Consider the following 131,418-nt stretch of genomic DNA (forward strand, 5'->3'; position numbering starts at 1 on the left):
TGTGGGTATTTTATTTTACAGGTTTTGAAACACAGTATGAGACTTTTTGATTGTTGTTGCATCTTCTGGATTTTTCTGCTTCACAGGTTTTTCTTAATCTTTACCGAGCACTGATGGCAGTCGTCTCTAGGAGCTAACACAGCACACGGACAGCAGCTTCAATAATATAATATAACAGGTTGCACAAATCAAACATGTTGCACAGAGTTTAATTTATTTATTTGTTTTCTTTCAACTTTTGACTCACGACACATTTTACAAACTTTCAGCTTTCATCTACTCCCATCTGGATAAATAGTAATAATTAGGGATAAAAAGCTGAGGGGGAAAGAAAAAGAAAGAGATAAAACATCGGCCCCATTCTTACTGAACAGGATCTTTGTTTAATTTCATATTGATTATAAAATCTTTCTGCTCCTCTTCAAAGTTTTGAACTGACATTTCCCCTGAATTCCTGTCAGACGTATTGACCTGCTGTAAGCCGTCCTGAGCACTGAGATTATTCCCCGTTTATTCAAGTCTCCCCACTGAACTCACTGCACAAACAGTCTCTAACTAACTTTAAATCCGTCTTTAAAACATTTCTCCGTGTGAAAACCTTTGGCAATGTCATATATATTTCCTTTTATTGCCGTCCTATGGACATCCACCTGATACAACTTCATCCTTTTTTCAAAAGCACCAAGTACAGGAGTAGGAAATACTGTGTGAGCAAATGCTAAAGAAGCCACGGCCTCTAATTAAAAACTAGTCATTATTATTAACTCTTAAAATGGAAACGCTAACACAGATTCAAACGTAATGCAATGCCTAATTGATATTATTACAAATTATAATATTATTACAAATGATATTACCAGGCGAAGTAAAAGTATCAGATAAAAACAACACTCTAGACGCTGCAGTAATAAAAAGCACCACTAGAGGTCAGTACATGCCTGTTTGTACATAATTTTGCATATAGTTGTATGTAGGAATTATATATACAGTAGCTTTTGTATATAATTATTTTATTTCGTTTTTGTTTATAATTATTGCAAAGTAAATGTAACTTTTGTATAGAGTTATTGTGTGCAAACTGTGTGGTTATTTAAAAGTTATTATTATTATCATCATCATTTACTGTACAAGATTTTTATTTTGTGATGAGGGTATTTATATTGTATTTCAGATTTTTCTAAATATTCATTTGTCATCTGTTTAGTCTGGGGGTGACATGTCATCTCATAGATTAAAGACAACGTAAAAACAATGCTATTCATTTTTCTTTTTTGGCAAGTCTATGTAAATCGCTGATGGAGGGGGCACCATATCAAAATACGTTTACATGCAGTCAAAATTTGGGTTATTGCTAAAATTCCGGTTACTGAAACATTGGGAATATTCCGTTTACATGGTGATTAATCATTCAGGATATCTGGATCAAACCAGCGACGCACGGAGAACGTGATGACGCAATTCCCGTAATTTCCGCTTCTTCTTCCTGTATCCAAATTCAAAACAAATGCTGCTTCGTGCAACTTTACCTTCACCTTCTTGTAAATCTTCTATCCCGGTACTTTCTACCGTCTACAAATGCAGAAATGTTCATATCCTTCATTCCATTTATGAAGTGATTAGTCTCCTCCTGGTCTTGGTTTCTCCGTGTTTATAAGAACTTCCTGGACTCAAAAGACCAGGATTCCTTGTGAACAGAGCTTGCGCAGAAAACAAATTCATGTTCCGTTTGATGGGGATATTCCGTTTGGCGTTTACATGACCCAATATTCAGGTTTTAAAAGGAGTAACCCAGGGGTCATATTAGGGTTTTTAAAAACCAGAATATGAGCAAATTCGGTTTATTCAAAGGGGTTATTGGTGTTTACATGGCCGTGCAAATTCGGGTTATTGCCAATATTCGGGTTTTAAAAGGGTTATTGATGCATGGAAACGCAGTGAATGTAAGTTCATATCAAATGGTAAAAAACAAACTACAAGATGATGCCAAAGGAAAACCCATTTCATCCAAAGGGAGGGTCTGTCTGCAAAGAGAGAAACGTCACTGTAAGCTGGATGAACATGAACTTTTCCACATGAACAACATGTTAAGTAGCAGGTTAGTAGAAACAAGCGTTGTTTCTTGTTTCTAACTTCAGTTCTTCAGTGGAAAATATCCCTCTTTTAAACCAGCTAGCACCAGCTCAGTTAATATCTGGGCAACACTGACATAGTTACTGACGTTGTCAGCATCTTACTCTCTCGGAGGCTCTGCAGCGGATAGTTGTCTATTATAAAGTCTGCAGAGAGGATCACTGGCAGCTTCCAAGTATTGAAAACATTAACATCAGCAAACGCAGGAAAAGAGCTGCCAGCAGTATGAAGGACTCATCCTACCCTGACCATGGACTGCTTCCCTCTTCACCTCAGGGGGAAAGATATGTGGCCCAGAATGACTGGACATAATACAGCTTTTCCCCTGAAGCCGCCAGACTGAAGACTTCTGCTGCACGCTGAAGACTCATCTGGTTTAACTATGCAACAACACACACCAGAAAGACTATCTTAACGTACAATATCAATCATGATAAAACCATACACAGTATAGGACAATAAACAATACTTAATACAAAGGTAACCTGTATATAAAACTATAAAAAACGTAAAAAAAAAAATGCACAGAAAAAGACATCACACTGGCAAACACTTGGAAAAGATCTCAAACATTTTGCTGCACGCATTGAAGCATCTCAATTGTCTGCTCATGCCCTTCTCGGGCGCAGCATCCTTGCTGGATTTCCAGTCCAGTCTGCTGTTGGTGGTAACACCCATAGACAAAATGTAGACGCCCCGTCGAGCGCTGAGCCGTACGTCAACGTCGCCGCCATATTGGATGTTCAAGACTGCGCTGGAACTAATACAAGTAAATGGACTTATTTTCATAAAGCATCTTTCTACAAAGAAATGTACGTTTTACGTCTCATTTATTCATTCACACACGCACTAATATACTTGGGAAACAGTTAGACACCAAATATAATATATTTAATTTTCTCAGATGGCAAAAATAAGAACTTTATTGATCCCACATTAGGAGTAATTCATGTTATATCAGCTATAGAGAACAAGGTAGTGCCGAAAAACAATATATATCCCCCCTCACAAAAATAAGAAAAATGGAGAAACATATTTTCTCATCAACAAAACATATTTTACATGAACATATTTAAAATTTTTCAAGTAACAAGATAACATATTTGAACCATTTTTCAGATTTTTTCAGTTCTTATATTGTCTGAAAAATGGTTCAAATGTTATTTTATTGTCTGAAAAATGGTTCAAATATGTTATTTTGTTCTTTGAAAAATTTTAAATTTGTTTAGTTGATGAGAAAATTTGTTTCTCTATTTTTCTTATTTTTGTGAGGGGGGATAAATATTGTTTTTCGGCACTACCTTGTTCTCTATAGCTGATATAACATGAATTACTCCTATGTGGGATCAATAAAGTTCTTATTTTTGCCATCTGAGAAAATTAAATATATTATATTTAGTGCCTAACTGTTTTCCAAGTATATTAGTGCGTGTGTGAATGAATAAATGAGACGTAAAACGTACATTTCTTTGTAGAAAGGCGCTTTATGAAAATAAGTCCATTTACTTGTATTAGTTACAGCGCAGTCTTGAACATCCAATATGGCGGCGTCGTATTGCAGCAGCTCCGTGGGGCGTCTACGTATATATGTCTATGGTAACACCCAGGTACGTATAGTTCTCCCCCACCTCTTCTTCCTGAAGTTGATCACCTTCTCTTTGGTCTTGTGGAAACTCCCGCCTCTCTCCTCAATTTTCTACAATCCAACAACAGCCAAGTCATCCGAGAGTTTCTGTAAATGCTGTGACTCTGAGTCCAGGTCATCAATGGTGTGTGGGGTGAACAGGACAGGATTTTATTTATGTATTAAGGATCCCCATTAGCCGGTGCCATAGCAGCCAGCTAGTCTTCCTGGGGTCACATACAGTACAATCACAAATAAAAAGCGCAAAAATACAAAAATCAAAGAAAATCAAAGCCAAAACAATACATACAATAGATAATAGACAAACCCGTCATCCATATATTTATGTTAATGTACAGCTCGAAGGGCATTATCCCACTTATACCACGGTCACTTACCAAAAAACATAAATATTAAATCAGTTATTCATGCTTTAATGTGTTTTCAGTGTAAATCATTAGTTTTATAACAAGCCACAGCTGAGCGACTATTTAATCTCTCATCTGCAGACGTTGGAACCTGGTAAGTTACAAAGTTTTTTAACAAGCCATAACTCAGTTTCCTTGGTAACACCTGAGGGTCTGACTAATACCTGGAACAATCACTACCGTCCCATAAGGTCCTTAATAGACACAGTGTTGATTCTCCAGTAACTAGGACGGACCTGAGATACGACTCAGCAACGGGAGATATTCTAGTCCGCTCGGCTCCGCTCGGCTATGCTACAGTAACAAACAGGAAATATATTTGTTTCAAAGAATAAAGTCCACAGATAATTTCCTAAATCGTTTTATTGAGCTTCATATATGATCAACCATTCAAAAAAAAGAAATGTTTCATTAAGCTACAAATATTAGGCTATCAATCATTCAAATAAACAAACGTTTAATTAAGCTACATATATTATCAATCATTCAGTTGATCCAGCGCAATGATATTAAAGATATCAGGCAATTTGACCAAACTTGTTTTCTAGGTGTCCATTAACACTTTTAATGGTCACCTGCCAGCCAATCAGAATCGAGTATTCACACAGACCTTGGTATAAAACAAATCATATCCGCAACACACCAAACAGATGAAATTACTTCTTAAATAGAATTTAAGTTCCCTTTTAAAAATGGATTTACTGTAAATACAGCGGAGATAGTGAGGTAGATAATTGCAGAGAGACAGGAAAGGAGACAACGCAGTCCCATGTGGAGCTCCGCTATGACCGACCACCGCGCCGGACAGAACCCTGGCCAGAACCCTGGCCAGACGGGCAAACTGTGGCCCAAAAAGAGCCATGGACCGTCACCCCCGTCACCTGCAGATTCCCCCTCCTCAGCACTCAAGAGCATCAAACACACTGTTGTGAACTCTTCACGGACAGAGACGATCAGTTTAAGACGCTCTTATGTTGTTTAAGACGCTCTTATTTTGAAATGTAATCTAACGGCGCGAACCACTTCCGCAATTTAGCCGTTACGTAGCGCCGACAGGACAGTTTGAGTCATTGACGATGTAAGTAGGGTTGCCACCCGTCCCGTAAAATACGGAATTGTCCTTTATTTGAGAAAAAAATGTTGTGTACCTTGAACTAATACGGGACTTGATTTGTACCGTATTTTCATTAACTTTTACACCATATTCTAGTTGAATTATTGAAATTAATGAACCTTTACACCATATTCTAGTTGAATTATTGAAACAAATGAACTTTTACACCATATTCTAGTTGAATTATTGAAACAAATGAACTTTTACACCATATTCTAGTTGAATTATTGAAATAAATTAACTTTTACACCATATTCTAGTTGAATTATTGAAATAAATGAACCTTTACACCATATTCTAGTTGAATTATTGAAATAAATTAACTTTTACACCATATTCTAGTTGAATTATTGAAATAAATTAACTTTTACACCATATTCTAGTTGAATTATTGAAATAAGTTAACTTTTACACCATATTCTAGTTGAATTATTGAAATAAATTAACTTTTACACCATATTCTTCCCCTGTAGGCTATATTACATCTGGGCTGATGTGGACATACAGAGCATAGGAGGCTATCTCAGTTGCTAGTATGGTTGGCTGTCTGTACAGTCATGAAAATTCAATGCTATTAAAGCACTTTAAACTTTAAATCAAAGCATTTTGTTTTTTCATATAAAATAAACACATTTTTATTCAGTTTAGAAGTTTTGGGGCTTTTTTTTTGGCTCCTGCGCTGCTGAAATCAGGGCGTCCTTTATTTCTATTTCTGAAAGGTGGTAACCCTAGATGTAAGTCATGTAATGTGGATTTATTGGTAAAACTGTTCCGTTTCTAATTGTTCTTATGCTCTTTGTGTATTTAATATTAATAAGTGTTTGTTTTGTAATTAGCCATTCAAATAATAGCCTAACGTTGAGCTAAGTGGCTAATTTAGCTAGCGAGCTGCATCCCTGAGAATGTGTGTGAATTGCTGCATTAGTTAATGCTTATTAATGCTAATACTTCGTGTTTGTAATTTATTTCCTTTGTTTATTACAGAAACTCCTTCATCTGTTCATCATTTCAATCATTCAATCAGTAATGGACGCTGTAGGAGAGAGGAATAACGTTGTGGGAGAGACAAAAGTGAGTAAAAAACACCCTAAATATGTTTAGAACTACAAATGTACAAAAATAATTTCAACATTAACAACATTTAATGATTTTAATGCTTTGTCTAGATCCACATTACACACATCAGTTTTGTCCTGTATTGTTAAATGTTATAACAGCTAATTTAATCAAAAGATTGTTATGTAGGGTGAAATTGCTAGCTCTACAACCAACCCTCCTCCTTTATCCGGGCTTCGGACCGGCAAAGTGACCTAAAAGAAAAAAGAAACGTTTACATTTACATCCCGCTCTGCAAGCCAGCGGCGGCTTTACGCAAGCGCATTTCATTTGCAGTCTGGACGCGGAGTGGTGAGGGTCTCCTCTCTGCTCTGCTCTGCTCACCAGATAAGTCTCCAATAACACCAGGAAAAGTCGCTAGATTTGTCGCTAGTCGCTTTTTTGAAAAAAAGTCGCTATAGGGGTCTGAAAAGTCGCTAAATCTAGCGCCAAAGTTGCTAAGTTGGCAACACTGATCTCCGATACAGTAACGTGTGGAACAATCAGATGTCTGCGTGTTCTCTGACCGGAACCCTGTAGTGGTCAATGTTCACATTACACCAGTTTCTCAGGGGTCGAATCCCCAACACACACCGAAATGTGACAATTAATTAATGACTGCTTTGAACATTTAAGCTGCACTGCGGTTTAGTGGATTGTCATTCGTAACATTGTCAGCAACCAGTTCTATTCATTCAGCCTCTTAGCTTCTTCCTTTGTCTTGTTTCTGTGTGGGTGTTATTCATTATTTCATTGGTGTCGTGACCGAGTTCATACTCACTTTCGTTTCCTTTCATGTGAGCCATATTTTGGGTTGTCATTGAATTTCACTTTAGGTGTAAACTTATTAGTCTCCTCCTGGGGCCTGTACTACGAAGCGGGATTTGGGGTTAGCGAGGTAACTTCAGGTTTAACCCTGGGTTTTCAGGACTACGACGGTGGTTCACTTCTTACCGGGGTACATCGCCATGGTAACTTATGCTGAACCGCTAACCTGCTCCGGAGCAGGTTATGTTCGAGATACAGATCGCCGGGTAAAAGCACCGCCCACTGACCAATCAGCTCTCTTGGAAAATGGCATGCCCTTTCGAAGAGAATCCAGTGGAGCTTGGTGCGCGGATCGTGAGAGGATCCCTCCGAAGAGAACGCGTATTCAGGGACCACCAAAATCCCTTTGCTTTCCCTGATGAGTACCTGTATGAACGATCCAGAAAAAAAGAAAAAAGAGGTGGAGGAGAAAATAAAAAATAAATCAATCAATGAATAAATAAAACAAATCATCACCCAAAATCCGATGTACAGTCAATCCAAAACTAATACCAATTAAATAAATAAATCAAGAAGAAATGAAAAAGAAGATGCATTTGTAAGGGGATAGCAAAAAAGGGATTTTCAATTTCGTCCCTCGAACATTCTGAGAAGTCACTTTAAAATACTAAATACCCCCCTCCTGAAAAAATAAAAAATTAAATAAAATAAATAAAAAAACCCAATTCTTTGGTACAGCATCAGCACAAGTTATCGGTCAACAACAATAGTTATAGAACCAATATATACAGGACTGTCTCAGAAAATTAGAATATTGTGATTTTCTGTAATGCAAACACAAAAACAAAAAAAATGTCATACATTCTGGATTCATTACAAATCAACTGAAATACTGCAAGCCGGGCGGCAGTAGCTCAGGTGGTAGAGCGGGTCGTCCAATGATCCGAAGGTCGGCGGTTCGAATCCCGCTCTGTCCCAGTTTGCTGTCGTAGTGTCCTTGGGCAAGACACCTTACCCACCTTGCCCCGTGTGAATGTGTATGAATGTGTGTGAATGTTGGTGGTGGTCGGAGGGGCCGTTAGGCGCGATATGGCAGCCATGCTTCCGTCAGTCTGCCCCAGGGCAGCTGTGGCTACAAACGTAGCTACCACCACCAGTGAGGATGTGTATGAATGAATAATGATCTCTGTAAAGCGCTCTGGGTGCCTTGAAGGGTGCTATATAAATCCAAGTCATTATTATTATAAGCCTTTTATTATTTTAATATTGCTGATCATGGTTTACAGTTTAAGATTAAGATTCCCAGAATATTCAAATATATGTTTATATCCCTATGAATTTACACATTTATACAGTCAGCGATCTTTTGCCAGCTGTCTTTCCTGCATTTTGCAGCTGCAACTGTGTTGCTTTTTGCCTGTATTATATGGCTATACTCATCATATTTCCGTAAAATTATTGTTTGCTCTTCGCTACTGAAATAAGCGGCTCTGACAGCGGACTTCTCCATGCTTGCGATTGGTCATGCGCTGAAAACACCGCCCCTTTTATGTGCACGCGCTCATATCCAGATTGGAGAAACCTGGGTTGATATACCGAGTTGATAACCACCGTCGTGTGACCGCTTAGCGTGATTGCAATTGTCCGGGTTAGTGAATCTGGATAAGGAAAAGATATCCTGGGTATGTTGAACTTGCTTCGTAGTACAGGCCCCAGGTCTGGCGTTCGTACAAATGCTGCTTCGCGCAACTTTTCTCTCACCTTCTTGTAAATCTTGCTATCCCGGTACTTTCTACCGTCTACAAATGCCAACATGTTCATATCTTTCATTACATTTAAAGTTGTAGTCTGTAATCGTATTCAAAAACATTTATTATTATACTGGGTGAAATGGTCTTTCCATCCTGAGAGTAGCCAGTAAATAATGTGTTCAGAAAAAGGAAAGAAAAACATCTCTGACAGCTTTAATCCTGTAAAAACTCTGACCAATCTGTTTTTTGCGGTCCGAATGGCACAGATTGGTCAGAGGACCAGAGGATTGGCAGGGGGGGAAGAACCAATCAGATGCCTTCATTTTAAGTGAAGTGAAGTGACTCAAAGTGTTTGGGGGCGTGGCTTTGGACGGAGCGCTGACGGGAGGGGGAGGAGGGGGTGGGGCTTAGAGGAGGTGCCACTTTCAAATCTTGCTAGCTCTCCAAAATCAGGGATGATACCTTTAAGTGATTAGTCTCCTCCTGGTCTTGTGTTTCTCCGTGTCTATAAGAACTTCCTGGACTCAACAGACCAAGATTCCTTTTGAAAAGAGCATGTGCAGAAAACAACTTCCTGTTCCTTTTGATGGGGATATCCCGTTAGACGATACATGACCGAATATTCTGGTTTTAAAAGGAGTAACCCAGGGGTCATATTCGGGTTTTTAAAAGCCGGAATATGGTATTATTCAAAGGGGTTATTGGTGTTTACATGGCCGTGCGCAACCGGGTTATTGCTAATATTCCGGTTAGAAAAGGGTTATTGATGCATGTAAACGTAGTCAGTGTCAATCAATCCTGGAATTTAAAAAAATTAACAAACTACCGGTAAGACCATTTCTGGAACAATGACATCTTTTATTTATTAATTTATATATTTTTTTATTCCAAATGTTTATCTATATATTGAACATCAGAGGGAGGCATCCCCTCCTACAGTCACCCACACGTCAATATTTCAATAATAATAATAACAATAGAATCATCAGAATTCTTCTGTCATCTCTGTCCTGCTGAACAGCTGAGCACTGCTGGTACAAATCTGACGGAGGAGCAGGAAAACGCAGATAAAAAGGCAATTGTGATGAAATGCACATTAAAACACACACACTTAAATGTTCTATGGCTATTTTTGTGAGGATGTTTATGCATAATGCATTCCCACGCCCCCAACATTAGAAGTAGGGTTAGTCAATCTACCTGAACTCTAACTCAGAATACTTTTTTGTCACATTCAGTGGATACGGTATCTCCTGAACATCTGCTAGATACTAATCTGATGAATGCACTGGAAAACAAAACAAATCAAAAGATGACAGCAGGTTAATTAATGCTCGTACTTGTGCACAAGAAGTAGATGAGTGTAGCACCCTATAATGTAATAATTTCATGAAAATGTAATAAAATTTGCACTTAACTCAATTGAAAATGTAATAAAACACAATAATGTAATAACTTACCCAATAATGTAATAAAATATCCTGACTGATATTGTAATAACATTTTTACCAATAATGTAATACCTTATTACATTATTGGGAATTTATTACATGGTACTCAAAGTCTGCAATTTAACCCAATAGTCATTAAGTTGTTTCAAATCCAGCGTATATAACATTCTTAGATTCTTAAAACACAAAATGTAGAACTCTGGACTGAAAATGAACATATTTAATACATTATTTGTCAAGTATTACATAATCAATTAAAAAAAAAAAAAAAAGACCCACCTGAAAATGTAATAAATTCCCAATAATGTAATAAGGTATTACATTATCGGTAAAAATGTTATTAGTACAATATCAGTCAGGATATTGTACTACATTATTGGTGAAGTTATTACATTATTGGATTTTATTACATTATAGGCTGCTACAAAGAGCCTGGAAGAGTTGGGCTTCGTCTACCCGGGAAGATCTCCAGGGAGGGACGAGGTAGAGCTTAGGGATGGGCATGATTAATCCACGATCAATTACTGGTCGTTAAGAATTTTGTTGATTACGTGAATTTCTTATCGATCAAAGTCTGGCATCAAAAGAGGTTTATATTCCACTGATTCTTCAAGCAAAGCAGTGAATTTCACCGTGTGCCAGCAGTGACAGATCTTACCCAACTGAGAAAGCTGAGAATCTTGAAGAGGGCACGGCCAAGTTTAGCGTGGGGGCATTTTGAATTGAAAAATGACGATGTAACGTAAGTAAATAACGAACACGTCCACAACTCAAATTATGTACCATTTGAACAACGTACACGACTCTGCTTAACGTCACCGCAATCTATCGCAATCATATCTTTATCAACAAAAATCAGCAGGCTGCTGTTGGATTTATTTTATTTACTGTTAGAAGTGGACAGTCATCACAACTGTGAGTAAGTTACATTTGTTAAGTATTTTCCCTCACTCTCACCGTCTTTCTCGGCTGCGTTCCTTTAGGAATAGTTTTAAGTTATATTTTGGCAAAACCTGTCAATCCTAAGTATTACCGTATTGGCCTGAATATAAGAAGGTGTTTTTTGCATTGAAATAAGACTGAAAAAGTGGGGGTCGTCTTACATTCGGGGTCTAGACGTTATACCCATTTCCACCGCTAGATGGCGCCAGATATCTTTAAAGCGAATGCTGGATTTAACTCCCCAGGCCAAAGCCAACCCCTGTCACGAAGAAGAAAAATAAAAAATAGTATAAGAAAGAAAAGAGAAGAAAATAAGAGAAGAGATAACAGAAAGTGGAGAAACGTAGCGACAATCTGGAGAAAAGTGGGTGGAAGTTGGGCAGGTAAACCGGCAGCTGAGGAGACGTTATGATGCAAACTTCAAGATGATGATTTCAAATAGTCAAAATAACATGCTTTTTCTCTCGAATATATTGTTATAATCATTTGTTTCAGATGTACTGTAATTTTTTTCTGTATAAAAATTTAATTTGGTGTTCAAAAAGTCTTTCTTCAAACTTGAGTCTTGAAAAAGAGGGTCGTCTTATAATCGGGGTCGTCTTATATTCGGGACAATAGGGTATTATATTTTTGATTTGAGTGTTTAATGTGATTGTGTTTTTGTATTTTAGCCATTTTATCTTCTCAAAGAGTTGGAGTGTTCTTAAAATATATATTTTATGGAGGAACAACATGCTGTATTTTGTATTTTCGTTGTATTTTGTAATATGAAAAACATAATGATTAATCGATAATTGATCGTTAATTTCCCTGATCATCGATGAAGGAAATTTAATCGAATGCCCATCCCTAGTAGAGCTAGACCTGCATTTTGCTGATTTGTTTTGTTTGAAATATCGACAAATTTGTCGACGTTCAGAAATGACTTACCCTACCTTTAATCTTTCCCATGACAGATTATATGCAATGTTAACCTTAAACACTGAATCTGAACCGGGTTGGGGCAGAAAAAAATCATACTGGTTCTCACAAAGATAGGCATAGGCACACACACACACACGCACGCACGCACGCACGCACGCACGCACGCACGCACGCACGCACGCACGCACGCACGCACGCACGCACGCACGCACGCACGCACGCACGCACGCACGCACGCACGCACACACACATTAACACACTTTAATTACAACTCAAAATTACCATCAACATACCTCTAGGCTGCTGCTGTGTCATTTTTTTTATTTTTTAAATCACATCAACAATGATGAGGCGAACATAAGTAGAATAAACAAAAAAATGTTAGGAAAAAAAAAGGAGAAAACAGGCACTGCTCTTCAAAACAATATTCTGTTAACCCCATCACAGCCTGGGAACGATAAAGCATTTACATGTGGAACTGACATTCATCATCAGCACTTTTCTGTTGAGTTGTTGGTGGATGTGATTCGTCCGTATGGATGGATCTCGGGGAGCAGCGGCGGTCGACAGGTGACCGTTGGACGGCATGAACCAGCCGCGATGATCAATCATGACATCATCTTAAAAAGACTCGAGCTTACCATGAAAGCGCGGGAACAAAAAGAACACAAGCAATACTCAGACTGGACCTGCGGACAGGAAGGAAATTACAATCACATATGTATTTATTTATACTTTAGTTTGCCCCCAACGTTTACAGGAAAATGTGTGTGTGTGTGTGTGTGTGTGCATGTGCACCTAAGTGTGTGTACAGTGCAATGTGTTAGACCTCCAATGACCTACAAAAACAGGCCGAAAACAGCGGGAATACTGACCTAAGATGGACGCAACTGCACTGAGGTAGTTCTCTGACAAAAGCACATGGAGATCAGTGGGGCAGTAAGGAAAGTGGATCTTTTTTGAATAAACACAAGTTCTTGCGTGACACTTTTATCCCAGTAAACCTCTGATTACAGATAGAAAAATATCTGGTAGGATTTTCTACAGCGCTTTTTAGACATCCGACGCTCTTGATAACCTGTAACTGCAAACGTATCTACGTCATGTTTTTGGACACTGTTTTTGTTTTGTTTTTAGCCTCAGCATAGCAAAGTAAAATGCATATAATGCAACATGGGTACAATTCTTCATCTGGTTTGTTGGACATTGATAAAAGAATACATTGTCCAGACTATAGGAAAATGCTTAAAGAAAAATCGTCAATATCTAATATTTAACAGTAAACTGCTGAATTGTCAAATATTATGTCAGTGGCCAAATTCTTCCAAACTCAGTCGCCGGTGGACTCATTTCCATTTCTGCAACATAAGCAAAGCCAAGGAAAACAGTGTTTTTTTTGTTTCTGTTGTTCTTTTCCCCAGAATGAACAGCATACCCCACAAATTTGTGCGGCCATTTTTCATATTTTTTTTAATTTATTGTCATGGACTGCAGGCACCCAGAATGTGACCAGTAATGTATCAAATTTGGCTGTAGCAAATTATACCAATCTGTTAAAAGAAATGGTTTCACATTTATTTATTTTCTTCTTTCTTTTTTGGCAAATGTTGCCACATTGTTTGGTAGTTTGTAGGACTTCATCCATCCATCCATCTACCCATTCATCCATCCATCCATCCATCCATCCATCCGTCCATGCGTCCATGCGTCCGTCCGTCCGTCCGTCCGTCCGTCCGTCCGTCCATCCATCCATCCATCCATCCATCCATCCATCCATCCATCCATCCATCCATCCATCCATCCATCCATCCATCCATCCATCCATCCATCCATCCATCCATCCATCCATCCATCCTAGGGTTGTTTCCACCTTTCAGAAATAGAAATAAGGGACGCCCTGATTTCAGCAGCGCAGGAGCAAAAAAAAAAGCCCCAAAACTTCTAAACTGAATAAAAATGTGTTTATTTTATATGAAAAAACTAAATGTTTTGATTTAAAGTTTAAAGTGCTTTAATAGCATTGAACTTGCATGACTTTAGAGACAGCCAACCATACTAGCAACTGAAATATCCTCCTATGCTACGTATGTCCACATCAGCCCAGATGTATAATATAGCTACAGGTGAAGAATATGGTGTAAAAGTTAATTTATTTCAATAATTCTACTAGAATATGGTGTAAAAGTTAATTTATTTCAATAATTCAACTACAATATGGTGTAAAAGTTAATTTATTTCAATAGTTCAACTAGAATATGGTGTAAAAGTTAATTTATTTCAATAATTCAACTAGAATATGGTGTAAAAGTTAATTTATTTCAATAATTCAACTAGAATATGGTGTAAAAGTTAACTTATTTCAATAATTCAACTAGAATATGGTGTAAAAGTTAATTTATTTCAATAATTCAACTAGAATATGATGTAAAAGTTAATTTATTTCAATAATTCAACTAGAATATGGTGTAAAAGTTAATTTATTTCAATAATTCAACTAGAATATGATGTAAAAGTTAATTTATTTCAATAATTCAACTAGAATATGATGTAAAAGTTAATTTATTTCAATAATTCAACTAGAATATGATGTAAAAGTTAATTTATTTCAATAATTCAACTAGAATATGGTGTAAAAGTTAATGAAAATACGGTACAAATCGTGTCCCGTATTAGTTCAATACGGGACGCAACATTTTTTTCTCAAATAAAGGACAATTCCGTATTTTACGGGACGGGTGGCGACCCTAATCCATCCATCCATCCATCCATCCATCCATCCATCCATCCATCCATCCATCCATCCATCCATCCATCCATCCATCCATCCATCCATCCATCCATCCATCCATCCATCCATCCATCCATCCATCCATCCATCCATCCATCCATCCATCCATCCATCCATCCATCCATCCATCCATCCATCCATCCATCCATCCATCCATCCATCCATCCATCCATCCATCCATCCATCCATCCATCCATCCATCCATCCATCCATCCATTCATTAACCTACATGCTCATACTCATTGTCCTACAGGCATTTTAGAATCACCAATAAGCCGAAAGTGCATATTTTTGGACTGACGGAGGAAAACCCACATAGGCACAGAGAGAACAAGCTATTTCTACACAGGAACACGCCAATAAAGAGGCAATAATGGAAAAAAAAACCCTTTAAAAGAACAGCCAAAAGTTTTGGAACAGATTCCTATCTCGTAATCTTAGCATGAGCGGGAGTAGGGAGGAGCGGTATGCGCCTCTAAATGTTACATATGATCTAATCCGTACCAAAAGAGTTGCTAAAATGACATCTTTGGATTTAATGTGTATTAATGGTAATGTCTTTTTTTCTTGACGACATCAAAACCTTTTAGATGACAGGAAAAAAAGTAGCTTGTATGCTAAGATGAGAACCACACACAAGTTGTTGTTTTCCACAAAAAAGTGACTTAAAGAATTAGAGCTGTATTTAAGAAGACACGGTTTTGATGGGTTAAGTCAGGGGTCGGCAACCCAAAACGTTGAAAGAGCCGTATTGGACCAAAAACACAAAGAAACAAATGTGTCTGGAGCCGCAAAAAATGAAAAGTCTTGTATCAGCCTTAGAATGAAGGCAACACATGCTGCATGTAGCTGTATTAGTTATAACTTTTTTTCATTATGCACTCCGAGAAAAAAGTCAAAATGTCGAGAAAAAAGTCGAAATGTTGAGAAAAATGTAAAAATTTTGAGAAAAAAGTCTAAAAGTCAAGATGAATGTTGAAGTACAATCTTGAGAAAAAAGTTGAAATGTCGAGAAAAAAGTTGAAATGTCGAGAAAAAAAACGAAATGTCAAGATTAATGTTGAAGTACAATCTTGAGAAAAAAGTTGAAATGTCGAGAAAAAAGTCAAAATGTTGAGAAAAATGTCGAAATTCTCGAGAAAAAAGTCGAAATGTCGAGAAAAATCTAAAAATTTTGAGAAAAAAGTCTAAAAGTCAAGATGAATGTTGAAGTACAATCTTGAGAAAAAAGTCGGAATGTCGAGAAAAAAGTCGAAATATCGAGAAAAAAGTAAAGATTTTGTGAAAAAAGTCGAAATGTTGAGAAAAAAGTCGAAATGTCAAGATTAATGTTGAAGTACAATCTTGAGAAAAAAGTTGAAATGTCGAGAAAAAAGTCAAAATGTTGAGAAAAATGTAAAAATTTTGAGAAAAAAGTCTAAAAGTCAAGATGAATGTTGAAGTACAATCTTGAGAAAAAAGTTGAAATGTCGAGAAAAAAGTCGAAATGTCGAGAAAAAAAACGAAATGTCAAGATTAATGTTGAAGTACAATCTTGAGAAAAAAGTCGGAATGTCCAGAAAAAAGTCGAAATATCGAGAAAAAAGTAAAGATTTTGTGAAAAAAGTCGAAATGTTGAGAAAAAAGTCGAAATGTCAAGATTAATGTTGAAGTACAATCTTGAGAAAAAAGTCAAAATTTCGAGAAAAAAGTCGAAATGTCGAGATTAAAAAGGAAAGGAAAAAGAGAAAAAAGAAAAAAAGGAAAAATAACAAAAAAAAGGAAAAAAAAGTTCTAACACTTTTGAAAAAGCTCCAGGAGCCACTAGGGCGGCGCTAAAGAGCCGCATGCGGCTCTAGAGCCGCGGGTTGCCGACCCCTGGGTTAAGTGTTCTTAGATTTGTATAACAAGTCACCCTCAAAGATCTTTATCAGTTTATTTCTTTATTTTACAAAAATAATGACTGCTCTTCAGTTTCATATTTAGACACCTTACTGTTTCAGTATTTTTTTGTCTGGATAAACTGTAAAACAAGAACTACCCCAGCACAGTGTTGTACACTTGAGGTGAGTAAGAGTGTGTTTCTCTGCTTTTGTGGATCACAGCACCGGTCAACAGGAGTCTGTACAAACAGCGAGTGTCAGAAAGAGCTACGTCCTCCACGGATGTCCAAAAAGGGTGACAGAAGAACCACAGTTAACTGTACAGCTGCTCTGCTACCGCTTGTCTGAGTGAGGCCGTGTGCCGGTCTCCTCACAAGCAAACATCTTGCTCAGTATTCAAACGGCCAACCCTCGTGACAGCCGATCAACTGTTTGTGTTTTTGAGGGACGTCTGCTTCGAATGTTACGACTAGCCGAGGTAAGAGGTGGAGGACCGACTCCCAATCTGCCGGCCGCGTCCCGTCGTCCATCGTCCGCAACATCACCAACCTCTTCAGCTAATTTCATTCAAAATATTGAGTTTGTTTAGTCCTCTCTGCTACCAGTGTTGAGCGTTATAATCCACTCACCCTCGTGTAACGTTTACAAGTCTGGTTTCAGTGAAAGACCCTGCAAGCAGGCCAAAAGTATTTCCTTTCCTCCCCACCCCAATGCTGAAAAGCCAGCTGTTCTGACTGTTTCGATTCCTTTATCAGTGTCTTTAAACTTCAATCGTGCCCCCCAAGTAAGTCACTTAGTGGGTGTGTTGACGTTTTGGCGGGGGGACAAGGCCTGGGCGGAGGTGCCGGTTTGTTTTTACCCTGCAGCGGGCTGGCCGGCCCCCCGTCGCTGTCGGCTCTGTCCGTGGGGATGGGCGGGGGCGGCGGCGGGAGGCGAGGCAGCGACATGGAGCCGTGGTGGTAGTGGTGGTGATGGTGCGGGTTGTGGCGGTGGTGGTGGTGACCCGGCGTCACCGCCGACGGCGGGATGCGGGAGCAGGAGGACGCCGGAGGGGAGGAGGACGGCGGGGGAGGCGGCGGAGGGGTGAGCGTGGCGGGCCGCAGGCTCTGGATCCGCCGGCACTCCTGGCAGATGCGGACGTGGCTGCAGCTCTGCAGGAAGCTGCGCGGCAGGGCGGGCGGGGCCACCAGGGCCGCGGCCGGAGGGGGAGGAAGGGGGAGGGTGCTGGTGGTGGCGTTGGCCCCTAAAGGGTCCGCCAGGAGCCTCTGCGGGCCCGGGCCTAAGTCAGGTACTCCCTCCATGCCTCCGCCCAGCCCCGCCGGGCCTCCCGTCAACGGCCCCGCGCCGCTGTACAGTTTCCCGTTGCTGAGACGCATCTCACGCACCAGGCGGATGGGCCGGGGGCCGGCCAGGGCCAGGCGGGACGGGTGTCGCAGGACTCCGGTCCCGGTGCTGCTCAGGGGCCGACGCCGGCGCGAACGAGAATTCTTCTTACAAGAGACGGCGTTTCGAAACTCTGTCAACATCTCCTGACAGACAGAGACCTGCGAGACAGAGAGACACATCATCGTACGTACTAGCACCAAAACAGGAAAGTTATTTGTTACAAACCTTTAATTTAAAAAATGTTATTTTTCATTAATTATGTTTCTTTGTTACATTTCTCTTTGGTTTACCCTGTAATTTGTTTTTCTCACCTTCCTTTTGTGTCACCAATGTATAAAATACACACAAAAAATAATTGCAAGGACATACAAATATTTCTGAAAAATGTCTCTCTTAATATGAGAGCAACATTTTTTAACATTTTTCCTTTAACAACCTGTCGGAGTAGATTAAATGTTGAATAATGATATAATAATACATTTTTAAGTTTTTATCCATTTTAAAATTACCAAAATATATTTCTAAGTGAATTAATACAGACTTGGATTACATATTCCATTAGGTGTGTTATTATGATTTTTTATTTATTTAACATGTGCAAATATAATTTTTACAACTCTATATCCTCAAAGCAGACAATGTTTCGCGCCCCCCCAGAGATCTCTGGCGCCCCCAGTGCAATAATAATAATAACAGTAATTATAATAACACAATCATATGCTGTAACAATGCACCTTCCAATAATCATATCTGTCATATCTACCTCATTCTGCTGCACCTTTCACTTATTAAAAGTTGTATATATGTTAATGAGAGCTGTCATTTGTCTATTACCTATTTACAGTACTCGAGTTGTAAAAAACAATCAGGGGGGATGGTGGATTTTATCATATGGGGACAGATAATTTGTGCTGATTACAAATAATATAATATATTACAAATAATAGCACCTGCAGAAATACTGCAGGAATGACATAGCAGCAGTTAAATGCAGCCTTCTGTAAGCTTTAAATATCCACTGGGCTTACATCAAATACATCAAAACACAACAATAAAAAACACTTTTCTGAACTTATCAATATGACTCTGTCCTTCACAGGATAAGTAACATGGATCACTGCAAAAACTCACAATCTTAACAAGAATATTTGTCTTATTTATAGTTAAAATGTTTCATTTTAGTAAAAAAATGTAATTACACTTAAAACAAGAGTCATCACTGGAAAAAACAACAATTTTCAGCTGTTTCAAGTAGATTTTCACTTAAAATAAGTAGAAAAATCTGCCAGTGGGACAAGATTTTTTTTACTTGTAATGAGAAAATTTTTCTGGTGATGACTCTAAATGTTGAAATAGCAGTAAAACCACATTCATTGATGAAATGACATAAGGGATAGAAAGGGGGGATGATTTTGACCGTTTTTATTTCAGGGGGGGATGCCAAAAAAATGAAAACATTTCATATTAAAACGAAATATATTTGATTAATGTTTGTTGTATCTATGTGGGTATATGTATCTATGTCTGTTTAACTGGTCAATAATACACATTCGGAAAGTAATTATTCTAATTCTATTCTAGTAATTTTCTTTTCTAGTCTCATAGGAAGCGTAAACAGGATTCTGAATATGTACGCAAACAAATGTCATGAGAACTTTTCTGTTTCAGAGAGGAAATGAATGCCTGTATAATTTGAAGGGGAGAGAAAGTGAAGTCATGTGAACATGTTATGTTTTCATCAGTATTTGTGTTAATGCTCCGCAGCTTTCCACTCCCAACCAGCGTTATCTATAAATGCATTTGCATTCGTGTGTCTCACAATCAGCCCAGGAAAAACAGCCTGAGCAGAAAGTCAAATAAATGAGAGTGAATGGAAGTGAAAACACCAAACTGTATCTGCAAAGGACAGACGGATGGAATATAAATGTGCAAAAGGGGAGTGGACTGCTTCGTTTCTTAGCTGAAATGAAAATTATTTTCCTGCCGTGAAATTTCTTTTAAGTTCAAATCCAGTTTGGATTTAAAGCCACTCTAAACCACGATTATACTTTAAGCTACACACTGTATTTAACTACTGAGTAACTACTGATAAATTATAGTACTTTGTCTGTCATGTGCAAGACGTGCATTAACTTATAGGAGGTTTTAACCCTTGTGCCAAACTGTGTTTGGGTCAAAATGACCCAATTCTTCTATCCTTCTTTCCTCCTGCTCTCTCCTTCCTTCTTCCTTTCCTCTTTTCCTCCTTTTTTACCCTCCTTTACTCCTTTTTCTTCCTACCTCCCTTTCGTCATTCGTTCCTTTATTACCTTATTTGCTTTTCCTTCCTTCTTCCCTCCCTTCTTTCTTTACTTTTCTCCATTCCTTCCTCCCTCACTTCTTTCCTTTTCTCCCTTCTTTCCTTCCTTTCTCCCTTCCTTCCATTCCTCCCTTCTTTCCTCCCTTTCCTACTTCCTTCCTTCTTTCCTCCTTTCTTCCTTACTTCCTTCTTTCCTTCCTTCCATCTTTTCTCCCTTCCTTACTCCCTTTCCTACTTCCTTCCCTCTTTCCTCCTTTCTTCCTTAATTCCTACTTCCTTCCGTCCATCTTTTCTCCCTTCCTTACTCCCTTTCCTACTTCCTTCCTTCTTTCCTCCTTTCTTTCTTACTTCCTCCCTTCCATCTTTTCTCCCTTCCTTACTCCCTTTCCTACTTCCTTCCTTCTTTCCTCCTTTCTTCCTTACTTCCTTCTTTCCTTCCTTCCATCTTTTCTCCCTTCCTTATTCCCTTTCCTACTTCCTTCCTTCTTTCCTCCTTCCTTCCTTCCTTCCATCTTTTCTCCCTCCACCCTCCCTTGACCCAAAGACAGCACAAGGGTTAACATTGCAATCTTATGTCAAACATAAATAAGAGTTTTTGGACGACTCGTGCTGACCAAAGTCAAACTATATGCAGAAGCAGGATTTTAAGAAAACGTACAAATCTGGATGATCATGCAGATTTATGAACATGTGAGCAAATGCAATGTTTAGATGTGGATGTCAGTCCATCATCATGTAAAAAAGGTTTGGATGAAGGTTTACCTCGTCCGTCTCAGCGCTGCGGCGCGTTGACCAGACAAACTCCATGATGGCCACAAACACAGCGATGATGAGGCCGCAAATCAGGACCACGAAGATCCCACCAATGTTCTCCATGCCGAGGCCTGAGAAACCAAACAATGACGACCAAAGAGTTACTCTCATCTACTTCAACACAATCTGATCTTTAATCCTTCTTTCAGATCATTTCCTCAGAATTTCTTTAAGAAATGTCGGTCAAAACTTTAAACAATGACAGGTTGTATATCACTGACATTGCACACACATCCACGTTTGTACATATACTCATTTTAGACACGAAAACCAATATTTGAATGAATTAAAATTAGCATACAGTTGAAACCAGAAGTTTACAGACACTGTGCATTTTTTGTCTCACTGTCTGAAGTTAAGTCAGACTAAACCTCTCCTGTTTCAGGTCAGTCAGATTTACCAAAATTATTTCATTTAGCTAAATACCATAATAATGAGGGGGAATTTTATATTTACTTTATATTTACTGACAAGGGCCGACAGGCCACTCTGTGAGAGAAGCCATTATTCCTAAAGAAACAGACGGATTACAGTTTGTAAAAAGACACCAAAACAAAGACCTTCACTTCTGTAGACGTGTCCTGTGGTCGGATAAAAACTAAACTATGGAGCCGTTTGGCCATAATGACCAACGTTACATTAGGAGGAAAAGGGGGAAGTCTGTAGACCTGAGAACACCAGACCAACTGTGAAGCACGGAGGTGGCAGCATCATGTTATGGGGCTGTTTTACTCCAGCAGGAACTGGAACTCTTCATCCAATAGACGGCATCATGAAGAAAGAACATTGCCTGGAAATATTAAGGCAACATCTCAAGACGTCACCCAGGAAGCTAAAACTTGGGCGCAAATGGGTTTTCCAAATGGACAATGACCCTAATCATACTGCCAACATATTTAAAAAGTGGGTTGAGGACAACAGTGACTGCGTTTACATGCATCAATAACCCTTTTAAAACCCGAATATTGGCAAAAACCTGAATTTGCACGGCCATGTAAACACCAATAACCCCTTTGAATAACCAGAATTTGCTCATATTCGGGTTTTTAAAAACCCGAATATGAGCCCTGGGTTACTCCTTTTAAATCCTGAATATTGGGTCATGTAAACACCAAACTGAATATCCCCATCAAACGGAACATGAATTTGTTTTCTGCTCATGCTCTGTTCACAAGGAATCCTGGTCTTTTGAGTCCAGGAAGTTCTTATAAACACGGAGAAACACAAGACCAGGAGGAGACTAATCACTTCATAAATGTAATGAAGGATATGAACATTTCTGCATTTGTAGACGGTAGAAAGTACCGGGATAGAAGATTTACAAGAAGGTGAGAGAAAAGTTGCGCAAAGCAGCATTTGTTTTGAATTTGGATACAGGAAGAAGAAGCAGAAATGACGGGAATTGTGTCATGATGTTCTCCGTGCGTCGCTGGTTTGATCCAGATATCCTGAATGATTAATTACCATGTAAACGGAATATTCCCAATGTTTCAGTAACCGGAATATTAGCAATAACCCGAATTTTGACTGCACGTAAACGTAGTCAATGTCTTGGAGTGGCCATCAAAAAGCTCTGATCTGAATCCTTTCGAATATGAGTGGGCAGATCTGAAAAGGCGTGCGAGCGAGGCGACCAACAAACCTGACTCGGTTCCACCAGTTCTGTCCGGAGGAAACGGCCAGAACTCCAGCAGAGAACCGTCAGAAGCTTGTGGAAGGTTGATCAAAACATTAGACCCAAGTCATGCAGTCCAAAGGCAATGCGACTAAATACCAAGGAAACGTGTGTAAACTTTTGACCTCGAAAAAGGAAAATAAAATTATCCAAAAAATTCTCTCTTGGATTATTATGGCATTTCGGAAAATGAAATAATTTTGATAATCCTGAATGACCTGAAACAGAGGAGGTTTAGTCTGACTTAACTTCAGACAGTGAGACCAAAAATATTGTGTATTTTTGCACAGTGTATTTAAACTGGTTTTAAACGTATATCTTTCTCCAGGTGTCTCCTAGGTATGTGCAGTAGATGATGGTACAGTATCTGCAGTTTTATGCATCATATAGAGCTCCTTTATCTTCATTAAGATGTGTGAAAGTCCCTCGTAGATACATCGGTTTTTGTAGCAAAGTGTATTTTAATGCTCCTGGCATTTGGTTATTCTGTTCAATACTTCCCTGGAGATTACGAAAATAAATAAATAAGTAACAATTCCCCATCATTCTGTGGTGCTTTTATCTGAAATGACAAAGCAATAAAAAGAAGAATGTGAAGTCAGGAGAATACGGGCCCAACAATGGCTGCAGGAAAGTCTGTTCATTTCAAGAAAATGTGAGTGGATCAAGGACTTGCCCTCCAAAGGACATTTCAACAACTTTAATGATTTATTCTTCAGTTACCGAGTCTCGGATCATCACCTCTCAACTGCTGACTGAGCGCTGAGTTAACCCCTCCACCAGGCCGCCTGCTTTAAATACTGAGAGTTTCTCTCTGATAATCCCCCCAAAAAATCACACAGAATTCTCTTTGTAACAAATTTATCAACACATTTGCATCATTAAAATTTTCTAAAAACATGATTAATTTTAAGATCATGTGTTAACAGAATAAAGGAAGCAAACCCGTGAAAATAACTCAACCCTCAAACCTCAAACCCAACTAATACTGTAAATACTGATAGGATAACACATGTGTTGCCCAAGTACAACTGTCCAGTGGCATTGAAGCAACCTTTTTTTTCCAAATACTTGCAAATATTTATGTAAAAACCCCAAATGGATGCAACAAATTGCCTTGAACCGAATCCCAAAGCCAGTAACTATTTCTTAGGAGGACTGAGATTTTTATTTTGTTATCTCAATTCAAACAATAAGGAGTGAATGGAACAGGGAGTTATTTCTTCATACTTGGCATCAGCTGGCTATATAGGTATGGAGCCAAATCAAGGCCAAAAGTTTTGCTAATTTGAAAATAAAATTTGAACCTGAAAATTCTTTTTTACAGTTTCAATTTTATTTTTTTCAGTATCAGATCTTTTTTTCAGTTTCAAATCTTTTTATTTCAGTTTCAAATCTTTTTTTCAGTTTCAAATCTTTTTTTTCAGTTTCACATCTTTTTTTTTCAGTTTCACATCTTTTTTTTCAGTTTCACGTCTTTTTTTTCAGTTTCAAATCTTTTTTTTTTCAGTTTCAATTTTTTTTTCAGTTTCAGACTTTTGGCCCTGATCTGGCGTGGGGGGCGTGGCATCAACTGAGAGGGGCGTGGCATCATGAGTGACAGCAGAACAGAGAAGGCAGGGGACGTTCCTCAGTCATGTTGCCTTCAGGAAACGTAGGTTGCAGAAGTTATCAGTAGAAGTATGACTCAACACTGTATATACATCATATTCACGTGATTGGCAGTGGAAAAAACTGATATTAGTGACACATTTCTGTTTAAAAAGCTGTTTTAGACCGTACTTGGTAGTATGTGGAAGTGGGAAATGTCAAACTTTAATGTGTGGCTGTTGAACTGTACAGTCTGGCATAGTTTATTGCTTTTATACTGCGATTGGTGCCAAATACGGTCTAAAACAGCTTTTTAAACAGAAATGTGTCACTAGTATCAGTTTTTTCCACTGCCAATCACGTGAATATGGTGTATATACAGTGTTGAATCATACTTCTACTGATAACTTCTGCAACCTACGATTCCTGAAGGCAACATGACTGAGTAACGTCACCCGCCTTCTCTGTTCTGCTGTCACTCATGATGCCACGCCCCTCTCAGTTGATGCCACGCCCCCCACGCCAGATTAGGGCCAAAAGTCTGAACCTGAAAAAAAAAATTGAAACTGAAAAAAAAGAAGTGAAACTGAAAAAAAAAGACGTGAAACTGAAAAAAAAGGATTTGAAACTGAAAAAAAGAAGTGAAACTGAAAAAAAAAGATTTGAAACTGAAAAAAAAGATTTGAAACTGAAAAAAAGATCTGATACTGAAAAAAATAAAATTGAAACTGTAAAAAAGAATTTTCAGGTTCAAATTTTATTTTCAAATTAGCAAAACTTTTGGCCTTGATTTGGCTCCATATATAGGAGGCCCAGAAAAAAATGTATCCATTTCTCCAGAGGCAAATTCAATAAGAATACAGCCAAAGGAGCACCGACTCTCAAACAGCAGGGATTCTTGTAAAGACGACTAAAAGTCATCATCAGAGGATGCACATGAGGCTTTCTTGGATAACTGTGTGCTCAGTGATTTGTCCTTTCTCTCGAGAAGCTCATCAACTGGTCACTAACACTTCCCGTCCGGCAATCACTGTAACAACATATGTATCCGTGGTGCCTGCAGCTGTCAGCTGCAGATATGCAAGTATCAAAGGGTCATAGAGGGAAAAAGGTGGAAAATGTTCCACCAAAGACCACTTTTTAGTTGGTTGTTTGCATTTTTAATGACATTTTAAACCACATAAAAGAATGCAACAATCATATGCACACCATCATGAAATCAGCCCACTCCCTTGGCTGTGCTAAGGGACTGAAATGATTATTTGCAGGATTTCCATAACTGCTGATTTTTGTCTTTGTGAAGCACAGATAAACAGAAACAGATCAACAAATATTCTGTTTACGGCGTAATCAGCAACAAAGGGACTTGATTAGTCTTAATGGAATCCTAATGGCTGGTTTTTATCAGGTTTCGCACACATTCATGTATTTATCACATCAGGGGGCATCGCATTGATGCAAAATGATTCTCTGAAGTCCTAACTGAAAATTACAATAATCCAATGTTTCTCTAAGCTTGAATTCTTACAGATGAAATGTATTGTTTTTTTTCACAAAAGCAGGGCTTTTATCCACAAAAGAGCATTGCATGTAGTCATAAGTCTGCAAAACACAAGTAATACAAATCCCACACAGAGATTCAGATAATTATCTGGCTGATGTTGTTTTTCCTGCTGTGGGAATGAAGAAAACCCCACAAACAGATGACAGACATCGGCTGATCAATACATAGTTCATATTTCCATTTTTGTTGGCTGCTAAAAATCTAATCAGACTGAAACAGTCAATGAAGATAAACCTTGTCATGTTGTTGCAGTGAGATGCACCAGACGTAAAAAAACTAAACAAAACCCAAACCCTTATCTGTCAGTACGTACACATGCAGCGATTCAAGCTGGTTGCAGATCTGATCAGATAATGACATGCAGAAGATTGGATCAACTTGTCTGAGTACACATGCTGTTCTGAGATCAGACTGAATCAGATTGAATAAACCACTGTAACCAGAGCATGACTGACTCCGTGACGCTAGGTGGCGCTGTACCCGAGGTAACCATGGTAACCATTTCAACAAAGAGCCACTTCCGGTTGACCTCTGCTTAACAACAACAAGGAATGGAAAAAGTGCATTCTCACTGCTTTCCTATTAATAATCTGTCTAAAACAGCCTTTCTCAACCTTTTTTCAGTCATGACACCTTTCAAAGGTGAATAAAATCTCACGACACCCCAGAGTAAAATATAATTAAAAACCGCGCTGCATCTCTCTGACTGTAAATGCGAATCTTACACCGTGTCCACACTGCATGCGACGCGAGCGAGCGTCAGCGTCAAAAACAGTTCCATTGCTTTATGTTTTATTTGCACTGTCTATACTGGTTGCGAGCGACGCGGCGCGCCGTTTTGAGCTGGACTTTTGTCGCACGCCCTGCTTCTATTTTCTTCCTGTCGGTCGCGTTGAAAGCCGGTTGAAAGTTGGAAAAAAAAGGTGAAAGCGCTGTAGGAAACAGTCATTTCAATACAAGAACCTCAATAAAGTGGCAGCTGCTGGAGGGAGATCGCCAGGCTGGAAGGTTCTGATAAAATAATAAGATATAGCCTAACAAGAATCTTATCTTAATCTTATTTGGGCTTAATTTGTGCCGGATCCAACAAGATCTGGTACCTATTTGATCATTTCTCGTGTCCTCTGCTTTTCCCCACATCCCAGTAATGATGTGACATGTTTGCTGCATTTAACACCACGAACACGCCGCTCACTCCAGCTGTTCGCTGTTTCATTGCGTCGCCTCACGCCGTTATTTTGTTGTTTTTTTCCCCACTTTGGTCGGACGGTAGACCTGCTTATATTTTCTTCCTGCCGCCTGCGTTGAAAGTGCTGTAGGAAACAGTCATGGATGAGGAACGGCTGATCCAGTTAGTTGAAATGAGAAGTTATCTCTATGATTCCTCCTCATTTCACTACAAAAACCTCAATAAAGTGGCAGCTGCTGGAGGGAGATCACCAGAGAGCTGGCAAAGGGAGCGCACGGGCGGTTGGTGGGGAGAATAAAAGGAGAGTCTCGGGCGGGTGAATAAAGGCAGATTTATGGTTCCGCGTAAAATCGACGGCGTAGGGTACGCGGCGACGCGCACCGTTCGGTGAGTGCGCCGCGTACCCTACGCCATAAGGTCTGCGTTGGATAACGCAGAACCATAAATCAGCCTTAAGGCTGCAGGCGGCGTGTGAGCAACGGATGACTAAGAGGGAGAATAGTTTCTCCAGGAGTGGAAGCAACGCCGGGCCAGTTATGCCACAGTTTGCAGATGGATTGTTGATCCGTGGGCTAACGTGTTTGCTGGGACTATTTTGCGAGCTTTTGCAAAAGCGTGCATTTCCGAGGCGCCGCACGGCACGGAACGAGACTCTGACAGCGAGGAGTTCGGACTGGCACAGCTGATTTAGCGGAGCTCTTTAATGCAGAAACAGAGGATGAGACTTAATGGGTTTGATTAATGTAAAAACTGAAATAAAGTAGCCTACAATCAAACAAAGTTTTGCTCCCGCTGTATTTTTAAATGGCACGCTTGTGTGCGTTTGTGTGTGTGTTCTTGTGTGTGTGCCTTTTCGGTCGGTGCGCCGTGTGTGTTTCAAATACAGAAATGACACAAGACTGAGGCCTTTCCACACGGCGCCCGTATGGTCGCGAAAATACAGTATTTATATATGAAATGTCAGAATAGGAAATATTTTGACGACACCCCTGAAGCAGTCACACGACACCCCAGGGAGCTACTACTGAGCAGCGTCGCGTCTTTCACTTCCAGGTGAATCCCCTCCCCCGGGGGAAAACCCCACCCGGGGGAAAATCTCGAGCATGCGCAGACTGTAATATCTATGTCCCCGTTCACATGGCATTAACAAGGCGGTTGCGACTGGCTTATCTAGGTGCTGCAAGCGGGTTGATGAATCCAGTCTGATCAGATTACTTGACTGACTTAAGGTGTTCACATGCAGTTTAAAAGTCAGTACGATGTGTGCAAATGATCTCCAACCAGGTTGAATCGCTGCATGTGCACGTACTGACTGTCGCTAATGGAAATGCACACGGATAATATTGGTCTTTTGGAGAAAGACAGAAAGCAAGACATAAAATGGTGAACTAATGCAGTCTTTATCATGTCAGTCTTTTGTTCAGTATACACTACCCTATAAAAAACAAAACTAGCTAGAAAATGTGAGAGACTGGTTTAATACAAGAGAGCAGCAGTGTAGAGCTGTTCGTTGGCGACGTGACCCACATCCTTCAATCTGCTTCACAAGACAGACTTATTTCTTCTAATGCAGCCAGTCACATAATTGAAATGTTCAGTACATTCATGTTGATCAAATGTCTGAATAATACCAGCTTTCCCATTAGCATAACGTTAGTAAGCATAAGGAACCAACATTACCATGTGAACAAACTAAAATGAGGTTATCATGATTCATCTTCGCGTTGTCATTGCTTGCATATTAAATTCCCTACATTAAAACTTAACTTATCAAAGACCTGCAAAGCTGCTCTCAAGACAATTATCTCTTAACCCTTGTACTTTCCTTGGGTCAAAATGACCTAATTCTCCTGTTCCTTCTTTCCTCCTGCTCTCTCCTTCTTTCTCCCTTCCTTCTTTTCTCTCCTCGTACATTCTTTCCTTGTTTTTTCCTTAACTTCCTTCATTCCTTTTCCCTTCCTTCCTTCCTTCCTTCCTTCCTTCCTTCCTTCCTTCCTTCCTTCCTTCCTTCCTTCCTTCCTTCCTTCCTTCCTTCCTTCCTTCCTTCTTTCCTCCCTTCCTTCCTTCTTTTCTCTCTCCTTTCCTTCTTTCCTCCCTTCCTTCCTTCTTTTCTCCCTTCCTTCCTTCTTTCCTTCCTTCCTTCTTTTCTCCCTTCCTTCTTTTCTCTCTCCTTTCCTTATTTTATCCCTTCCTCCCTTCTTTCCTTCTTTTCTCCGTTCCTTCCTTCTTTCCTCCCTTCCTTCCTTCCTTCCTTCCTTCCTTCCTTCCTTCCTTCCTTCCTTCCTTCCTTCTCTCTTTTTTCCCTTCCTTCCTTCCTTCCTTCCTTCCTTCCTTCCTTCCTTCCTTCCTTCCTTCCTTCCTTCCTTCCTTCCTTTTTCCCTTCCTTCCTTTTCTCCCTTCCTTCATTTCTCTCTCCCTTCCTTCTTTCCTTCCTTCTTTCCTCCCTTCCTTCCTTCTTTTCTCCTTCCTTCCTTCCTTCCTTCCTTCCTTCCTTCCTTCCTTCCTTCCTTCCTTCCTTCCTTCCTTCCTTCCTTCCTTCCTTCCTTCCTTCCTTCCTTCCTTCCTTCCTTCCTTCCTTCCTTCCTTCTTCCCTTCCTCCTTCCTTGACCCGAAGACAGCACAAGGGTTAAGAAATGGTCTCCTCACAAAGACATTTCCATGTTGAATACAATAACAGCAGGGCAGGGAGTTTGATAATTACTCAGCGTTAATATGACTTCTCACAACATGTGAATTTAAACTACTCTCAGAGAGATTTTACAACATGGCGTTAAAAAGAGTCTATCATTTGATAAAGGAACTATAAAGTCACTCAAAAGTCCACTTTAAGGACCAAGAAGGCCACATGGGACACGAAATGCAAAACATTTAGTTGAAACACTTTTCATGGATAAGGGGGTAATGTAGTAAAGTTCTAAGGTGGGACTCATCACCATCGTAAGAAGGCACTGCAAAGGCAAAAGGAAAAAAGCTGTGGGCCTCCAGCATCATTCCTGGGCCCCTTTCCTTGATCTTTTCAGGCCACTGACATGTAGTGGTGACATTATTTTATTCTACTATCAGTGCCATGTTAAAAAGGGGGACCGGAGAGTGTGTTCCAACTACAGGGGGATCACACTTCTCCTCCTCCCCGGGAAAGTCTACGCCAGGGTCCTGGAGAGGAGATTACGGCCGATAGTTGAACCTCGGATTCAGGAGGAACAATGCGGTTTTCGTCCCGGTCGTGGAACACTGGACCAGCTCTATACCCTCCGCAGGGTGCTCGAGGGTTCATGGGAATTTGCCCAACCAGTCTACATGTGTTTTGTGGATCTGGAGAAGGCATTTGACCGTGTCCCTCGTGCCATTCTGTGGGGGGTCAGTGAGTATGGAGTCCGGGGCCCTCTACTAAGGGCTGTCCGGTCTCTGTATGATCGAAGCAGGAGTCTGGTTCTCATTGCCGGCAGTAAGTCAGACTTGTTCCCGGTGCATGTTGGACTCCGGCAGGGCTGCCCTTTGTCACCGGTCCTGTTCATAATTTTTATGGACAGGATTTCTAGGCGCAGCCAGGGGCCGGATGGGATCCGGTTTGGGAACCTCAGGATTTCATCTCTGCTTTTTGGGGATGATGTTGTCCTTTTGGCTTCATCGGACCAGGACCAGAATCTCTCGATTTACCGGTCAATCTACGCCCCTACCCTCACCTATGGTCATGAACTTTGGGTAGTGACCGAAAGGACAAGATCGCGGATACAAGCGGCCGAGATGAGTTTCCTCCGCAGGGTGGCTGGACGCTCCCTTAGAGATGAGTTTCCTCCGCAGGGTGGCTGGACGCTCCCTTAGAGATGAGTTTCCTCCCTTAGAGATGAGTTTCCTCCGCAGGGTGGCTGGACGCTCCCTTAGAGATGAGTTTCCTCCCTTAGAGATGAGTTTCCTCCCTTAGAGATGAGTTTCCTCCGCAGGGTGGCTGGACGCTCCCTTAGAGATGAGTTTCCTCCGCAGGGCGGCTGGACGCTCCCTTAGAGATAGGGTGAGGAGTTTGGTCACCCGGGAGGAGCTCGGAGTCGAGCTGCTGCTCCTTCACATTGAGACGAGTCAGCTGAGGTGGCTTGGGCATCTGTACCGGATCCTCCTGGACGCCTCCCTAGGGAGGTGTTCCAGGCATGTCCCTCCTCCCTAGGGAGGTGTTCCAGGCATGTCCCTCCGGGAGGAGACCCCGGGGAAGACCCAGGACACGCTGGAGAGACTATGTCTCTCGGCTGGCCTGGGAACGTCTCGGACTCCCCTTGGAGGAGCTGGAGGAAGAGCTGGAGGAAGAGCTGGAGGAAGAGCTGGAGGAAGAGCTGGAGGAAGAGCTGGAGGAAGAGCTGGAGGAAGAGATGGAGGAAGAGCTGGAGGAAGAGATGGAGGAAGAGCTGGAGGAAGAGCTGGAGGAAGAGCTGGAGGAAGAGATGGAGGAAGAGGTGGAGGAAGTGTCTGGGGTGAAGGAAGTCTGGGCATCTCTGTTGAGGCTGCTGCCCCCGCGACCCGGGAACGGATAAGCGGAAGAAGATGGATGGAATGGTTGGATCAGTGCCATGTCATTGTTTTGTGAAATGTTTGAGTCAACATAAATTCTAGGGGTGTAACAATGTATCGTGCCACGAAATTTCGCAATACAAAAACGTCACGATATGTGTCGTGGAGGTGACAAACTGTAGCGCCATATCGGGTTATTAATATTAATATATTGTGTTTACTAGTAACATCCTATTGGTGCAGCGGGATCACGTGACGACCTCGACCCGCAGATGAAAATCTTATTACGCTCAGAAGAAACTAGTACCGTTTTACGGTCCCGATCACGGGACTCTTGCAGGGTTTTGAGCTCCGAACTTTTACTTCTAAGGTGAGCATGAATCAATCTTTTTTATGATGTAAAGATTGTGTCGTCCCCAAAGGTGGAGGATGAAACGATAACGAGGTTTACCTTACGGCCTCAGGCTGGAACATGTGAAGCTCTTAGCTCTGGTAGAAGATAAATAACAGTCATGTTGCATTTGGATTTTGGGACTTTTCATAGTTTATTTATTTACTTTTATTTATTTATTTAAGGAAAATGGTTGGCCTGGCTTTCTCTTTAAAACTTAAACAGTTATAAAACATTATAAACTGTAACAATAGAGCAAATGCACAGTATTGTTTTGTATTTTGTGTCTCTCAAATAAAAGACCATTTTTTTCCAGTCATATGTTCCTCATTCAAGGTTGTTAAAAAAATACTGTTATAATATCGTATCGTTATCGTGACCTCAATATCGTGTAACGTACCGTATCGTGAGATTAGTGTATCGTTACACCCCTAATAAATACCAGGCGGCAATGACACCAAACCAGAATGCGATCATGATGGAAGGACTTGAGACTGTTGCTTGGTAGAAGTTCCTGAAAGCTTTTGGTGGGAGATGGTTTTTGGAAACAACCACTTGTAAAACTCTAAAACTACCCTGTACTCCCTCCAATGGAAATCCACCTAATGTGTGGCTGATGTTTGCAGGTGGAGGTTCAGACTCCAACCTAGTTTGCCACATGAGCAAAAATGGAACCAGAAAGGTGCAATGTCTGACTTTTGTCTCACAGAAGTGGCTAATCATCATGAAGTGGTGACGCCATGCAATTAATGGCCATCAATGTTAATGCTGGTTTGGTAGATGGTTCTGAAAAGATGAACTCATAAGGCATATCACCTTATTTTCAGACAGTAGATGGCACTCAAAACCCAACCCTTTCAAACCCTTTCTGTCTTAAATTATAAAATATATCTCACTGTCAATACAGACCAAAACCACTGCAAGAACTCAAAGCGTGGCTTCAGAAAACCTTCAGAGAGACAGAGACGGACTCGTTTGTCTGCAGAACATTTGGCTCCATCCGTCTTCCTGCAGACTGTTGACACTGGTCTAGATACACTACAGCTTGACCAGTTAACCACTAATTGTTCCACATTTTTAATGACTGCACCATCTGCTGTGGCATTTTGTCTCAGTTAAGCTTTGATGGTGCACCCTGAAAAACCGTCTGCTGGCTCGTTACAGTATATCCCTAAAAGATTAATCTCTGTGTCAATCAGTGACTGTTTTTGATAATCTGTTAGGCACATTGCTTCCAATATTAATTGCAGTGTAATTAGTGAATCAGCAGAAAATGCAATTAATCACAATTCAGATAATCACTTTAAGACATTTGTGAGGTTGATATACGACATCCAAGAGGTGATGAGCTGTCACTGTACATTTAGCATTTGGGGAGGCTCTAGATGAAAACAGACGCACTCATTTGTCTGCAAAGAACTTGTGATGGACACGTTCAAGGATATTTTCTGACAACATCTACAAATCACTTGTATGTGAAATAAGTAGCCAATTTACCAAAATGATGGTCTTGATGAGACAATTAAAGCTCTAAAATGAATCAGCAATGGCAAACTTGCTAATGTGTTCAATAAGTAAGTGGTGCTGTTTTTTTTATAATTAATAAAAATGATCCAAACTCTTCTTGGTTCATCACATCTGAGTGTGAGTGTGTGGGTCATTTGAAACACTTTAAACCACTTGTAGGCTACTTATTTTTCTTTCCCATCAATATTTGTGTTGTTAGCAGCAGCAGCTTCTCATGTTATTTCAAAACAGATCACAAAAGGCCACAAAAATCTTTTTAAATTAGATTTCCTTTACCTGTAAAAAAATGTAATACAACAAATTTAGCTAAAAAATCTAACCTAAACATCTGTGTCCTTGAAAGGAATTCTACGAATGAATGGAAATGCTTAATTTAGCCCAGGGGTCGGCAACCCGCGGCTCTAGAGCCGCATGCGGCTCTTTAGCGCCGCCCTAGTGGCTCCTGGAGCTTTTTCAAAAATGTTTCACCTTTTTTTTCTTCTTTTTTTTCTTTTTTTCCTTTTTTTCTTCTTTTTCCTTTTCTTTCTCTTTTTTCCCTTTTTTTCTCTTTTTTTCCTTTTTTTCTTCTTTTTTTCCTTTTTCTTCTTTTTTTCTCTTTTTTTTTTCCTTTTTCTCTTTTTTTTCTCAACATTTCGACTTTTTTCTCGAGATTATACTTCAACATTAATCTCGACATTTCGACTTTTTTCTCAACATTTCAACTTTTTTCTTGACATTTTCGACTTTTTTCTCAACATTTCAACTTTTTTCTCAACATTTTGACTTTTTTCTCGACATTCCGACTTTTTTCTCGACATTCCGACTTTTTTCTCGACTTTTCGCCTTTTGCCATTTGCCTTCATTCTGATACAAGACTTTTCATTTTTTGCAGCTCCAGACATATTTGTTTTTTACGTTTTTGGTCCAATATGGCTCTTTCAACATTTTGGGTTGCTGACCCCTAATTTAGCCGTTTAAACAACCACATGAGTGTGTTCTGGTTCTGATCTGCAGACTATTCTCTCCCGTCACAAGAGGACTCCCACCTTTGGCTCGGTGATCCTCCTCTTTGGGACACTGTCCTCCTTCCCACCAGCGTCTCTTCAGGATCTCCAGCCTGTTGCTTTCTTGCATCTGCAGGATCCCCAGCGTGATCTCGTCCCTGTACGGAGAGCCTGAGCACAGAGAGCAGAAGAGCACCGTCTCACCTCAAACTTAGTCTTTCATTGTTTTTTATTCATTCTTTGAATTTAACCAACATTAAATTCAAAACCAAAACAGTTTTTACAGAAAACTTTACTGGCGTCAGGTTTTCTCAAGGCCCCATCAGATTACCATTGTTAGGGCCCGAGCACTAACAAGAGTGCGAAGGCCGTATTGTATCTGTAGGAATTCTGTTCCTTGTTTTTTTCCTTCTTCCGACGAAAGGAGGGCCTTTTTTTCCCCCTAAACTTGCCCCAAAAGTCACCAAATTTTTCACCAAGCCAGGCCTGGCGAAAAATGTGATATTTAATGGTTTACATTAATGGGCGTGGCAAAATGGCTCAACAGCGCCCCCTAGAAAACTTTGTGCCTCAAGCCCCACAATACGGTTTGACGTACATGCACCAAAATTGGTACACACCTGTATCATGTCGCAACTTAAAGAAAAGTCTCTTGGCGTCATGGCTGAAACTAAACAGGAAGTCGGCCATTTTGAATTAATTGTGTAATTTCTGCGCAATTTATGCCATTCCTTCGGCAGTTAATGCAGCCCGAACCGTAACGTGCACCCAGGTGTGTTATACATCAAAATGTGCGTCTCCATCCTGCGACGATGCATATTACTTTTCTCAGTCAAAAGCGTTACCGTGGCGACGTTAGACGCCAAAAAGCGCGCCCCCCCCTTCATCTGATTGGTCCATATTTGATAGTTCCTACTTTCTACCATAACTTTTGGATGGGTTGATATAAAGACTTGTGGGTGGTGTCATCGGACTTGAGTACTTGACCTTCATTGGCATGAATTAGCCCCGCCCCTTCTTCTGATTGGTCGATATTAGATAGTTCCTACTTTCTACCATAACTTTTGGATGGGTTGATATAGAGAGTCGTGGCTGGTGTCATCCACTAAATGTCCAGGTCTGAAGAATCTACATGAAGTCATACAAGCTTCCACTGCAGCCTGAACGTGCACAAGGGTGGAGGGCCCGTTCATCGCTGCTTGCATCTTTAATTGTTCTTTTTTTTTTTGTTTGTTTTGTTTTTCTACAAACTGGCTTATAACTCAGGCCTGATTTTTCTACTTGTCCAATGTCGTAACAGTGATGTTGCAACATACTGACCTGAATTGTATTGTAGTTTTATTACATTTATCCTCTTTGGTTTAATTAAACTTCTATGTGTTTACCTTTTTCAAATTGAACTCTTAACTGGCATGGGTCAAATGCTGATCCCATATTTTCACGAGTTGAAAAGCCTTTGCTCAAAACTTTTTTCATGAGATTTTTGGGTTAGAAAAAACCCGAAAATTTGAAGCATCGTAACTTCAGCTGACAACACACTAGATCAGTGTTTCCAAACTCTGCTCCTAGAGGACCATTGTCCTGCATGTTTGTCATGTTTGTCTGCTTCAATGCACCCTGATACAGTTGGCTGTGATTAACAGAGATTAACAGATGTACTGATGCAGGGAAACATCTAAACTTACAGGACTTAGGCTTGGGAAGCACTCCACTAGATGACAGATATATTTCTCTCTTCTGAGACTTGAAAGAGTTTTAAAGGATTAACCCTCTCATATCTAAAGACTATAAATCAAAGTTTTAGGTGACATGCTTAAGACTGTGGATCTCGCAGGGTAACTACAACCAAATTCCTATGTGGATCAAAGGTCATCAATGCTCCCAATCAGTTATTGATAAACGCTGCATCATGGAACGACAGAATCTGCACGAGATGAGATAAAAGACTTGCAGTCTTACTCAACATGTCAAATCTTTGCTAAAAGGCAAAGCCATAGAAAAGACTGCTACAATTTACTCCAAGTGGCCTCAGACTCTGACCCTCAACTTGTGCAAGACTCTTTGGCCACGTTTCCAAATAGTCGGGTATTTACAAAAACTGATATTTCCCCCTCTACGTTTTGAAAAATACCATCATTTCCACAAACATAAATATCTGTTAAGGTGCTATGAGCAGCCAGACCTACAGGGGGCAGTGTAACGAGAAGATAAAGTCATGCTAGCCAATCAGAATCCTGGAAAAAAACATCAACAAATGACACGAGTAACTTCCAGTTACTTCCAAGATGAACGAGAGTCTTTCGTTTGGAGTGACAGAGAAGTGGAGTTACTTTTAAGTGTGACTTTAGAATATAAAACAGGTAAAATACAATAAAATATTGACGGTGGCCAAACAAATTGTAAACACAGGTCGCACTCATGACGCTGGTGACGTTTCTGTCTCATAATGTGACATTCTGAAGCCTAAATGTCCGTTTCCCTCCGTTTACAAGCAAACATGAAAACAGAGTTTTTGAAAATCTCCACTTTGGCCGGAGTTTTCAGAAATGATGGTTTTTGGTGACTTTGAGCTTCATTTTCGTGTAAACAAATGGTCAAAACGTATGAAAACACCACCGTTTTTGCTCCGTGTAAACGGGGCCTTTATGACTGTTCTCTGCAACTATAGTCCCGTTCACACAGCGCTGTGTTCCACTACCGTTGTGCCTTTTGAGTGAAGGGTCTCTGCTGTGGGTCTGAAGGTGTAATGGAGCTGCATTGAGTTCTGTGTGAATTGGCAGTGTGGAAATACATAACTGGGGCACAGGGATGGCTGCAGACTGCACATAGGATCAAATTGGGCCATCTGAGAGTTTTCAACCCCCTGTTGCCATGCATGGAAACATAGAAGAGCCTCCACCAGCTGCAGCTGTCTGTCACCCTCCCCTGCTTTCCAGTAGGAATGGGTGATATTTTACCGTCACGATAAACCGTCAAAAAAATTCCCCACGGTAAGAATTTGTCATCTCGCGGTAAAAACGATAAATTCCCGTCGATGACGTTTTTGTGTAACAAACATGGCGGAAGGCGGATCTGAGAGCGAGGAGCTGGTTGTTAAACGAATTTCCAGCTCTGGAACTGGTTTGGATTTAAAAAGAGAGACGAGGAGCAAACATCATCTATTATGTGCAGAGTCTGCAAAAAAACAGTGAGTGCAAAGGATGGCTATATATTTTTATTCTTCATCATGTTGTCTTTTGCACTATTTTGTTAGCCAACAGAAGGAAATGGTTGTTACATTTTGATATAACGTTTGACTATTACGAAAAACAAATTGCAATAGTATCTAATTTGTGTCATGTTCCAACCACAGGTTAATCTGAACATTTTATTTATATTAGAAGAAGTCATCACTGATAGGATTTTATTTTCAATGAACTTTTATTTATTTGTCCTGTTTCTTTATTTATCAGGTTGGATTTTTTTCTACTTTGTGATTTTATAAGCTAAGAAAACTTGAAGGACAAGGTACTTTTGCTGTTTGCACTGTTATCCCACTGTTTAAGCCAAACAGTTTGAATAAATGTTGAATCTGTTCTTACATTTCAAACTTGTTTCATTTGAGTCATTACAGTTTTGCAGTACAGGTGTACTAATTTAATTGTTTTTTATTAATTTAATTTAATTGGTGTAGTTTAGTATTTAGTATCTTTTAGAGCAGTGATTTGGCTCCAAAGACTGAATGTGGTGATAGATTTATAGTTACAAAGGTGGAGTTGAATTGGTATTTTTTTTTAATCATCATTTTTATCGTTATCGGGATAAATGCCAGAAATTATCGTGATACATTTTTTAGTCCATACCGCCCATCCCTACTTTCCAGTTACCATCACACTCCGAAGCCAGTAGTTAGGGGTAACCTGAGGCTGGTACTGCTGCACATCCCACAAGAACAATCATTAAGAAATATATATATATATATATATATATATATATATATATATATATATATATATATATATATTTATATATATATATATATTTTTTTTTTTTTTTTTTTTTTTTTTTTTCATCAGCATTTATTCAGTGTCGTGTTTTATTCAGTGCAGACTTAATAAATCACCGGTAACCGGAGACATTAGGGACTGATTGTTGACTGTGGAGGAAAGAAGAATAAAGGGACGTTCTTTAGATTGTTAAAGCCATAATGCTTAGTGAACCTGCAGACTGAGGGGAATACTGCACTATGGGCTCTCTGGGTATTTCACTTATATTACAGTACAATATTACATTCTTAATACAGATTAATGACAGTTTCGTCGGCGTCCTAACAAAAGAATCAACTGCACAAAGAATGCGTTCACACAGAGCCTTGGAACTCGCCATCCGGCTCATATTTTGTTCATTCATTCATTTTCTATACCTGTTTAATCCTGTACGAGTCATGGGGATCTGCTGGAGCCGATCCCAGCTCGCTACAGGCAGAAGGCAAGAGAACACCCTGGACAGGTCTCCAGTCCATCGCAGGGCCACTTACAGGACTGTCTCAGAAAATTAGAATATTGTGATAAAGTTCTTTATTTTCTGTAATGCAATTAAAAACAAAAAATGTCATACATTCTGGATTCATTACAAATCAACTGAAATATTGCAAGCCTTTTATTATTTTAATATTGCTGATTATGGTTTACAGTTTAAGATTAAGATTCCCAGAATATTCTAATTTTCTGAGAAGATCCAAAAGATCCAATCTGCAAACTGGTCAAAAGAAATCTCCACTTTGCTGCTCATTAATACCTCGTCACTCTTGTTAACGTATAGTAATCTTGTCTAAAACCAGCAGAACATCCATAGAAATCCATATCCATAGAAAACATAATTGTTTGAGAAAACACGTTTTTATTTTGTCCTTTGAGGAGAGTGCAATTTCCAGTTGGGAGCCACATGCAGCTCTTTAGCGCCGCCCTAGTGGCTCCTGGAGCTTTTTAAAAAATGTTTGACCTTTTTTTCCCTTTTTTTCTTCTTTTTTTTCTTTTTTGCCTTTTTTTCTTTTTTTCCCTTTGCTCTTTTTTTTCCTTTTTTTCTTTTTCTTTTCATCTTTTTTTTTTCTTTTTTCCTTTTTTTCTCTTTTTTTTCTTCCTATTTCCTTTCCTTTTTAATCTAGATTTATTTATTTGCACAGTTAAAAATTACACAAATAAAAGTAACGACTTTACAAATTAAAGTTCCTTTTTAATCTCAACATTTTCACTTTTTTCTCGAAATTTCGACTTTTTTCTCGACATTTTGACTTTTTTCTCGAGATTGTACTTTAACATTAATCTCAACATTTCGACTTTTTTCTCAAAATTTTGACTTTTTTCTCAACATTTCGACTTTTCTCACGAAATTTTGACTATTTCCTCGACATTTCGACTTTTTTCTCAACATTTCAACTTTTTTCTCGACATTTCGACTTTTTTCTCGAAGTGCATAATGAAAAAAAAAAATCTGCCCCCAGTTCTAACTAATATAGAAACATGCAGGATGTGTTATCTTCATTCTGAGGCTTATACAAGACTTGTCAGTTTTTGCGGCTCCAGACATTTCTTTTTGGTGTTTTTGGTCCAATACGGCTCTAAAACATTTTGGGTTGCCGACCCCTGATCTAGACGAACAATACACACTCAGACCTACGAGCAATTTATAATCATCATAGAGTCAACATAACATACGTGCTTTTGGGCTGTGGGAGAAAATCTGAAGAAAACCAACGAAACCATGAAGAGAACCACGCAGACGCCAGACTGAAGGATTCCTGCTGGGAACGGGAGTCGAGTCGGGAAACCGCTAAACCACTGCTGATCAAAATGCACCAAAATGAGTTGATGTCAAAAATCTTCCATGCATCTTTTCTATTCATTTAACCTTTAATAACACTGAAGACTGTCATGTTTGATAAAACAGTTAATTTCATAAAATAGCCACCCAGCAGGAGTTAATTTCCTTAATAGTCAAGGGGCAACTTTATAAAAGAGCCTCCGTTAAGACTTTTGCTCACATGTCTGGGTAAAGTTTGACAACCTATTTTTTTTGGTAGAACAAATCTATAGAAGGAATTTTAGGGGTGTTGTCATCTTGAATTCTTTTGCTGGTGACCACTAGAGGCGCTAGAATATTTAAGTTCTCAATTCAGGCATATGGTCAGTTTTAATTTAAAATATTGTATATCTAAGGAAATAGATAAAACAATACTAAAAAATCCTTTATGAATCATATTGTAATATTTTAGCCAATATTGGATACAAAATATCACTTTTTTATAGACGTTTTTTGACACAGCTTGCCTTGCTAGCTTGCCTAGCTACCTAGTTGCTTAAATTAGCATAACATCCCATTACTAGTTAGAATGCAAAAAAAAAGATGCTTTTTATGTGTGTGTTAAAAACGCCTGTAAAAAAGTCATATTTTTTTAACCAATATTGGACAAAATATAGCAATACAATAAAAAAAGTTTCTCAATTGGTGTTTTATCCATTTCCCTAAATATAAAATCTTGAACATTGAAGATTTTGCATATAAACTGTACATTTTGACCATTATTGTGACCATATGCATGAATTGAGTATTTGAATGTTACAGCGCCTCCAGTGGTCACCAGCAAAAAAATCCAAGATGACAACACCCCTATTATTCCTCCTAGGGGTTCCTTCTAACAAAAAAATAAGGTTGTCAAACTTTACCCAGAAGCGTGAGCATAGTTATCAATCTTAGGGTTTGCCCCCTGACTATAAAGTAAATTATTGAAAGGGATGTGCGCTGTATTCACTAAATCAGTTTTAACATAACTCCTGGCAAGAAAGAGTTGGATGTTCAAAAATTATTCGAACAAAGACCCAACTACATTTCAATAAAAGCCCATTTAATGCACATTCCTAAATTCCTGCTCTTACTAATAATGCTGGTTGGTTATTTCCTGCTGAGCTGTTTTACAACAAAGACGCTTCAGAAAAGTGTTGTACTCTACGATCTACTGTTAGTCTGAGATTTGAAGAGAACTAAAAACAGAATGAAGAGATAGAGATTCACAATGTGAGAAAAATGAAATTCTACAGTTCTCAAATGCATTATGATTCAAAGTTAAAGATTAAAAATGTCCATCTTTGTACATTTAAAACCCGTAATTGGGCTGTTAACCTCTCGGTTCACGTCACCGTTCCCTGGATTCCTTCTTTGACATTCTGCTCACAGGTAATACACATTCTCATAAAGTGGAAATGAAAACGCAAAACCTGCAACTGCATCTTTTATAGAAATCACTGTGTGTCATGGCACAGCTGAGGTCTGTGTGCATGTGTCGTGGGCAGCAGACGGCTCACATAAATATAGATCTCTGAAAGGCAAGGCTGGTTTTGATGACAGGCTATTACGCTGAAACACTCGGCAGGAGCAGCCGCTGCCAATACTGTCCTTTAAACATTATGAGCTGCAGTAAAACGAAATGTTAACAGTAAAGTCAAGTAAGAAATGATATATCTCTTGGCTTGTAAATAGTTAGGTTTGGAAATAATTGGTCACAGAAATGCTTTGTAAGTACATACAGAAATACGAGCACCAGACTCTGATTAATGCGAGGTTACGGACTCAGAACCAAGTCCTGGATAAGGTTACCGTGTATCTTGTAAAGAAAGAAAAGTCAAACGGTGGAGATTTTAGTTTATTAAAAGGAGCATTTTGGATTTACAACAACCGTTGATCTAACATTAGATCAAAATTATGTGAATCAAAGATGTTTTGAGTGAGAACGGAGCAAAATGCATTACTGTCAGCACTTGGGCCTTTAACCTTCCCTTTAACCTAATCTGTTGCCTAGGAACAAGCGTCCAAAATCAAATGAAAATAAAAAAATAAATAAAAGGTCAGTATCGCAAAAACTTTAATAAATGGCATAATGAGTTTGTACGGTCCGTTAGTGCCAATCAGGCCGAGTGTTTGAAAGTTTGAACGATGTCTCTACGATAAAGTTCGGCCGAGCAATAAGCGTCCGAATTTTCACCTTTTTTTTGCTTTTTGGCAACTAGCGTTGCCACGGTAACCCCTATTACTGAGAAAAGTAATGGCCATCGAGGCACGATGGAGACGCATCTAACGATGTATGACATGTATCCGTAAACATTACGGTTCAGCCTACATTAATGGATAGTTTTTTTTTTCACCATGGTAAAAAACCCCATCCGAATGAATGGGGCCATTTGGCCTGGATTTTGACAAAAAATTTCCTTAAATCACAGCTTCATGAAATTTGAATATGTTGAAGGTCACAGCGTGCCGAGTCGGGGAACATTTGTACGATGTCTCTACGATAACCTGTTGCCTAGCAACAAGCATCCAAAGTCGGACTGAAAAAAAATAAAAAAAAGAAAGGTCATTATCACAAAAACTGTAATAATTGGCATAATGACGTTGTACGGTTTGTTAGTGCCAATCGGGCCGAGTGTTTGAAAGTTTGAACGATGTCTCTACGATAAAGTTCGGCCGAGCAATAAGCGTTCGAATTTTCGCCTTTTTTTTTGCTTTTTGGCATCTAGCGTTGCCACGGTAACGCTTTTGACTGAGAAAAGTAATGCCCATCGAGGCAAGTTGTAGACGCATCCAACGATGTATGCCATGCATGGGTGCACATTGCGGTTCGGGCCGTATTAACGGACGAAAAAAGAGTGCGGAATAATAAGAATAAGAAAAGGGAAACCTTTTCTGGAGACTAATATATCGTCTATATATTTTTTGGGGATTTTTTTCCCACATCAGTGCGGGGTCATGCTGTACACCCGCTGGTGCGCAGTGGGACTTTTGCGACTTTAGCTTGTTAGCAAAATGCTAGCAACATTGCCCTTTGGGCCATTCTGGACGATTGCAATATGGTCATGCCACTACTTGGTATGCCCATAATTAACAACAGGAACAACGTGATCAATAACGGCCTGGGATCTTGTGCACAAAGCAGAGAGCAAAGTTAACAAGAATAAACTAAACACAAGTTTCCAAAAAAACACAGAATCTCTAAAATAAAAAAATCAAACAACCTGATAATTGTTATAATACAAAAAGTCGGTTAGGTCTGTATTTGGTCTATTTCAGACCGATGTTGTTATTTTGTTCTTTGCATCTGTGCTTGTTTTTCTTCATCCACTCATCTTCCTCTCCAGTCCATTAAAAAGCGACACTGACTGCCACAAAATGTCAGGAGAGTGTGTGGGCTGTATTTCAAAGCAAAACAAAATTAAAGATGAATCAATTACATTTTTACTGGATAGATCTTTTTCATCTTGGATAGAGAATCATTCATTTCTCAACCTTTTGACACCATTTTCTTTTCATTTATTACAAGACTGATTTAATGACGCTTCATGCTTAAAACCCGGCCTGCCAAGTTTTAAAAAGAAAATGAAATGCAGGCAATTTCCCCATCTCTTAAATTCTGGACACCATTGAAGAAATATTCTTTTTTTTTTCAATTTTCTTTCAATTGCTCCTATAAACCCTTTATTTCCATTTACGCACACATTTGTCATCTCTTTTTAAAGTTGAGATATCTATAATATTTAAAATCAGGTTTTCCATCAGGGAAGTCCTGCTGGTTCACCTGGATCCTGGAAAAGCATCAGTTTTACACTTACAAAAAAAGTTCCCATCTAGAAATACACCCAGTATTCTTGAGCTAGTCAATACTATCTTATTTTGAGTAAAAATATCTCTGCAAATGGGGTAAGGAAAAATATATTGAATAGATGTCAAATAATTAGCAAAAAAAGTAACTTTCTTGAGACAGTTTTGTACTTTCTTAGAAAGGAGTTTTTGCAGCATAGACTTGGAATCAGCTTGAACTGGTTTTCTGACAAAAGCAGCTAAGTGCTTGTGAACATAAATGCATCCAAATGGATTTGGCAGGACTTTATACTCGATATTCAAAGATCTGTGGAATACATTTTTAGAGTACCAACAACTTAAGGCCATAATAAATAAAACATATAAAATTAGCCAATTAGACTTACAACTTCCCGCTAGGATAATACATTTATTGAATCTAAGCACTTTAAAGTTGTTATCAAAACTCTACAGGTTAGTGTCTAAACTGGACAATTCAGTCTCTCTCCCGATCTCCAAGTGGGAGGCGGATCTCTCTCTGAATACCGACCAGTTCTCTTGGTCACAAATATGCTTAAATACGTTTACTATGACTAAGAACCCAAACTTACAACTTATACAGTACAAAGTTCTTCATAGAATACACTATACTGGACAAAGGATGTTCCAGATGGGCTTTGTCACCTCTAATATCTGTTCACAGTGCACAGAGAAAACCCCAGATAATGATATGCATGCTTTATGGTTCTGCACACCGGTACAGAGGTTCTGGAAGGAGATTTGTGAGGTTTTATCCACATGGATCAACTACAGAATCCCAGTGTGCCCCACGGTATGTATATTAGGTCACCTGGGAGATATTCAAATGGAACCTAACTGGACACACCGGGTTCTCACTGCCTTATGTATCGCAAAGAAAACCATTCTAGTAAATTGGAAACAAAAGTCCAGTTTATGTATCAACCACTTTAGGAATCTTTTATCAGATCATATTAGTAGTGAGATAATGTCTGCCTCCACTGAACAACACTCGGATGAATTGCATTCTCTCTGGTAAAAAAAAAAAAAAAAAAAAAAAAAAAAGAAGATCTGTGGTAACTGAATTGCAGCTCTCCTGCTGATGTTTCCTTCTTTATTCGAAAACTACGCAACTGGATGTGGTTGTAATGAGAATTGTCCTGAGAACAACTGAATATGGTTATAAATTTTGGTATGAATGAAGCAACATACAGGGTTAGAACCCACAAACCAGTTTTTGTTAAGCCAGTGCTTAATTCTTGCTATCATTGGGCACAAGCAGTACTGGTGTTGAGGGGGGATGAGGGGGGATGAGGGGGGATGAACTTATTTGACAATTTTCACCAGTTTCAACAAAATTTTCACTTGAAATAAGTAGGAAAATCTGCCAGTGGGACAAGATTTATCTTCTCATTACAAGCAAAAAAAATCTTGTTCCACTGGCAGATTTTTCTACTTATTTCAAGTGAAAATCTACTTGAAACAGGTGAAAATTGTTGTTTTTTCCAGTGATGAGTCTTGTTTTAAGTGTAATGAGATTTTTTTTACTAAAATGAGACATTTTAACTAGAAATAAGACAAATATTCTTGTTAAGATTTTGAGTTTTTGCAGTGATCCATGTTACTTATCCTGTGAAGGACAGAGTCATATTGATAAGTTCAGAAAAGTGTTTTTATTGTTGTGTTTTGATGTATTTGATGTAAGCCCAGTGGATATTTAAAGCTTACAGAAGGCTGCATTTAACTGCTGCTATGTCATTCCTGCAGTATTTCTGCAGGTGTTTTGGTCACTGCTGTTATTTGTAATATATTATATTATTTGTAATCTGCACAAATTATCTGTCCCCATATGATAAAATCCACCATCCCCCCTGATTTATTTTTACAACTCGAGTACTGGGAACAAGCAACAAACTTCAGGGACACAGAGGTGACTGTGCTGCTTTTATTTTCATTACTTAACATTGAGGTTGACTGACAGGCAAGCCTCTTGAAAACGTTCCTGCTGTTCCGTTTCCTCTCTGCACATCTGTTCTTCCATCTTCCACTGCCCACGCTAATCCATGCATCGACACTTGTCGACACTCATTAGAAACAAGTCTGAGGCAGATGACAAGGCCAGACTCCGGCAAAACACAAGTCAAACCGGAGTGTGGATTTAATTCCTCCCAAACAGCTACACAGAGAATGTCATCTGATTAATGAATAACACAGTTATGGAAAGCCTTTTTTTCCCCATAGCCAAACCTCAACGAACCGAGACAACAGTCTAAACATAATTATGTTTCACATCAAGTAGGCTTTAAATAATTGGGCAGTAGAGTGGATATATTCTGGTGTCTATGACTGCAATTCTTCTTGTCAAATTTATATATTTTCCATTCTACTGCACTTTGCTTTGATTATTTAATATCTTCACAAATGCCAGAAAACAAAAGTCAAAGATGGGTTATGGAATTTTGTGCAGGTTTTACCAGCACAGTGTGCTGCACATGAACACTTTACATCTACAGTTGTTACAGGGAGGAGTCCAATGAGTCGAATTGTGGCTTTCTTTTGCTAACTGGATGATGGAGGTTAAACAACGACCAAACGGCAACCGGACTCCAACTGGAATTGTTACGTAATTGGGAATTAAAAGTTGCGTTCAGTATTGGTTCAATACGGAACGCAGTTTATTCCGTATTTCACAATTGTCCCATGCACGTCTGTCACACTCATGGACAACGAACTAACAATAATGAACATAATAAAGGACAGGATACATTAAAGACAGCAACATATGTTAGTTCGATCTCTGTTATTTATTGATGTCTTAATATAAAGGTGAAGGTTGGAAAATTTGAATATATTGCAAAAATTCATTCGTTTCAGTAAATTCAACTAAAGGTGAAACAAATATGTTATTTCCCACTACATGCAAAGTGAGATATTTCAAGCCTTTATTTGTTATAATTTTGATGATTATGGCTCACAGTTTATGAAAACCCCAAATAAAAAATCTCAAATTTGTTTTATTATTTATTAACATTTTGCAAAATCAATAAACAATTCAAAATTATAACAAATAAAGGCTTAAAATATCTTGCTTTGCATGTAATGAGACTATGTAACATATTAATTTCATCTTTTAAGTTGAATTATTAAAATAAATGAACTTTTACACCATATTCTAATGTTCCAACCTTCACCTGTAGTTATATTATACATCTTGACTGATGTGGACGTACATAGCATAAGAGCATCAGCTATTTCAGTTACTGGTATGGTTGGCTGTCCGTACAGTCATGCAAGTTCAATGCTATTAAAGCACTTCAAACTTTAAAGCAAAGCATTTCGTTTTTTCACATAAAATAAATACATTTCTATGCAGTTTAGAAGTTTTGGGGATTTCCCTTTTTTTGGCGCCTGCGCTGCTAAAATCACCTTATTTCTATTTCTGAAAGGTGGCAACCCTAACGCCACCAGAGTCCTGACAGATGTTGGCAGCTGGTAACTCTTGGCCAGCAGAAGGTCCCAGTAGAGGGGCTAGCTAGCTAGCCAAAGATCCTCCGGCCCCTGGCTATGCCGAGTAATCCTATCCATAAAAATGATGAACAGAACCACTGACCAAAGGGCAGCCCTGCCGAAGTCCAACATGCACTGGGAACAAGTCTGACTTACTCAATTCAATTCAATTTTATTTATATAGCATTTATTACAATATAAATTGTCTCTCCGCGCTTTCAATAGACCCAGAATATGATCCCCGAGCAATTACTACATAAACAATACGAACCAAGCTCCTACTCCAGTCATACGGAGCACGAACAGCCCTTAGCAGAGGGTTGAGGGTCCTCGATGAAAACGTCAGCTAAATGTGATGTGGCTGGACCTCCGTTGTTTGGGTTGGGTATTCTTTCACTGCATCATCCAATGCACCCCTCCTTCATTTGTCATTAGTTTTATTTTATCCACATTGGTAACAGGGGAGCACTTGCAGCTACAGTGCCTTGCGAAAGTATTTGCCCCCCTTGAACTTTGTGACCTTTTGCCACATTTCAGGCTTCAAACATAAATATATAAAACTATTTTTTTGTGAAGAATCAACAACAAGTGGGACACAATCATGAAGTGGAACGAAATGTATTGGATATTTCAAACTTTTTTAACAAATAAAAAACTCAAAAATTGGGCGTGTGAAGACACTGTGCACAGAAAATGAATTTGCTGCGCTATGGGATCTCTGCGGTCGCTCCTCCAGTCAATGCCGGCGAGGCTGTGCCAGTAACCGGCCCCGGTCCAAGCCAGAGAAGACGCACAGTTAACAAGAACCTCCGTGAGTTTGCAGTAGAAGAAACCATTGGGCAAGCACAGAGTGACATAGATGAAAAGACCGAGTTCAAGAGGTTATTTTACAGTGTCATCGATGCTGTGCAAGGAGAGATTGATGCAGGTCAGTGGTGTAAAGTAACAAAGTACAAGTACTTCGTTATTGTACTTAAGTAAGATTTTTGAGAATTTGTACTTTTATTGATACTTTCATTTTTCTGTACTTTTACTTTTACTTCGTTACATTTTCAAGGAAAAAATCGTACTTTTAATCCGCTATATTCAAAATTGGACATGTCGTTACTCGCTACAAATTAAAGTCTTACATTAAATGAAAATGTAGGCTATTGCTGTGAGAACCGCACAGCGGGGGCTGATTTATGGGTTTATAGGTTCTGCGTTACACCGGCGCAGAGCTACGGCGTCGGGTACGCGGCGACGCACACCCTACGCCGTAGCCTACGGCGTAAGGTGTGCGTCGATTTAACGCGGAACCATAAGGCGGACTTGAATTTTGTACTTTGCACTTTTTACTTTTGTACTTAGGAAACATTTTACACCATGTACTTTTGGTACTTTATTATATTTAATTTTTTTTTTTTTTTTTTTAAAGATTTTTTGGGCTCTAGTGGCCCTCTTTATTATATTTAATTTGAGGTACTTTTATACTTTTACTTGTGTAATGTTCTTAATGGGTACTTTTTACTTTTACTTAAGTAATTTTCAAGCAGAAAATTTGTACTTTTACTTAAGTACAATATTTTTGTACTTTTTCCACCTCTGATGCGCGTTTTGGAGAGCGCAGCAGCGAGCTCATAGGCGCACTGGCTGCTCTGGAACCAGAGGCCGAGAATAATTTCCTGGACCCATCAAAGATAACCCCTCTACTGGAATTAGCTGGAGCTGATGTGGTTGAATCTGAATATGCTGTGGCCCGTGAGTTCTTGGCAAGAAAATGACCGACACCCCGGTCCCCCCCGAAGATGGAAAATGGACAATAGCTAACATCCTTCGCACATTCCACTGTGCTCTCCAGGCTATGCCGACTGTTGTCACAGCATACATCCTTGCCCTAACTTTAGGAGCTTCCACAGCAGTATGTGAAAACGTATTTTCCACGCTCAAAAACGTGTTCTCGGAGCATCGGCGCAGTATGCTGCACAGACGCAAGGCCCAGCTGATTCAGCTCGTTTTTGAAAAGGACCTCACTCACAGGTTCAAGTCCCAGTGGAAGGATTCATTGATGAGGAGGTTCAGCTCGGAGAAACGCCGCCTCCCGCTGTGCTGACACGGGATGGACAGCGCTGCCTCCACTTAAAGTAGGATCAAAGTGCGTGTGCCTATGTGTATGTGTGAGCGCACGCGTGTGCGTAATGGAAATGCATATCCCTCTGTTGACTGTTTTAAAATGCAACCGCCGTGGTGCTTTTTCAATTTGAGAGACGATTCTGGTGTTACATCTATGTTGCATAGTCAAGTGTTTTGTGGATATTACTTCACGGTTTTGTGGATACTGCTTTGATGTTATGCTTAAAATTGCGAGGAATTATGCTATATAGGGTATATAGCTGGTCATATTTGCTGTTGGTTATGTTTAACGTGATAGTTACGTGTATCAGTGCTGTGCGAATATATGGCTGAAGTAGGGCTGTTCGATTAATCGATTTTAAATCGTAATCGCTATTATGTAATTAGAACGATGTTAAAACGTGAAAATCGTAAAATCGATTTTTCACTTTTTTAAAATTTTTTTTAAATTTATTTTTTTATTTTTTATTTATTTATTTATTTTTTTACCTTGTCTGCACACATATTAATGATTGATGGAAATACCTCTCAATACCTGCGACAAGTGCCCCATCGGAGAGGCTCTTTAGTGTAGGAGGGGGCGTTGTAACCATGGTGATATACTAACATGCCACCGGGTAGACCGGCTCGTGTTCCTTGCAAAAAACTTACAAATGTGAACAGCAAATGTAATGACTGACATTACACACCTCTACCTCCTTCATGGGTTGCATTATTATTTAGCATGCAAAGACCCAGTTTAGTTTAATTAGAAAATGTCTTGTTTTATTTAATTGGAAATATAACTTACTGTATGTTTGCAAGTGCTGATTTTTTTTTTCAGAGATAAAACTTTATATTTTATTATATTTTTTAAAACTTTTTTTAAACTTATTTTACAGAGTTTTGACCTTTATTCATTCATTTTTGGTTTAATAAGAGCAAAGTTTGCACTTAAAGCACAATGGGGCAAATGTTCAATAAAAAACACCATATTTGAAATCATTTCTTTGCCTTTTGTCAATTCACAAAATAATCGTAATCGTAATCGAAAATCGGATTTTGAGAGAAAAAAATCGAGATTTTATTTTTGGGCAAAATCGAACAGCCCTAGGCTGAAGTAATGGTGCCCCCCCATGCCGTTGATATGCCCCCTTAAGACTGAGGTCTGGCGGCGGGTCTGGTGGCAGTGAGGTGTCTAGAATGAATGTGACACTTTCAGTCTGAATGATCTTAGCGATCAGCCTGCACTCACCCAGGGGCATGCCGATGCCGTATCCCTTGGTGTCCAGGAGTCCTCCGATCTGCGTGAGGTTGCAGTTGAGACTGCGGTAGTACTCGTTCATCGTGCTCTCCATCAGGAACGCATACTTGGAGTTGAGGACGCGGGCGATGCCCTCCTCAGTGCTCTTCACAAACACACTCGGCTGCTTGGAATTCATGTAGTTCCACATCCGCTGGTACGTCTGGTACCGCGAATTCTGCAGGAGAAATAACAGAGAGTAAGTCAGGGATGCAAACTTAACAAACTCCTGCTGTCTCTTGAAAAAAAACAAAAAAAAAAACTAAAATACATTGTACAATTCTTGGTATTTGTTTTTGGCCTGGTGAGTTTCTGGGCAAGCAATTGAAGGAAATTAAAATAAATGTTTTTTTTCTTCATTCTATTAAACCAGGGGTCGGCAACCCTGAATATTTACAGTATTTACATGATGAAATATTTGAATTCTGGTATTGATAATCTACCTGTTCAATGTCTTTTTTGCATGAAATTCGTTCTTTTTAGTCAGTAAAAATACATATGTATGTACCTAAAAAAAAAAAAAAAAAAGAATGTTTTCTTTTTTCATTCTATTAAACCAGGGGTCGGCAACCCAACATGTTTTAGAGCCATATTGGACCAAAAACACAAAAAACAAATATGTCTGGAGCCGCAAAAATGAAAAGTCTTGTATAAGTCTTAGAATGAAGGCAACACATGCTGCATGTTTCTATATTAGTTGGGGGGGAAGATTTTTTTTTTATTATGAACTTCGAGAAAAAAGTCTAAATGTCGAGAAAAAAGTCAAAATGTCAAGATTAAAGTTGAAGTACATCTTGAAAAAAAAGTTGAAATGTTGAGAAAACAGTCGAAATGTTGAGAAAAACGTCGAAATGTCGAGGAAATAGTCAAAATTTCATGAAAAAAGTCGAAATGTAAAGAAAAGGTCGAAATGTCGAGAAAAAAGTCAGAATTTCGAGAAAAAAGTCAAAATTTCAAGAAAAAAGTCAAAATTTCAAGAAAAAAGTCTAAATGTAAAGAAAAAAATCGAAATGTTGAGAAAAAGGTCGAAATGTCAAGATTAAAAAGGAAAGGAAAAAGGAAGACAAAAAGAGGAAAAAAGGAAAAAAATAAAAAAGGAAAAAAAGAAGAAAAAAAAGAAAAAAGAAAAAAAGAAGAAAGAAAGGAAAAAAAGGTCAAACATTTTTGAAAAGCTCCAGGAGCCACTAGGGCGGCGCTAAAGAGCCGCATGCGGCTCTAAAGCCGCATGTTGCCGACCCCTGTATTAAACCATTACAACAGAAGGAGAGAGGAAAACATGATGCCATCAACAGAATTAACCTATTGATTTTATACTTCTGCTAATAGAAAATGGAAACACGAGGACTCCTGCCAAATACATAAACCCTATATTTGCTAATATTGCTTAATTGATGAAGAAAATGGCTGTAGATTCATGTTTTGCTCATAACTTTCATTGATTCATTGGGAAAGTAAATGTGTTAAAAGCTTTCTCGCCATGAAGAAGGTCATGGTGGATCCTCCGTGGATGGTTCCGTACTGGATGTTGGTTTGGTCGGCCAGGTCGTCCGGAGACTCGATGGGAACCTCCATCCTTTGGACGGTGAGAAACGCCGCCAGGTTGGCCGTGTAAGAGGAGATGATGATGAGCGTGAAGGCCCACCTGAGGAAGCAGAGAAGAAATGGTTTAACCTGGATTTACCTCGCAGAAATCTCAGACAAAAACCTTTTCCCCTCCCTCCTTTCATGAACAGCTGAGAGTGGAACGCAGGAGGGAGACGGATGGAGACGCTACAGAAAAAAACATCAGGAGTTTTCAGGTACAAAGCTGCAGCGACGCCTCCGCTGCAGAGGAAATAAAACAGCAGCGATAAGCAAGGGAATTAAGGAGGGAAGAGAGTTTTTGAAAGGGAGATGAGAGGAAGACGTAGGAAGATACGGAGCAGGGAAGAAGAGATACGTGGGGGGAGTGAGAATTCAGACAAAGTGTTCACTTAATAAGTCAAACTGGATTTGGGTTGTTGTAATTACATCTAATTAAGATCTAATTATAAAAATTGTGAACGTGAAACTTCTCAGCTGAGATTGACTCGGAGGAGTAATTAACTTTAATATGATGGAATTTTGGAAGTGAATGCACCAGCAGAGACAGAACAGTGACTAGTGTGAGCTGGAAGTCATTTGTGTAACTTGATAGCGAGGATGAGTCTCATATTTTTATTTAAAATTTTATTCTTTATTTAATTCAAAAAATAAAACAATCAATTCAATACAAATACAAATGTTCATAAATTGTGAATGAAAAGGGAGCAAAAAGAAGAAAAATCTTATCTAATCTGCCCCTTTTTCCAGGAAATGAATTCAAAAATAACATAAATTAAAAATAAAAAAAAACAACAACTAATTAAATAAAAAACTAAAATAAAATAAAATTACCGCCGTCTATGGGTATCAAACTTAACTAACATATTTCATAGGGGTGTAACGGTACATGTATTTGTATTGAACCGTTCGGTATAGCGTGTTCGGTTCGGAACGGAGGCGTACCGAACGAGTTTCCACACGGACATATTAAGTAGGGGCGCACGTTGTGGAGCAGAGCGCTGCTGCATCTACACATGCAGTTGTGCTCACACCGAGAAAGTATTAAGATTAAAGAAAAAAGCACTAACTTATGAAGAACTAAAGAGCTAAGCACATAATTGTGACAAGTCCAGTGTTTCCCCTACCATTGTTTAGGCCTGGCGGGGCCGCGGGCATATTATTATACATTATGGGATGTATAGAGTTTGTAGCCAGCCAACTATGGCGCCGGCCAAAAAAAGAAAAAATATTGCGGGCGACAGACAACATGATATAAAGAAATGTTTCTGCCAGGTACGTGTGTTTGTGTTTGCATGTGACGCTGCAGGGAAGCATGAAGGAAAAAACAGCCCGACGACACACAATGCGTCCGCAGGGTCCTAGCGCCGGCACACGTAGAGCCAATGTTATTTTGTGTGTGTGTAATAAACAACTAGCACGTTTATATTTTGCATTTTGTTTTCTTACTGTACCGAAAATGAACCGAACCGTGACGTCCAAGCCGAGGTACGTACCGAACCGAGATTTTTGTGTACCGTTACACCCCTAATATTTCATTATATTTCCTTAACATACAGGCTTTAATTGTTCTTTTGAATGTAATGTTTGATTTGGATTCTTTGTTTTCTTTATTCAGATTGTTCCATAAACTGATTCCTTTCACAGAAACACAACGTTCCATCAATTTAGTCCTGAATCTTGTTTTTTTTTTTTTTAAATCTCTGTTCCTTTTAAGTTATACTTGCTTTCTCTTTTTTCAAATCTTTTCTGAATGTTGATTGGTAAAGTTTTTTTATGAGCTTTAAACATAAGAATACTATAATCTACTAATTCATGAAATTTAAATTTCACATTTGTGGGAATATGAATGAGGATGAAATCAGAACCTTCTGAGCTGCTACGAGCTGCAGCCGGAGATAAAACCACAAGCAATTTTGCCAGAGCCCTTTTTTTTTTATATGTGAGAGCAATAACAACAAAGAGATGTAAAATATTAATTTACGACATTTGTAAATCCCCCCACATTTCCTGTTTTTATTCCAAAGAAGGTCCACCATCTGGTGTCAGACATCTGCGTCTAACTGACAGACGTGAGGGTCGTATAAATGTCCTCATTTCTGTCAGGAAAAATGAAGAATGTACGCTGCAAATAAATCATCAGAGAGACTGTAAATGATCCGACATGAAACAAAAATCACAGCTATAATAAAAAAACACACTTTTTTTCCTTCTTTTATACCAAACGTCAACAGTTTCTACTATACAGGACAGAAAATTAGAATATTGTGATAAAGTTCTTTATTTTCTGTAATGCAATTAAAAAAACAATTAAAGCTGCAAGCAGCGATGAACGGGCCCTCGCACTCACGGCCACCGCCCCCCATAAGTATCAGAAATGACACCACCCACGACTTCCTATGTCAAACCATTGAAAAGTTATAGCAGAAAAAAGGGACAACCAATCAGAAGAAGGGGCGGGGCTAATTCAAGCCAATGAAGGTCAAGGATTCCATACAGAATCTGATGACACCACCCACGACTCTCTATGTCAAACCATTCCAAAGTTATAGCAGAAAATCGGGACAACCAATCAGAAGAAGGGGCGGGGCTAATTAAGGCCAACGAAGCTTAAGGACTAATTACAGAGTCCCATGACACCACCCACGACTTCCTATGTCAAACCATTCAAAAGTTATAGCAGAAAAAAGGGACAGCCAATCAGAAGAAGGGGCGGGGCTAATTTAAGCCAATGAAGGTCAAGGACTCCATAAAGAATCTGATGACACCACCCACGACTTCCTATGTCAAACAATTAAAATGTTATAGCAGAAAAAGGGGACAACCAATGACAAGAAGGGGCGGGGCTAATTCATGCCAATGAAGGTCAAGGACTCCATACAGAATCTTATGACACCACCCAGGACTCTATATGTCAAACCATTCAAAAGTTATGGCAGGGGGCGCTGTTGAGCCGTTAGGCCACGCCCATTAATGCAAACCATGAAATATCAAATGTATCGCCAAGTCTGGCTTGCATGCAAAATTTGGTGACTTTTGTAGAACTATCAAATATGGACCAATCACATGAAGGGGGGGCGCGCCTTTTGGCGTCTAGCGTCGCCACGGTAACACTTTTGAAAGAGAAAAGTAATGCGTGGTGTCGCAGGATGTAGACGCACATTTTGATGTATAACACACCTGGGGGCACGTTACGGTTCGGGCTGAATTAACTGCCGAAGGAATGGCATAAATTTCGCCAAAATGACACAATGTATTCAAAATGGCCGACATCCTGTTCGGTTTCGGCCATGGCTCCAAGAGACTTTTCTTTAAGTTGTGCCATGATACAGGTGTGTAGCGATTTTCGTGCATGTACGTCAAACCGTATTGTGGGGCTTGAGGCACAAAGTTTTCTAGGGGGCGCTGTTGAGCCATTTTGCCACGCCCATTAATGCAAACCATGAAATATCAAATTTATCGCCAGGCCTGGCTTGCATGCCAAATTTGGTGCCTTTTGGGGAGCTATCAAATATGGACCAATCAGATGAAGGGGGGGTGCGCTTGTTGGCGTCTAGCGTCGCCACGGTAACACTTTCGAAAGAGAAAAGTAATGCGTGTAGTCGCAGGATGTAGACGCACATTTTGATGTATAACACACCTGGGGGCACGATACGGTTCGGGCTGAATTAACTCTCGAATGAATGGCATATATTGCTCCAAAATTACGCAATTAATTCAGAATGTTCAAAATGGCCGACTTCCTGTTCGGTTTCGGCTATGGCGCCAAGAGACTTTTCTTTTAGTTGCAACATGATACAGGTGTGTACCGATTTTCGTTCATGTACGTCAAACCGTATTATGGGGCTTGAGGCACAAAGTTTTTTCTGTCGAACCAATCAGATGAAGGGTGGGCTCGCTTTTTGGCGTCTAGCGTCGCCACGGTAACGCTTTTGAAAGAGAAAAGTAATGCGTGTTGTCGCAGGATGGAGACGCACATTTTGATGTATAACACACTTGGGGGCACGTTACGGTTCGGGCTGAATTAACTTTCGAAGGAATGGCATAAATTTCGCCAAAATGACACGACTAATTCAAAATGGCCGACATCCTGTTCGGTTTCGGGCATGACCCCAAGAGACTTTTCTTTAAGTTGTCCCATGATACAGGTGTGTACCGATTTTCGTGCATGTACGTCAAACCGTATCGTGGGGCTTGAGGCACAAAGTTTTCAAGGGGGCGCTGTTGAGCCATTTTGCCACGCCCATTAATGCAAACCTTTAAATATCAAATTTTTCGCCAGGCCTGACTAGGGTGCAAAATTTGGTGACTTTTTGGGCATGTTAAGGGGGGCAAAAAGGCCTTCACTTTGTCAGGAAAATAATAATAATAACTAGAAAATTTCTGGAAATTTTGATATGGGCATGCCCTACTGCCCATTCGTCCCCTCTCGCCGCTTTGGTTTAGGGCTGTAGTGTTTGTGTTCGGGGCGGTTCTATGTCAGTTTGAGGTGTTTACGGTTGTATTGCATTCATTCCTGTGCTCCCAATAGCTATTAATGGGGCGCGCTTTTTGCCGTCTAGCGTCCCCACTGTAACGCTTTTGACTGAGAAAAGTAATGCCCATCGAGGCACGATGGAGAAGCATCTAACGGTGTATGCCGTGCATGGGTGCACGTTCCGGTTCAGACTACGTTAACGGATAGGGTTTTTTTCCACCGTGGTAAAAAAAAACCATCCGAATGAATGGGGCCGTTTGGCATGGATTTTACATTAAAGCTTCCTTAAATCACAGCTTCATGAAATTGGAATATGTTGAAGATCACAGCGTGCCGAGTCGGGGAACATTTGTATCATGTCTCTACGATAATCTGTTGCCTAGCAACAAGCATCCAAAGTCAAACGGAAATTTAAAAAAAAAAGAAAGGTCAATATCGCAAAAACTTTAAAAGTTGGCATAATGAGGTTCTATGGTCCGTTAGTGCCAATCAGGCCGAGTGTTTGAAAGTTTGAACGATGTCTCTACGATAAAGTCCGGCCGAGCAATAAGCGTCTGAATTTTCGCCTTTTTTTTTGCTTTTTGGCATCTAGCGTTGCCACGGTAACACTTTTGACTGAGAAAAGTAATGCCCATTGAGGCACGATGGAGACGCATCCAACGATATATGCCATGCATGGGTGCACATTGCGGTCCGAGCAGCATTAGGTTTTTGTTGCCATGGTAACAAGCCCCATAGGATAGAATGGGACAATTTAGCTTCAATATCTCCAAAGCTGTAAACGACAGCGTAATGAGACCTCAGTATGGTGTAGTCCACATCAAGCTGAGTCTTTTAACGTTGGAACCAAGTCTCTACGATACTGCGTTGCCGCGCAACAAGCATCCGAAGTTCCATTAGCATCAAAATGAGAGGGGTGAAATATCTCAAAAACCGTAATAGCTAGCATGACGAGACTAAAATATGTTGCAGTACAAAGCGTCCCGGGTTGGTCAATGTTGTAATGATGTCTGTACGATAAACCGTTGCCTAGCAACAAGCGTCCAAAATAAAAGTGATTTTTTTTTTAAATTGAAAGTTAAATATCGCAAAAACCGTAATAACTAGCATGATGAAGTTGTATGGTCCTTTAAAGACTATCGGGCCGAGTGTTTCAAAGTTTGAACGATGTCTCTACGATAAAGTTCGGCCGAGCAATAAGCGCGGGAATTTTCGCCTTTTTTTTTGCTTTTCGGCAACTAGCGTTGCCACGGTAACCCCTATTACTGAGAAAAGTAATACCCATCGAATCACGATGGAGACGCATCCAACGATGTATGCCATGCATGGGTGCACGTTGCGGTTCGGGCCGTATTAACGGACGAAAAAAAGTGCGGAATAATAAGAATAATAATAACTAGAAAATTTCGGGAAATTTTGATATGGGCATGCCCTACGGCCCATTCGACCCCTCTCGCTGCTTTGGTTTGGGGCTGTAGTGGTTGTGTTCGGGGTGATTCTATGTCAGTTTGAGGTGTTTACGGTTGTATTGCATTCATTCCTGTGCTCCCAATAGTTTATAATGGGGTCCGCTTTTTGGCATCTAGCGCCCCCCATGGTGACACTTTTAACTGAAAAAAGTAATGCCCATCGAGGCAACATGGAGACGCATCTAACGATGTATGCCATGCATGGGTGCACGTTGCGGTTCAGGCTACATTAATGGATAGGTTTTTTTTCACTGTGGTAAAAATCCCCATCCGAATGAATGGGGCCATTTGGCGTGGATTTTGAGATAAAATTTCCTTAAATCACAGCTTCATGAAATTTGAATATGTGGAAGTCCACAGCGTGCCGAGTCAGGGAACATTTGTAGGATGTCTCTACGATAATCTGTTGCCTAGCAACAAGCGTCCAAAATCAAATGAAAATAAAACAATAAAATAAATGGTCAGTATCGCAAAAACTTTAATAAAAGGCATAATGAGTTTCTAGGGTTCGTTAGTACCAATCAGGCCGAGTGTTTGAAAGTTTGAACGATGTCTATACGATAAAGTCCGGCCGAACAATAAGCGTCTGAATTTTTGCCTTTTTTTTTTCTTTTTGGCATCTAGCGTTGCCACGGTAACACTTTTGACTGAGAAAAGTAATGCCCATCGAGGCCACGATGGAGACGCATCCAACGATGTATGAGATGCATGGGTACACATTGCGGTCCGGGCAGCATTAACAGATGGTTTATTCACATGCTCCCCCATACAAATGCATAGGTTTTTGTTGCCATGGTAACAAGCCCCATAGGATAGAATGGGAAAATTTGGCTTTAATATCTCAAAAGCTGTAAACGACAGCGTAATGAGACCTCAGTATGTTGTAGTCCACAGCAACCCGAGTCTTTTAACGTTGGAACAAAGTCTCTGCGATACCGCGTTGCCGCGCAACAAGCATCCGAAGTTCCGTTAGCATCAAAATGAACAATGTGGAATATCTCAAAAACCATAATAGCAATCATGACGAGACAAAAATTTGTTGCAGTACAAAGCGTCCCGGGTTGGTCAATGTTGTAATGATGTCTGTACGATAAACCGTTGCCTAGCAACAAGCGTCCAAAATAAAATGGATTTTTTTTTTAAATTGAAAGTTAAATATCGCAAAAACCGTAATAACTAGCATGATGAAGTTTTATGGTCCTTTAGTGACTATCGGGCCGAGTGTTTCAAAGTTTGAACGATGTCTCTACGATAAAGTTCGGCCGAGCAATAAGCGTGGGAATTTTCGCCTTTTTTTTTGCTTTTTGGCAACTAGCGTTGCCACGGTAACCCCTATTACGGAGAAAAGTAATGCCCATCGAATCACGATGGAGACGCATCCAACGGTGTATGCCATGCATGGGTGCACGTTGCGGTTCGGGCCGCATTAACGGACGAAAAAAAGTGCGGAATAAGAATAATAATAATAATAATAACTAGACAAAATTCCCGGGAAATTTTGAAGTGCCACGGACTACTGCCGGATGATCGCGGGGCTTATTTGCACCCATGAAGGTCAAGGACTCGATACAGATTCCAATGACACCACCCATGACTCTCTATGTCAAACCATTCAAAAGTTATTACAGAAAATATAGAACCGCTAACTGAACCGCTAACGGGATCGCTAACGGGATCTCTAACGGGACCGCTAATGGGACCGCTAACCGAGCCGCTAACGGGATCGCTAACCGAGCCGCTAACAACCGCTAACGGAACCGCTAACGGGACCGCTAATGGGATCGCTAACGGAACCGCTAACGGGATCGCTAACGGGATCGCTAACGGGATCGCTAACGGGATCGCTAACGGGATCGCTAACGGGATCGCTAACAACCGCTAACAGAACCGCTAACGGGACCGCTAACAGAACCGCTAACAGAACCGCTAACGGGATCGCTAACAACCGCTAGCGGAACCGCTAACGGGACCGCTAATGGGATTGCTAACGGGACCGCTAACGGGGTCGCTAACTGGACCGCTAACGGGATCGCTAACTGGACCGCTAACGGTACCGCTAACGGGATCGCTAACGGAATCGCTAACTGAACCGCTAACGGGACCGCTAACCGAGCCGCTAACGGGATTGCTAACCGAGCCGCTAATGGGATCGCTAACGGGACCGCTAACAACCGCTAACGGAACCGCTAACAGGACCGCTAACAGACCCGCTAACAGAACCGCTAACGGGATTGCTAACCGAGCCGCTAATGGGATCGCTAACGGGACCGCTAACAACCGCTAACGGAACCGCTAACAGGACCGCTAACAGACCCGCTAACAGAACCGCTAACGGGACCGCTAACGGGATCGCTAACAACCGCTAGCGGAACCGCTAACGGGACCGCTAATGGGGTCGCTAACTGGACCGCTAACGGGATCGCTAACTGGACCGCTAACGGGACCGCTAACGGGATCGCTAACGGAATCGCTAACTGAACCGCTAACGGGACCGCTAACGGGATCGCTAACAACCGCTAGCGGAACCGCTAACGGGACCGCTAACGGGGTCGCTAACTGGACCGCTAACGGGATCGCTAACTGGACCGCTAACGGGACCGCTAACGGGACCGCTAACGGGATCGCTAACGGAATCGCTAACTGAACCGCTAACGGGACCGCTAACCGAGCCGCTAACGGGATCGCTAACCAAGCCGCTAACGGGATCGCTAACAACCGCTAGCGGAACCGCTAACGGGACCGCTAACGGGGTCGCTAACTGGACCGCTAACGGGATCGCTAACTGGACCGCTAACGGGGCCGCTAACGGGATCGCTAACGGAATCGCTAACTGAACCGCTAACGGGACCGCTAACGGGATCACTAACAACCGCTAGCGGAACCGCTAACGGGACCGCTAACGGGGTCGCTAACTGGACCGCTAACGGGATCGCTAACTGGACCGCTAACGGGACCGCTAACGGGACCGCTAACGGGATCGCTAACGGAATCGCTAACTGAACCGCTAACGGGATCGCTAACAACCGCCAACGGGACCGCTAACGGGATTGCTAACGGGACCGCTAACGGGGTTGCTAACTGGACCGCTAACGGGATCGCTAACTGGACCGCTAACGGGACCGCTAACGGGATCGCTAACAGGACCGCTAACAGAACCGCTAACGGGACCGCTAACACCAATAACACTACCATCCCATAATAAACACCTACCATCCCATAATAACACTAACATCCCATAATAACACTAACATCCTATAAAAACACCTGCCATCCCATAATAACACTAACATCCTATAAAAACACCTGCCATCCCATAATAACACTAACATCCTATAAAAACACCTGACATCCCATAATAACACTAACATCCTATAAAAACACCTGTCATCCCATAATAACACTAACATCCTATAAAAACACCTGACATCCCATAATAACACTAACATCCTATAAAAACACCTGACATCCCATAATAACACCTATCGTGTGTGTGTGTGTGTGTGTGTGTGTGTGTGTGTGTGTGTGTGTGTGTGTGTGTGTGTGTGTGTGTGTGTGTGTTCATCTAAGGTTAAAAGGTCAGGGTTCAGATTTCTCCATTTTCCAGGTTATACTATGAATTCTGTACTGAGTGAGTCATGTGACCAGTTCTGGGTCAGTCTAATCAGTCAACAGCTGAGCTCTGGTTGCTAGGGGCAACAAGAACCTGATACAGAGGGAGCGGGAATGACTCAGCTGGATTTTTGGTTGTGACAAACCTGAAATCACTCCACTTTGCGCTCAAACCGTAGCTCTTAGCAGAAAAACGAAAACATTTTGAGAAACAGAGAACCTACCAGATTATCTAAATGTTATTTTCATACAGATATTCCTTAAAATGTGTTAGTAACGGCAATTCGAAAACAAAAATGAGATTTTTTTTAAGAAAACTTCATTTAACATGGGAGTCAATGAAGAGAGAGACAGGAACTGGCGTGTCTGTTGGCGCCCCCGTTAAAATTTTGTGCACACCACGCCTGTCAAAGTCACATTTTATAAATCACAACACCTATGTCTATATTCTGACCAAAAATTATCTGTCTACCTTTTACGGTTTGGCCGTGACCTCGAGTTACAAATAAGAAATCATGTTTTTTTTTCAGTGTAACTACACTCTAGCAAACTGACTCCCGTGCTCTAGATTTGAAAAAAAGTGATTTCCAGTCCTCGCTTGAGGGCTCATATCTTGAAAAGTGTACATTTTAGGAAAAAACTGTTTCGGGTTTGGAGAGAGAAGAGAAGTTTTCCTCCGTTTTGAAGTTTGAATGACGTTTCTACGTGCAAGTATGAGAAAGATACGTGACTCAGAAAAAAGGTGAATTTTGTCTTTTTTCTCGACATTTTCCCATCCGCTTTGAATGGCGCCATAGGAATACATAGGGAAAATGAGCTCCCCATTAGTTTGGAAATTTGGAAATGTTTTTGCACTTCGTGCAAAAACTATTCGTGCCATCGTTCTGAAAATCCACAGGACTGTAGTTAAATTCAGGGCCTACAACTTTCTAAATCGGTTCATAATTTTTCGAGTAACGGTGTGCGAGTGGTGAGGCCCCAAAGTTCACGCAATGCGTTCCGGATGGGGCAAAAAGCGCACGTTTGTGCACGTTGCGCAAAAACGTGCACGCCAATCGCTAATAAAAGTCATACCCATCGATTCCCGATTAAGGCGCACGTTTCTACGTTTTTACTTTTCGCGTTTTCTCAAAGCTGTAGGAGGAGTAGCCGGACAAAGTTTTTACGGAAGAATATATAATAAACTAGACAAAATTCCCGGGAAATTTTGAAGTGCCACGGACTACTGCCGGATGATCGCGGGGCTTATTTGCACCCATGAAGGTCAAGGACTCGATACAGATTCCAATGACACCACCCATGACTCTCTATGTCAAACCATTCAAAAGTTATTACAGAAAATATAGAACCGCTAACTGAACCGCTAACGGGATCGCTAACGGGACCGCTAACGGGACCGCTAACCGAGCCGCTAACGGGATCGCTAACCGAGCCGCTAACAACCGCTAACGGAACCGCTAACGGGACCGCTAACGGGACCGCTAACGGAACCGCTAACGGGACCGCTAACGGGACCGCTAACGGGACCGCTAACGGGATCGCTAACGGGATCGCTAACGGGATCGCTAACGGGACCGCTAACCGAGCCGCTAATGGGATCGCTAACGGGACCGCTAACAACCGCTAACAGAACCGCTAACGGGACCGCTAACAGAACCGCTAACAGAACCGCTAGCGGGATCGCTAACAACCGCTAGCGGAACCGCTAACGGGACCGCTAATGGGATTGCTAACGGGACCGCTAACGGGGTCGCTAACTGGACCGCTAACGGGATCGCTAACTGGACTGCTAACGGTACCGCTAACGGGATCGCTAACGGAATCGCTAACTGAACCGCTAATGGGACCGCTAACCGAGCCGCTAACGGGATTGCTAACCGAGCCGCTAATGGGATCGCTAACGGGACCGCTAACAACCGCTAACGGAACCGCTAACAGGACCGCTAACAGAACCGCTAACAGAACCGCTAACGGGACCGCTAACGGGATCGCTAACAACCGCTAGCGGAACCGCTAACGGGACCGCTAACGGGGTCGCTAACTGGACCGCTAACGGGATCGCTAACTGGACCGCTAACGGGACCGCTAACGGGATCGCTAACGGAATCGCTAACTGAACCGCTAACGGGACCGCTAACGGGATCGCTAACAACCGCTAGCGGAACCGCTAACGGGACCGCTAACGGGGTCGCTAACTGGACCGCTAACGGGATCGCTAACGGGACCGCTAACGGGACCGCTAACGGGATCGCTAACGGAATCGCTAACTGAACCGCTAACGGGACCGCTAACCGAGCCGCTAACGGGATCGCTAACCAAGCCGCTAACGGGATCGCTAACGGGATCGCTAACAACCGCTAACGGGACCGCTAACGGGATTGCTAACGGGACCGCTAACGGGGTCGCTAACTGGACCGCTAACGGGATCGCTAACTGGACCGCTAACGGGACCGCTAACGGGATCGCTAACAGGACCGCTAACAGAACCGCTAACGGGACCGCTAACACCAATAACACTACCATCCCATAATAAACACCTACCATCCCATAATAACACTAACATCCCATAATAACACTAACATCCTATAAAAACACCTGCCATCCCATAATAACACTAACATCCTATAAAAACACCTGCCATCCCATAATAACACTAACATCCTATAAAAACACCTGACATCCCATAATAACACTAACATCCTATAAAAACACCTGTCATCCCATAATAACACTAACATCCTATAAAAACACCTGACATCCCATAATAACACTAACATCCTATAAAAACACCTGACATCCCATAATAACACCTATCGTGTGTGTGTGTGTGTGTGTGTGTGTGTGTGTGTGTGTGTGTGTGTGTGTGTGTGTGTGTGTGTGTGTGTGTGTGTGTGTGTGTGTTCATCTAAGGTTAAAAGGTCAGGGTTCAGATTTCTCCATTTTCCAGGTTATACTATGAAGTCTGTACTGAGTGAGTCATGTGACCAGTTCTGGGTCAGTCTAATCAGTCAACAGCTGAGCTCTGGTTGCTAGGGGCAACAAGAACCTGATACAGAGGGAGCGGGAATGACTCAGCTGGATTTTTGGTTGTGACAAACCTGAAATCACTCCACTTTGCGCTCAAACCGTAGCTCTTAGCAGAAAAACGAAAACATTTTGAGAAACAGAGAACCTACCAGATTATCTAAATGTTATTTTCATACAGATATTCCTTAAAATGTGTTAGTAACGGCAATTTGAAAACAAAAATGAGATTTTTTTTAAGAAAACTTCATTTAACATGGGAGTCAATGAAGAGAGAGACAGGAACTGGCGTGTCTGTTGGCTCCCCCGTTAAAATTTTGTGCACACCACGCCTGTCAAAGTCACATTTTATAAATCACAACACCTATGTCTATATTCTGACCAAAAATTATCTGTCTACCTTTTACGGTTTGGCCGTGACCTCGAGTTACAAATAAGAAATCATGTTTTTTTTTCAGTGTAACTACACTCTAGCAAACTGACTCCCGTGCTCTAGATTTGAAAAAAAGTGATTTCCAGTCCTCGCTTGAGGGCTCATATCTTGAAAAGTGTACATTTTAGGAAAAAACTGTTTCGGGTTTGGAGAGAGAAGAGAAGTTTTCCTCCGTTTTGAAGTTTGAATGACGTTTCTACGTGCAAGTATGAGAAAGATACGTGACTCGGAAAAAAGGTGAATTTTGTCTTTTTTTTCTCAACATTTTCCCATCCGCTTATAATGGCGCCATTGAAATGCATGGGAAAATCTTCCCCATTAGTTTGGAAATTTGGAAATGTTTTTGCACTTCGTGCAAAAACTATTCGTGCCATCGTTCTGAAAATCCACAGGACTGTAGTTAAATTCAGGGCCTACAACTTTCTAAATCGGTTCAGAATTTTTCGAGTAACGGTGTGCGAGTGGTGAGGCCCCAAACTTCACGCAATGCGTTCCGGATGGGGCAAAAAGCGCACGTTTGTGCACGTTGCGCAAAAACGTGCACGCCAATCGCTAATAAAAGTCATACCCATCGATTCCCGATTAAGGCGCACGTTTCTACGTTTTTACTTTTCGCGTTTTCTCAAAGCTGTAGGAGGAGTAGCCGGACAAAGTTTTTACGGAAGAATATATAAATAATAATAAGCCTGAGCAATAGTATGAGTGCCTCGTGCTGCGCACGAGGCACTCCTCCTCCATTGAGCTTGCGCAGCTCAATGGAGGAGGCGTGCCACGTGGCGCAGCCGTGGCACTAATAATAAATAAGCCTGAGCAATAGTATGAGTGCCTCGTGCTGCGCACGAGGCACTCCTCCTCCATTGAGCTTGCGCAGCTCAATGGAGGAGGCGTGCCACGTGGCGCAGCCGTGGCACTAATAATAAGAAAAGGGAAACCTTTCTAGATACTAATTTAACGCCTTCATTTTTCAGGTTTTCTCGGCCGTGTTTCATTTTTGGGGGATTTTTTTTTTCCACAACAGAGCGGGGTCATGCTTTACACCCGCTGGTGCGCAGTGGGACCTTTGCGACTTTAGCATGTTAGCGAAACGCTAGCAACATTGCCTTTTGGGCCATTCTGGACGATTGCAATATGGTCATGCCACTACTTGGCATGCCCATAATAATAAGAAAAGGGAAACCTTTTCTGGGTACTAATTTACGCCTTCATTTTCATGTTTTTCCTCATTTTTTCGGCCGTGTTTTACTTTTCGGGGATTTTTTTTTTCCACATCAGTGCGGGGTCATACTGTACACCCGCTGGTGCGCAGTGGGACTTTTGCGACTTTAGCATGCTAGCAGCATTGCCCTTTGGGCCATTCTGGACGATTGCAATATGGTCATGCCACTACTTGGCATGCCCATAATAAAAATTCCTACAGATACAATAGGGCCTTCGCACTGAAGGTGCTCGGGCCCTAAAAATGTCATACATTCTGGATTCATTACAAATCAACTGAAATATTGCAAGTCTTTTATTATTTTAATATTGCTGATTATGGCTTACAGGTTAAGATTAAGATTCCCAGAATATTCTAATTTTTTGAGATAGGATATTTGAGTTTTCTTAAGCTGTAAGCCATGATCAGCAATATTAAAATAATAAAAGGCTTGCAATATTTCAGTTGATTTGTAATGAATCCAGAATGTATGACATTTTTGTTTTTTTAATTGCATTACAGAAAATAAAGGACTTTATCACAATATTCTAATTTTCTGAGACAGTCCTGTACTTGCTTATTCTTATTTTGGGGTCTCAGGGATCCACCGGAGAGCCTGGACAGGCTGCCAGTTAACGCATGTGCAAACACTTCCTCCTATGTGTTATGCAAATGTATGTAAATTATCTCTGTTTTGTAATGTTTGTAACTATCATTATACCCACGGCATTACAAGTGGAAAAAAAAAAAAACCTGACAAGATGAGTGTTGGAAGCAACGTTTGAACTATGGAATTAAACTAGAAGAGTGTTGGAAGAGGCACCTTTGCCCTGTTGAATGTAACTAAAAGACTGTAGTAGTCATGATTGAATCAGATAAACCTTGGAGACAACTGAATACTTTCAATATGATTGATTTGTAACTATAACTTCACTAGCCAGGAGGAAGCTGACACTTATGTTAAGCTGCCCGACTACTCCCTGTACTTGTAAGTAATAAGCAGAGGTGCCAAATAACAAAGTACAAATACTTTGTCACCTTACTGGAGTAATTATTTTTCAGACGACTTTTTACTTTTACTCCTTACATTTTCACACAATTATCTGTACTTTTTACTCCTTACATTTTAAAAACAGCCTCGTTACTCTATTTCATTTGGGCCTTTAATAAAAACTATCCAGTTAAATTGCTCCATCCGGATAGAGTGAATTTGGTTGTGGTTGTTTCAGATGTTCTTGTCCAGTTTTGTTCTTACATCCGTTCCCTCAGATTCCTGCAACTAAACTTGGATGTACATTCCAATAAAGGTTAGGATAAATGATAACATGCCTCTGAAGTTTGACTTTTTGCACCATTACAATACTTATAGGTAACTAGTCATCATATCTGCTGCTCTCTGAAACACATGTTAATGCTCAATAGTACACATATATGCTTCTTTAATATATTTGCATTATACTAAGATGCATTTATTTTCAATGGCTTTTGTCCTTAATGGCTTTTTCCCCCTTACATTACTTTTACTTTTATACTTTAAGTAGTTTTGAAACCAGTACTTTTATACTTTTACTTGAGTAAAAAACTTGAGTTGATACTTCAACTTCTACAGGAGTATTTTTAAACTCTAGTATCTATACTTCTACCTGAGTAATGAATGTGAATACTGAAGACATCTCTGGTAATAAGATTGTTGAATCTCACTTCTCTCTGTCTTGTGTCTCATTTGACTGCGTTTCCATGCATCAATAACCCTTTTAAAACCCGAATATTGGCAATAACCCGGTTTTGCACGGCCATGTAAACACCAATAACCCCTTTGAATAACCCGGATTTGCTCATATTTTGGGGTTTTAAAGAAACCCCAATATGACCCCTGGGTTACTCCTTTTAAAACCCGAATATTGGGTCATGTAAACACCAAACGGAATATCCCCATCAAACGGAACATGAATTTGTTTTCTAGTCTTTTGACTCCAGGAAGTTCTTATAAACACGGAGAAACGCAAGACCATCCCACACTTTTGGAGTGAGGAGGAGACTAATCACTTCATAAAATATGAACATTTCTGCATTTGTAGACGGTAGAAAGTACGGGGATAGCCAGATTTACAAGAAGGTGAGAGAAAAGTTGCGCGAAGCAGCATTTTTTTTTAAATTTGGATACAGGAAGAAGAAGCAGAAATTACAGTAATTGCGTCATGATGTTCTCCGTGCGTCGCTGGTTTGATCCAGATATCCCAAATGATTAATTACCATGTAAACGGAATATTCTGAATGTTTCAGTAACCGGAATATTAGCAATAACCCAAATTTTGACTGCATGTAAACGTAGTCAGTCTTTCTGCTGCATAGTTGGAGTGCAGAAACAAATTTCTCCAACACTATTGATAGAATGACCAATTAACCTAATTTGAAGATTCTTTTGAGCTGAAAGAAGAAGTCAAAATATGATTATTTCAATTTGATGCAATTAACATAAACACAATATATTTTGTGTGTTCTTCCAATCCTATGGTTCACTCATCAACCAAAAGTAAACTCTATTAGAGAAATGTTATTAAAGGATATACATGGCGTCGTAGAAGGACAACCCCCTTCTCTTTCCTATCAACATGTACCAGCCCGTTACAGCGTTAACACCACGGACTGCTGATCATCTTGTTACAATGAAATATGCTGCTGGCAAACGCAGCCTGGCATCCGTCAAGAGCAGCTTGGAATGCAAGAGTGAGTCCGAGGCTGCAAACTCCCCGGATCCCAGAGCGATCAAGAGCCCAGTCTAAGCTCAATACAGAGAGGAAGGACCTGGCAGGCTGCAGGCCCCAAACATCACCCGCCAAAGTCCAGTTTCAGACACCAGGGACCCGGAGAGACCTGGTGTCTTCTATACCGCAGCAGGTCAGAGTTCTTCTGCAGACATGACCAGCAGTACTGGAGTTGAGGGGTGATGAGGGGGGATGGCATCCCCCCCTGAAATAAAAACAGTCCAAGTCATCCCCCCTTTCCATCCCTTATGTCATTTCATCAATGAATGTGGTTTTACTGCTATTTCAACATTTAGAGTCATCACCAGAAAAATAACTTATTTGACAATTTTCACCTGTTTCAAGTAAATTTTCACTTGAAATAAGTTGAAAAATCTGCCAGTGATACTGAAGTTTAGCATCGAAATGAAAAAAATGTCTAATTTCTTCAAAGGACTTGTCTTGTTGAACCAAAATTGAATACTGAAGACGAGTGATTGTGTTAACGTGTGGGTAAACACACTGCAAAAACTCAAAATCTTACCAGGAATATTTGTCTTATTTCTAGTTAAAATGTCTCATTTTTAGTCAAAAAAATCATTACACTTAAAACAAGAGTCATTACAATAAAAATAACTTGTTATTTGACAATTTTCACCTGTTTCAATTAAATTTTCACTTGAAATAAGTAGAAAAATCTGCCAGTGGAACAAGATTTATCTTCTCATTACAAGCAAAAAAATCTTGTTCCACTGGCAGATTTTTCTACTTATTTCAAGTGAAAATCTACTTGAAACAGGTGAAAATTGTTGTTTTTGTCCAGTGATGAATCTTGTTTTAAGTGTAATGAGATTTCTTTTACTAAAATGAGACATTTTAACTAGAAATAAGACAAATAGTCTTGTTAAGATTTTGAGTTTTTGCAGTGATCCATGTTACTTATCCTGTGAAGGACAGAGTCATATTGATAAGTTCAGAAAAGACAAATGCAGCATCATCAAACGCTGCAAATGGAGAAACGATGCAAAGCACAAAACGATATAAAACAAGAAACCATCTTCAAAAGAAAAATGCTTAATATTATATATATATATATATATATATATATATATATATATATATATATATATATATATATATATATATATATATATATATATACATATATATATATATATACATATAATGTACTTCACGTCCTCTTAACGCTGACAATTTTTTTAACGCATGAGATTTAAAAAAAAAAAGGCGCAACATTTCTGGCGCTCGTCGGCACCCGTAGCCTGAGGAAACGTATGGTGGATTGAAAGATGGAGAATTAAAAGGGACTTTTTAAATTGAACACTTTCAAAAAGATGCAGATGGTTCGCTGGACAAGACTAAAGTTATTTGCATGTCGATTTGAAATGAATTACCATCGAAGTACGTCGAGTCTCAAATACCTGCAGCCAAACACACGAGCAGAGAGCGCCGCGACACGCACCGTACCCTACGCCGTAGGCTCTGCGTTGGTGTAACGCGGAACCATAAATCAGCCTAAAGAGCCGCTCCGCCCCACCTCGTCAAAAGCAGACAACGCTGTAGCAGCTTGCAAAAAATGACCAGTCAAATCAAACTTTATTTGTTAAGCGCTTTTCTTACAAAATAAAAAATGCAACGCAAAGCGCTTTACATAAAACATAAAACTCAATAATGCCCCCCTGCACACGCACGCACGCACGCACACACGCACACACACACACACGCGCACAGACGGGCGCACGAGTTTATGGCTGAGCTCTGAGGATTCAGGTGAGGAAATGGCTGCACTTCATAGGTTGAGTTACTCCCTGCTGTTACATGTGCACTTTATTTGTTTGTAATTTAGTTTTTGTATCCCCCTGTTTTGATCCCGCTTAGGAGAAGGGGATATTTTTTGAGCCTTTTATTTTCATCCATATGTTTATGATGCATATGGTTCATTGTTTTACATTGAGCTGCTTAAAAAAACAAGGAATCTTAAGTTAGTCTTTACAAGTGTAAAGTTTGGGACTACATTGTGTTTGTATTTATGAAGGAATGTTACATGTTACATGTTGCATATTCTCAGGTTGTTAACAGTATTAAAAACATTAAAAAAATACCTATATTATAAAAATTTCCCATTGGGCATTAATAAAGTTTTCTAAATTTGAACTGAATATGTATTCGAAATAAAAGTTTGTTTTTTATTGATACATCCCCTAAAAATACTTAAGCCCCTCATGGAGTTCCACAGGGCTCTGTGTTTGGACCACTTGTGTTTACCACTATACCTCTGAGAGTTCTGACAGGATTTAGCTAAATACATATTTCCCATTTGAGAATATTTTGGCTTCTTGTTAAATTCAGAAAAGTTACTTTATAAATGTTCTTCTTTTCAAATATTTTAATAAACAGGCTCTTTTACATCTTAAGGACTTCATAGTCCCATATTTGCCTAATTGAGTGTCTCACTCTGGGGTTTGCTTTGCTTTTGGCTCTCCAAAGGAATGGATGATAGAAACTTTAGCAATAAAATATTCGTAGCCTCATATTCTCCCCCCATTTATTTATTCATATGAAACATAAAATTAAAGTTGAAGTTGTGTGAAGCAAATTTACCGTAAAGGTTAAAAAAAGAAGTACACATTATTAACCAATAATTGAATAATAATGATACAATTTGATTTAAAAAAGCTAATCAATTTATAAGCCTAAAAAAATAGGAATATGTCAATTTGAAGACTAATAGAACAACAGTTTGTGACGGTTCAATGAAATACAAGTATACATGAATTGATGTAAAACATAATGCTCAGCAGGTGAGGGAGATATGAAAAGACAAAAAAAGAAAGACAAAATCTAACGTAACACAAGTGGTTTTTGTCTCAGCAGGCCAAAACAAATCACCACTGCAGATCTCATTATTCCTCATTTTCCTCTATTGATTACATTTACTTTCAGTCCCTCACTGATTATTTCATATAAAGTCCTAAAACGTAATCTAAAAAGAATAATTCAAATAATAAAATAAATAGTTCTGTACAAATATTAAAGCAGCACTACGTAACTTTTCCACCTTAATCTAATATTTCCAGAGTCATTGTGATGGTACATCAACTTCCAACAGGTTTAATGAACCTCTGTCATGGTCTGAGGGGACTGTATCGCCTTCACTGGCACTATGTAAGTTTGAGGAGCATGGTAGGAACCCTGTCACACTAAAAAACTACACATTTTTACGGCTTTGACTGCTTTACGGCATACGTCACTTCCCCCTCCTTCCTGATTCGCAGTCGAGACGAAAATGGGCGGGGCATGGAGCTCAGAGCTCATGAGAAGCTGGTAACCCGTTGCTGCATTGTGGCTGCAGCAGCTCCACACAACAGACGTGGGGAAAAGATCCTAATGGTTTAACTTTTCACCACTTTCCTGCTTGAGGCAGAACCACGGAGGCCAAGTATCTGATATAACAGAGTAAAAGAGTGAAAGAGTCGTCGGCTCGCTTGGATCGCGGCTGTAACGACCAAACACCTTCCACACAGTACCACAAACACTCACACAGACCGAGTCGGATCAAAACACGGGTTTTATTCCCCACTTCGCCAGCTAAACGCAGTTGCTGGCCAGCTCTCTGCAATTAACCCCAATCTTCAGATAAAACTAGTTTGTTGAGGAAAAAATATTAACTCTTATTCGTAGCTGCAGAGGAAAAAAATAATCTCACGAGGAAAACAAAAATAATGCTCACGCCTCGAAGCCTCTTCAGCATGATATAGCAGTCAAAAAAAAGAAAAGAGAAGTAAGAGGGATACAAAACATGTACTGTATGTTGTACTGTTATACACATTTATTGAAACACATGGCGAGTCAAACATTTACCAAAGCAGCTGCCAAACACTCCTAAACAAGGTAGCCGAAGACGTGGGTTGTGCAGAACTGCGGCAGTAAATCCTTCTAAAGAGTGGCGCTCCGACGAGGAGCTCCATTCTTTAGTAGGGTTTTCATATGGATCCAGACCGTTAATAATCATTATTTTCTCCATATACCGCTCCCTGGCTTCCTTGTTTAAGGTATCCCGGTAAATTCCAGTTCCTTTCCAGCAGTTTAACATATTTTTTTTGCGTTCTGTCTGTTCACTTGGTGAAACAGAAAAGTCCGTCCCGTCTTATTTCATTCACCATCAAAACAAATGCATGCGACGGGACAGGAGTTTTCCGGCAGTACACGCTGGTGCTCATGGGAAACGTAGTTCTTTCTGCTAAAGCACTACCGCTTTTGTCCAAAAGATGCCGCCAAACTCAACAAAAGCTGAAAGTTCCATTGTGCTGCTTTAATCTATTTGTCATGTACAGTATTATTTTCCTGTAATTCATATGAAATTGAACAGTTTCGTAAGAAAATGTCTCAAAATGTATTATGAATATTATAAATGCATACCATTTATTGTGAAACAAAGATGAAAAGGAAACCAGAAACAAAAAGATTCTGCCACATCAGCTATTGTGGAATTATGGGTGTTTTTTCAGCAGAGAGCAGAGACAGACACAGGTTTTAGTCGTGAGAGCAGAGCAGAGCAGAGGAGCAGAAATAAAACCGGGGAAACTGAAATCATTTTCCACATGAGAGCCATAACCATCTGTTCACCTTCATCTATTCTGTTCCTGAGAAAGAAAGAGATGGACAGAGGTGGGAATAGAGAGGAGAGAGAGAGGAGGAGGGCAGGGATTCCTGATCCACACACAAAAACGCTCCTTGACTGAAATTTTTGTTGCAGATTATAATTATTACGTTAGAGTTCTATTCACCCATCCACCTACACCTCCAACCTGCACCAAATGTAGGACTTTACTTCACACATTCACAACATGTGTGATGTAAGAAGGACTTTTTCAGTCATCTCAGTTCAGACTCCTGTGAAAGAACATCCAAGCCGAGGTCTATTGTTACACGGTGAGGAAGTAAACTGTCGTCAAAAGTACATGAATCTAAGCAGTTTTGAGTGAAAACTGAACATGTTCGGGGTAAAATTCATTAATTATCAAGTAGCAATTGGGACGATTGACCTAATGAAGCTGAACTCCCTCCAGCTGATCCAAAATACTGCAGGAAGAGTTCTGTTATACCACGGACTGTGAGAATACTCCATTCTGATTGGCTGGCAGGTGTAGGTTATTAGTTATAACCTACACAAATTGCCTGATAAATAAAATTTTATTTTATTTTATTTTATTTTTTACTTTTTATTTTTTATAATTTTTATTTTATATTTTATTTTATTTTATTTTATTTTATTTTATTTTATTTTATTCAGTACTTTCAACATCATGCTGCTTAGTTGTTTTTTGCAATTGCCCCTCTGGGATAAATAAAGTTTTTCTGAATCTGAACTTTAATATCATTACTGGATCAATTGCCAGGTGGTAACCACGGCAACGGAGATTCAGAGAAGAAGAGCCGGCTACCGATTTGAGGGATTTTGTAATTTCTTTTAATTTATTTGGTGAATTTACCAATTTTGATGACTGGGATGCAGAAGAGGAGAGAAAAGAAAATATCAGAGCGGAGCTGAGCCGACTAGAATATCTACCGTTACCAAGGAAACTGAGTTATGGCTTGTTAAAAAACGTTGTAACTTACCAGGTTACGGTTGCAGACAAGATAATATAACTAATGATTTACACTGAAAACACATTAAAGCATGAATAACTGATTTAATATTTATATTTTTTGGTAAGTGACCGTGGTATAAGAGGGATAATGCCCTTCGAGGTTACATTATCATAAATATATGGACTTCGCAGAGGCAAGTCCATATATTTATTATAATGTAACTCGCCGGGCATTATCCCTTACATATTACATTTCTCCAATCTTAGCTTCGAGTCCTACTGAATTAAGGAGAGAGTTATTCGCCTCCTATGGGGCTGTTAACCGGTGTTTTACCTTCCACCATCATCTTGGGTTTATTTGGGATAAGGGATACCCACAGACTGTTGGGAAAGTAAAGCTGCAGAGTTGTGGTGAAATGCAGAGGGGAATCTCCACGTTAACCTGTAAGTTCTGGATCAGATATAAACTTTAGTCCATGACAGAAAAACACTGGACTGGTACGAACCAGACTCCGCTGACGCAGCGCGTGGAGAGCGCGCGGGGCATGATCTCGGAGCCCTGCTGCATGAAGCCGCCCACCGGGAACCACAGGCTGTTCCCCAGCGTGTACTGGTTCTCCAGGATGTCCCGGCGCTCCCGGAAACACGGGTACGGGTTGTACCACTCGTAGGGACTGAGCCTGGACGGGACGGAGGAAAAACAAGATTCAGCTCAATCAAAAACAAGTGCCAACAAGGTGTCTTGTATTACAGAAAGCCAGGGGATGTTTTTATATATTGACAGCACTTTCACACAATGTTCTAGCCCAGGGGTCGGCAACCCACGGCTCTAGAGCCGCATGCGGCTCTTCAGCACCGCCCTAGTGGCTCCTGGAGCTTTTCAAAAATGTTTCACCTTTTTTTCCCTTTTTTCTTCTTTTTTTTTCCTTTATTTCACTTTTTTATTTTTTTTTCCCTTTTTTCTTCTTTTTTTCCTTTTTTTCTTTTTTCCTTTTTTATTCCTTTTTCCTTTCCTTTCTAATCTCAACATTTCAACTTTTTTCTCAACATTTCGACTTTTTTCTCGACATTTCCACTTTTTTCTCGAAATTGTATTTCAACATTAATCTCAACATTTCGACTTTTTTCTCGACATTTCAACTTTTTTCTCGACATTTCGACTTTTTTCTCGATATTTCGACTTTTTTCTCGACATTTCGACTTTTTTCTCAAAATTTTGACTTTTTTTCTCGACATTTCAACTTTTTTCTCGACATTTCAAATTTTTTTCGACATTTCGACTTTTTTCTCGATATTTCAACTTTTTTCTCGACATTTCAACTTTTTTCTCGATATTTCAACTTTTTTCTCGACATTTCAACTTTTTTCTCGATATTTCGACTTTTTTCTCGACATTTCAACTTTTTTCTCAACATTTCAACTTTTTTCTCGACATTTCAACTTTTTTCTCAACATTTCGACTTTTTTCTCAACATTTCGACTTTTTTCTCAACATTTCAACTTTTTTCTCGACATTTCAACTTTTTTCTCGATATTTCAACTTTTTTCTCAACATTTCGACTTTTTTCTCAACATTTCGACTTTTTTCTCAACATTTCAACTTTTTTCTCGACATTTCAACTTTTTTCTCGACATTTCGACTTTTTTCTCGACATTTCAACTTTTTTCTCGACATTTCAACTTTTTTCTCGACATTTCGACTTTTTTCTCGACATTTCGACTTTCTTCTTGACATTTCGACTTTTTTCTCGACATTTCGACGTTTTTCTCGAAATTGTATTTCAACATTAATCTCAACATTTCGACTTTTTTCTCGACATTTCGACGTTTTTCTCGATATTTCGACTTTTTTCTCGACATTTCGACTTTTTTCTCGATATTTCGACTTTTTTCTCGACATTGACGTTTTTCTCGAAATTGTATTTCAACATTAATCTCAACATTTCGACTTTTTTCTCAACATTTCAACTTTTTTCTCAAGATTGTACTTCAACTTTTTTCTTGACATTTGACTTTTTTTTCTCGACATTTCGACTTTTTTCTCAAAGTGCATAATGAAAAAAAAAAATCTTCCCCCAGTTCTAACTAATATAGAAACATGCAGCATGTATCGTCTTCATTCTAAGGCTGATACAAGAATTTTCATTTTTTGCGGCTCCAGACATATTTGTTTTTTGTGTTTTTGGTCCAATATGGATCTAAAACATTTTGGGTTGCAGACCTCTGTTCTAGCCAATGTGTGTTTTGTGAAAGGGAAGTCTGCTTGTAGAAAGTTTTTTATATTGTGTTGAGATACTGAAAAGGCAGGAAAACAGGGAGTTAAATGATTACAAAATGTCCCCCTGGGGATGACTAAAGTCTGTGTCTAACACACACACATAAACACCTTCAAGGTTTGGTTTTGTCGCTCAGCTGGGCTGTTAAACTCTCTGATGGAGTCATTTCAGGGTCGTAAAAAATGCAAATTATAGTCAGAATGAGGGAGAAAAATAGCAATCACATAAACAGGCGTCAAAAACTAGAGGATTCTATATATTGGTTCTATAACTATTGTTGTCGACCGATAACTTGTGCTGATGGTGTAGCATTTTTTCTCTGGAGGGGGGTATTTAGTATTTTAAAGTGACTTCTCAGAATGTTCGAGGGACGAAAGTGAAAATCCCTTTTTTTGCTATCCCCTTACAAATGCATCTTCTTTTTGATTTCTTCTTGATTTATTTATTTATTTAGTATTAGTTTTGGATTGACTGCACATCGGATTTTGGTTGATGATTTGTTTTATTTATTCATTAATTGATTTATTTTTTATTTTCTCCTCCACCTTTTTTCTTTTTTTTCTCCTTTTTTTAATGAAAAAAAATACCCGATTGACACTATAATGATGTGAATCTTGTATAACTGACTTTATTTCTCTAATAAAAGGTTTAATAACAAAAAGAAACTAGGGAATTCATGACAAGAACTAAAACATTCTTGTTATTTTATTCCCTTACGGTACAAACTTCTTCCAGAGTGAATTAAAGGTACTTTCAAAAACCCTCCCTGCTGCTAAATGTAGGTGTGACTCCAAATAATGCTTGCATGGATAAAACAAATAGAAAGCCATATCTAAAGGTCTGTCCAATACGGAAGAGCATTGGGGCCGGGCAGGAGAAAAATAAAAATAATATTTTAGAGGAGGAAGATTTTTTTTTCACTTCGAGAAAAAAGTCGAAATGTCGAGAAAAAAGTTGAAAAGTCGAGATTAATGTTGAACCAGAATTTCGAGAAAAAAGTCTAAATGTCGAGAGAAAAGTCGAAATGTCGAGAAAAAAGGCAAAAAGTCGAGATTAATGTTGAACCAGAATTTCGAGAAAAAAGTCGAAATGTTGAGATAAAAGTCGAAATGTTGAGAAAAATGTCAAAATTTCGTGCATAAAGTTGAAATGTTGAGAAAAAAGTAGAAATGTCGACAAAAAAGTCAAAATTTTAAGAAAAAAATCGAAATTTTAAGAAAAAAGTCGAAATGTCGAGAAAAAAGTCTAAAAGTCGAGATTAATGTTGAATCAGAATTTCGAGAAAAAAGTCTAAATGTCGAGAGAAAAGTCGAAATGTCGAGAAAAAAGGCAAAAAGTCGAGATTAATGTTGAATCAGAATTTCGAGAAAAAAGTCGAAATGTTGAGATAAAAGTCGAAATTTTGAGAAAAGAGTCAAAATTTCGTGAATAAAGTCGAAATGTTGAGGAAAAAAGCCGAAATGTTGAGAAAAAAGTCAAAATTTTAAGAAAAAAGTTGAAATGTCGAGAAAAAAGTCTAAAAGTCGAGATTAATGTTGAAATACAATCTCGAGAAAAAAGTCGAAATGTTGAGAAAAAAGGCAAAATTTTTACTTTATTCACGAAATTTTGACTTTTTTCTCGAAATTGTATTTCAACATTAATCTCGGCGTTCCGACTTTTTTATCGACATTTCGTCTTTTTTCTTGAAGTGCACAATAAAAAAAAAATCTTCCACTCTCACATTTTTTTTCTCTAGCCTGGCCCTAATACTCCTCCGTAGTCCAAAGCCCCCCCACTCCAAATAAAAGGGGGTGTCAGTAAATGTGCTTACAGCACCGACACTGAACTAAAATGAGAAGGCCGGTGTTTCACCTGGCGGCGAGGAAGAGGACACAGCTGACGGCCAGGTACGCCAGCAGCATGAAGAGCCAGACGGCTGGAGAGAACGGGTCCAGGAAGGAGAAGTATCCCGGTTTACGACCCTGAAACAAACACACAGAATTATTATTAATGCCTGAACGGCTGGGATGAGTGTTTGTTGGGGAGTCTGCACACGATGGGACGAGGAGAAGCCACTTTCACCTCAACAGCTTCACTCACAACATGATCTCATCTTTAACAACACTCATCAGTAGGGGTGTAACGATACACTGATCTCACGATACGGTACGATACACGATATTGAGGTCACGATAACGATACGATATTATAGCAGTATTTTTTTAACAACCTTGAATGAGGAACATATGACTGGAAAAAATTGTCTTTTATTTGAAAGACACAAAATACAAAACAATACTGTACGTTTGCCCTATTGTTACAGTTTGTAATGCTTTATAACTGTTTAAGTTTTAAAGAGAAAGCCAGGCCAACCATTTTCCACAAACTGAACTAAAAGTAAATGTTGTGGCGGACACAATAACGGACCTCGCACCCATCAGGACTGTATGGAAGGGGGCGTGGTCACAAGCATGTATTTGGTTGCTTAGCAACGTGTGTTAGTTTACAGTTGTCAACTGACAGTTCTTTTAGTTCAGTTGGATTCCGCTGTCACGGAATAAAGACGTGTTTTACCAACCTCTGGAGTCGAGCCTCATCTTGCCACATTGGTGACCCCTTGTTTGAGCATGTTTGAAGAAACAGAAGATATCTCGTCTTCATCTCAGCAGCCTCGGCAGCCCGCAGGTTCCGCTGCGGTTTTGAGGCTGCCTGAATTTTGGCAGGAGGACTCCGGTTCCTGGTTCGAGCACATCGAGGCGCTTTTCCGGCTACGGGGAATCACTGACGATGATTCCCGGTATCATCTGGTCGTCGTCGCCCTTGGCCAACAGTCCACTCGGCGCGCCCTGCAGCTGCTCCGTGCGCCTCCGCAACGGGACAAGTACGCCGCGCTGAAGCAGCTGCTGCTCCGGAGGTTCAGCCTCTCAGCCTCGGAGAGAGCGGACAGACTCCTCTCCCTGCCGGTCTTGGGTGACAGGTCAGCGGTGGAGCTGATGGACCAGATGCTTCTGCTGCTTGGCCCGGACGACGGTGGATTTCTTTTTCCGCATCTTTTCCTGCGCCAACTGCCGCCGCCCGTCCGCGCAGCGCTGGCGAACTCCAGCTGCCTCGCAACGGGCGACTACCGCGGCTTGGCTGAGGAAGCGGATCGGGTCCTGATCGCTACCCGAAGTTTGGCCGTTAACCACGTCGCACCAACCGCCCAGCAATCGACGTCGGAGGACGCGGACCCAGCGGTGGTGGCTGCAGTGAAGACCCAGAGACGACGCGGGACGGATCTCTGTTTCTTCCACCAACGGTTCGGCGCCAAGGCGAGACGCTGCGTCCCTCCGTGTCAGTTTGAGCCACCGGGAAACCGGCGCTCAGTGGCAGCGATCGGCGGTCAAGGTGAGCTGCTGTTTATTGCAGACTCTGCATCAGGGAAACGTTTCCTGGTAGATTCAGGCTCCCAGCTGAGCCTCCTCCCGCCGACCGCCACGGACCGGTCGACCGGAGGTAACGGACCGCCGTTAAGCGCCGCCAACGGCTCCTCCATCACCACTTTCGGGACCCGGTCAGTGACTGTTTGTTTCAACGGACGCCGGTTCGAGAGTGACTTTGTCATCGCCAGTGTTGCTGTTCCTATCATCGGTGCTGATTTTCTGTGTGCTAACGGTTTGCTGGTGGACGTTGCAAACCGCAGATTGATCGATGCAGTGACTTTTATGACTTTCCCGTGTGAGACAGGGGGATCTGGACCGCTAGCACACGCTAGTTTTTTAGCAGCAGGTAACGTGTTCCAACGTCTGCTGGCAGATTTCCCGCGGCTGATCAAACCTGTTTTTTCCACCGCGACAACCAGGCACGGCGTCGAGCATTACGTCACCACCACGGGGCCCCCGGTGTTTGCGCGTGCTCGTCGGTTAGACACACAGAAATTAGCCATTGCTAAAGAGGAGTTTGCCTCTATGGAGCGTTTAGGCATAGTTAGACGCTCCAAGAGCCCCTGGGCCTCACCGCTTCACATGGTGCCCAAGGCAGACGGTTCGTGGCGCCCGTGTGGGGATTTTCGCCGTCTTAACAACGTCACGGTGCACGACCGCTATCCAGTCCCACACATTCAGGATTTTTCCGCGCATTTAGCAGGGAGAACCATCTTTTCAAAGGTGGATTTAGTACGCGGTTACCACCAGGTTCCCATGAGAGCAGAGGATGTGCCTAAGACCGCTGTAATTACCCCGTTTGGGCTTTTTGAATTTCTGCGCATGCCCTTTGGCCTGAAGGGGGCAGCGCAGACCTTCCAGAGGCTGATGGACTCTGTGTTGCGAGACCTCACGTTCGTGTTCATTTACCTCGATGACATTTTAGTGGCCAGTTCCTCAACAGAAGAACATTTGGCACACCTCAAACTGGTCTTCCAGAGGCTAGATGAACACGGCCTTATTGTCAACCCGGCTAAGTGCCAGTTCGGCCTGCCGGTTATTGATTTTTTAGGGCACCGGATTTCAGCTCAGGGTGCAGTTCCACTGCCGTCTAAGGTTCAAGCGGTGGCAGAGTTTCCCCGCCCGGCCTCGGTTAAGGCGCTGCAGGAGTTTTTGGGTATGATTAATTTTTATAACCGTTTCCTCCCTCGCGCTGCCCACCTCCTGCAGCCGCTTTATGGAGCCTTGCAAAAAAAGAAAGGCTGTGACCCAGTGGACTGGACACCTGACCGCATCAGTGCCTTTGAGGGTGCTAAGTCAATGCAGTACTTTTAGCTCACCCATCACCTTCGGCCCCCATTTCTTTGACAACCGACGCTTCGGACATAGCAGTAGGGGGAGTCGTAGAGCAACGGGTGGCAGGAGTTTGGCAACCTCTTGCATTCTTCAGCCGCAAACTACGTGACAGTGAGCGAAAGTATAGTGTTTTTGACCGTGAGTTGTTGGCGCTGTACCTCGCCACCCGTCATTTTCGTTTTTTTCTAGAAGGCCGTTCATTCACGGCATATGTAGACCATAAGCCGTTGATATTTGCGATGTCTAAGGTGACAGAGCCGTGGTCCACTCGCCAGCAGCGCCATCTAGCGTCCATCTCAGAGTTTACCACGGACATTCGGCATGTCGCAGGTAAAACAAACCTTGTGGCCGATTGCCTGTCACGCGCGCTGGTGTGCCCTGTAAACCTGGGAGTTGATTTTTCTGCTATGGCTGCTGACCAGTCCGATGACCAGGACATCGCGACTCTTAAGTCTGCCGGTACCGGTCTCAGACTAGAGAACTTGGCGGTGGAGGTCGGAGGTCCAGCTCTTCTCTGCGACATCTCCACGGGTCGGCCCCGTCCGGTGGTCCCAGTTTCCTGGCGCCGGCGTGTTTTCGATTCCGTACACTCCCTTTCACACCCTGGCATCCGGGCGTCAGTGAAATTGGTTGGGGCCAAGTTCGTCTGGCCCGGCCTCCGCAGGGAGGTTAAAGAGTGGGCAGCTGCATGTGTAGCATGCCAGCGGGCTAAAGTTCACCAGCACACAAAGGCGCCCCTGGAACCGTTCCCCATTCCAGCCAGGCGGTTTGACCATGTCCACATCGACCTGGTGGGCCCTCTTCCTCCATCGCTGGGTTACACGCACCTCCTCACCATGGTGGACCGTACCACCAGGTGGCCCGAGGCAGTGCCCCTTTCCTCTACAGGGTCAAAAGATGTGGCGCGTGCTTTCCTGGGTGCCTGGGTCTCACGTTTCGGTGTCCCGTCTGACATCACGTCTGACAGAGGCCCCCAGTTTATTTCAGAACTTTGGTCGTCGTTGGCAGAAGCTTTGGGAGTGCAGGTACACCGTACCACTGCATACCACCCACAAGCTAATGGCCTTTGTGAACGTTTTCACAGGTCCCTCAAAGCAGCGCTGCGTGCTGCGCTCTCGGATGGTAACTGGGTGGACCGCTTATCGTGGGTCATGCTCGGTTTGCGCACGGCCCCGAAGGAAGATTTAAATGCGTCGCCCGCAGAGCTCGTGTTCGGTCAGCCACTCAGTGTGCCAGGAGAATTTTTGCCTGAAAGCTCGGCTCCGCAAATTCACCAAGCAAGCGGTCCCTTCGCATCAAATAGTTTTTTGACCCCGGGGCCCATTCACCACTGTTTTCCGCGGACATTCATTCCATCGGAGCTCAAGTCGGCTCAGTTTGTCTTCGTGCGGCATGATGCTCATCGCTCTCCTCTACGGCCTCCATACGACGGCCCCTTTAGAGTCCTCGAGAGAGGCCCTAAGGTTTTTTTGTTAGACCTAGGAGGCCGTAAAGAACACGTTGCACTAGACAGGCTTAAACCTGTCTACTATAGCGGATGAAGCTGTGGTCCCGGCCCAGGTCCCCCGTCGTGGACGCCCTCCACTGAGACCTCCTGTCGATGCTGCAAAGGATGGACGTTCTAATTTACACCTGAAGACTGTTATTTTTTCTCCGCAGCATCCTGCTCACACTGATGCTCCTGTGGTGGTACAGGAAGGACGGCGCAGCCGTTATGGTCGGCTGATTAAGCCACCAGTGAGGGACTGATGGGCCCTTCCAAGTACAACCTTCTGGGTGTTCTGGGGGGGGCTGTGTGGCGGACACAATAACGGACCTCGCACCCATCAGGACTGTATGGAAGGGGGCGTGGTCACAAGCATGTATTTGGTTGCTTAGCAACGTGTGTTAGTTTACAGTTGTCAACTGACAGTTCTTTTAGTTCAGTTGGATTCCGCTGTCACGGAATAAAGACGTGTTTTACCAACCTCTGGAGTCGAGCCTCATCTTGCCACAATGTCAGGTTTGCATTATGCATCTTCAGTTTCATACAAGTACAAATATTTAGACACAAACTGAATAGTTTCTCTCATGTATGATTTGACTTTTTTCTTTTCCAGAAATATAACAACTAAAATTAAATAAATAAATACAAGTAAATAAATAAACTATGAAAAGTCCCAAACTCCAAATGCCACATGACTGTTATTTATCTTCTGCCAGAGCTCAGAGCTTCACCTGCTCCAGCCTGAGGCCGTAAGGTGAACCCCGTTATCGTTTCATCCTCCACCTTTGCGGACGACACAATCTTTACATCATAAAAAACATTGATTCATGTTCACCTTAGAAGTAAAAGTTCAGAGCCCAAAACCCCCCAAGAGTCCCGTGATCGGGACCGCAAAACGGTACTAGTTTCTTCTGAGCGTAGTCAGATTTTGGTCCGTGGGTCGAGGCGCGGTCGTCCAGTTATCCTTCTGCACCAATAGGATGTTACTAGTCAACACAATATATTAATATTAATAACCCGATATCGTACTACAGTTTGTCACCTCCACGACACGTATCGTGACGTTTTTGTATCGCAAAATTTCATGGCACGATATATTGTTACACCCCTCCTCAGTCAACTTTACGCGTAACTGGACAAACAAAGTGACAAGTTACACCAATACACGGTGGAAACTCCCCAAAAAATACAGTTGGCAGTCGGGTCAAGGAAGGAGGAAGAGAAGAAGGAAGGAAGGGAGAAAAGAAGGAAGGGAAGAAGGAAGGAAGGAAGGAAGGAAGGAAGGAAGGAAGGAAGCAAGGAAGGGAGGGAGAAAAGAAGGAAGGGAAGAAGGAAGGAAGGGAGAAAAGAAGGAAGGGAAGAAGGAAGGAAGGAAGGAAGGAAGGAAGGAAGGAAGGAAGGAAGGAAAGAAGGAAGGAAGGAAGGAAGGAAGGAAGGAAGGAAGGAAGGAAGGAAGGAAGGAAGGAAGGGAGAAAAGAAGGAAGGAAGGAAGAAAAGCAGGAAGGAAGAAAGGAAGGAAGAAAAGAGGAAGGAAGGAAGGGAGAAAAGAGGAAGGAAGGAAGGAAGGAAGGAAGGAAGGAAGGAAGGAAGGAAGAAAAGAGGAAGGAAGGAAGGAAGGAAGGAAGGAAGAGAGAAAAGAGGAAGGAAGGAAGAAAAGCAGGAAGGAAGGAAGGAAGGAAGGAAGGAAGGAAGGAAGGAAGGAAGGAAGAAAAGAGGAAGGAAGGAAGGAAGGAAGGAAGGAAGGAAGGAAGGAAGGAAGGAAGGAAGGAAGGAAGGAAGGAAGAAAAGAGGAAGGAAGGAAGGAAGAAAAGAGGAAGGAAGGAAGGGAGAAAAGAGGAAGGAAGGAAGGAAGGAAGGAAGGAAGGAAGGAAGGAAGGAAGGAAGGGAGAAAAGAGGAAGGAAGGAAGGAAGGAAGGAAGGAAGAGAGAAAAGAGGAAGGGAAGAAGGAAGGAAGGAAGGAAGGGAGAAAAGAAGGAAGGAAGGAAGGAAGAAAAGCAGGAAAGAAGGAAGGAAGGAAGGAAGGAAGGAAGGGAGAAAAGAAGGAAGGAAGGAAGAAAAGCAGGAAGGAAGAAAAGAGGAAGGAAGGAAGGGAGAAAAGAGGAAGGAAGGAAGGAAGGAAGGAAGGAAGAAAAGAGGAAGGAAGGAAGGAAGGAAGGAAGGAAGGAAGGAAGGAAGGAAGGAAGGAAGGAAGAGAGAAAAGAGGAAGGAAGGAAGAAAAGCAGGAAGGAAGGAAGGAAGGAAGGAAGGAAGAAAAGAGGAAGGAAGGAAGGAAGGAAGGAAGGAAGGAAGGAAGGAAGGAAGGAAGGAAGGAAGGAAGGAAGGAAGGAAGGAAGGAAGAAAAGAGGAAGGAAGGAAGAAAAGAGGAAGGAAGGAAGGGAGAAAAGAGGAAGGAAGGAAGGAAGGAAGGAAGGAAGGGAGAAAAGAGGAAGGAAGGAAGGAAGGAAGGAAGAGAGAAAAGAGGAAGGGAAGAAGGAAGGAAGGAAGGAAGGGAGAAAAGAAGGAAGGAAGGAAGAAAAGCAGGAAGGAAGGAAGGGAGAAAAGAGGAAGGAAGGAAGGAAGGAAGGAAGGAAGGGAGAAAAGAGGAAGGAAGGAAGGAAGGAAGGAAGGAAGAAAAGAGGAAGGAAGGAAGGAAGGAAGGAAGGAAGGAAGGAAGGAAGGAAGGAAGGAAGGAAGGAAGGAAGGAAGGAACAGGAGAATTAGGTCATTTTGACCTGAAGACAGTACAAGGGTTAATTGTGCCACTGGACTAGCAGCCTGTTGCGTCCTCTTTCTTTGCAACATCTTGATATTTTCTATTTTCCCTTAAGACATTTTTCTATCCCGATGTGGAAGTGTGGCTGAAATAATGGCTGTTGGTAATTCTGTCATGTTTATCACAGGCAAACATGACAGTGGGAAAGTTATTTACATACGGGAGCCACTGATTCAGCTCTCTAAAGCCCGATTAAAGCCCAAAATAAAAGCCCAAATCCAGATGAGTGAAGAGGAAAATGGTAAAGGAAGTAGAGCAGAAGTAAAACGTTCCCTTAGTTACGATGGGGAACGAAACACATTTAAGCCAGATGAAATGAAGATACTTTACCTAAAATGTCTGTAAACCTTTGAATATTTTGAATATTTTATTTTGAACATGCATGTTAAAAAAGAGTACAAAAAAGTAAAAAAAAAACAGAATACACATAGTGTCATATATATATTGTAGCAGGGCGAGTGCTACGGGGGCCCGACCGACAGGATAGAGAGGACATGGAGTTTAGTGCAGAACCCTTTATTAATCCACACCGCCACACGTGCACAAGCACCGCAACACACAGATCACCAGCAGCTTCTCCGTAGCAGCTCCTCCGACTCTGCAGCTTCTCTGTCTCTCCCTTATAAGGCAGGCAGGGTGGAGAGGCTGACGGGCACACCTGTATCCCGTCAGCCTGAGTGGCTGCAGCTCCTCCACCCCGCCACACACCCCCAACGCCAAACCCGCGCCGGGGTCCGTCCGGCCGAGCCCACTCCCCCCCCGCCCCCTCGGATCAGGAGAGGAAGCCCGGAACCGCCGTCTGCACCCCCGGGCCTTCCTGGCCCGGACGGCTGCCGGGATCCGTCGGGAGGCCGCCCTCGGCGTCCGGCCGACCGGCAGCAAGTGTCGGGAGGCCGTCCCCGGCGACAGGCCGACCGCCGAGAAAGCCGCTTTTGGGACCGGGCCCATGGTGGCCTCGGGCCAGACGGCATCCGCGGCCGTGGCCGGGGCGCGTCCAGGACGCGTCCAGGACCACCCCCTCCTCCGTCACGCAGCACTGCGCCGGCTGCCGGTCCGCCTCCAGGACCGCCTCCTCCTCGACGCAGCCCTGCTCTGGCCGCTGGTCCGTCCCCGTCTCCGCGGGTCCCGCTGTCGCTGGCGCCGCCTCCACCTCCGCAGCCCCCTCTGACTCCGCCCCCGACTCCGCCTCCGACTCCGCAGCCGCTTCCGCCTCAGGAGACATCGCCTGGCAACCTGCAGCCACTGCCTCCCGGCCGGTCGGCTGCAGCCCCGCCAGTGCTGCCCCGGCGAACCTCAGGCGTGGAGCCGGGGTGGGCCGCTCCGTTGGCCCTGCCGTCTCGGGAGCCGTCGCTTGACGGCCCGCAGCTTCTGCCTCCCGGCCTCTCAGCTGCGGCGCCGCCAGCTCCTCCCGCGCTGCGGCGGCGAACCTCAAGCGTGGTGCAGGGGTGGGTCGCTCCGCGGCCACCAGCGCTTCTAGCGCCGCGAGCTGCTGCTCCCCCTGGCCCCGGAGCAGGGTGGCCAGGTCCGCCATGGCATGGGCGAGTGCCTCCAGGGCCCGCTCCGTGCCTCCCTTCTCCATCCCGTCGGGCCCCACGTTGGGTGCCAGTGTAGCACAGCGAGTGCTACGGGGCCCCAACCGACAGGATAGAGAGGACACGGAGTTTAGTGCAGAACCTTTTATTAATCCACACCGCCACACGTGCACAAGCACCGCAACACACAGATCACCAGCAGCTTCTCCGTAGCAGCTCCTCCGACTCTGCAGCTTCTCTGTCTCTCTCTTATAAGGCAGGCAGGGTGGAGAGGCTGACGGGCCACACCTGTGTCCCGTCAGCCTGAGTGGCTGTAGCTCCTCCACCCCGCCACCCCATCAATATATCCATATACATACCTACATATAACATATCTATATCCATAATATACATCTACCAGTATATATCTACATATATTAATACATGTACATGTATGTTTTTGTGAAGCCTCTTAAAATAAAGCTGAAAAGCCAGACTTTGATCACATGTTCATTGTTTTATTCAAACACATTGTGGTGATATAGAAGCAAAATCATTGAAATCCAGACTGTCCAAATAATAAAAGGCTTCTGGAACTACCAGTATCTGAGCATTTAAACGGCTTCATCAGTATTTCCGTGCTAAAAAAAACGCTGTGTAAAAACGGGGCGATGGGGACCTTTTTGTCTTGTGGCCCCTGAGCAGCTACCGTAAATCCTGTCCGTAGACGTATAAGTGTGTGTGTTTCCTCAATCCGTCAGGGGCTCAATAAGAGCAGCCTGCTGTTTAGTGAAGGGAATTTACGGTTGCCACGGTTCAAACGCTCCGATTCAGACTGAACCGGGAGGCCGGAGTTCCCCCTCCCAACGGTGGTGATAGCTCTCTAACAGCCCGTCGGCTCCACCGTACCAGAGCATAAATTGCCACCGCAGGCCGTTACTGAGAGTAAAAATGTGCTCTCGGTCAACTTAATCTTTAAATAAACACTAAAGAAAATGCAGCCGGGACACTGCCGTTGAGAGCTGTACGCAAATTAAGCAGCTGACTGATCACTGATCAATACACTGATGCTGTCACAGTGGACTGGATCAAACATGGAGGACAGATGTTGGAGCTGCATACGGATGAGCTGCAGATGGATCTGCAGGAAGGATGATGCAGCCACTGCAATCCTGTCCTCAAGGAGACACACCAAAACCTTTCAAAGGTGATGTTAATAATTCATACAGAATAACTGAATTGCATTAGATAAATAAATGTTTTATCTACATTAATTGTTGCTGAGAAACACTCATGTTCCATTTAAGAATTATGTTTAGATTCCTGTGAAATAGTGGTTGATCCTTAACTTTAACAGGACAGGACTGACTACACGGTAACGAACGGAACGAACATTGACAACGAGATTATGACCTTCAGATTGTGCAGGTGTGGTTGGGGGAAAGTGACCACATACAGGGGACTACGAATTCATCAGGGGAGAAAGAAGAAGGAGAGCGAGAGGAAAGGCATACAACATCCTTGCACTGATCCGGCAGATCAGACAAGCAGGACCCCCAGCCAGGGAGAGAACCACAGAGCTGAGGGTCCTAACGTTGTTGTTGGCGCGCAAATAGAGGAGGAAGATCCCCCTGTGAGAAGCAGTACTCCCCTGGTATGTGAGCTGGTAGAAGCGAGACCCCTCAGTCCCCTAGCCACCCAGCAAACAGAAAATAGGGAACCAGGAAGAAAGAGCTTCATCAAGTGGTCCAAAGCAAGTGAGGTGAAGACGTGGCAGAAGCTGGACTCAGACCTCAGTCTAGTGCTCGAGAACTCACTACGCGGCAGAGTGGACCAGAAACTCAACCGCCTGGGAGACATCCTGTACGAGGAGTGCAAAGCCAGGTTCGGAAGCCTCACCAAGAAGCAGCACAACTCTGCTCCAAGAAAGGGGAGGAGGGAGGCCGAGATCGATGCTCTGGTGCAAGAATGGCGCCAACTCCGCAGGAGATGGAGGACAGCTCAGGAGGAGGAAAGGCAAGGCCTGAAGGTGCTTTGGGACGAGGGGAAACGCAAGTTGGCCAGCCTGCGAAGAGCAGAGTGCATTCGCAGACGTACAGTAGGAGAAGAAAGGAGAAAGAAAGAGCTAGTTTCAGGAGGAATCCCTTCAAGCACGCCCGGCAGCTTTTGGAGGAGAAGAGAAGCGGAAGGTTGGAAGCCACCAAGGAGGAAATTGAGCGGCACATCAGGGGCCAATGCAGTCATCCAGAGAGGAACTTTCCCTTAGGCTCGCCTGGATACGTCCCCCCTCCACCTCCGCCAACCACACAGTTTGACAGCTCCCCTCCCCGGCTGAGCGAGGTTACAGCAATCGTCAAGAAAGCAAGAGCAGCATCAGCCCCTGGGCCGAACGGTATCCCCTACAAGTTCTACAAGAACTGCCCCCAAGTCCTGAAATGCCTGTGGAAGCTCATGAGCACAGCATGGAAGAACAAACGAATACCATCTGAGTGGCAAAGAGCGGTGGCGGTGTTTATTCCGAAAGAACAGGAGTCCCGCAACATCAGTCAGTTCAGGAGCATTGCACTCCTAAACGTCGAGGGAAAGGTCTTCTTTGGAGTCATGGCCAAGAGGCTAACATCTTAACTCACAGAGAATGGCTACATCGACACCAGCTGCCAGAAAGCAGGAGTGCCAGGCTTCCCAGGATGCGTGGAACATTCTTCAATGATTTGGGGACAGATCCAGAGAGCCAAGCAGGAGGAGAGCGACCTCTATGTGGTGTGGCTTGACCTCGCCAACGCTTATGGATCTGTCCCCCACAAGCTCATCCAGTTCGCATTGGAGTTCTTCCACGTACCTGATTCGATCAACAACCTGGTAACCAGCTACTTCAGGGACCTCCAGATGTGTTTCAGCCTCCAAGACTTCACAACAGGATGGCAGCGCCTGGAAGTTGGCATCGCAATGGGGTGCGCCATCTCCCCAGTCCTGTTTGTCGCAGCCTTTGAAATCATCCTCCACGGAGCCCGTCAGACCGTAGGAGGGATAAGGCTCCAGACAGGGCAGAGGCTACCACCACTTCGTAGCTACATGGACGACGTGACTCTGGTGTTGCAGACAGCTCCGTGCACAAGAAGGTGCCTGAAGAGGCTAGACGAGCTGGTGACGTGGGCAAGGATGAGGATAAAACCCTCCAAATCACGGAGCCTCTCCTTGCGTAAAGGCACCAGGAACGATGGTACCATCTTTGTCGCAGGAGGCGAGTAAATCCCTCTACTGGCCAACCAGTCCATCCGAAGCCTGGGAAGGCAGTACAGCGCAGATCTGTCAGACAAGCATGCAGGCAAGGCTGTACGGAAGCAACTCTCAGAAGGCCTGGCGAGCATCAATAACAGCCAGCTACCCGGAAAGTACAAATTGTGGTGCTACAACTTCACTTTGTACCCGAGGGTCATGTGGCCACCAAAGATGTGTGAAATTCCATCCTCCACAGTCAACGGGTTGGAAAGGCTCGCCAACTCCTACATCCGGAAGTGGCTGGGTCTTCTGCACGGCTTTTCCGACACAGGCTTGTTTGGGGCAACTTCGCTGCAGCTGCCAATCCAGTCAATCACCCTGGGCTACAAAGCAGGAAAAGGCGAGGTTGGTCCTCGAACTAAAAGAATCCTCGGATCCCACTGTGAGGAGTGCACTTGTCCCCACCCGAACAGGTCGGAAGTGGCAAGCAGGCCCAGAGGTCGACAGGGCCATTGGCAGACTCCAACACCAGGAGATAGTTGGCAGGATGCAAGCAGGGAGAGTGGGGCTTGGATTGGGAGAGTCCCCACGCTTGTGGTCCAAGGCCACGAAGAATGAACGGAGAGCCATGGTTGCGGAGGAAGTGTCAAGGACGAATCAGGAGCAGTACACCATCAAGGCTTTGTCGCAAGGTCGCCAAGGAAGATGGACCATGTGGGAAGGCAACATCAAGAGACCCCTTAGCTGGGCTGACCTTTGGAAGATGCCACAAGCCAGACCCAGCTTTCTGCTCAGGGCAACCTACGACACCTTGCCATGCCCCAGAAACCTCCACCAGTGGTTTGGCAAGGAAGAGAGCTGTCCCCTCTGCAGTGCACCCAATGCCAGCCTACAGCATCTACTGTCGGGCTACAAGGCTGCGCTGGGGCAGGGGCGCTATAGGTGGCGGCACGACCAAGTCCTGTCAAAGCTGGCTGAAGTCCTTGAGAACCGCAGACGAGATACCAGATATGTATGTATGTATGTATGTATGTATGTATGTATGTATGTATGTATGTATGTATGTATGTATGTACGTACGCACGCACGCACACATGCACGCACGCACACACACACACATTATGCTGTATAACTCATGTACAAGGAAATGAGGATACAAATCAGCTATTCAATCATGTTTTTAGAAACCATTATCTTAAGTATGGTAATCTTTCTAGTTGATAAATTGCGGCTCTGAACAAACTTATTACTGCGTGCGCTGCAGATGAGATATTGATCAAAAACAAGTTTCTACCAGAGTACACTGTGTTGGTTATTAGTTGTCTAAGGAAGGGAGCGACACTGTTAGTAATATGATCAGACACAATAACAATCGGGCATTGGCCTTATCTGTGTTCAGTTACAGGAAATTAGAAGTCTCCCAGTTCTTAATGAAAGAAAGGCAGTGATCCAGAGACCAGATTCTTGTGAGTTGCTGACAACTGGCTCAGGAAAACAGTGGCAGGACACAGGGGGAGCACAGGGAATAACATGACAAAACCGGTTCTGTAGAGCCGTGTTTTTCATCCCAGTCCTCAGGAGATGGTGTCCTGAAAATGTTTTTTTTTCTTCCCACAAGTGTCTACAAATATATTGTTGGTCAGGGCCAAGGCTGACAAAACAAACCTGTTTTTATATATACATGCTATTTGATCTTGCAGCAGATGTAAGTAAGTTTTCTTGTGCGTATGTCAGAGTGAAGGTGAAAGTGCCCTACACCCAGTACTCGAGTTTTAAAAAAAAATCAGGGGGGATGGTGGATTTTATCACATGGGGACTGATAATTTGTGCTGATTACAAATAATATAATATATTACAAATAATAGCAGTGACCAAAACAGCTGCAGAAATACTGCAGGAATGACATAGCAGCAGTTAAATGCAGCCTTCTGTAAGCTTTAAATATCCACTGGGCTTACATCAAATACATCAAAACACAACAATAAAAAACACTTTTCTGAACTTATCAATATGACTCTGTCCTTCACAGGATAAGTAAAATGGATCACTGCAAAAACTCAAAATCTTAACAAGAATATTTGTCCTATTTCTAGTTAAAATGTCTCATTTTAATTAAAAAATCTCATTACACTTAAAACAAGACTCATGACTGGAAAAAAACAACAATTTTCTCAGTTTCAAGTAGATTTTCACTTGAAATAAGTAGAAAAATCTGCCAGTGGAACAAGATTTTTTTTGCTTGTAATAAGAAGATAAATCTTGTCCCATTGGCAGATTTTTCTACTTATTTCAAGTGAAAATTTACTTGAAACAGGTGAAAATTGTCAAATAAGTAATTTTTCTGGTGATGACTCTAAATGTTGAAATAGCAGTAAAACCACATTCATTGATGAAATGACATAAGGGATGGAAAGGGGGGATGGCAGTTTTACAGGGGGGATGATTTGGACCGTTTTTATTTCAGGGGGTGATGCCATCCCCCCTCATTCCCCCTCAACTCCAGTACTGACTACACCTGCCCTCTTGACACTCTACTCTAACAAACTTTATTAGGACCTAAGACAGATTCTGTCAAAGAGGACTAAAATCACAGACAGTGAGTGTGTTTACATGGGAAGTTTAATTCCTCTTTAAACCCCTGCCTCTCGTGACCCTGCAAACATAGTGGGTATAGATAATGGATGGATGGATGGATGGATGGATGGATGGATGGATGGATGGATGGATGGATGGATGGGTTTAATTCCTCTTTAATTCAGAATTAAAATTAAATCCGATTTAAAAATGAGTAAAAATTACCATGTAAACACCTAATTCTGGATGAAAATGGCCATTCCGAATTAAACTTAATTCCGAAATAAGTGGCTGGTTTATTCTGATTTTAAATCTGAATAAAATAATTCTGCGATCATGCATACACTCATTCCGCTTTAAATTAATTCCGGTCTTTCTTTCTGCTCGTTCCCTCTCCCGTCTGTCTCCATGACGCTTATATTCCACGCTGGGCTGGTTTTCCAGGACGGCAGCACGTAGTAAACGGTGGTCAAGAGCAGAGACTTTATTTAATAAATAGCATGGAGGACCTGGAAATCATTAAAAGAACAGATGGCAGGAAACATCAAAATTGTGAGCTTTTCAAAGTTGTAGCGGCTAAGTTAGTTTTTCTTCCAGTAGACGTAACTTCCGGTAGTTTAACTTCTGGTCCCCCCCCTATCCAATCAGAACCTTCCCAACCCCCAGACCTGTAGAGGAATTGGATAAAGCCGATCAAACGTGTTTTCCATGTAAACCTCAATTCGGAATTACTATTTCCATGTAAACTCAAAGGAAAATAGTTTAATTCGGAATAATTTAAAAAAACCTGATGTAACCGTGGCCAGTGAAGTACAGAAAGACAAACAAAGTCCCACCTCGCCAGCAACAGGTGACGAGCGGTGTGTTAGGGACTAAAGAGCATCAGTAACTACAGACGGGGACGTGACACCATAGTGAATCGTTGGCAGAGCAGCTCAACAGTTTCTTTTTCTCACTTTGAAACACTGCAGCAACACTCCTCTGCTCCAGCCCTGCACCGTCAGGATTCTCCACCCCCCACAATCACTGTAGAGGTGTACGATGTCAAGGTCAAGTCTTTCAATGGACTACTTCTATTCTGAGCCAGGTGTGTTAGAGCCGAGCGTTATCTAAATTATGTAGGACAGTATGCCTGAAAACCAGGGTTGAAATCATTGCTGTAGGGAATGTGCTTTCTTCACAAAAACTGAGAAATGTGTTCTTTTTCTCAAGGTGGTAAGTATAAAGCCTGGGATATACTTGCAGTTCAGAGCGCGTACGCATCAATGCCGCCACGCGTATCCTGCGTTTGACGCGTCGACGTGCACGTCCTCAAAAAGACACTGAACGCGTAGCGACCTGCAGTTCTCGCTGTGGTCCTGGTACCGGTCTGATACCAGCTGGTCCGGTCTGATACCAGCTGGTCCCGGTCTGGTACCAGCTGGTCCCGGTCTGATACCAGCTGGTACCGGTCTGATACCAGCTGGTCCCGGTCTGATACCAGCTGGTCCCGGTCAGATACCAGCTGGTCCCGGTCTGATACCAGCTGGTCCTGGTCTGATACCAGCTGGCCACAAGTGACGGTCGGCAACTGGCGGGCCAGATATTATTGGACACGGGCCAATTTTGGTCAAGATGACATTGAAAATCTGATAAATAATTTTCTTTTTTTTTTTTTTTTTATTATTTACTATCACAAAAACGACAATTTCATAGAGAATTCAAAGCCTTTATTTAGAAAAGATAAAATAAAATAAAAGTAGGATCTTCATGATTCCGGACGCACACAATTCTGTATAGTTCCCTGTCACCTGTAGCATAGGGGGCCTTAATTAGAGGTGCACACAAATATTCAGGAGTAACGTAGGCACAGACTCCAGGCAAAACTCCTGAAGCTGTTGAAATGGTAAGACGTATCTTCATTTTATGCAAGCTAGCTTGCTTTAAAGTGATTTGTTGTGGTTTAAACTGTGAAAAATACAACTGATAACTTACCTTGAGTTTTGCTGTTAGTCTTTTAAATGGTAAAACGTCCATTATATGTGTAAAAATACGTCGGAAAATCTGCCTCATTTGCATATCCTCTCACTCGCTCCGTGTGCACTTTCTTAAATTACTTTTTTGTACAAGATATAATAGTATAATAATACTAGTAGCCTATAAGGGGAAAAAAGTTTTGTTTAGTAGAAAAAAAACATGTTTCGCCTGATTGATGTGATGTTCTGACCCACCATTCAGTTGCTCCAAAAAAATTTGGCCCGAGGCCAAACTTACTTGCCAACCCCTGTCCTACATCATCCAATGGTGTCATGTAAACTTGTTTGTTGTTCTAATCTGCTACTGCTACTACCGCTGCTACTAAATATTTAATCACTTTTCCAACTGTTGTTCTGCTTAGTGCCCCCTATCGGTCACCGCCGGTACGACGCTCTCTTCTCGCGTACTACAGTTGCAGTTGGTGGTGCACGCAAACGGACGCCAACGGACGCAAATGGACGCAAACGGACGAGAACGCAAGCACCAACAGCAAGTATATCCCTAAGAATGAAGTCATTTCTGGCTGGGACATTTCAAACCTGACCAGATCTCAAGCGAAGAACTCCTGGAAGTTCGCAGGACATAGGTACAGGGTTCCCAGCGGCCGCCATTGCCATTTGAATGATGAGTATGAACCCCTGTGAATCGGTGCACTTTCAAACCTTACAGCAGGAGTCAAGATGCATCAGGAAGGACTAGACCAGAATGAGCAAGAATATTTTGCCCAGTTTGACGTGATGTCATTTTGTCAACTCCGACACAGACAGCATTCAATGTCACATTTTTTTTTTTTAAACGGAAGGAGGTGTGTGTGTACGGTACAGTGTGTGAGATTTAGATGTCCCTACTGTATGTAATGAGCTGCCAGGCACTCCAGAGATCTGTCTACGGCAGTGGTCCCCCACCCCCGGGCCCCGGCCCGGTACCGGGCCGTGGGTCATCTGGTACCGGGCCGCACAGAGAAATTTCTGTAGCATCCCCTGATGATGGATGACTCTCAAACTGATGGTTCACAATGTTTTTATTCCATGGATGTACAATAAATACACTGCAAACACACCGTAAGAGCTATAAAGGAATAAAATAAAATAGAGTTAGTCTTTCTACATTCATATAAGTTTAATTTAACTTAAATACAGACCGACGCAGCTGCTGCTCCCTCGGTAATAACAGCTACACAGGCTGATTTATGGTTCCGCGTTACACCTACGCAGAGCCTACGGCGTAGGGTGCGTGGCGACGCCGTAGGCTACGCCGTCGATTTAACGCAGAACTATAAATCCGGCCTACCGCTGACAGCAAAACTCAATATGTACATAAATACGGCATAACATTTGCAAAGAAAACAAATCATTATCAGAAGGTGCTTTTTGTGTCAGTTAGACACCACTTTAGCATTCCTGACACTAGTTTAGTCTTTCAGACACACTCTCTACTGCCGTTAAACTTTTACCATCAAAGTCCAAAGCTCAGGATGTTTACAATTTCTCCGCGAGACGCCTTCAAAATAAAAGCACTAAATATTGGTCTCCTTAATAAATAAAATGAAAGCCTGGCTTTAACTAACGTTAATGAGACATAAAAATATAAAAACACATTTATAGAAATACTCATATTAAAGGTAATTTACAATTTCCATTATTTTATTTTATTTTTTCGAAAATTATGTTTTATTATTATTCATTATTATTATTACTATAGAGAAAATACCACAGTTTTCAATGCCGATCTTGTCATTTTATTTAGTTTTTATCAACTAAACCTTTAGATTGGGCCGTGAAAATATTGTCAGACATTAAACCGGTCCGCGGTTCAGAAAAGGTTGGGGACCACTGGTCTACGGCACTCGCTCCTAAACTTGGGTTAGATATGGAGTGGGATCACGTTGACTCGATGCCGTGTGATGAGATTCTTACAGGAAAAAGGAGAGACAGCAGATGTGCGCAAGTCCAAAACATGCCCAGATCCAAAAAAACTGCAACCTGCCATTTTAAAAAGGGACTTCGCTAAAAGAACGACCCCAGAGTTACTTATAATAAGCAGAATTGGCCAATCTTGCACACGTACCGCGACAGAAACAACAAAACGACGGGAGTGCGGTGAACAAGGAAGAAGAGGAAGATTTGTTGTTACTAATAGTGCAGAAGAAATAAAAAAAAAAGAGTTGTGACGCTATCTTCTACACCAGCAGAACAATGGGGCATTAACCACAGCAACGTCACTTTTCTGACCAATCAGACAAAATCACAATCAGAGATGACGTGAATAAAAGCTCTGCCAGGAATAAGATAGGAGAACTTCCAAACCAAGATTGCAAGAAAACAACATTGCAAATGGATGGAACTTTGAGGCCTCAGAGATGCAGTCAAGAGAAAGAAAGAACTTCAAGTGAAGTCAGTGACTTTGAAGATTCCAACTTCTTAGTCTGTAAAGGTGAACTAATACGATCAAGTTCATTGGTTTTATTCACCATACAAATTGGTACAGATTGCTTTGTAATACTGTATTTGACCTGGTCTTTGTACATTTTGACCGTATAGAAACATAATTCTTGCCATTGTAAGAATAAGATGAACCTGCTGGATCTACTGCCCTTACTTTTTAAAAAACTTGTGCTTTTTATTATTTTAGCTCTTTTCTTAACATTTTATTTGTTATTTACTGTTTAATTGTGTTTTGCTGCTTTTAATCTTGATGCAAAGCACTTGGAATTACCTTGTGTTATACAAATAAACTTGCCTTGCCTTTCCTTATTTTAAGTTTAAATACGGAGAAAAGATAATATCCCCAAAACAATGCAAAAGGAAAATTGAGATTGTTTAAAAGGAACCCTGGCTATTAAGACATGTAGGTCTTAAAAGATAAATGTTGGTATCAATTATAACAATGTGATATAAAAAACCTTGTTGATGTCTTCGTTTTTATAAAATTTGAAAATATAATTTAACATGTAGGTCGCCATTGTTTTTTACGTTCTGGGTAGTGACGTCAGACGGTGGCTCCTGCTAGCCCCCGTACACTGTTTTGACACCCAGAAACAGATGAAAACACAGCTAAACAGGTGACGGCGCACCAGAAACACAGATCAAAACACAGCTAAACATTAAGGTGACGGCGCACCTACAAAAAAGTTAAAAAAAAAAGTGCCGCACCATACAGCATGAACTATAAAAACACCATAAAACTCAGACAGACTAACAGACCACACGTTTCAACTAGCAGATAGCCGATGCTACAATAAAAACCCCAGCCAGATCTGGCGTCATTAAATTAAATAAAGATGTTCTTGCCTATTTTAAGCGAAGTCTGCGCCTCCCGTTTCGTCAAAGTCCCGGGCCAGTCCCCTCAGCCTCTGGTCTGTCATCACCCAGCACCGAAGCCGGTTTTAGGGGGGGGCAGGGGTGGGCTATGCCCATCCAAACGTGCATCATGCCCACCGGCGTCTCCATCCCGGCGGCGGCGAGAGCAGAGAGCGGAGAGCGGATGGCGGTGCGCTGCAGGCTCAAAAGCCCCGGCTACGCCGTCTACGGCGTAGGCTACGCAAGCTACGGCGTAGCCTACACCGTCTACGCCGTAGCCTACGCCGTAGCCTACGCCGTCTACGCAGGAGCCTAATGCACTGGTAAGATGCGCACGACATTTTTGCAGATCTCCCGTGCATCACAGAACTTTGATCCAGTTTTCCTGAACCGAGACGTCTTATGGGCTCCCTCGTCAGCCTCCACGGCCGGGAGAGTGCTGCTCATCTATGTTTTGGATACCTGTCGCAGTTAAACTAACGCGGCTTATCTTCCCAGAGCCACCGCTCTACGTCATCGCCCCCAGAATGCATTGCGCAGGTAAAACATGGCGCCTCCCGCAGGTCAAAATATGTGATAAACATTGTAGATTTTTAAAGCAATTAGATTATTTTATGTGTTTCTAACAACATATTTTAGTATAAGAGAACAATTGTGGCTAATTAGGAACTACATGTCTTAATAGCCAGGGTTCCTTTTAAGGATGTAATCTGATCAGCTTGCCATAAATCTATTTAACCCTTTGCGTTACTGCTACTGTTTCAGTTCACACTTATGTTGACTTCAAAGCAATATGTTTCTACATCTGACCAAGTTAAAATGTCATTGTTAAGTATTAGAAAGAAAAAAATATATATATCCGACATCGCCATGTTTAGCTGTTACCAGATTAATGGAAGAAACAGGAAGGTCTGCAAAGGTTTTCTGTATTGGGGTCAGAGTCACTGCTCCTCCCTCAGAGGCTGAAAAACTCATCTTTGAAGCAGCAGCTCCTGCACCCCCTTCACAAATAAATAGATACGAACAGAGAGGAAGAAACATGCCCTCTACCTGAGTTCTGGGCTCTAATTTTATCTAGTCTCACCTCAACCAACCCCTACTTTTGTTTGCAGTGATATTTGCTGTAGATTTGTGGGGAAGCTGCGGTCTGACGGAGGGACCCGAGCGGTCGGAGCGACTGTCGTCGCCTCCGGCGGCCGAGCTCCCGCTGAGGAGACGGGCCACCGTCGTGACTGCAACCTTTTTCTGTCTGAATTCATCAAATCAACCGCGACGCGGGACGAGGGCGGGGGGGCGGGGGCGGCAGATGTCAACAGGTGCAAACACTGCTGTTCAATTTGGAAAAGTTTGTGTGGGCTCTGCGGGTAGGTCTTTGAAATAAATGGACATTTAAACATCATCACAAAACTCTTTTTGGACCAAAACAGAGAGCCGGCCTTTTCAGAACAAGTGTTCATTTACACCTGCATCCGCTCATTTCATATTTATTTGTTGCATTGCAGCCGTTTACACCGCATTGATGTGTTTTCTACTAAATCCAATATATTCTTGCTTCTCTTTTATTCACAAAATCAAGTTTTTACAGGAAATGATTTGCAACGGGTCCAAAAAAGCATGTAAAGTGTGTAAAATAAATAAAAAGCAGAATTGCAACAGAAGGAAATTGCTGGTATTTGTGCCATACTTTTCTGTTTTATTTTTCAGACCAATTCTTGTTTTTTTTCTTGCTCAAATGTCATTGTGATGGCCCTTCATTTTGCTTTTCGGGTTTATTTGATTCTTTCTCTCCTCCTCTTTTGATGTCAGTTATCTTGGTTTCTGTTGCTATTGGACTCCTGCTCTCTATGTTGATTTCCTGTTTTATCCCGTAAGCCCTGTCATTACCTGATTTGAGTCATTACCAGATTTGAGTCACACATGCACAGTCGCGTCCAACATCGTCGGCCATCTTGGAAAGCAACATACGGCAACACCACTTGGACAAACTGTCATTACCCGATGTGTATAAAAATACAAGTGCACATCAAACACCAGATAAATCCTGGCTTTTTTTCATTACCAAAACTTTATGTAAAATGATTGTAATGTAATGTTAAAAATGTGTTAGTTTATACCATTCCCAACAGAAAAAATATAATAAAGAGACTATTTTTATTGTCTAAATTTTTGGGGTAATATTAAACTAATGAAAATGGTGTTTCTTTTCATTCATCATTAGTAAAATCAAAGGGAACTTTTACTTATTTCATTAAAATTCAGACCAAATAGGAAAAGCAATCATGTAAATAATAATATCCCTAACTTATTGTGAGTAGTGTATATCAAAACAAGTGTGTGTTTAGGTCTTGTCTATCAAGTCTGGCGACGTAACTGTAGTTTGTCCAAGTGGTGTTGCCGTATGTTGCTTTCCAAGATGGCCGACGATGTTGGACACGACTGCGCATGTGTGACTCAAATCGGGTAGCGACTCAAATCAGGTAATTACAAGCCCTTTGCCTTCTGTGTGCTTCCTTGTTTCACTTCCTCCGCTGGACAGCACTTTCCTGATTGCCAACACTTGTCTCATTAGCCTTCAAGTATTTGTCTGCATCATTTGCACCTTTTTTTCCCTGCTTCATGCAACACTTTTAGTTAAATAAGAAAAATAAATAAAGGACTTAATTATAATAAGTGCTGTCAAGTGATAAAAAAAATGGTGGCATAATTAATTAATTACTTAAAGGAGCTTGAGGCCGGATTGTGGCAAGATTTATGAAAAAAATCTGTATACATTTTAAGTTTTCTAGTAATAATGTCAGATGAAGCGTTCCAAACCCAAAAGAATGAGTCCTCTAGTGTATCTCTCCTTTGCCTTGAACAGGCTGTGTGCTGCAAAATGTGCTGCAATTTGGTCCCGAATTTCCCGCGCTGTCCTGTGGATGTGACGTCACATGACGCTGCATGCGCGTTCTCCCCGTTCTCCCGTGCCGGCTTCACTGTTGGCTGCAGTACCCCCGACGGCCGTCGTGGTGAAGGGTGGCGATAGAGAGTCTCATTTCTTAAAAGGAGCCTCAAGCTCCTTTAATTGAGATCTTTAATTAATGAATCGCTTTTTTAATCTCACCTAAAAATTGCGAGAAAAGCCCTCAACTTGAGGTGTTTTCCTTTGTGGCAGATCAAAAGATTGATACAAACAACAAAAAAATTGACTTCATATTTATATTTATTAATCTTTTAACAGACGCAGTCTTAGTTATTTACATCTACTTGGCGAGATGTAAATGGCGCCCGAACACAGGGACAGTCAATCAATCAGTCAGTCAAAATAAATCAATCCATCAATGTCCACTTCAAGGTGTGACTGACCGTTGTTTTCCGCCCCACAAGAAGCCTGAACCGAACACAGATTTCATAATAAAGGCAACTTGCAACCAGAAAAAGTAAAGTTAGAGATTAAAAAAACAGATTAAGCGATTAAAACACATAACGTGCTAAATATCACTGTAATTAATTATTTGCAATTAACACGCTAGTTTGACACCCCTAATTACAATTCATTCCCGCTTCCCAGCCTTCAGTATGGTGTCTAATTCTTGGTAAACTTTTTTTGGAAAAACTAACAAAGGCTCATTGTTTGGAATTGCATGTGAAATGACTGGAAGTTGACATTGCTGCAGGATGTTTCATTTTTTTGAAGCCTTTCTAAGGCCTGGAGCAATCCCAGTGCTGCGACGTTGCCAGTGCTGCTGGCACATGACAAGAAGCTCCGGGTAGAGCAGCTCTGCTTCCCCTGTCGGAGGAACATCACTGTCAACGAGAGGGATGTTGTTTTTACCTTGCGTGGTTTTAACAACCGGAGAGCGGTGCTTGAGCATTCCGGGTGGTTAGAGAAACAAGCATCAGCCGAAACCTGGTCTGAGCATGAAAGCACAGCAACAACCAGATCAAATATTGACTGTATGCTTGTAGGGAAGAAAAAAACACAGAACTATACAAAGAGCATCAGTATTCTAGTCAAGTTTCTCTTTGAATGAGTTACGACGTCATGAAACACCATTTTAAAACCTTAATGATCACAGAGGTGCTGATGCTGATTATATAGCTGCTGCTCTTTCTAGAAACTGTTAAATGCAGTTTGGAGAAGGATAAGAAGCTGGCTAAAATGTCCAATACACTTAGAATGACATTCAAAATGAAATATTTTAAACACTGGTAAATATGGTTCTTGAGGAAGTCAGGAAAAAGTACGGAGTTACTGATTCTGTATAGAGTTTGCTTGAAAAGTGATGGAACAAAGACAGGTGTAATGTTTCTGTGCCTGAGGAGTGTCTGACTGGGTTGCTTAACTTGCATCAGCTTGAGCTGAGTGCATATCTTCTCAAGTACTGAGGGATAATGCCAGTTTTCACACTGACTACATAGCCAGTGATATGATGGTGCATCAGTTATGAGTAGGGTAAGAGGTTGTTTATAAGCAAACTAAATTTACTGGACATTATCCATATGTTCACTGTTTGAAGCATCAGTTGCACCTAGTGGTTGTTTGTGCCATGCATACTGAGCTATGTGCCAAAAGAGTCTTTGACCTTTCTAGTTCCCTTCATATGTTCTGCACAGGTTAGAGCATGTTGTTGGGATTAAAGGGACAGCTCTACGTTGGTTTAAATCATATCTATCTGAGAGGTTCCAGTTTGTTCATGTACATGAGGTTTCTTCAGAACAGTCAAGGGTCTGTTATGGTGTTCCGCAGGGTTCAGTGCTAGGGCCAATCTTGTTCAGTTTATACATGCAGCCATTGGGAAGTATAATCCAGAATCACGGCATACACTTTCATTGCTATGCTGATGATACGCAGCTCTATTTGTCTATGAAGCCGGATGAAACAGAACAGAACAGTTAGTTAAACTTCAGGCATGTCTTAGGGACATCAAGGACTGGATGTCTGGAAATTGCTGACAGGAATCAGCAGGACAGACCACGTCTCTCCAGTGTTAGCGTCTTTCCATTGGCTACCCGTAAAATTCAGAATCCTATTTAAAATGTTATTACTTGCGTATAAAGCCCAAAACGGCTTAGCTCCGCGTTATTTGCAAGACCTGATAGTGCCTTATGTTCCTGGCCGAGCTCTCCGCTCCCAGGGTGCAGGTTTACTCGTAGTTCCTAGATTATCCAAATTTAGATTTGGAGGGCGGGCGTTCTGCTATCAGGCACCATTACTTTGGAACCAACTTCCAATCTGGGTTAAGGAGGCTGACACCACCTCCACCTTTAAAACTAAACTTAAAACCTTTCTGTTTAGTAAAGCCTATAGTTAGTGTTTAGTAAACCTCTAGCTGGTGTTGGTAAATCTCTAGTTGGTGTAAACTCTAGTGTGTTAGAGTCAGTAGTCATAGGCGCAGCTATAGAACAAGACTATAATAGTTAGTCTCAAACATAGCTTGGTGGTAGATATGCTGCTATAGGCTTATGCTGCAGGGGGGCACTGACATGATCCGCTGGGCGGTGCCTCTCACCCTTCTTCTCTTCTCCTCTTCCCTTCCTCTTCCGACATGTTCCCTTTTCCATTTTTATTTATTATAAGTATCTCATAGCCATCATTTTTGTCCATCGTTCCTGTAGTTTCTTGTGCTGGCCCCCCTTTTTTCTCTTTTGTGCATGTTTGCAGGCCGGAGCTTCAGGAGCTGTGTGCTGCGCTGTGCGTGAATGAGTTCAAATGCGTTCATTGAACACATCCTTTTCTGTGGGAACGTTGAACTGAACGCAACATATTTGCAAATAAAGAACTTGAACGTGAACTTGTTCATTCTGCAGATCACGAACTGGAATTTGAACTGTTTAAATTATGTGAGTTTCAGCTTCACTGTTTAGGTCCAGTTATTACGGAATAATCCTTCTCATTTCAGCAGCGGGCGGCACATTTAAAATACTCGATGAGACGACGACTTCGCACTACATTTCCCACAATGCAGTGCACACACTAGCATAACAACGGGCACCATCTCCATGGCAACGGTGGCCCGAGCCCGGTGCATCTTTACATGACCAGTGAAGAGAGAGACGTTGCAGACGCAGCGTCAGCGAGCCGTCAGATGATGATCCTTATTATTATCTGCAGGAATTGTCTCGCAGAGAGTCTGACGGTTCACATTTGAAACGTCATGTGGAGTTAAAGCATCCGCCCAGTGTGAGAAAATATCTGCAAGTCCTTGACAATCAAACAAAGTTATCAGGAAAGATTAAGAAGACCCAACAGCCCCGAACGACCCCAGTCCCACTGCTGCACCTTCAGGGGGTTGATTTCCCAGCAACAGGTAACACATTGATAATGGACTACATTGTTGGAGAATTACAGAGATTTACAGCCTCTGAGTAAAGTTGAAGAGCCACTAGGAAAATACATGATCGTATACAGTGAACAGTTTTAGGATAGGGGGGCGTTTCATTCGTACTTCTCACCTAAAAATATTGAAATGAACTGAATTTGAATTAGTTCAAAGTGAAAATGGTGAACTATGAACGTGAACTATTCATTTATAAACTATGTGAACTGAACTTTGAACTAGTTCATGAGAAGTAGGAACTTGCACAACGTTGCATATCACAGATCTCAGAGGGTGGTGCTCCTGGAGTTGGTTCACACACTGAAGCTTTGGTGTTGCTTGTTCCAGTTAACTAGAGTCCTGTCTTTGACGTTGGCAGATCTTTTTGTGCAAGTGTTTTTGTGTTTTGAAACCATGAATTACAGTTTTACAGTCTCAGTCGGTGGATTGGATGTCTGCTTATTGGTGCATCACTGGAGTCCCTAAAGGCGATTAGCCAGGCTGAATGCTGGACATGGGAAGGATATGAGTTAAAACCTAACCAAAAGTTTGGTTGTCTCACTACTACTTCTACTACGCACTTTCCTTTTGGCATTGTGATAACACAAACTTGTAATTGCTGTTTTTTTGGTCTGCACATCTGCTGTTTAATGAATCTAGGGCTGATGATGAGCAGCAACCTCAGTAAGGATGTACCGAGTATTGCACACATGATTTATTTTCTTGTCTTCATTATTGTTCAACATGTAAAAGCACTGAGAAAAGGTAAAATACTGTTTGTGTGAGTTTGTGTTGGTTTAAGGCTTAAAACTAAGACATGCTTCTAAATGTGTTTTTACAAAATAAATTACACAACAGTTATTATAACTATCTGCTGTTTCAGTTTAATGTTTTCTTCTTTGTTTCTTGTGTTATTTGACAACTATGAAACCTGGTCAAGGATGAAATGGGATCAATACGCGCAAATGACTTTCTCCAGCCATTAGCATTTATTTCGCTATATCACAGATAAGCAAACACATCCAGTATGATGACTATCGTCTTCATACACCAGTCTGAAGTGAGATCTGCTTTTCTCTGCAGCCACAGTTCCAACCTCCTCCTGCCTTGGGCAACAATCGGTTGTCCAAGTTGCTGCAGAAAACAGAGTTCTGTTGCTGTTTAACACACACAGCAGTGTGTGAGACACACTGATGTGTGTGTGAACGTATAGAGGAGTGGGAAATATTATAAAGTGTGTTATAAACAACTCAGGTAGAGAGGCACTCTAAATGCAGACCATTAGTAGCATTATTAGGCGATGGTGATTATACTTTCAAGGGGATTCTTTCTGAAAACAATATGATCCAGTTCCGGGCTTGATAGCAGTTTTCATCTGAACTGCCCTCGAGATCCTCAAAAACGCTACTGTCTTAACTCTTGCTCTGAGAAACCTGGATTTTAGTGATGTGACTTAACCTCCAAGAAGAAGTTGCTTCTGTTACAGTTTTTCACAATTGTTTAAACACATTTATTGGAACATCAGACACAATGTGCACAACCTGAAACTCATTTTTCAGGTGGCTGAACCAATCCTGCTGAACTCCAAGCACATTTACTGCTCTAGACGCAAATTCCCATTCCATACCACACATTTCTCACAACACTACATACAATTCCCAATATCCTGCACACTCTTCCTGAATTCCCTCTCTTGCTGTTCACACAGAACACACAGTCAATCACATTTCTAAACTCCAAAGGCGGTTAGGCAACATGCAATCAGCATTGATGAAGCGGGGTTCAACCTTGTAAAAAGAAGGTGCCGAGGGAGGAATATCATCGGCCAGCGTGCCGTCACAAAGGTCCCTGGCCAACGTGGAGGGAACATAACAATGTGTGCTGCCATCAATCACCAGAGCGTCCTCCATCACCATGCCACCCTTGGCCCTTACAACACTGCACTTCTTCTAGCATTCCTGGACCAGCTCTACAATATCATTGTCCAGCCAGACCAGATGGAGGACACAGAGGTGGTCAGGTTCGTTGTTATCTGGGACAATGTCAGTTTCCACCGGGCTGCTCTGGTCCGTGAGTGGTTCACGGTCCATCCAGAAGTTGATGTCCTATATCTCCCTCCATACTCTCCCTTCCTCAACCCAATTGAGGAGTTTTTCTCTGCCTGGAGATGAAAGGTATACGAGAGAAATCCTCATACACGGATCCCACTGCTGCAGGCCACGGAGGACACATGTGGCGATGTCACTGCTGAGGCCTGTCAAGGCTTCATGCGGCGTTGTAGGAGATTGTTCCCCCGCTGCTTGGCCAGGGAGAACATCGACGTGGACGAGGTCCTGTGGCCAGCCAGGGATGAAAGGCAGGATGCAGCCTAATACTCTTGTTTTGTTTCTATTTTCTGTCAAGTTTTCATCCACAGCTTGCTGTGATGTCCAGTGGACTGCACATTTTGAGTCAAAATACTGTAAAATATTATTTGTTGTTACAGTAAAGAATTGTGTGTTGTTTTTAAAAAGTAATGTGCATCGTCCCAGGATGGAGACGCACATTTTGATGTATAAAACACCTGGGTGCACGTTACGGTTCAGGCAAAGAAGTGGCCGAAGAAATGGCATAAATTGGGCCAAAATTACACGATTAATTCAAAATGGCCGACTTCCTGTTCAGTTTCGGCCATGGCGCCAAGAGACTTTTCTTTAAGTTGCGACATGATACAGGTGTGTACCGAGTTTCGTGCATGTACGTCAATCCGTATTGTGGGGCTTGAGGCACAAAGTTTTCTAGGGGGCGCTGTTGAGCCATTAGGCCACGCCCATTAATGCAAACCATTAAATATCACATTTTTCTTTCCAGGCCTGGCTTGGTGCAAAATTTGGTGACTTTTGGGGCACGTTTAGGGGGGGAAAAAGGCCCTCATTTCGTCTGGAAAAAAAATTCCTACAGATACAATCAGGCTTTCGCACTGTCAGTGCTAGGGCCCTAAATATCTCTGCAAACAGAGTAAGAATTTAGTAGATTTTGTTAAATCTACTAAATGCTCATGTCATGTTTCATTTGAAACTCTGTCTCTGAATGAACATGGACTATTATGGATGTACGTATGTAAATGATTAAGAGCCAGCATCAAAGTGGACGAGGTCTCAGCCCAAGTCTGGTTCTCAGACGGTTTCTTACTATTCACACCTTGATTCACGCGACTGAACCTGGAACTGAACAAGCCCTGGGAATGAGAGGTGAAATGACTTCAAAAAGCCAGAAAAGAAGTCCAGTCGCCTTCAGTGGAAACTTTTTAAGATTGCCATTAAATGGATGACTGAAATTCCAGACCAGCAACACATTTAAAAAAAAAAAAAAAAACAGTGAAAGAAATCAAACAAATGAAAAAGAGAAAGGTGTGTTTACCAGATGGACCCGGTACAGGATGCTGATCCCCAGAGTCATGAAGGGCTTGGAGAAATCAATCACTTTTTCTCTCTCCGAGGTGATGGTGAAGCCGGCGACTGCCAGGTCTGCTTTCTACAGAGAGAAAGAGAGAAGGAAAAATACAGATACACATGTAAAAATATAGATACACATAAAAAAATACAGATACACATATAAAAATATAGATACACATAAAAAAATACAGATACACATATAAAAATACAGATACACATATAAAAATATAGATACACATATAAAAATATAGATACACATATAAAAATATAGATACACATATAAAAATATAGATACACATATAAAAATATAGATACACATATAAAAATATAGATACACACTGCCACCGCCGCCAGAGAGCAGAGATCTCTGTTCGTTAGAGGTGTAACGATACACTAATCTCACCATACGGTACGATATTATAGCAGTATTTTTTTAATAACCTTGACTGAGGAACATATGAATAGAAAAAAAATTATTTTATTTGAAAGACACAAAATACAAAACAATACTGTGCATTTTCCCTATTGTTACAGTTTGTAATGCTTTATAACTGTTTAAGTTTTAAAGAGAAAGCCAGACCAACCATTTTCCACAAACTGAACTAAAAGTAAATGTCAGGTTTGCATTATGCATCTTCAGTTTCATACAAGTACAAATATTTTGCCACAAACTGAATAGTTTCTCTCATGTCTGATTAACTTTTTTATTTTCTAGAAATGTAACAACTAAAATTAAGTAAATAAATCAGTAAAAGTAAATAAATACATACAATTTTACATCATAAAAAAGATTGATTCATGCTCACCTTATAAGTGTAAGAGGAGATTTATTTTTGTTAAGAAGGTTATTTTGGTAATTCAGGGTTGATTATTTTATAAATCTATTCTTTATATTGTGATGTAAATCAGGGACTATAATGACACTAGTCAGTTTATCTGTAGTGATTAGTCTGTTTTAGATTGGGCGGAGTGATACGCCACAGTACGGCACTAGGTGCTGTGTTGATGTTCTAAAATCCTACACTGTTGAGGGACATTAAAGTACACTGGAACTCAGCAGAAGTTGTCCCCGTGTTTATCCTACTCACCACCCCAAAAAGGTTTAATTTAATAAGGTAAGGCTTAACTCTACACCAGCCTTACATAAGTAAAGGTTCAGAGCTCAAAACGGGACCGGAAAACGGTACTAGTTTCTTCTGAGTGGAGTAAGATTTTGGTCCGCGGGTCGAGGCGCGGTCGGATGCGCGTTACTAGTGAACATTGATTAATATTAATAACCCAATATCGTGATACAGTTTGTCAGCTTAATGACACGTTTCGTGACGTTTTTGTATCGCAAAATTTCGTGGCACGATATATTGTTACACTCCTACTGTCCGTTAACAACAGCTACAGAGTATGGAGATGGAATGAAATCAGAAAAACAGGCTTAAATGTACAAGAAAAATAGATGGCTCAGCTGGTTGAGGATAAGATAAGATAAGATAAGATATCCTTTATTTTCTCCCTCAGTGGGGAAACTTATTTTGTTGTCAGCAGTAACTTAGCACACACATGCAGGGGAGGGTTAAAAAGACTGAAAAGTCAGAAATAAAAAAATATATAAAGAATACAAAAAGATACGTATAAAATATGTATAAACACAGGATATGAACAGTATATACAGTTAAGAAACAGTGCAGAAAAGCAGGTGGAGTGTTGTGAGGTAGACTGGCAGATTGACAGATATTGCACATCTTATATTATTGCACAGACGTTTTTGAGGAGGGGCTAGAAATGAAATGAATAAACTATGAAAGAGGAGACGATGGGAGGAGTAGGAGTGAAACCGTGATACTGGAAGAGGAAATGAGATTCAAAACCAGCCGTCACAAAGGAAGAAAGATGAAGTCAAGTGAGGTCAAGTACATTAAAGAAAAGCTGATATCTGAGAGAAAACGAGAAAAAGAAGCAGTCATTTATCTAAAATTATAAAGAAATATATGTAATTATTTCAACACCACAAATATTTTAAAACACATGAACAAACAATGAGAGCAAGCTGCATTGAATTCAAGTGAAAGTGTTCAGTGTTTGTAATACTATCCCTAATGACACCTCATTTCACCAGTAATGAACAGAATAACAGAAGTGTAGAAGTTCAACTATGCTGCATTAGCAGTAAACCCTTTTGGATGAAGATAATGCTCTCTTTTGTAAAGATTTTGAGTTTAAAAGGAATTTTGTTCCACTTTTCTCTTTTCTCCAAGAGTATACGTTCTTACAACACCAAATGGCCTCTTTTGGATGTAGTCCTGATTAAAATTGTGTACACTTAATCTACAATACAGTCATGCAGATAGAAATGACCTTTGAATAAGACGTTTAATGTTACATTTTTAAATTAGCAAAGATGTAATCTTGAAAGTGAAGAGAAGATGTTAAATTTAATGTATTTGTTCTTTTTTATGTGTTTGTCGGCTGGTGGTGCCGACCCAATAAACACCACAACCTTGTTTTTTTTAGATATATTTCAAATATTAATGAAGTTTTAGTGCTTTGAGAACTGAGAAAACAACATCCAAGTGAAAAACCTTTTTGCATTATTTCTGGAAGCGACCACAAAAAAATAAACCACAAGTTATAGACGGATTTGACCTTGATGGGAACGCACGACAGACGGAAATTAAAGTTGAAAGATAATCTCATTATGGTTCAAATCAACGGAGAGACACCGTAACTCTGCAGAGAAGCGTTTATTTTATCTGGACCCCAGACGCCGCACTGCTCCTTAATTAACACCTAATTGATTAACGAGCACGCACTTGTTAAATACATTTCCTCCACTTTCATCAGACTCCTGGGCTTCATGTAGAAGGAGGTTTGAGTGTGTGTGTGTGTGTGTGTGTGTGTGTGTGTGTGTGTGTGTGTGTGTGTGTGTGTGTGTGTGGAGCATCTTTGTCTGTCAGTCTGTGTTAGAAATAGATGGAGGAACAGATGGAGAGAGAGAAAGATTTAGATTTTTAAAACAAACATTTTATTTTTTCCTCATGCTAGCTGGGAGGGAGTATGTAAAAAATCATGAAAATCGTGCACAAGTTTTTGATATTTGGCATGGTGGTAGTTATGGACATAAGGTTTTCAAAAACCACCGCAAACAAATTGGGACGTCCCCCTAGTGGCCGGTTTGCTCCTAGATTGTTGTATATTGTCACTTTCTCTACTTTTTTGGTTCTAGGAATTCAATTCTGAGATACATTTCCTATTTCAAGGTCATGTTGAAGGTCAAATTTAATTTTCAAGGCCATTTTTTGCCAAAAAAACTCTAGAATTAAGTCACATAGAATGATTATAGAGGGTCTATACTCCTATTTTCACCCCCAAGGAATTCAGTTTTCTGTTTATTGGACAGGTCACTATCACTGTAGTGTCAATAATCTCATTGGGTGAGAACAGTGACTACGTTTACATGCAGTCAAAATTTGGGTTATTGCTAATATTCCGGTTACTGAAACATTCAGAATATTCCGTTTCCATGGTAATTAATCATTTGGGATATCTGGATCAAACCAGCGACGCACGGAGAACGTGATGACACAATTCCCGTCATTTCTGCTTCTTCTTCCTGTATCCAAATTCAAAACAAATGCTGCTTCACGCAACTTTTCTCCCAACTTCATGTAAATCTCGCTATCCCTGTACTTTCTACCGTCTACAAATGACAAAATGTTCAAAAAGGGCTGGATGGATGAAGGCATGATGATGAGTGGCTGAGGCAGGTGTATGTTTGCGGGGACCCGGTGGTTTTTCCACACATCACCATCGCTGCTGATCTGTGACTCTATGCGCCCATCTCACAGACAGTATAAAAAAAGAAGTGAAAAATATGACGCTGTGCTTGCTGTTATTCCGGGAGGTCTGACAAAGTAACTCCAACCGCTGGACGTCGGTGTGAACCAGCCGTTCAAAGTGAAGCCTTATGGTTCCGCGTTAAATCGACGCAGAGCCTACGCTGGAGGTTACGTAACCTACGGCATAGGCTCTGCGTCGGTTTAACGCGGGACCATAAATCAGCCTTAAGGCTGCAGCGGCGTGGGAGCGATGGATGACTGAGGGGGAACAGTTTCTCCAGGAGTGGAAAGCAGCGCCGGGAAAGTTATGCCACAGTTTGCAGATGGATTGTTGATCCGTGGGCTAACGTGTCTGCTGGGACTATTTTGCGAGCTTTTGCAAAAGCCAGCATTTCGAGGCGCCGCCACGGAAAGACACTCTGACAGCGAGCGGAGCTCTTTAATGCCGAAACAGAGGATGAGACTTCGATGGGGTTGATTAATGTAAAAACTGAAATAAAGTAAATCAAACAAAGTTTTGCTCCGGCTCTAGTTTTAAAAACGCACACTTGCGTGCTTGTGTGTGTGTTCTGCGGCGCGTGTGTAGACAGCGCGCCGTGTGTGTGTGTGTTTTAAATACAAATGACACACAAAAATGAGGGTATGCCTTTCCACACAGCACGCCGAATGGTTGCGAAAATACGGTATTTATATATGAAATGTCAGAATAGGTCCTTTTTTGACGACACACCAGGGTGCCGCGACACCCCGGTCGAGAAAGGCTGGTTTAGAAGAACGTCCTGGACTCAAAAGACCAGGATTCCTTGTGAACAGAGCATGCGCAGAAAACAAATTCCTGTTCCGTTTGGTCGGGATATTCCATTTGGCGTTTATATGACTGAATATTCGGGTTTTAAAAGGAGTAACCCAGGGGTCATATTCAGGTTTTTAAAAACCGGAATATGAGCAAATTCGGGTTATTTAAAGTGTTTACATGGCCGTGCAAATTCGGGTTATTGCCAATATTCGGGTTTTAAAAGGGTTATTGATGCATGGAAACGTAGTCACTGGCTTCATTCATTCATTCATTCATTCATTCATTCATTCATTCATTCATTCATTCATTCATTCATTCATTCATTCATTCATTCATTCAAGATGAACAGAACTTCAGAACTAAGTCACAGTGAAATTATAGGATTTTATTAAAATAACACACAAAAAACATCAGTTGTGCATATTTAAACTCACTAAAACCTACAATTTCTGCCTCTAGCGCCTTATTTCTTATTGATTAATTTTGAATTTTCTGCAAACCGGCCACTAGGGGGCCGGTCCAATTTGTTTGCGGTGGTTTTTGAAAACCTTATGTCCAAAGCTAACACCATGCTAAATATCAAAAACTTGTCACCAAGTGCACGATTTTTATGAATTCCCTCCCAGCTATGCACTGGACAGAAAAAAACATTAATAGCTAATGCACTCAAAACATCCAATTACATACATATCAAAATCACCTCAACTCGTGTGCAAAAACCAAAGCTCCCTCGGTTAGAGAGCATAACACTCCCTGACAACCCCAAACATATTTAAATAGCTCTAGTTCTTGTGTGGCTCTGTAGAAACTGAATTCCAACAAAAGTCTGGATTTAACCATCTGCACAAAAACAGGAACAACTTCAACGGTTAATTCCTCCTCAACCTTTCTCCTCCTGCTCATGTATACCGCCATCTTTGCCTGTCCCAAAATAAAGTTTAGTAACTGGCATTTGAACTTCTGACTGCGTGTATATACTTGAACCCACAAATAAAAACCTGTTTCGTGAAAAAACCTCTCCGCATTTGCTAAACACGGTCTCCAACAGAATGAACATATTCGCCAAACGAAAACAGTCCAAAAAACAGTGAAACACAGTCTCTTTTTCATTACAAAAGGGGCAGTTTTCTTGAACAGCAGCATTAATAATTGACACAAAAGCGTTCACTGCAATAATACCATGAAGAATTCTCCACTGCAAATCAGTCTTTTTGTCAACGGAGGTTTGTACAGTGCACCCTAACCCTAACCCTAACCCATGCTGGTCTACAACCTGGATCTGGTTTACACGTAGCAAAAACGGTGGTGTTTTCATGCGTCTTGGCCGTTCTTTCACACGAAAACGAAGCTTAAAGTCACCAAAAACCATCATTTCTGAAAACTCCGGCAAAAGTGGAGATTTTCAAAAACTCTGTTTTCACGTTTGCTTGTAAATGGAGAGAAACGGACATTTAGGCTTCAGAACGTCACGTTATGAGACAGAAACGTCACCAGCGTCATGTGTGCGACCTGTGTTTACAATTTGTTTGGCCACCGTCAATATTTTCTTGTATTTTTCCTGTTTTATATTCTAGAGTCACACTTAAAAGTAACTCCACTTCTCTGTCACTCCAAACGAAAGACTCTCGTTCCGTCTTGCAAGTAACTGGCAGTCAAGGCTGATTTATGGTTCCGCGTTACACCAACGCAGAGCCTACGGCGTACGGTACGCGGCGACACGCACGTACGTGGCGACGCGCACCGTACGTACAGTAGGCTACGCCGTCGATTTAACACGGAACCATATTATTCAGACTTCACACGTGTCATTTGTTGACATTTTTTCCAGGATTCCGATTGGCTAGCATGACTTTATCTTCTCGTTACACTGCCCCCTGTAGGTTTGGCTGCTCATAGCACCTTAACATAGCACCTTAAGTCCACCTTACTCCTCCATGGGGTGTCACTACGCCCATTCAGTTTCCTTTGGTTTAAAGTTTTGACCATCAGCTTGTATAAAGTCTTTCCCGATGTGTCCTCCAAAGAGACTCCTGTAACATCAGTAGGCTCTGTTTTTTTCTTGAATGTGCACAACATGTAAACATACATAAAAGTCCCGGGTAGCGAACAGAGTCGACTGCGAGCTGCAGAGTCGTGCGGTGCAATTGAAATAGGTCTGTGTAATTAGTAAGAAAAGCAGTCGTTGATTAGCTTCTTAATGGCGCGACCGTGTTCTTCTTTTCCTCTTTCTGCCACACAAGCAATCATCAGCCGCAATCACCATTACCATCATCATTAAGCGTTCGCTCTGTGTGGGCAATTTATTTGATCCTTTTTTCATTTGCATAGCTGCAGGGCTTTCTGGTGGACTGTACCACGGGCAGGGCCGAGGGGTTGGACTCGTTTTCATGGTTAGGGCAACAATTAAAGTTGAAGTTTAGGTTAGGCTAAAGGGTCTGGGAAAAATTATCTAACAACTTGTTACGAAGAGTAGAAGGATGTGCATCCATTAACCCGTGTACTGTCTTTGGGTCAAAATGACCTAATTCTCCTTCCTTCCTTCCTTCCTTCCTTCCTTCCTTCCTTCCTTCCTTCCTTCCTTCCTTCCTTCCTTCCTTCCTTCTTCCCTTCCTTTTTTCTCCCATTCTTCCTTCTTTTCTTGTTTTCTCCCTTCCTTCTTTCCTTCCTTCCTTCCTTCCTTCCTTCCTTCCTTCCTTCCTTTCTCCCTCCCTTCCTTCCTTATTTTCACCCTTCCTTCCATCCTTCCTTCCTTCCTTCCTTCCTTCCTTCCTTCCTTCCTTCCTTCCATCCGCCCTTCCTTATTTTCTCCCTTCCTTCCTTCCTTCCTTCTCCCTTCCTTCCTTCCATCCTCCCTTCTTTATTTTTTCCCTTCCTTCCATCCTTCCTTCCATCCTTCCTTCCTTCCTTCTTTCCTTCTTTCCTTCTCCCTTCCTTCCATCCTTCCTTCCTTCCTCCCTTCCTTCCTTTCTCCCTTCCTTCCATCCTTCTTTCCCCCCTTCCTTCCTTCCTTCCTTCCTCCCTTCCTTCCTTCCTTCCTTCCTTCCTTCCTTCCTTCCTTCCTTCCTTCCTTCCTTCCTTCCTTCCTTCCTTCCTTCCTTCCTTCCTTCCTTCCTCCCTTCCTCCCTTCCTTCCTTATTTTCTCCCTTCCTTCCATCCTTCTTTCCCCCCTTCCTTCCTTCCTTCCTTCCTTCCTTCCTTCCTTCCTTCCTTCCTTCCTTCCTTCCTTCCTTCCTTCCTTCCTTCCTTCCTTCCTTCCTTCCTCCCTCCCTCCCTCCCTCCCTCCCTCCCTCCCTCCCTCCCTCCCTCCCTCCCTCCCTCCCTTCCTTCCTTCCTTCCTTCCTTCCTTCCTTCCTTCCTTCCTTCCTTCCTTCCTTCCTTCCTTCCTTCCTTCCTTCCTTCCTTGACCAGAAGACAGCACAAGGGTTAAGTGTCAGAGAGAAACCAGCTCTTTGATGAACAGGTTCTTTACACAACACACACCTGTTGATACATGTGTCACCTTTAGGGCCTTCATTGACAATAGTGTGTCCTTGTTATGTTAATTTACCAGATGCAAATGCTGTCTTTGTGGTCTATTAGCATAGTTTTATAAGCTAATCATTGGTTACCTAGTACTCAAGTTGTAAAAAACATCAGGGGGATGGTGGATTTTATCATATGGGGACAGATAATTTGTGCTGATTACAAATAATATAATATATTACAAATAATAGCAGTGACCAAAACACCTGCAGAAATACTGCAGGAATGACATAGCAGCAGTTAAATGCAGCTTTCTGTAAGCTTTAAATATCCACTGGGCTTACATCAAATACATCAAAACACAACAATAAAAAACACTTTTCTGAACTTATCAATATGACTCTGTCCTTCACAGGATAAGTAAAATGGATCACTGCAAAAACTCACAATCTTAACAAGAATATTTGTCTTATTTCTAGTTAAAATGTCTCATTTTAGTAAAAAAATCTCATTACACTTAAAACAAGACTCATCACTGGAAAAAACAACAATTTTCACCTGTTTCAAGTAGATTTTCACTTGAAATAAGTAGAAAAATCTGCCAGTGGAACAAGATTTTATTGCTTGTAATAAGAAGATAAATCTTGTCCCACTGGCAGATTTTCGTACTTATTTCAAGTGAAAATGTACTTGAAACAGGTGAAAATTGTCAGATAAGTTATTTTTCTGGTGTTATTTTTCTGGTGATGACTCTAAATGTTGAAATAGCAGTAAAACCACATTCATTGATGAAATGACATAAGGGATGGAAAGGGGGGATGGCAGTTTTACAGGGGGGATGATTTGGACCGTTTTTATTTCAGGGGGGGGATGCCGTCCCCCTCATCCCTCTGTAATGCTAACACGGGTGCGTGTTGCATTGTTTTATTATTTTTTTTATTTAGCAATATAAGACAAATTGAACAAAAACATTGAAATAACATGCAAGGAAAGGAAGAAACCTGGTGGCTTATATAGAATCCTTTCCATATATGAATAAAAAACAACACAAAAGCTACACTAGGGGGAGTAAAAAAACACAAAAGAAAATGTAACTCAGATTAAATAATAAACACTACAAAGATGAAACAATAAAAAAGTTCTTTAAATGTTTTTTGAATATTAGCAAGGATGGTGATGATTTAAGATATTTATTGAGTGAATTCCACAAGTGGTGAAAGATTGATGTTTCCATGTTCTACAAAACGCTAAATTAAAATCATCTTTGTGCCTTGTGGCATAAGAATGCATATTGGAATTAACACAAAAGAAATTATGAAAAGAAGAAGGAAGATCTTATATATAATTTCTAAATTTGAACATAAATAAACATGTTTGAATTGTTAGTCTTAATATGGGGACATAAAGTGTATACCATGAGTTTGTTTCTCGTAATAGTAAACATGAAAGTGCAGTGATTTGCACTCATTAATCCTTCACTGTTAACGTTAAAATAGTACCTTTGAAAACCACGGTGGGATTAAAACATTAAATACAGCAGTTAGGGGTTCCAATCTTACTTTTTTGAGTTTTTGTGTTCACCTGGGAGAATACTGGTCTGGGACGGCTGCACATTTTTTTCTTCTCATCGTCTAAATTACACATATGATTTATTTTTATTATTGTTATTACTCATAATAATTATTATTATTATTCTTTTATTAAGGTTTTAAGTAAGAGGTTATGGCAATCACTACTCCATTGCCTGAAAGAAATTCAACCTGGGTGTCTTTAAATTTTCTAAAACTCAAAGAAAGCAACCCATTGGTTCAATTCAATTCAATAAACTCTATTAATCCCCGAAGGGAAATTGATTTAGATGATTGTGTTTGGTCCCCTGGGGCTGCCGGCCGTCGGCACTTCTTAGTCAAGAGTCTTGGAAGATACAGCACATTGAAAATACTTTGGAATTTGATAGAGATATTTCATTGGTGGTCAAGTTTTCAGTTGGGGGATAATGGCTAAAGATAAAGCCCATCTGCTTTACTCACCATCTCAACTTGATTAATGTGTGCCCAAAATAAGACAATCAGGTTTTTGGTGTTGCTGCCCCTAAACTATGGAACAACCTTCCACTCCACGTAAGGTCCGCCTCCACTTTAGTACTACATTTTACATCAGTCTACCATGTAAATGTCATTTAAATTGAACGTTAAGCTGGTTAAAACCTTTAAAGTAAGCTAATAATGATGGACAACGGAAATGATAATGGACAGTGACAGCCTAATGCAAGTGAGTACCATCGACTTGTCTCACTTCGTTCATGGACTGGATTGATTCTGATGTCTGGAATCAGGCCAGACTAGTGAGTTACTTACCAAAGGAATAAATAGTGGTGGAGTTTTAAATCTGCATACTCTTTTGACAGAAAAGTCTGTCAAAAGCACATCCTTCAACAATCTTTTGACACAGACTGTCCATGACAAGAAGTTTTATGTACCTGTTAGAAACTTTGGCACCAATATAACTATGAAAACAAAGCTCTGCTATATTCCGTCACAGTTATCACACTTGGGGTCTTATCACTAGCTAAAGGTGTGCAAGTTTATGATTGTTATTGGTTTTTTGGAGGGAAAAAGTGAGTAGAAGACCAATAATCTTTTTTTTTTAATTCATCTATCCATTAACTTATTTATTTTGAACCAGTGTCCAAGATGATGCAATTAGCTACTACAGGCAAAAGGTCTATAACGGGGGTCGGCAACCCGCGGCTCTTTAGCGCCGCCCTAGTGGCTCCTGGAGCTTTTTCAAAAATGTTTGACATGTTTTTCCTTTTTTTCTTCTTTTATTCCTCTTTTTCTTTTTTTTCCTTTTTTCTATTTTCCTTTTTTTTCTTCTTCTTCTTTTTTCCTTTTTTTTCTTTTTTCCCTCTTTTTCTCTTTTTTTCTTCCTTTTTCCTTTCCTTTTTAATCTCGACATTTAGACTTTTTTCTCGAAATTTTGACTTTTTTCTCAAAATTTTGACTTTTTTCTCGACATTTCGACTTTTTTCTCGACATTTCAACTTTTTTCTCGAAGTGCATAATGACAAAAAAAACTTCCCCCAGTTATAACTAATATAGAAACATGCAGCATGTGTTGTCTTCATTCTAAGGCTGATACAAGACTTTTCATTTTTTGCGGCTCCAGACATATTTGTTTTTTGTGTTTTTGGTCCAATACGGCTCTTTCAACATTTTGTGTTGCCGACCCCTGGTCTATAATCACAAAGATCTTCTGAAACATTCATAAAGTGATGATTCTTCTCCTCCTCGTCTGAACTACCTCTTACAGTTTTTAATCAAAGACAATTCTCTTCCTAGCTTCAATTAGATTCGACTTGACTTACAATGAGCCCGTTTTGCTGTGAAAACAACTAACGGGGGAAATTGGGCTTCAGCTGAGCCACTTAATACGTTCAGCATCTCTGTGTCTGCTGCTGAGGGCTGAGCAGCTTTGTAACGCTCCACCACTTGTATAATTGTCTGACGCCTGTGCTGCCGTTAAGGGTGCCGTCACTGTCAGCAACTCTAAGCCACATCTCAGACCCCCCCCTGCACCCCCCGCCTGTTCCCATAACAACTAATGCAGGAGCGATGCTCCAGGAATCAATGAGGGATGCTAATGTCTGTCTCTGTGTTGGCTGAGCCACATTTGATTTGCTGCTTTAGAACAGGGGTCGCGTTCTTTTTTCTCCCTTTTTTTCTCTTTTTTCCTTTTATTCTCTTTTTCTTCTTTTCTTTTTTATTTTTTTTTTCCTTTTTTTCTTTTTTTCTCTTTTCTTCTTTTTTTCTATTTTTTTTCCTTTTTTCCTCTCTTTCTTTTTTTTCTTTTTTTTCTCTTTTTCTTCTTTTTTTCTTTTATTTTTTCTTTTTTTTTCCTTTTTTATTTTTTTCTCCTTTCTTCTTTTTATTCTAATTTTTTTCCTTTTTTTCCTCTTTTTCTTCTTTTTTTTCTTTTCTTTTTTTCTTCTTTTTTTCCTTTTTTTCTTATTTTTTCTCTTCTTTTTTTCTCTTTTTTTCTTCCCTTTTCCTTTCCTTTTTAATTTCGACATCTCGAGTTTTTTCATGAAATTTTGACTATTTCCTCGGAATTTCGACTTTTTTCTCGACATTTCAACTTTTTTTCTCGAAGTGCATAATGAAAAAAAAAGATCTTCCCCCAGTTCTAACTAATATAGATACATGCAGCATGTGTTGCCTTCATTCTAAGGCTTATACAAGACTTTTCATTCTTTGCGGCTCCAGACATATTTGTTTTTTGTGTTTTTGGTCCAATATGGCTCTAAAACATTTTGGGTTGCGACCCCTGCTTTAGAATGTGAAATGATTTGGGGTTTTTTTTAACTTGAAGGCTGGAAAGTACAATTGGAAAAAAAAGATTACAATGATATTTTTGCTTCTTCCAGGTCACAAAACATGTCAGTCACATTATTTGTAGGTACTTGGACCTGTGACGGGGCCTGATCCCTGAAGGTCCCCTGTACGCACTGGAGCTGAAGCCAAATGATCGTTGAGTGTCCAATTATTATTCCATCCACTAATTATCTTTATGCACATTATCTTACAAGGCGGCAGGAACTGCTGTCTCAGACGACACTGGAGGAAACGTTTTAGTTTCACTTGTGTTTTTAGTGGTTGTGTGTGTGTGTGTGCTTGTGTGTTTAATGGTTGCCGTTTAATTGCATGTAGGAGAGTGTCTTTCCTGAATGATCCTGAAATATCAAGTGTCAAATCTAGGCAGTACCGTATTGTCCCGAATATAAGACGACCCCGATTATAAGACGACCCCCTTTTTTTCAAGACTCAAGTTTGAAGAAAGACTTTTTGAACACCAAATTCCATTTTTATACAGAAAATAATTACAGTACATCTGAAACAAATGATTATAACAATATATTCGAGAGAAAAAGCATGTTATTTTGCCTCATTCAAATCATTATCTTGAAGTTTGCATCATAACGTCTCCTCAGCTGCCGGTTTACCTGCCGAACTTCCACCCACTTTTCTCCAGATTGTCGCTACATTTCTCCACTTTCTGTTAATTTCTCTTCTCTTATTTTCTTCTCTTTTCTTTCTTATACTATTTTTTTATTTTTCTTCTTCGTGGCAGGGGTTCGCTTCGGCCTGGGGAGTTAAATGAAGATGATGCAATAAGCTACTAGAGGCTAAAGGTCTATAATGGGGTCGGCAACCCGCGGCTCTTTAGCGCCGCCCTAGTGGCTCCTGGAGCTTTTTCAAAAATGTTTGACCTTTTTTTCCTTTTGTTCTTCTTTTTGTAACAGGGGTGATAAATCCCTCAAGTCGGGTTATCTATTTCTCAACTCTCGCGGTATTACGTCCAAATCTCGCGGGATGGTTACCTGGTTCACCTGGGCCAATCACCGTTGTAGTTGGCAGTGACGTCACGGGGTCACGTGGGTCGGCGCGACCAACCAAGGTTTAGTATTGAGCCGCTGCAGTTCAGTCTCAGAGAGAGAGCAGTGGGGAAGCTGCATGAGAGACGAGCTACAGGTTGGTTCAAACTGTTTCGCTTTCGCCTGTTTATTTTTAATCATGAGCAAAGCGTAAATACTATGTGTCGACTTGTAGGAGCCCCTTACCGTGTCGCAACTGCCGTGCCGAGACCGTGACGCCCGAACGTATGAGTAGTACGCAGCGACGACTGGTGAGTCAAATTGTTTGTAGCCGCTAGCATTAGCATTAGCCGCTAGCATTAGCATTAGCCGCTAGCATTAGCCGCTAGCATTAGCCGCGGCCGCCATTCACTTTAATGAAGGTGGCTAGCGCTGTTTAGCAAACAGGCCTGGGTCTTTTGTAATGAGAAGCCAAGGGTTCTATTGAGAATGAATGTAAAGTATATTGCTGTAATGGGTTTAAACTGAGTATTGATGATGTATCATGTTTGTTTAATAATGAATCATGTTGATGGATACAGATGCTATTTATTTTTCTATTTGTATTTCTATTTGCTAAATCATGATTTTGAGAATATTAACATTAGTGCAATGGGTACTTTGTTGAATCATGTGGATTAATGTATCGATTGATTGATGTATGTAACCATGGTGAATGATATAAGGAACTTTGGTCCTGTTCTCTTGACCAGGGTCTTATAGATGGTGAGCTAAAGGAGCCACGGACTGACAAGATTGTCGAATGAGTCTCATCCCTCCTGCCAGGCTGGTAGGGGGCTCTTTGTAGCCCAGTAAAAGACTCTCACCCCACTTGCTCAGCCCCTGCCCACCACACGCACACACATCCTCCCCTATACACTTTACCACCCATTACCCCTGGACTCAATTCCCCAACCCAGACGTGGGTTTACATTAAACTGTGGGGGGGCAGCTGGGAGCATCTTTTTGGTGTTCATAAAGAACCAAGTGTATGGGTTTTTTTTCTTATTGCTGACTCTGACTTTGATAAATCTTGATTACTTGAATGTGCATATGCAAATGATTGAAAGGAAGTTAACTTACCGTAATTCATGAATTGTCTGCCTTTAGCAGATTTGTCGGTTCACTGTATATAATTTCACCTTTATTGTTGTGGGTTTTCATTGCACTTTTTGCTATAAAAAAATACATGGTATCAATAACCAGCAAACTCAGTCTCTGTCTGCTCCCTCCTTTGGTCGTACCTTAGCCTTCTGATCACTAGCCTATTGTTGTATTTTATTGTTACACATTAGCTTTAGCATTAAGTTGTGTGACATAGGTGCTACATAATTTGTGGTGAGCTAGCCAGGAGGGAGTGCAGAGCTGAGCAAATAACAATAGTAAAGTTGACATTCATTGCAAATATGGACGTTTTGGAAACAAAGGGCATAAAAATTCCGAACGCTGTTTTAATTAAACATGTAACCGGTGACCACACAGACGATGAGGTTGTTGCATTCGTAAGTCGGTACGGCAACTCCTCTAATATCGTGGCTATAACTGAGCCTGGCGTTTTCCAGAACATGATTATTGTCGAATTTGAGTCGGGAAGTGCTTTGTGTGAACTGCGGGAAATTTTGCCGTACACATACAGTTGTGAAGAAGAAAAAGTGACTTATGATATTTTAGAACTCGCCACCGTTTGCGCGGATTCTTTTGGGGAGTTAAAAACAAGGGAATACCTGGGCGAATTAAAACAGTTGGCTAAACTCACAGGGCGGGACTACGCTGAGGTTCTGACGGGGTTAATGTCTCTACTGGGCCAGTCCATCACCGAGCAAAGCTCCACTCATCCAGACTCCAGAAAGGAGGTGATGCCAACTGTTCCCAGTACAGCTGCACAGTTGCCCAACGCTGCCAGCCCCATCCCGCCTCAAGGTGCTACGGTTATGGTACACAATTCCAGCGATGAGTTACCACACATTCTTGCCACCTCGAGTGTCCGGGGAGCTGCAGGACCTTCATCCCCCACAATGCCCATCCCTGATCTCAATCCACCAGGAATACAGCGGTATGTAGTTGAACATATTGTGAAAAGTGATGACCATGCATCTCACCTGTCTGCCCAGAAACTCCGATCATTTTCGGGTCGTGCTCCAAGACCCCAGAATGAATCGGACTACGAAGCCTGGCGATCTGGGGTGGACCTCCTGCTGAAAGATCCTGCTGTCTCTGACCTGCAACGCTCCAGGAGAATACTTGAGAGCTTACTGCCACCAGCAGCGGGTATGGTAAGGCATCTCACGCCGGACACACCACCCATGGTTTACCTCCAGATTCTCGATTCAGCCTATGGAACAGTCCAGGATGGTGACGAGCTGTACGCCAAATTTATGGAGCTGTTTCAGGACGCTGGTGAAAATCCATCTGCATATTTGCACAGGCTGCAGGTTGCACTAACTTTGGCGGTGAAAAGGGGAGGAGTCCCAGCTACCGAACTGGATCGGCATCTGTTGAACCAATTTTGCCGTGGCTGCTGGGACAACACGCTCATATCGGAGCTCCAGCTCAAGCAGCGCAAGTCTCGTCCTCCATCGTTTGCTGAGCTGCTGTTGCTGCTGAGGACGGAAGAGGATCGTGGGGCGGCAAAGGTTCAGCGTATGAAGCAGCACCTCGGTTCAAAAGCCAGAGCCGGGGCGCACGCCCAGTACGCCTCTGCAGCCCCAGAAGAGGATAAAGTGGAAGTGCTGACTACCATCACCCAGCAGCTCACCCAGCAGCTTGCCGACATTCAAAAGCAGCTGGCGGCCCTTACTGCTCAGTCCAACCGAAAGCAGCCTACCTCACCCAATTCCACTCATGTCAGTCGGCTCAGTGAGAGTATGAGAACCACCAAGGCTTCACCCCGTTCCCCTTACAAGACCCCGCCCTCAGGGCCAAAGCCAGGTTATTGTTACAATTGTGGAGAAGATGGACACATACGACCCAATTGTGATAATGATCCGAACCCGTCACTTGTGGCTATGAAGAAAAAACAGTTTGCTGAGAGGCAGAAGAAGTGGTCACGATCAAATCCTCACAGTGCCTCGTCTTTAAACTAAACCAGGTTCCTGTTGAGGGGCAAACAGGAACTGGGGAGGACCAACAACGTCCCATCATGCAGAAACCAGTGAGGTGCAGAGATCAAGCACAGTTCGCGTCCCCCGAGGTTATGCACCTGCCACGGGGTTTGATCGGGTCCAGATGCACTGGCCAGGTGAGCATAGCTGGCCAAGAGTTTTCATGCTTGCTGGATACCGGATCGCAAGTGACAACAATACCCATCTCGACCTACAATCAACACTTCTCACATCAACCTGTCAGGCCATTGTGTGATTTGTTACAAGTGGAAGGTGCTGCTGGGCAAGAAGTACCCTATCTGGGCTACATCGAGGTGACCATTACTTTCCCAAAGGAGTTTATTGGTGCTGATATGGATGTGTGTACCCTGGCACTGGTGGTCCCGGATGTCAGGCCAGGATTTCATGCACAAGTCTTGATTGGAATGAACACATTGGATCTGCTTTATGAGCAGCGTCTGGAAAGTGAGTGTGCCAGCTACAAACCATCCCGGCATGGCTACGGAGCTGTCCTCCATTTGCTGCAGCTGAGACATCAACAGGCCCAAGGGGAGAGCACTGGCGTAGTGAGATTGGTGGGTGCATCTCCACTTGAGGTCCCAGCAGGCTGCACCATGGTCATTAGGGGCTCCGTCCGTGCAAGTTTACCATCAGCTGGCAGGTGTGTTCTTGTGGAACAGCCGTCCACCCCACTGCCTGGAGGTTTGTGTGTAAGGAACTGTCTTGTTTCTCTGCCCAGCCACGCACCTCACCGGATCCCTGTTGTGATCACCAATGAATCCGACCAGAACATCACACTTCAGCCATTGGGCGTCATTGCTGAACTCTCGGGGTCACCTCGGATTTTGACTCAAGGTGTCTCCACTACCAAAGTGCAGAGCCCGGAAGAGAGCAACTTGGAGTTTGATTTTGGAGATTCTCCAATTCCCCCGGATTGGAAGGAGCGGGTCGTATCCAAGCTCAAGCAGATGCCGGAGGTTTTCTCGCACCGTAATCTTGACTTTGGGCGTACTGATCGTGTGAAGCATCACATCCACCTCCATGATGGGACCTCATTCAAGCATCGAGCTCGTCCCATTCATCCTCGTGATATTGAGGCAGTTCGTGACCATCTGCGGGACCTGCTGAGGATAGGAGTTATAAGGGAATCTGAATCACCTTTCTCTTCGCCCATCGTGGTTGTACGTAAGAAGAATGGAGATGTGAGGCTGTGCATTGATTACCGCAAGCTTAACCTCCAGACGGTGAAAGACAACTACGCCCTGCCGAATTTGGAGGAGTCGTTTGCGGCACTGACCGGTTCACGTTGGTTCAGTGTCCTTGACCTCAAATCCGGGTATTACCAGATTGAAATGGCAGAAGCTGACAAACCCAAGACTGCGTTTGTAACTCCACTGGGCTTCTGGGAGTTCAATCGAATGCCGCAAGGCGTAACCAATGCGCCAAGTACATTCCAGCGGCTTATGGAGCGGTGCATGGGTGACTTGCACCTCAAGGAGGTTTTGGTTTTCCTGGATGATTTGATCATCTTTTCAGACACCCTTGAAGAACACGAGAGTCGATTGTTGAGAGTGCTTCACCGGCTCAGAGACTATGGCCTCAAATTGTCCCCGGAAAAGTGCAAGTTCTTTCAAGCGTCGGTGCGTTACCTGGGACATATCGTCTCGGAGCAGGGTGTGGAGACGGATCCGGAGAAAATCGGTGCCCTGAAATCCTGGCCAGTCCCCCAAAAGCTGAAGGAGTTGAGATCCTTTTTAGGATTTGCAGGATACTACCGCAGGTTCATCAAGGGATATGCCGAAATTGCAAAGCCGTTGAACGACCTGACGAGGGGGTATATTCCGACCCGTTCCAAGGGTCGCAAGGGGTCAACTGCTCTGAACCACGATGCTAGCCAGCGTTTTAATGAGAGATGGACACCAAAGTGCCAGCTTGCGTTTGAAACGCTGATCGACAGATTGACGACATCTCCTGTGCTTGGCTTCGCAAATCCAAAGCAGCCCTACATCTTGCATACCGACGCCAGCACCACAGGTCTGGGAGCAGCGCTCTATCAAGAACAAGAGGGACAACTGCGTGTCATAGCGTACGCCAGTCGGGGATTGTCTGCCAGTGAGTCTCGATATCCAGCACACAAGCTGGAATTTTTGGCCTTGAAGTGGAGCGTAACAGAAAAATTCCACGACTATCTGTATGGGACAAGTTTTGTCGTCGTAACAGACAACAATCCCCTGACGTACATTTTGTCTTCTGCCAAGCTTGATGCTGCCAGTCATAGGTGGCTTGCTGCATTGTCCACCTTTGATTTTAAACTCCAGTATCGGGCTGGCAGCCAGAACGGAGACGCTGACGCTCTCTCTCGAAGGCCCCATGACCTGCCGGATGAAGACCGCTGTCAAAAAGAATGGGACATGGTCCAGCAGTTCACCCGTGACCATGTGGATGAGAAGGCGGTTGAGCTTGATCCAGATGTTGTGGCCGCCATTTGTCACAGCGGTCTGGTGAGAGTTTCAAGTCCCCCTGAGAGCGGCGCTTCCTTGGTGGAGTCGTTGAGCATGTCAGTCTCTGTCATTCCTGACTGTTATGCCAGCGAGTCTCCTCAAGGGCTGCCAGTTGTGCCTTCACTGTCCCCGTCTGGCCTCCGGGAGAAGCAGAGAGCAGACCCCAGTCTCAAGGAAGTAATCTCTCACATCGAAACCGGTGAGAGTGTGCCGCCCACCGTAAGACAACAACTTCCAGATCTGGGCCTGCTGTTGAGAGAGAGGAATCGCCTTGAACTCCAAGACGATGTTCTGTACAGGAGGAGGCAGGATGGAGACCATCTATCGTTTCAGCTCGTATTGCCAGAGGAATTGCGTCAAGGGGTTCTCACCAGCCTCCATGACGACATGGGGCATATGGGGGTCGAGAGGATCCTTGACCTGGTGAGATCTCGGTTCTTCTGGCCACGTATGGCTGCAGATGTGGAAAAGAAAATCAAGACTTGTGACCGCTGCGTTCGAAGGAAAGCCCTGCCGGAGCGGGCTGCACCGCTAGTGAACATCAGGACCAGTCGGCCGCTCGAACTGTTGTGCATGGACTACCTGACGCTCGAGGCAGATAAGAGTAACACCAAAGACATCTTGGTGCTCACAGATCATTTCACCAAGTACGCCCTGGCTTTTCCAACTGCCAATCAAAAGGCGAAGACGGTTGCTAAATGTCTGTGGGAGAATTTTATCGTGCATTATGGCATCCCGGAGCGTCTGCACACAGATCAAGGGCGCGACTTTGAGTCCCATTTAATTCGAGAGCTCTGTGACATCGCTGGTATTCAGAAAACCCGTACCACACCATATCATCCCCGTGGCAACCCAGTAGAGAGGTTTAATCGGACGCTGCTGAGTATGTTGGGTACGTTGGGACCGGAACAGAAGCAAAGATGGAAGGAGCATGTGAAACCCCTGGTCCATGCTTACAACTGCACCAGAAACGAGGTCACAGGCTACACTCCTTATGAGCTCATGTTTGGTCGCTCTCCGAGATTACCTGTGGACCTCGCTTTTGGCTTACCGGCGGGGGACAAGTCTGTCCCATCACACTCGAAATATGTGCAGACTCTTCGCTCTCGCCTGGAGGAAAGCTACCAAGTCGCTTCCAAGAATGCAGCAAAGTCAGCAGAACGGAACAAGACTCGTTTTGATCAGAGGGTGAGGCCCTCCGCCCTGGAAGAAGGGGATCGAGTGCTTGTCAGGAACGTGGGACTCCGTGGAAAACATAAGCTGGAAGACAAGTGGGAGAGAAACATCTATGTTGTTGTTAACCGTGCTGGCGACCTTCCAGTTTACACAGTGCGACCAGAGACGGATTCATCTGGGAAAACTCGAACATTGCACAGGGACCTCCTGCTTCCGTGTGGTTTCCTACCTGAGAGTAAAGAGCCAGAACTGCAACCTGTTACATCTGCACACAGACCTCAAACTCGCAGTCTGAAGAAGCCGGTTGTAGACCCAGAGGAATACCTGAGTGAGGAAGAGGAGGAGGGGAGTATTGCCCAGGTTTCAATCCCAGCAACTGTAAAGTTCTGTGTAGGTGGAACTCTTCCTGCCCAGTTGTCATCCACCAACTCAGCGTTGGCTGAACCGATGCATTCACCTGCAAGGAACCTGCTAGATGTCAAGGAGGGTTCTCTGGTGACTGGTGCTGTGGATCCACCCATGCTCAGTGTGGAAGAGGATGTCTCTGGAGCGTCCGAGGAGGAAAATGGAGAGTGCTTAACAGAGCCTGAAGAAGTCAGTTCCATCGTTGACCCCCTGCCATCAGAGGAAGATGGGGAGCTTGACGGCCCTGTAGAGACATCCCCTGATTCGGTCATTCAATCACAGCGTGCCGCGGAAATACCCGTCGCTGTTTTGGACTCTGAGGGAGGGGGTGATTTAGATGTTGTCGAACCGGGTCAGTCTATCCGTCGTTCCTCGAGGCAGCGGCAGCCGCCCAAGCGTCTGCAGTACACCGGTTTGGGTAGTCCATTAATTTCTGTTGTGCAGACACTTTTTCATAGCTTGGCTGATGCGTACGGTGAATCGTTTACCAGTCCTCTGTCCCATTTCCCTGCATGTTCACAGGTCCAGGTAGTATAGCATGCACCGGAGTTGCATGGTTTTAGAGGGGGAGTGTGTAACAGGGGTGATAAATCCCTCAAGTCGGGTTATCTATTTCTCAACTCTCGCGGTATTACGTCCAAATCTCGCGGGATGGTTACCTGGTTCACCTGGGCCAATCACCGTTGTAGTTGGCAGTGACGTCACGGGGTCACGTGGGTCGGCGCGACCAACCAAGGTTTAGTATTGAGCCGCTGCAGTTCAGTCTCAGAGAGAGAGCAGTGGGGAAGCTGCATGAGAGACGAGCTACAGGTTGGTTCAAACTGTTTCGCTTTCGCCTGTTTATTTTTAATCATGAGCAAAGCGTAAATACTATGTGTCGACTTGTAGGAGCCCCTTACCGTGTCGCAACTGCCGTGCCGAGACCGTGCCGAGACCGAACGTATGAGTAGTACGCAGCGACGACTGGTGAGTCAAATTGTTTGTAGCCGCTAGCATTAGCATTAGCCGCTAGCATTAGCATTAGCCGCTAGCATTAGCCGCTAGCATTAGCCGCGGCCGCCATTCACTTTAATGAAGGTGGCTAGCGCTGTTTAGCAAACAGGCCTGGGTCTTTTGTAATGAGAAGCCAAGGGTTCTATTGAGAATGAATGTAAAGTATATTGCTGTAATGGGTTTAAACTGAGTATTGATGATGTATCATGTTTGTTTAATAATGAATCATGTTGATGGATACAGATGCTATTTATTTTTCTATTTGTATTTCTATTTGCTAAATCATGATTTTGAGAATATTAACATTAGTGCAATGGGTACTTTGTTGAATCATGTGGATTAATGTATCGATTGATTGATGTATGTAACCATGGTGAATGATATAAGGAACTTTGGTCCTGTTCTCTTGACCAGGGTCTTATAGATGGTGAGCTAAAGGAGCCACGGACTGACAAGATTGTCGAATGAGTCTCATCCCTCCTGCCAGGCTGGTAGGGGGCTCTTTGTAGCCCAGTAAAAGACTCTCACCCCACTTGCTCAGCCCCTGCCCACCACACGCACACACATCCTCCCCTATACACTTTACCACCCATTACCCCTGGACTCAATTCCCCAACCCAGACGTGGGTTTACATTAAACTGTGGGGGGGCAGCTGGGAGCATCTTTTTGGTGTTCATA

At 41.9% G+C, this 131,418-nt stretch overlaps 1 protein-coding gene across 1 annotated transcript; it reads right to left on the minus strand.

Moving 5' to 3' along the window:
* Positions 1 to 17,644: 17,644 nt before the first annotated feature.
* Positions 17,645 to 114,603, minus strand: LOC133460928 (glutamate receptor ionotropic, kainate 5-like). Its single transcript, XM_061741641.1, has 10 exons — positions 114,598 to 114,603; positions 109,037 to 109,141; positions 104,012 to 104,020; positions 79,588 to 79,697; positions 75,964 to 76,137; positions 52,790 to 52,955; positions 51,266 to 51,491; positions 34,834 to 34,962; positions 21,325 to 21,446; positions 17,645 to 18,421 (listed from the first exon to the last, which is right to left on the minus strand). Exons 1-10 carry the CDS (start codon positions 114,601 to 114,603, stop codon positions 17,645 to 17,647), a joined length of 1,824 nt encoding a protein of 607 aa, XP_061597625.1.
* Between the last annotated feature and the right edge of the window lie 16,815 nt (positions 114,604 to 131,418).

This window comes from Cololabis saira, chromosome 15, assembly GCF_033807715.1.
Source record: "Cololabis saira isolate AMF1-May2022 chromosome 15, fColSai1.1, whole genome shotgun sequence".
NCBI lineage: Eukaryota > Metazoa > Chordata > Actinopteri > Beloniformes > Belonidae > Cololabis > Cololabis saira.

Coding starts and splice junctions, on each gene's coding strand:
- LOC133460928 (XM_061741641.1), bottom strand. Junction 51,492..52,789: donor CCACCATGACCTTCTTCATG/GCGAGAAAGCTT, acceptor TTTCTCCTGCAG/AATTCGCGGTACCAGACGTA. Junction 18,422..21,324: donor GCAGCGCTGAGACGGACGAG/GTAAACCTTCAT, acceptor TCTGTCTCGCAG/GTCTCTGTCTGTCAGGAGAT.